The sequence below is a fragment of the Cydia pomonella genome, chromosome 6 (assembly GCF_033807575.1).
Source record: "Cydia pomonella isolate Wapato2018A chromosome 6, ilCydPomo1, whole genome shotgun sequence".
Lineage (NCBI taxonomy): Eukaryota > Metazoa > Arthropoda > Insecta > Lepidoptera > Tortricidae > Cydia > Cydia pomonella.
Window position 1 is genome coordinate 12,451,787 of NC_084708.1, and position 125,530 is coordinate 12,577,316.

Consider the following 125,530-nt stretch of genomic DNA (forward strand, 5'->3'; position numbering starts at 1 on the left):
CTGTGTTAAAGCCAGAGGAGGCGATTTTGAATGATATTGTCATATGTAATTCCTGATTTTGTGTACTTCATTTTAATATATACTTTATTAAACTTTCGTTGGTATATTTTATGTAAATAAAGATTATTGCAGTAACAGAATTTAATAAGCAACTAGGTAGAAAACAATGCAATACATAAACACATAAATTGGATATGATGTGATCCGTTGAATGAAATTGACAATAAATAAAATAAATAAATAATTTTCTATCTCTAGGCATTGTGTGAAACTTCTAGTTGTGTCAAAATATCGGGAAATCAATAATATAAACAAACATGGTAAATATCTCATTTTTTTTATAATGGTTATAAATAGAAGGCCATGCAATTTTGTAACTCACTGTAATTTAATTAAATGTTAAAAAAATGTTTTAATTCTACTGTAAAATAGTACCTACTTTTTAGGGTTCCGTAGCCAAATGGCAAAAAACGGAACTCTTATAGATTCGTCATGTCCGTCTGTCTGTCCGATTATGTCACAGCCACTTTTTTCCGAAACTATAAGAGCTATATTGTTCAAACTTGGTAAGCAGATGTATTCTATGAACCGAATTAAGATGTTTACATAAAAATAGAAAAAAATCCAAAAATTTTGGGGGTTCCCCATACTTAGAACTGAAACTCAAAAAATCTTTTTTCATCAAACCCATACGTGTGGGGTATGGATAGGTCTTTAAAAATGATATTGAGGTTTCTGATATAATTTTTTTCTAAACTGAATTAGTAGTTTGCACGAGAGACACTTCCAAAGTGGAAAAATGTCTGTCCCCCCCCCCCCCCCCCCCCGTAACTTCTGAAATAACAGAAAGAAAAATCTAAAAAAAATATATGATATACATTGCCATGCAAACTTCCACCGAAAATTGGTTTGAACGAGATCTAGTAAGTAGTTTTTTTTAATACGTCATAAAATTAAAAAAAAAATTTTTTCATCAGACTCACACGTGTGGGGTACCTACGGATAGGTCTTCAAAAATGATATTTAGGTTTCTAATATAATTTTTTTTTAAACTGAATAGTTTGCGCGAGAGACACTTCCAAAGTGAAAAAAAGTGTGTCCCCCCCCCCCCTGTAACTTCTAAAATAACAGAATGAAAAATCTAAAAAAAATATATGATATACATTACCATGCAAACTTCCACCGAAAATTGGTTTGAACCAGATCTAGTAAGTAGTTTTTTTAATACGTCATAAATGGTACGGAACCCTTCATGGGCGAGTCCGACTCGCACTTGGCCGCTTTTTTAAAGGCTGGGCAGTAAGGGATTGCTTTAATTTTAAAACAAAACAGCGTTTTTTTTTGAAAAAAATACCGGAAAATCTGACTTACAAATTTGGACTTTCTTAGGTTCATTCTACTTAGAATCTTCTCCATCCTACATTAAAAAAAGATATCCTAAAATATCCATACCATTACGTCACATTTTAGTGTGAAAGAAATTTCAGTGTAAAACTAAAATTTCAATACAAATTTTCGGGTTTTTTTAGCACGAGGATTGATTATGCTAGTGATTCTGAGTTGGAAGAACCCAAAAATATCATGATGTGTGAGAATCAGATTTTTAATATTTTTATGGAAAACGCTCATATTTCTCATAAAATAATTTATTAATAATACTTGATAATACTGATAACAAAAAAAAATTAATGAGTCTCGAACCCACATCATCTTGCATGTATTTCCACGTACATACCGCAACGCTATTGAAGCCTACTCACGCTGTGCCAAATTGTCTAGTACAAGGATCCCAGTAAGACTGTTTGAATGTGTGAGTGATACTTAGAAATAGAATCAAGAAACATTCTGTCGACATTAAGGGGTAGTTTTTGTACAATTAAGTGTTCAATGTTTGTTTTAATAGTTCAATATGTATTTAAAGAGTGCGCTAATCATACTTTACAGTATAGAAATACCAGGACTACTCCACAAAAAAATTAAAACTCAAAATTTGCAATTGTGGCGCCATCTAGTGAGGTTTAAGCTTTGGGTAACCTAGTCGAACCACCTTAATACATTAATAGTATTAAATCAAACCATCAGTATCATTAGCAAAATAATACAAATTTTAAGAGCTGCCTCCGTCAGCGCGACGGCGATTTTCACCTGAAATTCTCAAATCTGGCCTTTCCTCTTAATCCGCCTCTGCCAAACATTATTTTAGCGCGCACCGACAGAACGGCGTCGGCGTGTGTTATGGATATGATCTGTCAGTGTTATTGCTGTGTCTGTTACTCGTATTATAATCAGAATAAGCCTCATTAAGTCATTTCGCTGTCATTCACGAGTGCATTTCGTTCGTATTTGTACGTACATGTATTGGCGCGAGAAAGACGTACGGGTGAATGATAACAAAAAGCCATTACGTTGATGTCAAAATTTTAAAACCAACATTACGTAGGTAACTATTGGAAGTCGCTCCATAACGTGGAGCATCTTTAACGTGTTCACTTTGGTGGTTGGCGATCGTGGAGGGCTGCTACGCGATCTTACTAAATAAGTTAAATGCAATCGGCATACGCGGTAGGGCACAAAATTGTATGAGATCTTATCTAACAGCAAGGCAGCAGTATGTCGAAATAGATCATGTAACCAGTCTGGAAAATTAGAACGTATAAAATCGAACATACTACACGTGGACAGCTCAATACCTCAGGGTGGTGTTCTGGGATGCGTATCATGCGTATTGTTTCTGATCTACTTAAACGACCTTCCAAAAATCATGACTCACAAGATAATATGTTTGCCGATGGCATATCCCTATTATTTCAATATCCAGACAATAACTGCTCAGATATAGAACATACATTTAATATAGTAAACACACACACAACCTACTAACTAACAATGACAAATCCAAAATAATTCAATTCCGACCTAGACAAAAACAACCCCTCAACCTACATGCTGTGTCAACGAATCTTAACATCAAAGAGGTTACTGATTGTACTCTTACATTAGATAACGATTTAATTTTGAAGGGACAGACAGAAAAAATAAAAAAGCGGCCAAGTGCGAGTCGGACTCGCGCATGAAGGGTTCCGTGCCATTTATGACGTATTAAAAAAAAATTACTTACTAGATCTTGTTCAACATTTTACCACTTTGGACACACATTTTACCACTTTGGAAGTGTCTCTGGCGCAAACTATTCATTTTAGAAAAAAATGATATTAGAAACCTCAATATCATTTTTGAAGACCTATCCGTAGATACCCCACACGTATGGGTTTGATGAAAAAAAAAATAGTTTTATTTTATGACTTATTAAAGGAAACTACTTACTAGATCTCGTTCAAACCAATTTTCGGTGGAAGTTTGCATGGTAATGTATATCATATATTTTTTTTAGATTTTTCATTCTGTTATTTTAGAAGTTACAGGGGGGGGGGACACATTTTTTCACTTTGGAAGTGTCTCTCGCGCAAACTATTCAGTTTAGAAAAAAATGATATTAGAAACCTAAATATCATTTTTGAAGACCTATCCATAGATACCCCACACGTATGGGTTTGATGAAAAATTTTTTTTTTTTAATTTTATGACGTACAAAAAAAAAACTACTTACTAGATCTCGTTCAAACCAATTTTCGGTGGATGTTTGCACGGCAATGTATATCATATATTTTTTTTAGTTTTTTCATTCTGTTATTTTAGAAGTTACGGGGGGGGGGGGACACATTATACCACTTTGGTAGTGTCTCTCGCGCAAACTATTCATTTTAGAAAAAAATGATATTAGAAACCTCAATATCATTTTTGAAGACCTATCCATAGATACCCCACACGTATGGGTTTGATGAAAAAAGATTTTTTGAGTTTCAGTTCTAAGTATGGGGAACCCCCAAAATTTATTGTTTTTTTTCTATTTTTGTGTGAACATCTTAATGCGGTTCATAGAATACATCCACTTACTAAGTTTGAACAGTATAGCTCTTATAGTTTCGGAATAAAGTGGCTGTGACATAATCGGACAGACAGACGGACATGACGAATCTATAAGGGTTCCGTTTTTTGCCATTTGGCTACGGAACCCTAAAAACAAACTGTCGCGATTCACTTATGCACTGAGCATATTAAAAAGTAGCATCAGCTTCGATTGCGCGTTAGCGCCGTACCACTCACAGGCAGTTGCCTAGCACCGACATTCACCAATTTTTTGTGATACAGAAAAAATGCGTAAGAATCCTAGCCAATATCCACCAACCTCATAGCTGTAGACCTTATTTTAAAAATCTGAAACTTTTAACCCTCCCCTCTCTCTACATTCTAGAACTAGCCATATTTGTCCACAAAAACATACATCTGTTTAAATTTTGCCAAACCACCAGATGTCAACAGTATTTAGAACTTCCGGAACCAAAACTGGAGATATACAAAAACGGTCCCTATTACCGAGCTATTAAGATTTATAATAAAATTCCTAGTTATTTAAAAAATCACAAATATACTCTGGTTTTACAAAAAATCTAAAACGTAAGCTGGTTGAGAAATGCTACTACAGTATATCGGAATTCATGGAGGATACCTTGTGATATGTTACAGATGACCTTTTAGTTTGTTTAAATTGTTAAGTATTAAATTGTCCCTAAAAGTGTTACCTACCTATTAATATTTATTTTAAGTCACGTTATGCTTGTTACATTACACGTATAAAACTTAAGTAACTATATGTTATTTTTTTAGTCTTAAGAATTTTGCGACACCCTAACAGGTTTCATGTGCCTGAATGTTACAATGTAATTAAAAAGTGTAGGTACTTGGTTGCAAATAAAGATCTCTATCTATCTATCTATCATTTAATACTGATGTAAAAATGTGAGTTCGAATTCACCTCATGGATTAAATATTCCGTACAAATAAGGGTAAAGTCACATATTTTATGGCGCAAGGGGCACGATTAAACGCGCAGATCCAAACTAATTCCTAAACTGACCCCTCCTTCAATAAATATTTCCTTATTGGACCAGTTTGCACTGTTTAGTAGGCAAGAATGTCCCTATAAGCCAGCTTTTACGTTCAAAGCTTTGATTGAAGAGGAAACGCTAAGCAGCGGGGCTCACAGCTAGGGAACAAAGTTTTATTTTGTTTTTATCCCGACTCGCGAGGCTCTCCAACTTTTCATTAGGGTTTTTCATTAACTAAGTGAAATTATCCGGCTATGCTGCAGTTAGTGGCATCTATCTGCCAAAAGTGAAGTGTATTAAGTTGATATCGGAGTTATAGTGATGTCAAGTACCCAGGGAGTAAACTTTGTTTAATTTTTCTACGCGTTACATATAAAAACCGGCCAAGAGCATGCTCTGTGTATAGGGTTCCGTTTCATATATAGGCTATTACAATAGGCTGCCTTGAAAGGGGGCTGTTAGTTAGTAAGTATCATGCAAAAGGCATTCAATTTAAATGAATATTTCAGGAGTAATCGTAAATCAAAGTTTCATTTCGAGCCATATAATTGTACGAAATGTTAAAGACGCTATCCGCAGTTAGTTCAAATTTTTACCACCTTATGCGCTGGGACCGCTTTACTTATCCCATATTTCTTCGTTTTAAAATCCGTTGACTAAACAAAAAAAATCGGGATTGTTCCCGCAAGCACCCAATCCTTTCATCTGCAACGGTCTATTATCTCCAAAATTACCATAAAACCCCAAAATTTCGTCGCCAAATCCCGAAAAGGTCAGCGACAACCTCCCGATTTATGATTTATGAACAGAAATAGTCCCCGAAAATGGAAGGTTGATAAAAATAAAGAGGCAAAACGTAGCCAAGAGCTACATTTCGAACGGAAGTTTACGGTAATTAGACGTCTGTATGTTACGTAGCTACTACTTACGTCTCACGTTTGATGTAATACATACAATCAACGCACGTAAGCCAGGCATAAAATTAGAGTCGTACTTTCCTCCTTTTACGAGTAAATAAAATGATTTGTAGCAGTTTTAGCTGGTTGCCAGTATAATTTGGCTCTTAGATTTGTAACAAATATTATGCGGAATCAGATGTCATATTGATACATCGTAGCCGTGGATAGTTTTGTGAATTATAGCCCTATGTTCTGTCTTATTTACATTATTAACTAATCATATTACCTCAGTGTAACCAGTATAAATGTATCCTCTAGGTTCGAGGACATTACGAGCAATGAGGTCAATATTCGTATACTAAGGATGATACCATATAGTCAAGACAAAATGTAAATTAAAAAAAAATCTTATCCCTGGAGTCCCAGAGTGTTATTTTGCATACTTTATTTAATTGTTAATTGGATAAAGTCTTGCGTCAAATAAATTCATGTTTACTTTTCTATAGATGGGTATGTTTTTCTTATTTAATTAAAAGCACAGCTGACACATATTTAAAGATGTTTCACCTTTGAATATCAAGGTGATACATTTTGATATCTAAATTGTGTCATTTTCTTATAATTTTCCCTTGCGTCTCGCTCGCGTCGAACAAGTACGAGCGATGCACACTTCGAATGATAACAAAATAACACCATTTTGAGGTCAAAATGTAAATTCGAATTAGCCTCTATAATTCTATATTCTGAATAGTTTCGTTACACATGAAGTTGAAGGACAGAATAATATGACATTCATTTTACAAATACGTATAACATGTTATTAGTTACATATGTATTAATAGTTATAAGTATGTTTCTGTGGTATTTCAATAAATATCTGCAAAATAAAAATATGTAAGTAACAAGATAAGAAAAAAAATCTTGAGTGCATTCAGAAATACAATTGTAATTGAAAAACAGAACGTTCACGTTCGAGCGTAATTAAATTCCGATCCAAGCGCATTTCGTTCAATAAAGCTACATAGTATAAAAGGAAATATAGTTGGTAGAGAACTTATATAGGGAGCTCTAGCCAAAAGGCGTAATAAACTTTATAAGAATCCTCGTGAGTCCGCGGAGCTGACTCGCAGTGATTTACGCCAAGGCGTAGGGGCCGCAGATATCTCCATTTATTGCAAAAAAGAAAATGCTTTTTGCCCGCGACACTGCTGTTGTCAACCAGCTAATATATTAAGTAGGTTATTTTTATAATAAGTATTGTTACAAAAAGGGCAATAGGGCACGACCCCATTAAGTAGGCACTTAGATTTTCCGTTGTGTTGAGCCAACAGAGTAGGTTAGGTATATGAGTTGGCGTAAATTTAATGTTGTTGATAAGAAATATTTAATGAAATACCTGTAAAGGTAGAATTTCTAAAAAAAAGTTTATACTATATTCACGAACCTATTATGTACTTTATCCATGTAACAAATAACTATACTTACCTAATATTAACTTTCCTGTTTCTTTGCTATTTTATATTATTCTTCCCTAATGTTTATAACTGTGATTATAACCAATATGTACATCATAACTATAGTATATTAGTATAGGTAATATTGTGATATACATATATAATTTCATTGCAATGATGTTCTACAGTGGATTCATTAAAAAGGAAAAAAAAAAACGTTGGATTTTAATATTTAAACAATAAACTTAAAATAAACTCGAAATCCAACTTTTTCATTTACATTTGAGCCGTATACATATATTTTTGTGATCATTATTTTCAAACTTTTCATTATGACACTCGCACTAATTTAAAGAATTAATATACCTAGCGACACTAGCACGATAAAGAGCCGTTTTGAGGAAACACATACATACCATATACAGTGCAAACACATTACCCTCTTTTTTTGGCTTCGCGGCAGTCGGGTAAAAAATATTTGTGATGAGAAAGTACATTTTTTAATAGCATACATTTATGACTCTTCTGAACTTCTTTCTACTATATATAAATTCTGTTACAAAGTTAATTCTGATTACAAAATTTAACTATGATTTTAATATTTTTAATAAAATTTATTCACGAGTACTTAATAAAGCGACGAATAAGAAAAGCCTAATGATTATTCGATGTTGTCCTGCCTCGCCTTAATACATCTTTGGAGGAGCAAGGAAATTGTGCCAAAATTACGCACCAAATTTTGCGAAAATATGATTGTTGCTTAGATATTTTTATTTTGCTGCATACTTGTTCTAAGGAAGCGGCAGATGTAGTTAACAATATACTGCAAGACTATTATCCCGTCTGTTTGATGGTTTTGTACGAACACTGAGATAAAATGGTCACTGAAGTACATATTTGCGAAAAAAATGTTTCGTTTTAGTTAAAATATCTATCTGAGTCTAACAAAATACTACGAGTATGTTAGACGCTTCAGTTTAATTTTTTCGCAACAATATATTTAAAAAAATATTTCAATAAAGCTCGTACAGAAAATACGAAACTCCTGCTTCCCAAACCTGAACAAGTATGGATCAATTTTCCAATATTTATTGAGTTGAGGCAAGGCAAGAACTGAGGGCCAGTACTCAGCAAACCAAAATTTGATCCTCTGAATAAAAAAAAAGCGGCCAAGTGCGAGTCGGACTCGCGCATGAAGGGTTCCGTACCATTAATGACGTATTAAAAAAATCTACTTACTAGATCTCGTTCAACATTTTACCACTTTGGACACACATTTTACCACTTTGGAAGTGTCTCTCGCGCAAACTATTCAGTTTAGCAAACAATGATATTAGAAACCTCAATATCATTTTTGAAGACCTATCCGTAGATACCCCACACGTATGGGTTTGATGAAAAAAAAAACGGTGAAAGTTTGCATGGTAATGTATATCATATATATTTTTTTTATTTTTCATTCTGTTATTTTAGAAGTTAGAGGGGGGGGGGGGCACACATTTTTTCACTTTGGAAGTGTCTCTCGTGCAAACTGTTCAGTTTAGAAAAAAATGATATTAGGAACCTAAATATCATTTTTGAAGACCTATCCATAGACACGTATGGGTTTGATGAAAAATTTTTTTTTTGTTTAATTTTATGACGTATTAAAAAAAACCTACTTACTAGATCTCGTTCAAACCAATTTTCGGTGGAAGTTTGCATGCTAATGTATATCATATATTTTTTTTTAGATTTTTCATTCTGTTATTTTAGAAGCTACGGGGGGGGGGGGGGGACACAAATTTTTTCACTTTGGAAGTGTCTCTCGCGCAAACTATTCAGTTTAGAAAAAAATGATATTAGAAACCTAAATATCATTTTTACAGTACATATGGGGCTACTTTATAGCACTAGTGCGAGAAGTAGCATATTACGTTACTGTGTCGAACATTTAAAGGGCCATATGTACTGTAAAACGTTGTACGATACATGTGCGAATAGGTAATTCGCAACTCGTGTCGATTTAAAACACTCCCTTCGGTCGTGTTTTAATTTATCGCCACTCGTTTCGAATTTCCTATTTTTCGCACTTGTATCGGGGTAAGTAATAGAACGTATACAAACCTGTAATATATCACTCTGAATGTATAAATTCAATTTGTATAATTTTGATCGGAATAACATTCAATTACAATAACATGCAATACGTATAACAACGAATTCTATAATTGTAAATTGTATAATAAACACTACATATATCATTGTTTACGATAACATTAGAAAGGTATAACGTTGAAATAATATAACATACAAAACAAATATCATTAAAAACAATAAAATAACGACACGTTTTTTTGGTCAACTGCATGTATTTTTGCAAAATATAATGTACTTTTCATTGCATAATCGATTGTCTTTTTTTTCCTCACTACCGAAATTACATTATTTAAATATATTTTTGTGTGTTAGTTAATAAACAGATACAGGTTTTAAATTATTATGAAATGAGCAATGTATTTGAAACATCTATACTATGCGAATTAATATTTCAACGTAGTTTGCTCCGTATTTATCTATTACAGATTGCAGCTTTCTTCTGTGGTAATTCTGGTGCTAATTTCTTTATCTAGAGGGTCACAGTTCTAACTTCTAACCTAACCTAACCCACTTTTCTGTTAACAGTTTCTTTTTCCGAAGCCTCAGAGTTCTAACCTAACCTGCTACCTATTCTGGAAACAATTTATTTATCTAGGGGGTCACAGTTCTAACCTAACCTAACCCACTTTTAGCAGTTTTTTTCCCTAATTTTACTACTTAATTATATAAGATGATATTTATATTTTAATATGTATATATTATGACAGTTATATGAAATGAGCTTAACTTATATGTATATTATACCAAACAGCCATATGTATGTCGTATGTTATATTATTTTTATGTTATACTAATTGAAAGTATACGTTTACTTTATTATACATAAGATTAGTATACATTTTTAACGTTTGTAAACTGAAATTATTCCAAAAGTGCGTATATATTATAGGACGCACCCCTTGTATCGTAATGTACTATTAAAGACCTATCCATAGATACCCCACACGTATGGGTTTGATGAAAAAAGATTTTTTGAGTTTCAGTTCTAAGTATGGGGACCCCCAAAATCTATTGGTTTTTTTTTCTATTTTTGTGTAAAAATCCTAATGCGGTTCATAGAAACATCTACTTACCAAGTTTGAAGAGTATAGCCCTTATAGTTTCGGAAAAAAGTGGCGGTGACATAATCGGACAGACAGACGGACATGACGAATCTATAAGGGTTCCGTTTTTTGCCATTTGGCTACGGAACCCTAAAAACCCGTCTCATAAATATTACTTAGTTACAGAAGTATTTAAAAATCCGTAGGCGGTGAATGAAAAGGTAGTGTGTTATTTAAAGCTTCACTCGTTCACTAAAAGGCATCTATTAACCCAAGGGATGACAACATCGAATAATCATTATTTTTTAATTATCTATTAATAAATTATGTAAAACTACATTAGATATATTTTATGTTATTATGTTTATTTTAATAATTCATTTCAAAATGTCTTTACAACCTAAATATAATCTCGATTCATCTTCTCACCATTAGGTGCATAAGTTTAAACAGACACAATTAATCAACCATTGGCTTCGACGGCATCCGACGGCGTACTCGTATCTGACTAAGCCTTTGCTTGTTGCGCGTAAGGAGAAACCGCTCATATAATACGTACGTACGTAGTATGTACAAGACGTAGTGAACTAACTCTAATCACAGCGAACTACTTTCGAGTCCTAATATATTTTTTGACATTCAGGTTAAAAGGTTTAATCTTTTGACTTTATATTACCATTCAGCATCTAGTAATATAGGTAGGTAGTTAGATGTAGTTCTATTAGTGGGCGAAAGCTGGACTTTCATACCAATAAAAATTTAATCAAAAGAACGGATGTTAAATATGCAAATAATAACCGAGTTTTTCATTTAGAGCCGAATTCGAGTGCAGGTACGATGACCTGAATCGCTGGAGGAGGCCAACAATTAGAATTAGAGGTGCGCGGGCGGGCGGGCGGCCGGGCTTCAGCGGGCGAGGGCGGCGGTGGCGGCGCGGCGGCGGCGGCGGCGTCGGCCGTCAGTCGGCGGCCGCTCTCCGCGCGCCCCACGCTGCGCTCGCGAGCCTGCAGCGCGGCTATTATGCCGGCGCACCGGGCCCGCATCCCACGTGCCGCGTGCACGCCGCGCCCCGCACCATACTATACATCACCACCTATATCACGCACGATTACGCGTCTCACGTCTACCGGAATGTAAATATTTATGGATGTCAGTTTCCAGTTGTTTAGATTGGCTGTGAATTTTAAGGTACGTAAGTAATGTTTGGTGTTTCGATTTTTGCACGACACCGTTGTAGAGCGTCAGTGAGACTAATGAACGTTTTTCTTTAAACAAACAAATAGCATGCACTTACGAAACCGCATAGAGCTTTGTGCCTTCGAAATGATTGTTAATAACAATGATTAGAGTTTGTGGCGCACGAACCCTTTATGATATTTGGATCGATAGTTTACCATTACCTAGACATGTAGAGTTCCGTAACTGATTTTTGCATTAAGTAATTTAAAACGCGATTAAAAGAACAATTAGCGAGCAGGGCTAGTACGCCGCCGCGCCGCGACATGCAATTCATGTGTTCATAATAACAGTTCCAGATGTTTTGGGCGCAGAAATGTAGTGGGTAGGTAGCCAAATAGATTGTTTCTGTTAACGAATCCTATTCGAACAAGGAATGCAGAAACTAGATCTGTAAACATAATCATGCCAAATAAGCTTGATGTGAGGTTAAAATAACAATACCTACTGAATTTAACGTAATTGACAATAGATAATAAATTATTGCTTTAGCCCTGTACAGTTTACGCTTGCTGCTTGTAAGTATGAGCGAGCTTCCTTAACTTTTAAGCATATTAATATACGTATTAGATTGCGTTATTACGTATGTAAGTTAGCCTCGCAATAGTCCTGCAACCTCGTAGCCTTCGCGTCTACGAGTATAGGACGTATTATAGCACATGATTCACGAGCTCGTATTGAGGGCCAGTCTTTGTTTTTACCCGAAGACAGCGGGCCGTAGCGGAGAATTTTATCCGGCGCGGGAATTCTCAATATCGACGCGAACTTTATTAGATAAATTACCGACTCCCAACAAAATTATACCAACTAATTAGGTTATTTAAAATAAATATATGATGGCACATATTAATATAAAATTTATTGATTGGCATAAAATGTTTAGGTGAAAATGAAATCGGCAAGGCGTGTTCGTGTACATGAAGATGCTATACGACATAGGTAATATATTTCTACATATCTATTACATTCGCAATATTTGTAGTTCTTGCGTAGAAAATATTTTTAGGTTTTAAGTTTTCTTCGTTTCAAATAAAACATACTTAATTAACATTTTTTATTAGTTGCTACTCGTAGATAGATATAAAATATTAATAGATTTTTTTTCTAGTTATTAGGTATTTGAGCTTTAATTATTCACAAAATATTAACCAAAAATTAATATTTTGTGTGTGCTGTCTTTCTACGTTAGTTTTGAAAACATCTAAACCTATTTATTACATATTATTTGATGATTGTGCAACCATATATGCTGAACTGTAACTATACTTTGAACTATATTGTATCGTAAACATTGAAGATGAAAAAACGTCTGTATGTTACTTACTTATGCAAAATGTGCTTTGTTGCAGAATACGGTTAATTAGCGTGCCAAAGAAAATTAACTTGAATGATCTATTCATAAGCTACAAACAAGTAGCTTCGTAACTCAAGTTGCCTTAATACCTTCATTTTACGACGCACTCTCGGCGCCCGAGTAACCAACACCTATGTTAATCAAATATTAACTACTTGCCTTCTGGTTATAAATTTACGTCATATGAATTGTTTCTAAGTTGAATTTTATATTAAGGATGAAGTTAATATACGCACTAACTCTTTATTGTACAGAACATACAAAGAAACAAATATGGCACAGGATACGCAGTACAAAGGCGAACTTATCCCTCAATATATTATCAATGTAGATACTATTATTGTATCTGCAAACATGTCGAATCTCATCTACTCTGTAACAGATTACTAACGTAGATCAGTACGAAAACGGATAAGTCTTTTAGTAGGTTTATGTACGTATGTATAGTTAACAACCCCTTATGCAAGTTTTTTTAATGTGGCAGGTAAATGGGTGCGGTTACGCTTATCTGTGGCTGGGATATTGATATTCCAATTAGTTATTTATGATAAGCCGATATCGAAGAGAATAAGTACAATGTATTTTTATTAAAACCTACATGGGCAATAAACAAATTAATACAAATGTAAAGTCAAATTGTTATTGGTGCAACAAGAGAGCAAAGTTTGATATTTCTTCGATTGCGTTAACTCGATTGATTGAGTAGTTATTTATATTGATACCATATTAGTGATGTGGCTAACGTCACACTTTGTAACTTTACCGAAATGACTTGAGTACTATTTGGCAACTAAACTAGAGATTGTTAAAAGTATAAATATTGGATAAACAAATAAATATAAAGCCTTAAGTTTTTATTTCATTATTGTTTTCAAAATACTATGGAGTGATCTACTTAAGTGCAAATATTCTACGAAATATAGCTTACGTTAAGCGTTTATAAAATCATACCAATTATGTAGTAATATGGCCTCAATCATACTGTATTTAGGGTTCCGTACCAAAAAGGTACGCCCAATCAGGTTTAAAAATATGGTGCGACTCTGTCCGTCCATATTTTTAAACCTGATTGGGCTCAAAACTGGGGGTATAACGTATTTTTCTCGTGTTAAAGGCTTACTGATAGCAATTAGGGCTTAATATAATCTAGTTACAACAAAGGAGATAGAAAATAAACAATTCATCATAATAAATATTTTGTAAATTTAAATGTCAATGTCTATCTATCTATGAATAATAAACTACATCTTATCTAAAGATAGATAAAGGTTAAATTTGCATGACGAATTAAAGGAACACACACTTAAATAGTGACTCATTACAAATGTTGTAGAACGACCCATTTTCCTTGCATTCAATATGCTTGACAACTAGTTATATATAAATAAAAACCTTTTAATAAAAAATTATACATGATTTGATAGTTTATTTTTTAATACATCTTAATTTAGAATTGCGAAATTATGTAGGAACTCATTGTAAATTTTGAGATAGAAATGTAACGGACGCGCGGTCGATTATTGAAAATGAAAAACAGTGAAAATCAGCATCTATGGCAGTTTTTCAATTGGTCATTTGTATGGATTCTTGAACCTGCCTTTCGTAATCAACATCTGCCTACTATTCTAATGTCTTTAAGTACTGTTTTTCCCTTCCACAGGCCGATTCTGTTTTAAAAGTTTGGTAAGTTTGTCATTTTGTTTCGTTACGTTCTTGAGACTTAGCACGCACTGCAATTAATTTCTTCCGGTATCTTGCTGAAACTGCCAAACCGCGTAGGAAGCTGCACTGTATTTTCACGTTCAGTATGACAATGGATTTCCTCAAAGCAGCATGTATTGTGACCATAGAAAACGAACATAGGTACCTGGGTATGCTCCCAGATCACACATTTCACAAATCAGACAATCTGAGATCAAAGACATTTGAAAGGGTATTTTTATCAAATGTACAGTGATAGACTTATTGCAATTTGAATAATAATATTTTAGCCACAGCATTTTCGCTATTTATCGGCAAGGTGCTATCTGACTCCGATGACTTAATTTGCTACACTACTACACACCTAACCGCTTGGCTCTCGAAGCCGAATTGATGAAAAATATACATAATGTATGGGATGTACATAAAAACGCGCGGTTGAAAACCGCAAGTACAGAACCCTGCCTTGACAAGTAGACTCGTACCTATCCCGAGGAAAGTGCAAAGGTCATTGTGATCACAACCACGGTTGTTAAAAATTACATCGATTTATAGAATAGAATAGAATAATTTATTCGCAAGAATATGTATGTACAAAGGTCCTTATAAATAGTGAGTAACAATATTCATCCATTTGGCATGCAAATTTTAGGTATAAACTGTAAGGAGTTGGTTTCTGAACACTTTTATCATATATCTGTTAAGGTCATCATAAAATTCTTAATTTCGCGTTCAAAAATCAACTGCGTATTCCTCAAACATCAATGATAAAGGTTACCCCACGAATCAAAGTAACTAGTTTACGGTATTAATAATATTGTTTTGAAGAAACTGATTATTTATATACTTATTGTATATATATATATATATTTGTTCCTTTATCTTTAAACATTTATTTTAATAGCCGTTCTGTTCTGCGAGGGTTTTAGTCCAACCTAACCCACTTTTCTAGTAGCAGTTCGTTGTAGAAAGGTAACAGTCTAGGTTTAATAAATTAATAGTTTAAAAAACACTAGAAAAACACGCTTTCGTGTCATTCAAAGTCCATTACGTGACCTTTCTCACAAGTGCAAACATGAGTATGATACGATATTCCATCATGGAATGCCATTGCCTATCTTCCGGCTTCATTATCAGACCTTGAAACCTAATCGTGGTCAAAGTTAATTACAAGACTTTTCTAACAAATCCCAACACAGCTATGATACGATGTTCCATCATGACGTTCCAGTTCATATCTTCCGGCTCCATCGGCTTCCAGTTATTACTAATTTTAAATATCCTCCTATTGTGAAGATACCAAATATGGTTATTTGTATAACTCTAAAGTTAAAAACAATTAAAATTTATTATTACTGCCAAAATGTATATTTTTTGCGGGCCTTAGTAACCTGCTAGTATTCAATAAGGCTCAAAATAGTACTGATAAATCGTCTATTTTCCAAGAGTGTCGTAATATTTTTATGTAACTGTTTTGGTATATGAAGAAACTTAATTAAATGAGAAACCTATATTGCGCGAGTTTTACATAATATCCTGATTATTTTTAAAAATATTACGGATTAATTTAAAGTGGGCCTTATATGCGTCACTTACCTTATGGTTTAATTAATGATTACATCAATTTTTGTGCAAGGATCAGATTCAATAAGTATAATAATTAGTTTTAATATGAACAATTTATTTAATCAAAATTAGACTCTTCTCCATAATGTACGACATTGAATTACAAAAATAATAAAAAATAGCAATAAATAAATTTATTTAATGAATACAACACTGTTTATAATACAAAACATAATTGTGTGGGAATTGTAATGGTGATTAATTGATTATCATCGCAACCAGGTGCAGGAACAATATTCCTCCACCTATTCGTCACATGAAAACCAAGCAATATTTCATTTAAAAAAAATACCTTTTGGAGAAGCAAAGTTTGGGAGTTCCGCATGGTTACCTGGTTGCTGATTACCGAATTTAGTCTTCACTAATACTATTATTTTATTTGGTCTTAGTAATTCATAATGTATAAAAAATGATTTTCTTCTTATAATTATACTTGACACTACGTATTACTTAAGCATGCTAATCACACTGACACTTCAATATCATAACTATGTAAGTACACACTTTCAATGGTAATTATGTCACTAGTTCACAGTGTTTTATTTTGCCTCTGTTTTGACCACCTTTGTTTTATGGCATAAATTTATGCTTTTATTCATTGTAAAGCCAGCGGTCAAATTCCCTGTTGCAAATATTGTAAAATATTCATCATATAATTTTTCAAAGCTAAGGTCTCGGAAAAATTTATTTTTATTTCATTAAGTATTATACCTAAAGCTTTAATATTTTTATACTCCTTTCGAACTAATTGAATACACGGCTTCTAAATATTACAGCTTTGTACGATCGATATCTTGGGCGAAAAAAAAAATATTTTACACATTTATTTGCCTATCATGATTGCTTAATGTCACACCTTATTTTAATGCCATAAGATGTAAAAAAAATTATACTTATCAACTCTCAAAATTTGAAATGTTTATCTTGAAGGACATCGGACTTCTACCGTTTCTAAGTTTCCTTAAAGTTTCTATGGAAATAGGGTTGTCGCATAAAAGATTCCAAAAAAGTGATTATTTTAGAAATATTTCATAGTGACATTGTAATTCACTGTCCAGGACACCTACGGTTTATAACAAGTCTTTATATTATAGACAGATAAGCACTTTTCAGTCTCAATGGTTAGTAGTTCATCGGTACATACTTACGGATTCACATGAGGCTTCTCCTGAACGATGAAACTTAAAGGTTTACAGGTGTAGCAATTAATAATAAAAATACACTATTTAAATCAGTATATTCAATTATAATAAAAAACAAGTCAGTTTACATTAAACCATTTTTAGGGTTCCGTAGCCAAATGGCAAAAAACGGAACCCTTATAGATTCGTCATGTCCGTCTGTCTGTCCGATTATGTCACAGCCACTTTTTTCCGAAACTATAAGAGCTATACTGTTCAAACTTGGTAAGTAGATGTATTCTATTAACCGCATTAAGATGTTTACACAAAAATAAAAAAATAAAACAATAAATTTTGGGGGTTCCCCATACTTAGAACTGAAACTCAAAAAATCTTTTTTCATCAAACCAATACGTGTGGGGTATCTATGGATAGGTCTTTAAAAATGATATTGAGGTTTCTAATATCATTTTTTTCTAAACTGAATAGTTTGCGCGAGAGACACTTCCAAAGTGGTAAAATGTGTCCCCCCCCCCCCCCGTAACTTCTAAAATAACAGAATGAAAAATCTAATAAAAATATATGATATACATTGCCATGCAAACTTCCACCGAAAATTGGTTTGAACGAGATCTAGTAAGTAGTTTTTTTTAATACGTCATAAATTAATAAAAATTTTTTCATCAAACCCATACGGGTGGGGTATCTATGGATAGGTCTTCAAAAATGATATTTAGGTTTCTAATATCATTTTTTTCTAAACTGAATAGTTTGCGCGAGAGACACTTCCAAAGTGAAAAAATGTGTGTCCCCCCTCCCCTGTAACTTCTAAAATAACAGAATGAAAAATCTAAAAAAAATATATGATATACATTACCATCTAACTTCCACCGAAAATTGGTTTGAACCAGATCTAGTAAGTAGTTTTTTTTAATACGTCATAAATGGTACGGAACCCTTCATGGGCGAGTCCGACTCGCACTTGGCCGCTTTTTAGTTAAGTAAGGAGTGAAGATTTTGCTATCGAGCGAACTTTTTATAAGTTTCTTGTCATGTAATGTTACAAATCGTACGAGTCTCCTACGTCCTACAATTTAAAGAAGGTTGTTCTAAAAAAGAAACTAAAGATAATTTACCTACTTATATAATATAGTTATCTTATCATTCCTCGCCTGAATATATTAATTTTACTTCGGTGTACAAAGCTATAATATCTGCGAGATCTAGCTTTGCTCGAACAAAATATAAAAACTCAAAAACTCGCGTTTTCCCAGAGAAAAGACCTAGCTAGATTGATTTTCGCCGTCGAAAACCCCCATATAGCAAATTTAATCGAAATAGAGCCGTTTCCGAGATCCCCGAAATATATAAGTATACAAGAATTGCTCGTTAATAAGTATTAGATTTAAGTCCTCGTTATTTTGATTTATGTGTACTGGATTTTGCTCACTTGACTTTAGAAGGGACAACACTTTTGCCAGGATTGTTTTTGCTTCATTTTTTTGATATATCCATAATTAATGGGTCTGAAGATTCAAGAGCACGATGAAAAAGGTCTGTTCGGCTAGAATCTTCTTTTGCTCCAAAACAGTAAGTAGGTATACAGATAGGCCGCATCAATAGGTAATATTAAAAATTTACTCACTGTTTAGCTCCAACCCCGAGTTTGGGTACAAAATTAGATTAGTAGTTTCCGATCGGTTCAAAGGTCCAGTAGTCACAGGACAAGCCGAGACTAATTGGTAAACTATTAAAGTTTAGCGATAATAACCCTTTACCTGTTCTAGTACTTGCCTGAGAAAAAAATTCAGGGTCGCAAATTATTCTTATCAGTTATCTTCCAAAGAGAAGAAAGCTACAACGCCGCTGGTGGTGATTGCTACTAAATACTAATAGAGATGCTAATTTGTATAATAACGCAGGCAACTTTTAAACACAAATAAAAGGCTTGTAAAAGTAAAACTAAAGGTACGAGTACATTAAACTTTACTAAACCAAATGTATTATAAGTTTAGGCAAAAAATATCATGGTGATTTTATTACGTCGCGTTACCGCAAGCCATTATAATCTTTATCTGCACTTGGCTCGCAGGCCGCGGCCGCCCTAGTTGATATTATGTGTCATTTTATTCCACATAGCGCAACTATAAAATGCTTCTTTTAAACTAGCATTTTCCAAAAGTAGCATTAAAATATGTGTTGCCTTAACAAATTTTAAGCTAAGTCACCAGTACGCTGACGCACCTTAAATTGATCTGCGTAAAAATCGCAAAAAATATTACACAGAGATCTTATGGTAGACACCACACCGGTGACGTAAAAGACGAATTTGTTTTGTAAATGCAGCGTTTTTTACGCAAAGATTCGCGTGAAGCACGTCACTGCGATTCCGTACAGTCACCGTTTTTTAAACAGCGGTGTGGGGAGCATGCGTCAAAAACGGTACGCATACGACGCGTCACTGCGATTCCGTATCGTGACCGTTTTTTAAGCTGCGGTCTGGTCGCACCTTTTTTCCGTTTTTTTTCTCACGATAGGTCTACCTATACAGAAGTGTTTTATGAAAAAAAAAGAGGTGCGACAAGTAAATAATCAAAGGTCAATAAATATTTATTATATCATTAAATCGCGAAGCGTCTGGTTGACGTAACTGGTGTCCGAAGAGCTGGCGGCTTCCCCGCACAACATTGCGATACAACGAGGAAATACCGCCAGCATCCTTGGTACAATGCCTCAAGGGCCTATTTTAGATATAAGCTAGTTATAGTAATCATCTGTATATATCCATTATGTATATTGTTATAGTAAATAAATACTTTTCAATTAAATATATATATTTATTTATATTACAGAAAATTCAAAATGTCTTGGATAGTATTTATAAACTTTTTTTAAATGATGTTGGTATTTCAAAAATGCCTCTTTATGACTATATAATAATGATTATATAATTCGGCACCAAAGGCGAGAAATTCCGTTTCTATGGTTTCTATGGCTCTTTCTTAGCGGCCTCTATTCTTAAATATCTCTGTAAGTATAGTAGATAGAACTGCGGGAGTTTCAATGCAGGCTACTATATAATAAGATAAATTGTATTGTAAGATAAACAGTGGTGGTCAAATTCGAGGCAAAATAAAACACTGTGTAGTTTTATTATAAACAAGGTATTTAGGTAAGTACTAACTTTGAATATTGCATATTTTACACTCTATCTTGGTTGACGTGATCTGGTCCTGGCAGAATATCAGTGCCTCTCCCATAGGGTGAAGCGTAATACTGAGCCAGAACCCTTTTGTTTTGTTGCGACGCACACAACATTTCCTATATATATGGAACAGTATTATTTCAATCTATTTTTTTTCTTTCTTCTTCTATTTTGTATAAATGTGTATTTCTCTCGTTTGATTTTGTATTATCTGTTTTATTGTCATTTTATTAATTGTATTTCCTATGTGTACTGTGGCAAACAAATAAACGGATTATCTATCTATCTATTATATTAAAAATAGTAGTCTTATTTACTATCATCATAATATCGCATATTATCCCAGGCTTCATACTTATATTTCGTGTGTATCATAAAGCAACAAAATCAGATTCACAATCAAGCTCCCTACAAGTAAACGTAAATTATCTTTTAATTTGTCTAAATCAAAATTAGTACATTATGACACAAGTGTGCTAAGTTGGTTATTAACTTATTCTTATTACACATGAGGCGTTATTGTGCGCGCGAGCTGTAAGCGAGATAGACACTATGAAAGCCATGCAAATTGTTTTATACAAAATTTAAGATTAATTGACATAATTCATTAAAACAAAACATGCTATAAAGCCGTTAAGTCATAAACGTGAACTGTTACTGATACAAACAAATTATTTTATTAATTTGATGGTAAAAAGCTATCGTTCACGACTCTTGCCTCTATTAGTATTACTGGCAGCGTCAATTTTATGCGTGTTTCAACCAAAGAGCATATAATCACTACGTTTTAAGAGACGGGACTTCCATACTAGCGAGTGGAATCCCTTTGTTTCGCAAATCATTACCAAAATGTACGACAAAGAACTGTCAAAGAACCATAGTACCAACATAAGCAATTTAAATAGTGTAGTACGCTACACGCTTGCGTTTCTTATCGATATCGATAAAATGGGGAGGGTTGAAATATAGACTCTTGTCTACAAATTTTGTACTCGAAATCAAGTTAGGATCGAGTCCACATTTAAGTTGTATGTTATATAGTGGATAGTTCTATGAGTGGACTAATACGTGGTCGAGCTTAATGTGGACTCGATTTTTTTTTTAGAACACCTTGTTGTTCTTCGCCACTAGGAAGGATCAAAGTAGCACTTTTTTTCCCTACTAGGAGGGATCACTTTTTTCCTCTTTTTGCATACTTCTTAGGTTAAATTATTTAATTTAATTACCATTAATTAAATTTATTTATTTAATTGTACCATAATAATTTCCTCATAGGTGATGTGAAAAGCAGTATGTAAATTTATCACGTGGTAGCAAAAATATTTCCACCTTAGGGTGGTATTCCACCTATCCAATTTCTTGGTCCAATGTCATTGCGTTTCACTCTGTCATTAATCAAAATGTGAGATGCAATACACATTGGACAAAGAAATTGCATAGGTGGAATACCACCCATAGGCGTTAACAATTGAATCCCTCACTACGCTAGGATTCTATTTTAGAATACCTCGTTACACTCAGATTGTAATTATAAAATCCTTCACTATTTCTTTTCTTAATTTTTTTTAATTAAAAGCACTATTTTCAAAATGATCTGCAGATACATGTTTCAATAAATGTAACTTTTCTATGGGAAGATGTATCAGGTCTTCGTTCCCAAACAAATTTAACCCACTGCCTGCATCTGAAAACATACAGCCTTGGTTATGTACAGTTTATATTCCAAGTGTTTGCTAATGAGATGATCAACTGATTATTTAGCGCTAATATGCATCTATAAATCAAATCAAATATGTTAAATAATGACCATTAATGCATAGATGATAGATAATTTTCCACTGAAAATCTTCGACGAATTAATTTTGTGTCATATTGCATGCAAGTTCTCAGGAAATTTCACATATTTTATTTAATTACTTACACTAATATACAAATAAACATACAATTATCGATAGTTTTAGTACATCCCTAGTTCACCCCTAAAAATAATATAAAATATCAAATTTTCGATGTGTTTAAAGCCTGCTGCACCAAAATAAGGTCAAAAGTATCTAAAGCAATACGTACCGGTCTTTATCCAAGGGAAATATCGCCATAAAATACCTTTTTTCGTGATTTTCTCGAGTGGCTCGCTTGCCACATATTTCACACTTAGTAAACCGTTTTCTCGGTGGCATTGTAACAAACTCGTTCTTTACTCTGATCACGGTTCACTATTTTCGATATTTTCACTAAATAATAAAGAAATTGCACGAAATACCCGAACAAAACATTGAAGCCTTCATAACAAACAAAACAATTAGGCTGACAGTTGACTTGATGTAAACTTGACAGAATAAATAGCACTGACGTTTTATTTTTCTTCGTTGGCAAAGATTTGCGAAACAAGTTCCATACAAAACTTATTTTGTTCCTAGTTGCGTCAGCCTGAATGGCTGGCCCGTTATTTTTTTTACGATTCCGATGCGCGCGCAAGGCAAAGGCGCGAACGATATCGACAAACAGTCATTAAAAAAAATTTCAAAAGCTAATATTTTCGTATTTCCTTTCGACGGATGGAGATCAAATCGATAAAATGTTATGTTTATTCATTAATGTAATTTACTATAAATTATGTTTGGTGTAATAAAACCTCTTTGAACTAACATTTGAAACCTAATAGTTGGTTAAAAAAAAGTATTACTCGACCAAATTAAGAAGGCCCCGTTTCCATGCATATTATTAGCAATCAGTTACCTTCTTAACTTAGTCGGATAATATAATGAAAAATCACGAGTGTTATACTCGTAATATGCTGAAAAAGCACGCGTGTTTAATATCTAAGATTATGAACCAAAAATCGGTGGAATAAAAACGTCGTTTTGAGCAGTGTGTTGAAATAGTACATGTTAAGTTGGTAATTACACACGAGGCGATATTGTGCTGCAAGCGAGCGCGCAATAAGAAAGCCGATGTGTGTAATGACCATAGCACACGCGTTTCATACGACGTTTTTCAACACACTTGCGAGGAAAAAATAAACTTTCATATTAATCAAACTTTAATTGTTAAATCGGTTAGTATGCAGTCTTGCATCTGTCATACTGCATGCATACTGCCTGCCGCCCCTCGCTCCGCCGCCCGGCGGCCAGCGGGCACCCCGCCTCTCCCTGCCGGGCCCGGCCAGCTCGCCGCTCATTATTTTTCACCCGATTTTGATGGTAAAAGGCTATCGTTCTCGGTAGTTTAATATCTAGGATTATGGGCCAAAAATCAGTGGAATAAAAACGTCGTTTTGATCAAGTGTGTTGAAAAACCTATTATTGTACTTTTTACAACGACATGGAATTTTTTTAAACTTATTTTCATCATTCCGTGACAAAAGCAACTTGAGTGACCATTTCATTGTTTTTATTAATGATGTAATTTTAAGTGTTAATATATCTAGCTGCCAACTGGTTAAATTAGCCAGCTAATTAGTTGGCTTAAGTACAACGAGCCAGGTCACTGATCGCAACGTACAACGTTTAACTAGATGGCTGAACTGAACGTCGTAAAGTCATTTACTTAATTAGGACATTGATGAATATCATGTTCGGTTAGGTTAATATTTTATTATCAATTTAGTTATCTTTTTTTTTAATTTCTTTAAGGTTATATTTTAAAAAATAAATCACTCGGCTGAGTGAACCAGTCGTTTTCAAAGAACTGACTTTCAATACGTCAAGTTGTTAAACACTGAGTGATATCCTATCGGCCTAGCTAGGCGACTAATTTAACGAGTTGGCTGCGACAGATAAAGTAATATTTATCTAAGGATAAGAAATAAAAAGTGACTAGCGTTACTCTTGACGTCAAATGACGTTTCATAATATTATTAGCCTAGAGACAGAATAAAAGTTTAGTGAGCCTAGGAAAATAGTGTTATTTTAGAGAATCTAAATCAAATTTATTTAAATCTAGAAGTGCTTCAGCATTTGGCCCTAGCTTTATGAACACTGTGTTATCGAATAGAAATTAAAGCTTGCGCAAATCATTTTGCACCTTCTTCCACATACTTATAGTGATTTTTCCTGCTTAACTTTAGTACTCTTTTTTGCTTGATTATCCTTTTGAACAAACACAAATAACCTCCATTTAAAGAAAATTTTCTTATTTCTTATTGTGTTCTTTGAAACCAACAAGTTTTCACGTTTTTTGTACCTAACGTATGCTGACAAAAACTCATTTCTTGTTTGAAATAATTATTTCGCTTCGCAGCACTGACTTTTTAGAAAGATCTTTTATTACAAACCTTAACTTTTTATTCAAATATATATATATATAAGTACAACGTTTTGAAGTCGAAGCTGTGCATTTGTACGAAATTAACTCGTAATTAAGTATCTAACAAAATGAACTCCACGTTATTCCAATCTTTCTCTCATATTACTTGAAAAGTAATATTAAAATAATACATTAATTTCTTCATTTCGATGAGGTAGGTACTTAATTATTTATTTAATTCAGTGAATAAGGTTTCATTTAGGATTGCGCATGATGCACAACCTATTTTAATTAAAGTAGAAATTATTTTTTTATTTGTCAATTAATTACATACGAGTATAATACCGAGTGCTTACGTGTCTGGCCATTACTGTTACCCTAAAAATGCATCACGATATTTAAATTCTTAACCACAGCACTTAAAAAGGAGCTACCGCAATTTTTTTTTTTATTGTAGTTTTGCACGTTTTAAGCAAGGGCAAATAAAATATAGAAATGTGAAATCTGAAATTCTATGTATTTTTTTTTAAAAGGTCGCTTATTCTAATTTAAAAATGTAAAATTTTAATGTTTTTTTTTCCCTATACATTAGGGAACTTAAACACTTACCAGTTTCCTTATGTTATAACGAGAAATAAATGTACGGCAACTAGGTATATATTTAAACGCATTTTTTAATGCGTAATTAGTGAATAACTTTATTTGTCATGATTATTTTTAGGGTTCCGTAGCCAAATGGCAAAAACGGAACCCTTATAGATTCGCCATGTCCGTCTGTCTGTCCGATTATGTCACAGCCACTTTTTTCCGAAACTATAGGAGCTATACTGTTTAAACTTGGTAAGTAGATGTATTCTATGAACCGCATTAAGAGTTTTACACAAAAATAGAAAAAAAAAACAATAAATTTTAGGGGTTCCCCATACTTAGAACTGAAACTCAAAAAATTTTTTTTCATCAAACCCATACGTGTGGGGTATCTATGGATAGGTCTTCAAAAATGATATTTAGGTTTCTAATATCATTTTTTTCTAAACTGAATTGCACGAGAGACACTTCCAAAGTGAAAAAATGTGTCCCCCCCCCCCCCCACCCCTGTAACTTCTAAAATAACAGAATGAAAAATCTAAAAAAAATATATGATATACATTACCATGCAAACTTCCACCGAAAATTGGTTTGAACGAGATCTAGTAAGTAGTTTTTTTTTAATACGTCATAAAATTAAAAAAAAAAATTTTTTTTTCATCAAACCCATACGTGTGGGGTATATATGGATAGGTCTTCAAAAATGATATTTAGGTTTCTAATATCATTTTTTTCTAAACTGAATAGTTTGCGCGAGAGACACTTCCAAAGTGAAAAAATGTGTCCCCCCCCCTGTAACTTCTAAAATAACAGAATGAAAAATCTAAAAAAAATATATGATATACATTACCATGCAAACTTCCACCGAAAATTGGTTTGAACGAGATCTAGTAAGTAGTTTTTTTAATACGTCATAAATGGTACGGAACCCTTCATGGGCGAGTCCGACTCGCACTTGGCCGCTTTTTATTTACATTTAGGCGCAACCATGATGACATCACAGTGAGCGCGCTTATTTTTTGAAGCATTTTAACTTTAACTCGCGGTGCGCGCGCCACATTCATTTTTGCAATTTGGAAGATTCTGGGATACAATACCTAGATATCAGGATTATTAAAAACATTTGAATATTACGGGATGTAAAATCTATTGGCATTTTTCTATAATTCATGCATGAAGCCAATTTTTATAGATGCATTATTTATTTTTTATCTATGTCAGTTACGTTACAGTTTCTTATACAGAATGTTTATTTAGTCACCTGTAATAATTTACGGGGTTGTAATAAACACCCTGTAATTGATATTGAAATATTACCACCAGCTTATTCATTGGTGGTTTACCCACCAACATTTTAATTGTAGAACAGTGGTTCTAGGATTTAATAATGTAAGCTACAATTTGCATTGAAAGCACCGCACTAATGTAGGTAATATTGAATGCACCACACTTAATGTAAAAGTGCACAATACACGTTACACGCTCACTATAGTTATAGGTTAGCTCTTTTTATATGATTGCAACTTATAAATGTTGTATTTTTTACATAAACCTAAGTACCTATTGTCAGCACAAATGAAAATCGAAAATGCTGAAATGCTCCCAGTCTGGTAAGGATAAATCTCGTAGCAAAAACTATTATTGCTTGTCGTGTAAAAGGAATCAGATTTATTGAATAGGAAATTTTCACTTTGTGTCGCCTCGCAGCCCATGATTCCATAGCGTGACGTAAAGTTAAATCGCTTACGAATCGAGCAGGTGATGCCTGTTTCAACACGAGGGGAGCGTGGCATAGCAGTCAGAAACACTCGCTCCATTTATTCTTACCTTTTTGTATGTACATCTGGTAATTTTTATCAGTATTAGTAGAATTTATTGGTTCTACAAATTTTACTGATATGATTTAAAAGTATGTTATATTTATCAGACATAAAACACTAGATTCTTATCGTGCGATAATCGCTTTAATAACGAGCTCTATTCGCATAGTCTCATAGTTGAAACAAGGCAAGCGTATAAATAGTCGCACCGATGGTTACTACGTGTTATTGACAGCGTCTCGGCACAAGAGTAGGGTGCCGCGCTCCGCACACGGCCTATTCAAGAGCTCGGAAAATCAACAGCTCTTTAAGGCGCACAATACGAATAACATGAAGCTTGAAAAACAAAGTGGGGGTTAGGCGAAAAGAATGAAAGGAGAGAGCAGATAAGCAGTGAGGATATAATTGAAGTGGCTGTGATGTGCGGTGTTGTTCGCAGTGAGAGTAAGCCTGGCGGCGGCGACCGGCTGGCGACGCCGCGGATGTCGCTGCTGGGCAAGCCGCTCAGCTATCGCGCCACGCGTCGCGACGCGCGTTACCGCCGCCTACAATCCAAGTTCTACAATTTCCTTGAACGGCCGAGGGGTGTTAAGGCCGTCCTGTATCATATGATTGTGTAAGTCGTCCACTTTGAACATTAACCCGATTTCCTCTCTGCTTGTAAACAAGACTCTACATTTTATTTTATCTCGTCCTTTTCATGAATGCTATCCTAGTTTCTCAATGTCTTTATTTGCACATATAACGTTGTCCTTGTATTTACAGCAATTCTTGGTCCCGAGAATTTGTGTTACGAAGATTAAGATGGTAAACAGAGGAACAAACGAACATTTATATTCGTTTTTATTATTCTTAGGAGTTATTAGGATGTTCAATCAGCGGTGTTTTATTATAACCACATTTGTGTGTCTAAATAGTTGAAGATAAACCAGCGCAAATTTAAAGTCATTCGTAAACACTTCCGTTTACAACTGATACGTACGCGTATCGAAATCGCGCACTTTATTTTTATGGCATATGAAATGAGACGTTTAAGTGATACGCTCGAACCGTGCTTGTGTTTCAAGTCGCAAATCATTTACAAATATGAGATTTATGACCTAGTAAAAGTACGAAATTATAACAACGATTACTATACTGGGTCTATTTGCCTCGCTCAATTGCCTAATACTAGTTCAGCCGAATACTAAGTTAATATTCTTGGATAAGTTCCAAGTTGTATATACTAATATTACATTTATGGATAGCATTTTAAAAGACGGTTCAGTTTAAGTGCACATTAAGAATAACTTTGGTTTGCTGTTACTAAAACTATTTCGGTGTTTATAAACTTCCAATAATGATGTGGAAAGTTTGCATGTTCAAGCGTGAATACTAGATTATGTTGAGTGCTACTAATGTAGTAAGAGTATATATATTCTTTTAACGTTCAGAACTTTTGCTTTCGTGTTAAGCTAAACGCTCTTTGGTCAATACTAAACTAGATCCAACTACTACATTATGTCCTAATATTAGATAATCTGGAAATGGATTACTTGTATTATAAAAAGGTTTTTCATTTCTCATGCTCAGAAAGTAGCTCATTGTTTATCTATGAAGTAAGTTGAAAGCGATACGTTTCGGCCCTAGGGAGTTTTACTTCCTTAGTACTTTTTTGATATAAGTAATGAACATTTGGTTCTAACTGGATTTGTTGTATAATTTCTATACTGATGTTTAACTCCCGATCCCATAAATAACGATCCTTTTACCTAAATTGTTAATTGAAAGTATCCTCAACAGGAGGAAGTTGGATGTTGAGGATACTTCCAATAGAAATACAACAAATCAAGTTAGAATCGAATTTTCTTTACTTATCACAAAAAAGTACTTAGAAAGTAAAACTCCCTAGGGCCGAAACGTATCGATTTCCACTTGCTTCATAGATATACAAGGAGCCACTTTCTGAGCATGAGAACCATTTTATAATATGTACAAGTAATCAATTTCTAGATTACCCTTTATTTCCCTGTAATTTGCGTCTCCTGTTTTTTGATAGACTCCACCATTTGATATCGTATTGAATGAGTGTATGGGAAGTATTACATTGTATGCTTTGCTAGGTTCCTCATGGTGTTCATGTGCCTGTCGCTGTCCGTGTTCTCCACCATCGAGGAGTACGAGGCTCGCGCCGGAATCGTGCTCTTCTACATGGAAACTGTCGTCGTCATTTGGTTCGCTATCGAGTTTGTGTTAAGGTAAGCCGCTCCATAATACCATGCTGATTCTGTTACCACTTGAGGTGAGCATGATAGCCCATAAGGGGAACTAAAACGAGCCAAGTCAAGATTTTTTATGAATTATTGATAGTGTATTATTAATGCAGTTCTTTTTTATTTTTATTTATTTATTAAGCTTTGCCAACAGGTGTAATACAAATACATTTGGACTTAAATAATAACTACAAAAATCATACTGGAGTATTCACCCAATTATAGGCAAACACAATTTGCTAATACTACGCGTTTTAATCAAAACAAAAAAACTACAAGCATTAAGATACAAGAAAGCAAAATAAAAAATAAAACAGATGTTAACTATTCTAGAACTAACCCTGTGAACTAACCTGTATAAGCTATGATTATTTGGATTCAATCTAGGCAGACGGTGTTATGAATGTATTTACCACGGATAAAATATTTACAAATACGATATAAGCCACAAGCTGATTGTGTTTTTGTTTGTTAGTACTGTCTCGACGAGTATTAAGCACGTCAGAGTGAACTGTAAGTGTTAATAGTGCGCGACAAATAAATTGAAGTTGAAGTACTTATTAGTTGCCCGTGAAAAGGAAAGTAGGTATAGTCAGCAAAAAAAAAATGCACAAAAACTTATACATTTGAAACAATTTGTAAAATTTTACTTACCTACTAACAGTTCCATAAAACTAAACTATACTTCTATCTATTTAGAGCAACTATTAATTTTTAATTTTGTTTTGTGCGTTGCTTAATGCTTAATGAGACCCATTGTGATAGATTTTGTTAAATACCTACTTATTAAAAATCACATTATGTCAATACTTATCGCAACGTTTTCATTATCATAATTATTTTTATCAATATATTTAAACTACCTAAAACTTTAAAATTAATAATGTTATCAAATGATTTTAATAAATAGTACGAAATGCCCGTAACTTATCATAAATGAGACCCAGTTCATACAGTTCTGCTTGCAATCGATCCTGAAAGAGCAGGAAGCAGGTAGGTAGCGAAGTATTTACCTTTATTACTTTCTCACATTATCAGATATCTGACTTCTGCCCTTAGTAGGAGATTAAGTAAAGAAAGTCATTACACTGAATAAAAGGAGTAGGTACGACGGTAAAATTAAACTTAAACAATATTTATAATCCCTTATAACGCGTAGTTGGGTGAGGGAGTGGTGCAGCAGGCCCCTTTTCATTAAACAAATTACCGGCTTCCGACACTTCGTTTATATTACCTACATTATTAATTGTTTCTATTATAGAATTATTTATTTTTATATACATAATCGCTTTGCGAACATTTTCAATAGTTCAGTATTTATCCGAACTTACATTAGGGTAACAAATATAACTTGTGTGCCTTTTAGTTCACCTATGTATTTTTTTATATCTCGGTTTTTTGCGATAGAAAAAGTGTGAACAACCTTGAAGTGTGTTTTTATTAAAAACCACATTGGAACAATAAATCACAGCAAATAATTATGTAACAGTTACACAGCAAGAACATATATTTATCTACACACATATCATAAACCCTCTATGATGCCTTCAAAATCCGTAAATAATGGGCAACATTACGATAAACTGTTTTGTTACAAGAAATTTCTTATCTGTGATAATGTAGTTATAGCTTCATAACTACATCAAAATCGATTTGATTATGCATTCAAATTTGGAACATCTCTGAAAAAAAAAACAATTCGATTTGACTTCTATTCTAATACTCGTATCAATCGAGATGCCTTTTTGTTCGAAATGAAATGTCAATTGTATACAATTTTGACATATCTCGCATGTTAGTTTGTATCGAATGATACGGAAATAGGCCCCCGCTCTAGTTTGTCTCTGAATTAAAAAAAAGTACATGCGTGAAAAAAGTTTTCATTTACCGCCATTTGACGTAGGTACAGTTTATCTTTTAATTAGTTTTAAGTATAAAATGAATATTATGTTTTGTTGTTTTTAAGGTAACTATAGCAAAAATTTCGTGTAAAATAAGCGATAAAAATATTTCGGTGACGCCACCACATATCCGCGAGTTCCGATTCGATTTGTCAACGATGCCCTAACGGAGGCTGTAATTTGGGTTAGTGGATATTTCATAGAAAGTTTATAATATGTGTTATAATATGTGTGTGTGGGTTTAAGAAACTCACTTCGTTCGTTTCTTAAATCCCCACTCGGGTATTTTAATGCCTTTTATTATGTAGCAGTCACATAAACTACTATTACATTCTTTTGATTTCATAAGTAATGGTTACTATTTTTCTAAAGCATTTTTTAATAAAAAGTCAAATATGTTTACCCTTTTTCTAACGCTAAAACCGGCCAAGAGCATATCGGGCCGCTATAGTTTTCCTTGAAAGTCGTTACAAAATTTTACACTCACGATTATTTTTCTTATTTTTTAGACCCATGTTTCAAAAGGTAGAGGAGGCGGGGGGTGGCGACAATTATTATTTTTCTCAGAGCGAATATTTTCCAAAAATATCACGTTTATCAAAACATAGTACTTAAACACCCCTAAGGTATTCGTTTTTAAAGACCTATCCCACGACACCCCCCTCAATTTTTATTTTATACTACGACTGTGGCAAACAAGCATACGGCTCGCCTGATGGTAAGCAATCTCCGTAGCCTATGTACGCCTGCAACTCCAGGGGAGCTACATGCGCGTTGCCGACCCTAAACCCCTCCCCCACCCCTCGTTGAGCTCTGGCAACCTTACTCACCGGCAGGAACACAACACTAAGAGTAGGGTCTAGTGTTATTTGGCTGCGGTTTTCTGTAAGGTGGAGGTACTGCCCCAGTTGGGCTCTGCTCTAGATCTGGAATGACATCCGCTGTGCTGTGCCCTACCACACAAAGCGAGATGGCATTCACAATGCGCATACCTCTCTCAAAAGCGGAGCGAAAAAAAAAACATCCCCACTTTTTGTGTACCGGAGCCACCCTAAAGAAAAATCATTTTTCTAGTTTTTAGGGTTCCGTACCAAAACGGGACCCTATTACTAAGACTCCGCTGTCCGTCCGTCCGTCCGTCTGTCACCAGGCTGTATCTCATGAACTGTGATAGCTAGACAGTTGAAATTTTCACAGGTGATGTATTTCTGTTGCCGCTATAACAACAAATACTAAAAAGTACGGAACCCTCGGTGTGTGAGTCCGACTCGCACTTGTCCGGTTTTTATTTTACGACGTTGTCAGTGTAACTGATTCATATATTTAATATTTTTTTTATATTTGGCTACAATTTTACACAGGTAGACCTAGCCCCAAACTAAGCAAAGCTTGTACTATAGGTCCTTAGTCGACGATATACATCATACGTATAGTATACATCATAGAAAAACACATACTTATATACAAGAATAGAAAACACCCATGACCCAGGAACAAATATCTGTGTTCATCATAAAAATAAATGCCGGTATTCGAACCCGGGACCGTCAGCTTCATAGGCAGGGTCATTACCCACTAGGCCAGACCGGTCGTCGCCAATTCGTGCCAAATTTCAGCTTTCTAGCACTAATGATCCCGGACATTAGTGCTAGAACTCGCGGACCGACAGACAGACAGACGGACTTGGCGTAACTATAAGGGTTCCTAGTTGACTACGAAACCCTAAAAAACGACCAAAAGCATATCGGACCATGGTCAGTGTAGGGTTCCGTATTAACCCCGCTTGTCATAATTAGACTGCCTTAAACTTTTAGGGTGTATCTCTGCAGCACTTTTAATAAGAAGGTAAGTCTTTTTGCATAAACTCAAACCTCAACTCAACCATTGTTCGCTATAGTTTTCAATGAAAATAGTTACTAAACTTTTCTTGCATGACTATTTCATAATTTTTGATCCCATGGTTCAACACAATTTTTTCTCTCTCGGAGCGAATATTTCCGAAAATATTCTCTTTATCAAGAAATTCTTCAGTCTTCAAAAACCCATATATAAAATGCCACTGGCACACATACATTGAACGAGGTTTTTAAATACATTTGCGAAAAAACACAATAAAACAAATAATTGTTACACGAGTATTATACTTACAGACCTTACAGAGCCCCTAGTGTAAATTTATTCGATAGCGAAACGTGATTACTGTTACGAATTTTCACTTGAACTTGAATGCTATTGTTAATTCAGCACTATATACTCGTACCTACTATACGTTTAGCGATGACTTACATTAAAAAAAATATCACAACAACTCATACAAAAACACTTTCACAGTGGCAATTTAAGTTGAATTATTTTGATACAATTATTTTGTTATTGAATATACTCGGGCAACACCGGCGGGTTGCTTTTTAATTTTTCATTTTTACTGTTAAGACGAAAGGGAACGACCGCCCCAAAACCGCCTTCCCATACAAACGTAGTCCCCATTTTCCTCTCCTCGTATTAATATTATTGAAAATATTTTAAGACAATTTTATGTATTTATCATACCCACGACCGTTTGATTTCTTCGATTTTTTCAATATAATAAGAGTTATAGGTTAGGTTTGTATGAAAACTGTTTTTCGCTCTTAACTTTTATAATAATTACAAAAATAAAAAATCAAACGGTCGGCTATGACTAAAATACATAAAATTCTGTAAAAATGTTTTCCATAATATCCAGGAAGAAAAATAAGGACAACGTTTGTATGGAGAATCGATCGTCCTCTCTCCTCTTAACGACAGCCAACGTGGCAATGATAGTTTCATTTAGCCAATAATTAAAAAAATGTTTTAGTGTAATATCGTATTGTATAACATTCAATTTGAATAAAATCAAATAAATATTCAATTTACATCGTGTAATAATGGTTTTAGGACGTAATTAACATGTAATGGCGAAATAAAAAAATATATCAAGTTTTTGGACATTCAAACTTTTTGGTGTGATCGTATGGATTAAGTACGGTTAGATATAAATTTAAAAAAGTTGGAAAAGTTAAAAGCACTAGTTTGCAAAAACCAACTTCGCGAACGCTAAACAGCTACGTAAAGTAGCACTTTTTGAGCAACTGTATCAAAAAATATTTACCATTTAGTTTCCATACCATACCATACCATTCATGTATCCATACCAGATTACAGCTTTCTGGTATTAACGATTACGAAGCAAAGCCGCGGACGGACAGACAGACGGATTCCTAGTTGACTACGGGACCCTAAAAAACGACGTATAGCATTTATTATCATGAAAAATAGTACATTTCGATGCTAGTGCGGAAAGTATGTCATTACTTGACGAGTAACGAGATATACGCTAAACTGTATTAAAAACTAATTTTTTGATAGTCATAGAAACAAAAATTACAAAAATGCAGTGTCATCATTAATGTCAAGTCAAGTCACGAGTATTTGATAAATTAAATTAAATACAAACAAAAAATGGACAAGTGCGAATCTGCGTCTTCTAAGGGTTCCGTAGGTACATCCTTTTTGGAAATGAAACACGAGTAAAACGTTTTGAAAACCCAAAGGGGTCGGATTAAATACCAGATCTGTAACAGAAAGTATTATGGCGCGGTGGCTTATATCTTGACTATGAAAATATGACTTTTATAATAACACTCTCTCATTTTGTTCTTTCAAGTCCGTGCAAAGTTAACTTAGACTCGTATTCTTTACAGTCTACTTACTTAGGTACTTATACAAATAGATCATTTCAAAAGTTAAACTCTGTATTAGGAATTGAAAAGAATTCTTGCAAAAGTATATTAACCAAAAGAAAGGAATGAGATGATTCCCTTTTTTACAATCTTAGTTCTGAGTGAAAAATAAATGGTTCATCTTAATGTAAGGCGAGCGCCGGCTTTGGGATGAACACCAAACGATCCATCCACAACGAGTGACGAATTACTCGACGCGCTCGCCGGCTCGGCTTATCTCTCTCTCTGTGTTCGTTGCCTCCCCATAGATTACACCCCGTAAACTTCGCATTATAATAATTATAAACCACACGGAAAAAACAGTTATGTAAGATTTACAGATAATTTGTAAAATTTACAGAGAAACCTGTAAATTTAACACATATCTCTGTAAATTTTACAAATTATGTGTAAATTTAACATAACTGTTTTTTCCGTGCATGTTCTAACTTTAGCGCGGTACACTTGTAAAATAATACGCCGCGATTCGCACTACTCAGTCAGTGCATCTTACATCGCGTTAAACTACAAAATAGTATTTTATACAATCGTGTGATAATAGAGAGCTTTTCAGTCGAGTACCGTGTTTAGGCAACGAAGCTTGCTGAGTTACCTAAGTAAAGTACGAAGCGCGGCAGTACGTGATTGGTCATTTTTTTTATAGTTGACTACTGCGTATCGAAATTAATCTTATAGTTTAGTTGGGAGCCGGAGCCCATACATGAAAAGTACGCAATTATATTTTGGTATACGAAATCTTAATTCAACATTACAGTCGACGAGTAGAAAAATACATTTCATTCCTTTAGTGTCTACCTATTCTATTTTTAATATAGGTACTCCACCAAAGGTTAGAAGCAATAAGCGGCCCCGCTCCCATTGTATGAGAGGTCCTATTCGCCGTAGCCACGAGTCGTGTTACATGCTCAATCTGATGGATAGGTATATGATCTGTGTATCTCGCAGTAGGCATTAACAAATAAGGCCCAGCCACTTTCATTTTATTAAAAGTTAACATTGTTCCATTTTTGTTCAGGTTATGGTCGTCAGGATGCCGGTCCCGGTACCAGGGTTCAATGGGGCGCCTCAAGTTCTTGAGGCGGCCTTTCTGCATAATAGGTAAGTGTGAATCTCATTAATCTAATTTCTATGTAGTGTAGGAGTAGATATATCTATACAGCCAATCATATAGTGTAGGTATTGTTAGTCATTATATTTACTTGCTTTGGTCATAAAGGGATGCGATTTAGGTTCTTTATTGTATTCGGAGGTTTATACTAAACCATTGGATTGTTCTAAGCACGTGCCTATAGCTATTTAATAACAGTACTCTGCTATCCCCACGAAGTGTTTTTGTTTTATTAGAAACCAATTAGAGGAAGAAGCCGGCGGCATTTGATGTTTTACTGTCCCGTAAGTTTGTATGTATATTTGTGATGCGTGGGCAATATTGAAAGATTCTATAATAAATGTAAATAATAAATATTTGGGGAACAATTACAAAGGGGTACCCTTAGCAAGCAAAGCTTGTAGGTTAGTACTATGGGTACTGATAGGCGACGATATACATACGTATATAGATATATACATAGGAAACACCCATGACTTAGTAACAAATATATGGGTTCATCACGCAAATAAATGCCCTTACCGGGATTCGAACCCGGAATTATCGGCTTCATTAACAGAGTCACTATCCACTTGGCCAGATCTATCGTCGAAAATTAGGAATCACGGAGTGAAATAAAACGTATATTATTTGAAAATCTATAATATTCTCTTTATCTATTTTTACGTCCAATTTATTTGGATGTGATGTATATCTTAAGATTTCTGGCCGCTTGAAAATTGTATCTCGAGAATTTTTATAATTTTAATCCGACAAATTTTCTTTGTGCCCTGTGACTTTCAATGTGCCCTCAGTCGATAAAAAGTTATACCAGGTTTCGAGCATTATCTTATAATGAAGGCCAGTTTCGTGCGACTTGTTTGTAGTAGATTTGATGAATTAAGTCGCTTTCGTATTAATCTTACGGATTACGAATGCAAAAACATATATTAACAGTGACGCTCTAAACGACAATCGCAGTTGTGTGCTCAATGACAAAAAATCGCATTTGAGCGGATACAGACAAACTTAGGTAGTCAAATGAGTCAAATATTAAAAATCTTACATGTACACGTATCCGTCAGAAAACATGAATCAAAATATAGATAGGCCACAAACAAAACAACCGAGGATTCGAATTTACACACAAAACGTGCCGGAAAAAACTGGCTCGTGTAGGTATTTCTTAGCTTAATCCCATCGTAAAGGAAATAGGTATGTAAAGTGGAGCCCAACAGAAAAGACAAATAATGTGTGATCAAGCAATGAATGTGACTTTGTTAGTATTTGACATACGTAGCTATAACCTAAAAGTTTTACGATAGTTGTTTTCACAGACCTATGAATTATTAACATATATCCACAAATCACAAAAGTGCGAGATTACGGAGAAATGAAGGTAAATTGGTTTGTTTACATTATCTATTGAACACCGCTTTTCGTATTGCCAGAAAGAGTTAAAAAATTATAAAACAAAATCTTACATATCTACTACAGTTTTCGAGAACTATCTCGCTGATTAGCAAGATATAGATTCCCATCGAAATAACTAAGATTCTCCAAAAGCAAAATTTCGTTGGACAAAGGCTGCAGATGTTATTACTTTGCTTGCGGCATCAAAGCAAACAAAAATTTTAAAGAACTAGTTTCCTCACTTTAATTTTCGGCATTGAAAAGACATTCCAACAAATCGAATTCGTAAACATGTACAGGATCTAGTCAACTTTCCACAAACAGGAAAATAACAAGCTCGAGGAGAAATTGGGTCGGAATGCAAACAAATATCATAAAGTACAGGACAGTTCATAAAAATATTGTACTTGTATTACATAGGTATACAGTCATCTTCAACATTTCCAAGTAAAAGTCACGTCCCGTCTATAAACCGCGGCGAAGTGACCCTATTTCAGGTGCGAGCAATCTGCCGCGACCTTCACATTTTCGGCCGGTCTCCCCTGGCGCTAGTTCGTGCGGCCACGACGCTCTCGGGGGAGCCGGCCCGCCCGAGACCAGCCTTGGTACCGGCAAACATTACCGCACGATACTCTACACGGCGACCAGCGTGCAAACAACTCCACTCGCATTATTTAAACGATTCCTACGATTATTTAAATTTCTACACAGAAAATTACATTGTTTATTCTGAACTGGCTAGAGGAAACCGCGTTACCAATTGATGAGGGGCTTTACCTTATTAAGTTATGTAAGGATCGCGCACTTCGGACCTCTATAAATTCGTAACTGCAATACAAAATTCGTAGCCCAATGGATTCCTGTACCTGCTACCGATGCCGAGGTCATGGGTTCTAATCTTCGCAGGGGCATCATTGAATATTTTATTCGTACGTATTACAATTCAGCTGAATCGGAAGTAAGAATTTAGCTGAGCGTGATTTTAATACAGTAAGTATTTAATCCACTCTGCTGGGCTATTTTTATATGGAATGTTGAATGTTTACAAAGAGCAAAGTTATAAACTCTTTCCATTTTACTTTTTAACTAACTTAAAGGAGCAGGTACTCTATTCGACGACCGGTTTGGCCTAGTGGGTAGTGACCCTGCCTACGAAGCTGATGGTCCCGGGTTCAAATCCTGGTATGGGCATTTATTCGTGTGATGAGCAAGGATATTTGTTCCTGAGTCATGGGTGTTTTCTATGTATTTAAATATTTATACATATTTATATATTATATATATCGTTGTCGAAGTACCCTCAACACAAGCCTTATTGAGCTTACTGTGGGACTTAGTTAATTTGTGTAATAATGTCCTATAATATTTATATTTATTTATTTATTATTTGGTCACTCCGTGAGAACACTTTTCGAAACGTTTTTTTTTATTTCAAAGACTTTTTATTTGACATCTTACTTCCAGCTTGGCCTCATTTTTCCCCGACTGCGTTAGGAGGGTAATGTGTTTTTCGAGCGTATATATGTGTTAATTTTTTGGCACGCTCTACAGCCCAAACGTCTGGACGGTTTTCGATATATGAGGGGTCGTTGAATTTGTGCTAGTGACATAGGCTATACCTATATATTTTGAAAATATCACCCGCAAATGAAAAAAGGAGGGAGGGGGGCGGGAGGTTCATACCTTAGGTATATGGGTATCAATGTCATGTCTATGTCTATGTCTAATAACAGCTTGTGATACAGAATTTATAGAACTCTCCAAATATTATGCGTACATTTTTGTCTATCAACTTTAAGAAATGCGACATAGGTATATCATCACATATTAATTTTCTGCAATAATTTTTGCTCGTGCAAAGTAAAGGTAAAGTAGATCTGAACATGAAGACCATATCAACGGAGCTGTATAATGAAACTAGTTAGATGTATTTGGGCAAATTGTACAACCAGCATGCAACCAACCGCAAAAGTTTATATCCCCTTTCCGAATGAATTCATAATGTGTCCATCCAATTTAGTAGGTAGGTACATACTTACAGCAGTACAGAGATTTAAAATGTGGTCTAAATAACCTATGAGTTCTATGACCCTTGATCCATTTCTATTCAATGCCTATAAATGAGTAAACTAGAATAGCGATAACAAAGTTGTATCTAAAGAAGCTACAAAAACTAGCTATGTAGGTATAGTACATATTATCATCAAATAGTAAAATATTGGTATCTAATTAAAAAAAAACTTTAAATCGCATTCTCTCATGCAGATAATTTAATAGCAAAACAAAGGCACTGAATGTTCACGGCGCTGTTGTTTTTATACTTGATTGGTAAAACGCAGAGTTCAAAGGGCTTGAAATATGTGAAGCGTTATAGTAATAGCGCACGTAATTGTGCTTGCGTGTATACTTGACCTAATAAATGATATCAAATATCAGGTATACCAGTAGATGTATACCTATATCAAAAGCATCTGTTTGAACGGGTAGATTGTACTGAGAATGACACTTAGTGTTAATAACCTCTCCGCCACCACGACGCGAGCGTAATTTGCAAATCAATATTTGCGGGAATATTGAGCTGTAACTTAACGAGCACAATAGAATAGATATACAGGTATCGAATACTTGATGATGGTTGTTCCGTCATAAATGCCGTTGGTAATAATCGGACACGGGTGTCGAATCGATAAACAGAAATCATTTATTGTGATTTCCTTGATAAGGCTGTGTACTTACTAGTAGCTGTTACAACGTGCAGTTGTGGGCACTTTATTCCCTTATTGATTCTACAACAGCCCATAACTCATCGAGTCGAAATAGTTTGTTGTTGGCGTCGTGAACAAGACCATCCATCTTATTGTCTATTATTATCAGTTCTTACTTACTTTTGTCTGACCCGAGAATGTAACAGTTGGCTCGCCTCTACAACCCATTTGGGAAATAAAACCTGACCAAACATAATGATTAAGTTGGTCCACATTATCCTTGTTGAGACAGGTATCTAATTTAAAAAAAGCGGCCAAGTGCGAGTCGGACTCGCGCATGAAGGGTTCCGTACCATTTAAGACGTATTAAAAAAAATCTACTTACTAGATCATGTTCAACATTTTACCACTTTGGAAGTGTCTCTCGCGCAAACTATTCAGTTTAGTAAAACATGATATTAGAAACCTCAATATCATTTTTGAAGACCTATCCATAGATACCCCACACGTATGGGTTTGATGAAAAAAGATTTTTTGAGTTTCAGTTCTAAGTATGGGGAACCCCCAAAATTTATTGTTTTTTTTTTCTATTTTTGTGTAAACATCCTAATGCGGTTCATAGAATACATCTACTTACCAAGTTTGAACAGTATAGCTTTTATAGTTTCGGAAAAAAGTGGCTGTGACAGAATCGGACAGACAGACGGACATGACGAATCTATAAGGGTTCCGTTTTTTGCCATTTGGCTACGGAACCCTAAAAAGGGGATAACATAAATCATGTATGTATGTTGACAGAACAGTACGGGACCGTGTTCTCCGATTAGATTAGTAAGCTGGAATTTTTAGCCCCTAAGAGGGTGAAAAGGCGGGTGGAATTTTGTATGGGGAATCTATAACCGCTGAACCGATTTAGTTGAAATTTGGTATGTAGAATTATAGATAGTTTTTGCTATAGGGAAGGACATAATAGAATAATATTTAACCCCAAAATCACCCCGTAAGGGAGAAAAGGGGGAGAAAAGGGGGAGAAAAAGGGCGTTAGGGGGGGAAAAGGGGATTGAAGTTTGTATAGGATATCAGTAAAAAGCAGATTGTGTAAAAGATGCCCCCAGATACGTATTTCAGCATTTTAAATAGTAAATCATCCCCGACCTTTTAAATTTGATGGGAGATTGTCATAAGCAACTTACAAAAAGAAGTGAAATCCCGTTAAAAACATTTTCGTGTAAAATCTTGCTAAGACGAAACCATAAGGTTCGCACTGTTAAAAAGTTATCAGATCTCTTGTAGAGCCAAGCTTCTAACTGTACAAGCCCTAACTTCACAAATTCTACACCTTAGTCATAATATGTGGCTTGGCCGTTTCGTTATGACAAGAAGTCCTTCCTTCTTCCTTCTTCCTCGCGTTGTCACAGCATTTTGCCACGGCTCATGGGAGCCTGGGGTCCGCTTGACAACTCATCCCAAGATTTGGCGTAGGCACTAGTTTTTACGAAAGCGACTGCCATCTGACCTTCCCAACGCAGAGGGTAAACTAGGTCTTGTTGGGATAGTCCGGTATCCTCACGATGTTGTCCTTCACCGAAAAGCTACTGGTGAATATCAAATGATATTTCGTACATAAGTTCCGAAAAACTCATTGGTACGGAGCCGGGGTTTGAACCCGCGACCTCCGGATTGCAAGTCGCACGCTTTTACCGCTAGGCCACCAGCGCTCCCGCGTCGCGTTATTACAAGAAGTATTGCATGATAAAAAAATTGTGAATAAATTTTCCACCTTACGCCCATGCGACGGTAGCTAAGCCATATATTTTGACTAAGGTGGTAAGTTTGTGAAGTTAGGGCTTGTACAGTTAGAAGCTTAGCTCTACTTGTAGAGCTCTGACTGATAACTTTTTGACAGTGCTAGTCTCATGGTTTTGTCTTGGTAACATTTTACCTAAAAATGTTTTCGATGGGATACATCTTACTTAGAGATGGTATAAAAGATCGGCCAAGAGCATGTCGGGCCATGCTCAGTGTAGGGTTTCGTAGTTACCATTCTGTCAAAATAGGCCAAACGGGGGTTATTAGTAACTATCATGTACTTATGTTACAAGGTTAAGGGAGTACCTTTGCGTCGCTTTGTACATCTTTTTACTAAGAAGAGAAGATGTTTTATAATAACTCAAAACCGACTGGACCGATCCATGTTCGCTATAGTTTTAATTGAAAGTATTTATTAAGCTTTTGTTTCACGATTTTTTCATATTTTTGGACCCATGGTTCAAAAATTAGAGCGGGAGGGGGGCACAATTGTTTTATTTCTATAAAATATGTTTATAACGACCCTTATACGTTTTAAAAGACCTATCCAACCATGCACCACACTATTGGATCAATATGTTTTTTTTTTATCATTTTGTATGGGTACACTACATTTTTTTTTTATAGTTTTTATTTTACCGTTCTGTCGCAATGCATGATGTATTACCTCTCTGGCGCTTACAAAAGCCCTTCACACCTTGCCTAATTCAATAATGAATGACGACAAGGACGCAACAATACGTAGAACTGAGATGCAGATATATATCTTTTGAGTCTAACGTATAGCTGCGTTCCTATCGTTAGTTACTTAATTAAGCAAAATGTGTGAAGTACTTAACATAATTTCAACCCATAAGACCCTTTTTACCTCGCGCAAGTTGCACCAAAATTGATATGATATCATACTATCATACATATAGACCCTCTATAAGTACAAATAAAGGAGTCCCATGTATAAATTAATCTCATCAAAAACATTTTCATGTAAAATATTGCCAAGATGAAACCCTGCTCGGACTGTCAAAAAGTTATCAGATCTCTTGTAGAGCCAAGCTTTTAACTCTACAAGCCGTAACTAGAAACTTTACACCTTAGTCAAAATATATGGCTTGGCCGTTTCGCAACCGTCACATGGACGCATTATTTTTTATTATACAATACTTCTTGTAGTAACGAAACGGCCAAGCCACATATATTGACTAAGGTTTAAGAGTTTGTGAAGTTAGGCCTTGTAGAGTACCTACCCTTGCGCTTCGCTTTGCTCGTCTTGGCGGAGGCACTGCCGTGCCCCCAGATCAAAAGCATACAACGCAGTTTTTACTTTGAATAAGTAAAAGTAGCTTTATACTCGTACTTGCTTGTATGAATTGGCAATTGTAATTAATGTTAAAATAATTATCAAATAATATGTCCGTCACAGCGGCCCCCCAGGCTTCGTTCCTAAGCGCTGATTCACATTCAAAATACCTAAGCATCAGAAAGCTGACAGTAAAGTGGCAGGAATTATTTATATCAATTAGCATGTTTAACAGCGAACTTTGCACCATATAATTTCCCATTGGCATTATATGGTGCACCGGATTCGACCCTTGTCAAAGGGTTGTTTTAAGATCAGGCTGATTCGAACTTACAATGTTATGTCATTTTGGCATCACTTGAGGCCTTTTCGAACTTTCGTTTTGATATCAGAAATTATATTATTTTGATATCGTCCGTGCTTGCATTTTGCTCGTACTTGTTCGTATTGGTATGAGCGAGACGCACAGGGGAATGATAACAAAATTACTTACATCATTACGTCATCGAAATGTAGAGCAATTCCTAGCTGAGCAACTTTTCAAATCTCGAATATTTGAAGCTATGTTTCTGTCGCGCTGCGGTGGGCGGGAGCCGGAGCTATCTAAGTGTGAGTGCGCGCACACAGACGCGAGACTCGTGCGCTCGCTCATTGCGCGCCGTTCAGTCGACATCGCCCGCGAGCCAGACGGAAAACGGAATTTATTCTGCGCTGCCCGACGCAAGTTGTTTTTGTTATTATCACGTAATATTGTTTTTCATTTTTATATTATACTGTATCTATCTACCCGGTGTTTGGTATTACACCCTAATACCAAACACCCTATCACCTGTACTAAATGTATTTTACACCTATGATGACGAAATAATAAATGATTGATTGATTGATATTAATTACCATATAGGTAAAAACTGCAAAAAAGAATGATGTCTCAGCTTCGGTTGTCGTCGTACAGTCAAGTGCAAAAATATGTATCGAAAGAATCGTCTCATAAATATGGTACTACGCTCTTATTACACTGGAATAAGATGCTATGGGACATATTTTTGAGTAAGATGTGTACAACCATATTTTTACACTTGACTGTACCTATCCGTATCAGTAAGTTGGGAGTGATCATGGTGTGTTGTGAAATTTTGTAAGTAGGTATAAATATACCTATGGTTAAACTACAATCTATTTAACTAGTACGATGGGGCTAAACTTGGGCCGCCTTATTGAAGAACGTATCGCAATGACAATCTGGGTAAAGTATGTTGGGATAATGCCGGACAATTTTGGGACCAATTGAGAGAACTCGTGAAAAAATGTTTTTTCGAGATCTCAACACGTGACAGATTCTTGAAGTACGGAGCGAATCGTTAAATAATAACCGTAGATTCGGCCTGAATTTTGGTAATCTTCAATATAGAACGGTTTTAGTTTTGTACCTGTGTAAAGATGAGACATACTTTTTTTAGGCTAACGAGTGTTTTGCCATCAAGGGAGAACATTGGATGGTGAAAAAAAGTTGCTTCTAATGGAAAGAGAATAAGGTATCACAAAGAAATAGGTCCGGTGTCTACCCTTTTGTATCCGATCTTAACCCTGATACAAAAATTGATATAATTGTGGCTCTCAAACTTTGATACCTATGTCATAAGGCAATTTGATAAGTAAACAATGTGCTAAGAAACCTCTTATTGTAAGGTTTACCCGAAGTAATAAAATAACAAAAAAACCACTAAAATAATAGATACGTTGCGAAGTTTTGACAATTTAAGATTTCGTGAACTGTACAGGTTTAGGGAAAGTGTAAATGTATTGTTTATTGAATGGAATGTACTGGAAGATATTAAGTACTTAAGTAGGAGGGACAAAAATCAAAATAAAAAATAATCGTGCCCAGTCATTTTTAATAAAGGTCGCCATAAAAATAAGAATCAAACTTAGAAATTAAAAAGACTAAGTAGTTCTTTAAAAAGATCAAGGTCACTGAGAGCCCATCTTGAAGTATGGAAAATAAGTAAAATTGCGATTTTGTTGGTTTAATTTTGCAATTATGTATATATAGTTGATATACAATCTTTTTTTTTGATAAAATGTAAGGATCGTATGTAAAGAGTAAATATATAGGAAAAGAGAGCCCTCTTGAAGCATTTTAAGGAAACTAATTTCGAAGCCCTATCTCTATTTTGTATCCGAAACTAGCAATGTATGTATGCGTGCACATCTAATACATATGCATCCGTATGTGTAGGTACTTTATTGCGAAAAATTGCTCATTTGCTATCTATTTTACTCGATTTTGTTATAAAATTCAACATGTATCATCATCCCTATACAATATAAATATTCTTTATTGCGCACCTCAATAAAAGAAAACAATACAAAAGAAAACATATACATAAGCACAGGTAAACAACATGCGGTCTTATCGCTAAAAGGCAACCTTTGGGTTGCGGAAATTAAAAAAAATACATTGTCAGTAACCGTCGCGCTGGTAGTGGTACTGGATAAAAATAATGGTACGAAAGTGTGATCAAGAAAACAATAAATGTGATAATTAAGGTTAGTAGGTAAATTGAAGAAAATTTAAAATTTGATAATCACTGCTGTTTTATAAATAGGTAAAGATCTGATTGTTTCTGGTCCGATCTTTACCTGGAAGGGTCAAGATCGGATATCGGTCTACAGCAGTGCTAGGTCTGTTAACACAAATACAAAAACAAACACAGTTTCATCACAATACGCAAAATAAATTACAGAGCGAAGATCGGATAGAATGAAGAATTCGCGAAATTTACCTTGCTCTCTGTGATTGCACATAGCACAAGCCCGAATCCCTGAGACGCGGGGACACTGACAGTCGAGGCGCAATGAAATGGCGTCTTACACAATGTTGCCAACATTAAAAAATAAAGCCAAATTAGGGAGAAATGAATGTCCTACGTTCTTCACCCGCATCCGGTATTTACCCAATATACCTTAATCGTTGAACCGCCGCATTTCAAAATGGCCCTTATTTGGCGGCTAGCCGTAATGTAATACGGCGGATTATACAATACGACTGCGATACTTATATATAAATCCCATCGTCAATGTAATTTCATTAAATTTGCTATCTAGTGGCAAACATCAAAGTAGTTATCTTTTACTTGTGACGCACAAGTGTGAGCAATGTAAAATACTATATTTCTAAAAAAAATTGCCTACTACGTAGTAAAAGAAAATGTGATTATTAAATTATAATACGAAAGGTGGTCAAATCGCAAAATGCTGTCGTTTTATTTAAAATAATGAAATATATAGACCAGTTCCGAAAGTACCGGCACGTACCGGGAAATCCCGGTTCTTTGAAACAGTACCGGTTCTGCAATCCCTAATAAGGATGTTATGCCCATCACTATTCCTTCTGTGTACGTATATTTAGAAACTGTCTCCGCCTCCAATTCGTGCGATAAGGACAACTGCAGCTCGGACTAAAATTCATTCGCAAAAAACTCAAAAATCGAGGTTTCGCTCTCGACTGTTTCCTCCTCCAAAACGCAACCAATCATTATGAAATTTTGGAAATTGCAAGAGGATGAAATAATCTATGCCGCTATGTTTTGATTTTTTGGATATTTGTTGTCATATTTGTATACTGTGCCTTTTTTTACAGCCAATTCAATTTAGCCGTTTTTGCGATTTTCGAGGCGCTGTATCTTTCTTCAAAATAAAATAATCCAAAAAAGCAAAACATAGCGGCACAGATATTGATGATATTGATCTTATTTGAAAAAATCATTGTTCTAGGTTAAAAATCCAGGGAGGAAACAGTCGAGAGCGTTTGTATGGAAAAATTACAACTAGGAATTCCTCTTAATTGGCCAGATTTCTACAACTAGAAACGTCACTTGACACTGACAGATCATATCCATAACAAATCCAGATCAAATTTATAACCTGTATTTACAATCAGAATACGCCTCGTTGTCCGTGCCTCTCGCTGAGATAACCAATACAGGGTGTTTATTTAGTCCCCTGCAATCTGATACTCGTACATTTAAAGAAATGCCTTTAATATTTTTAAGATGTTATTTTATTATTTAATTGAATATTGTTATTATTCTGTCAATGAATTCATTAACAAATGTAAATTGTAGTATTAAATTACTCAGCCAATGATATTATTTATTAATTAATTAATTTTATTTAAAATCTAATTTGTTATTCATTATTACTTGTTGTTATTACTTGCATGAATTGCATGACATTCTAATGTTTATCGTAGTATGTAAGGTTAGGTTTATATCTTGTACATAGTCAATTTAGTTAGTATAAAAACAATATGTGTACGCCAGTCATGGCAAAACAAGCATCGGTCAAAACCAAAAATGTAAAACCCATGTATATACAAGTACGCTTGTTTGACTCAAATAAACCATTCATTCATTCAATAATTTACGGTCTGTGCAACTTTTACTATGGGACCAACCCCGAAATCACGAAAATTATTTTACTCTCCCATAAAAAATGCCAAGGTCAGACAGCCAATATGTATGAAACAGACATTTTTTTTTGTGTCCCATGGTAAAATTTGCTCAGTATGACCTATATATTCAACCCGAAAATGATTGCAAGTGACTAAATAAACATCCTGTATTGGTTATCTCAGCGAGAGGCACGGACGAAGCGGCGTATTCTGATTGTATAATAACAAATCAATAAGAGATGTTGAGTATACCGCTCCGTTATTGAGTTTTTGCACATCAGCGTCTGTAAAACTGAAACCATATTTTTACCAAACTAGTTACTGGAAGGGTTATAAATTATAATTTTAGCAGGGTACGTAAGTAGATAGGTATGGATTTATGTGGCTATGTTAGTGTGTTGTGTTCCACTAAAACCACCAAAACTCCTGAGCCAATTTTAGTGAATGAGGTGTTAATCACTGACATTAATCATTTTTATGACGGATGACAGAGGTGATAAAGGAGGTTTTTTTTCTTATTTGAAGAATCCAAAGTTGGGTTGAAGGTTTATAAAAGTTTTAAGAGAATAGGACATACTTTATAGTCTTATACCATCGATGCTGACTGTGCGAGTAGGTACCTACATATAGTGAAGATGATTGTTTTAGAAAATGAATATTTTCGGTTAAATTAAGTGAATATTTTTGGAAACTACGAGTATCTTACCGAAAGTCTAAAAAAAATTGATGAGACAAAATGTATTAAAAAAATAATGGAAATAAAACTTTAACACGGGCCAAGAGCATATCGGCACAAAATATATCGGGCTATGCTCAGTGTAGGGTTCCGTAGTTACCATTCCATCACAATAGACTCCCTGAAACGGGGATGTTAGTGGGTACCCCGTATACAGGATACAAATTTAGTCACCTGTAATAATTTACGGGGTGAATATATAGTATAGTCATATTCAACAACTCTTACTATGGGACCAACTCCGAAATCGCAAAAAAATCGGCTGTTTTCTACTTTTGGCTCTCTGACCTTGACAACTGACTTCTATGGGAGAGTTTTTTTTTCGCGATTTTGGGGTTGGTCCTATGATAAAAGTTGCTCAGTGTCATCTATATATTCAGCCCGTAAATTATTGTAGGTGAGTAGGTGACTAAATAATTTATTTACAAATAATTAGGCTTGGGACTTTAGGATGCTCGCCGTGGTTTGAGAATCCACGGAGTCGTCATTATGTTATAATATTTTCATTGATTTTTGCACGATATTTTTATATATATTTGGACCCATGGTTCAAAAGTTAGAGAAGGCGACACATTTTTTGAAAGACCCCTATTCATTTTATAAGCTCTATCTAAAGCGAAAAAAACTATCACCCCCTCTTTACGTGTAGGGGAGGACAAGAAAAAGAAATATCCATGCCAAATTGCAGCATTCTAACACTAACGACCACGGGGCAAAGCCTCGGACAGACAGACAGACATGGCGAAACTGTAAGGGTTCCCAGTTGACTACGGAACCCTGGAAAGACTTAGGTAATGTTAAATTACTTTGACAAAAAGTTATACTTTCTTAATAAATCAATCAAAATGATTTAGATGCAGAAAAAAATATTAAAATAATTGCACGATCAATTTCAGACAATAAAAAATAAATCGTGTTTTGAACATTCCTAAATAATAAAAATAAATACACAAAAAAAATTGTTAGAAATAGTAAAATATAGTGTTCTTGTTTGAGAGCTAACTGACGTAAAATCAACTTTTTGGCTCGATAACGGCTTATCGCTGAATGATTATAACAAAATTAATCCATAACATTAAAGCCCCCAAAACCTATATCGAACTCGTATTTCAGACAAATTAGCTTTTATAAAACTTGCGGCAATCTCATAAATAACTACACTCGTATTTCCTCTACGTTAGGTAACCCTCACGCAAGCAGAGCTGTTATCACTCGTTGATATATTGCGACTGATCAATCTTTTTCGATTCGAAACGTATCTTGTCAGCCAATAGATTTGAAAAATCGGGGAAGCATGTTATAAGAACCGCTAGTAGATAGCCTCCGAATATACTGAAAGGAAAACCGACTGCCATGCCAATCTATTTCACGGACCAGACATTGTGTGGCGTGTAACAGGTAAAACTGGCAGTTAATAGAACAGCTATTATCTACAGAGTAGTTGAATACAGTATACATTTATTTTGTCCTTTCACAAACCAGGAAGTTTCTGGCGCTTTATTTATAGATCCACGTCACAATATTTAGTCGTCAATCTGCAGAATCTTACAGTAATCAGCTTACGAGCTCCACCGTGAACACCTATAGAATACACAACACTGACGCAAAACATACGATCGTCACTAACAGATAGATGCCGAAGTACACGGAGCATCCTGGCATTCGTTTGAAGTTAGACGGCACAAACAAAAGGCATGAACGGAAATGGGGAACGTTTTGACCTTTTGTTTAACGAATAGCAATACGCCATGGAACATTTGTTTAATCAAAAATAGTGCTGGCGATGTATCGATCTATTTTGGAGTTAAGTACCGAATTGTGGAAACAGTTAATAGTACATTACTATAGATAGAGGACGGGAAGGTTGCAGGCCAAGTAGATATAGACGGCTGAGCGTAGCGAGTTCGGATAGGGATACGCGGCCGGTAACCCCGTTTCTCGCCGAGATTTGTATAGGGCTTTTCTCAAACTTGCAATGAAATAATAATAATAAAAAAAATAGGATGACGACGATGATGATTGTTTCATGTCCTAATGTGATAGGTTATTCAGTGCGTCGGGTATTGAAGGGGAACAAAAGTGTGATTATTTTGGCGCTACGATGCACACCGTTACGCTTTTTTTTTTCTTTTTTGTGTTTTTTTTTTACTATTACTTTGAGGTTATTAAAAGGGGAAGGAAAATTTGATTATTTTTGCGCTACGACGCACGGTTTAGGAGATACAGCCCTTTAATGATTTCTGCATGACTGAAAAAAAAACTTTATAGGGCTGTATCTCCTAAACCGTGCGTCATAGTGCAAAAATAATCATTTTTCGTTCCTCTTTAGGAGATCCTGAAATAATATTTAACAAACACAAAAAAGAAAAAAAACATAATAGGTTTTTTATGGTTGACTGCAAAAACGTGTCATAATTTGACTTTTAAAAACAAAAGAAGGTTGCCTTACAGGCCTAGTTGTGTAAGGCTGTATGAAATTCCTTTACATATCATCTTCACTCATCGCACCTGATATGTAGTATTTCCGGACCTAATTTGAAATAAGTCATGTCAACATTTCATTACAAGTTTGAAAAAACATGCATACATTTTCAACACACTTGCTCAAAACGACGTTTTTATTCTACCGATTTTTGGCTCATAATCACAGATATTAAACACGCGTGCTTTTTCAGTATATTTATAACCATCGTGCTTTTTCATTATATTATCCGACTGAGTTAAGAAGGTAACTGATTGCTAATAATATGCATGGAACGGAACCTTCTTAATTTGGTCGAGTAAAACATTTTTTTAACCAACTATAGGTTTCAAATGTTAGTTCAAAGAGGTTTTAACACACCAAACATAATTAATAGATTAAATTATCTCGTAAATTACATTAATGAATAAACATAACATTTTATCGATTTGATCTCCATCCGTCGAATAGTAATACGAAAATTAGCTTTTTTACATTTTTTTTAATTTGCTGTTGTCCATTTCGTTCGCGCCTTTGCCTTGCGCGCGCATTAAAAAAAGAATAACGCGCCAGCCATTTTCCGTATTTGTCATAAAATTGGAATAGTTTTGCATGTTTTCATAGTTTATAAATTGACGAAAATGAAGAACACATAAAATTGACGCTGCTAGTAATACTAATAGAGGCGAGAACGATAGCCTTTTACCATGAAAATCGGGTGAAAAATAATTCGCGGCATATGAAATTTTTATTCAATGGAAAATCAGCAAAAAAGCCCAGTTTTTCTTGGTGTTGGTAGCTTACTTCAATGAACTGGCGAATAAGTGCCTACAAGCCCAGCACGCTTTGGTGCAATTATTCGATATTAAAACTGTAAACCACCATTCTGAAAAATTTACTTTTACTGTTTTGACAAAAAAAACGAATATACAAATTTTGTTTTTTCCTCGCAAGTGTGTTGAAAAACGTCGTATGAAACGCGTGTGCATTGGTAACCCACATCAAAATTCAAAATTTTATTCTGCAAGTCGGCCTCAAGGGCTCTTTTACAAGTCAATACAACATTTATAGTTACATCATATAGTGACATGAAAAATACATAACAACATTTATAAATACAACATACAATACCTGGGTAAACATTACATTATAATAATAATCTCAAAATAAATAATTTACAGTACATATGGGGCTACTTTATAGCACTAGTGCGAGAAGTAGCATATTACGTTACTGTGTCGAACATTTAAAGGGCCATATGTACTGTAAAACGTTGTACGATACATGTGCGAATAGGTAATTCGCAACTCGTGTCGATTTAAAACACTCCCTTCGGTCGTGTTTTAATTTATCGCCACTCGTTTCGAATTTCCTATTTTTCGCACTTGTATCGTAATGTACTATACTACAATACAATAGAGATGTATAGTCTCTATGGTTAAAAATACAATAAATCTGGAGATGTAAAAGGTCCCCAATGTCAGAGTACTAATACTAATAAGATTTGGAGGTGTAAAGTCTCTCCAAATGTCAAAATAAAATGTATACTAAATAAATAAATCTCGTCTGGACTGTTAAGCTAGCAGTCTCATAAACTAATGCTACAGAATACATAACTAGTATGTATCAAGTCCAGAATGTTATACAATACGAGTATTACAGAGATGTATAGTCTCCACGGTTAAGACATTAAGTTTAGAGATGTATAAGGTCCCCACGGTCTGAGAAAGATAATACACAATAATAATGACATTAATAAGATTTGGAGGTGTAAAGGCTCTCCAAGTGTCAAAGAATTAAAAAAAATAAAAGTTTATGAAATACATGTTTCACGTCAAGAGACTGTAAAGCTAACGGCATCATTCTTAATATTGAACTTTGCTCTCATTTCACAGTTATGTTTTTGTTGGGATATCATAACTCTTTGTACAGAAATTATTAGTATTCATCATGAAAGCCGTTTTGCCCATGCTCAAAAGAAGACCCTCGCTAACGCGCGGTCAGTTGTCAAAAATCTTGTCTTGAGATTTTTTTCTTCGTACAGCCTAATAGTCTACCTTGATGCCATGTATTGAGGTTCTAGGTAATCTGGAAGTGGGTTACGTTTTTGATCTATAAGTCTAAATTAATCTAATAATTATTAATATATGATTTTTTACCATCAAATTATCAATCATTCAGTTTTCAGATTTTTCCCTCTATATACACCTAAAAGTCTACCATGATGCCAAATTTCAAGTTTCTAGGTCATCTGGAAGTGGGTTAGGTTTTTGATCTATAAGTCAGTCACTCACAAAAATGCCGGTTTTTAAACGTTAATAATTTATCAATAACTGTTTGAGCTACGTTTATGAAATTTTGTATTCTAGATAATCTAAGGGGCTTAATAACATACACGGTTGCTGCGTCGCCAATTCCTTTTCCTTTGAACTTGGCTGGACACGCTGCCGCGTGTTTAGATTTCATTGATATCTTTTAAGGTTGTTATTGCAAACAGATAAGTAGAATGCTTAAAATTGTTGAAAAGTTACTATCTACAGCCGTGATCTTACAAAATCAAATATGTAATAGTATTTTATGCAACAGTTGTATAAGAAGGGTCAAAAAAGGCGAGTGGCGTGAGTTACAATGTGAGCCGGAGCCGAAGGCGTAGGCGAACATTGTAAAGGAATACGCCACGAGAATTTTTTGACCTACTTATACAACGTTGCATACAATATTTTTCCTACGAGTCAACAAAAAAAAATCTTAATTTAGGTAAACAAATTACAGCAAAAGTATATAGCCAAGACGCGCGAGCATACCTTGTTACGCGCCCGGCCCGCGCCGGGCCGCGGCCGGCCGGTCGGCGACACCTCCTCGTAACTCATGAGGCCCTGGTACTTGCTACTTGCTAAATTAATTTTTTGGACAGTTTTTTCTCAATTTTGGCCACCGTAGCCTACGGAGACTAACAAGCAACGCTAAGCGGTCTTCGTAGTCTATGGGTGTTGCTATATTACGGGTGTCACATGCGTGTTTCTGACTTATGAAGTAATTATTTTTACTATGCAACCAAATGAATATTTTGTAAGTTGGCAGCAATGCACTTAGTTTAAAACTGTATTCGTTTTGGTTTTGTTAGGTTGGTAGCCATTAATCGCAGTAACATTATAGCTTATAAAAGCACAAGAGCTTTTATGAGGAATAGACAATATAGACTTTTCTTGAAATCTTTTATGTATGTTCTTATATTCGTGTTAATGAATGCATAAATGACAGATAACAGTAGAGGAGTAGGAAAATAATATAACGTACTCTGCATGTATTAGTGCAGCGCAGCTATCAGCCATAATCTTATGTGTTAATTTAATGTTTTATATTTTCCTATAGATATAGGCAATTACTGTGACCTGTAATTTTTATTATTAATAAATTGATTATGATTATGATTATCTTTCAACACCTTCGTGGTATTTAAGACAGGACAATTATAACTGAAAAAATTACGGAGTAGCATGAGTTAAATTTAAGTTCTGTATATATTTATACATACCTGAAAGTTTCTGTTGCTTTCTGTAAAGCATAATTGTTCCGTGTCTTTCGTTTTTTTGAGACATTGGTATTGTTTGTTTTTCTTCCCATTTCTCGTTACAATGTTAAACTGCAATCAAAATTCATAAAATGCTATTAGAAGTAAGATAGCAATACGATCATAAACCATTTATTTATCCATCGTATAAAAGATTAAACAGAAAGCCTAAACATTAATTGGTTTCTAGTACTGGTTGACTTTGACCACCTTTCGGCTTCATCATCAGACCCTGAGTACCATATTGTGGCAAATATCTTGTTGAGACGAGTCTAACGAGCCTAAACACGAAGTGGCTTCACGACCTGGTTGATGAGTACTCTTGACCACCTTCCGGCGTCATCATCAGACCTCAGGTACCACCTTGTGTCAAAGACCTTGCTGAGACGAATCAAACTAGCCTAATCACGAAGTGGATTCACGACCTGTTTACCCTCTACCACCTTCCAGCTTCATCATCAGACCCTGGGTACCACCTCGTGTCAAAGGTATTGTTGAGACAAATCATATCTACCATACCAATGCCAAATTAGATTAGAGAAGCAAATACAATTCAAGGATCAAATCGCATGTGGTCGCAGTTTACACGCACACAGTAGAGTGATACCACCTGTATACACACGTCGTGCAACGCACACAATGATAAATAATTTCGTAACTAGTTGATGCGTCGGCGCGGAGCCAAGCGACATAGATCCGACCTCTACAAGCGCTCCTGCGGTACTAAAGACGCGAGCGTGCGGCGCCGGTAATTATATGACGAGAAGGGGCAGTTTTTAAAAATTCATCAAAAAATTATATTGGTCATTTATACAAAATGATGTATTAGAACAGTTTAAGCAAATGTTGTAGATTGTATATATATTAAAATTAGGTTGAAAAATTGACACTTTTTTTGAAGTAATGTCTGGAGAAAATTGATTTCGTCTAACTTTCATTTACACTACTTCAAATTTATAATAACAAGAATGTAGTTAACTAAAGTTGAAGTACAGGATATGTGTAATACAAAATTACCATTTTTAACAGTCCAAATTTTATGAAATTTACAAATAAGATCGACAAGATCAGTGCTTTAGGCGCGTTTACCTAAACGTTCATCAGAAAAAAAATCATTACTAATTAAGTGAGTCTGTTTTCAAAAAAATGATTAATTAAAATTAAGGATAACAAGACGTACTAAAACAAACCAGTATTTGTTATATCTAAAAGTTAACAAAAGGTGTACGATTTCATGCACTTAATCTATCAATTTGACATTTTTGCGACTAAAATCGATTCCGGCCTCATAAGCCATTAACAACTCTAGAGCGACCGCCGAGCGTAGGTATGAAAAGTGAAGTACATACATGTGATTGACTTCTGTATTTATCTGTTTTGTGGTATTAGTGCGAGCGATTTGCATAGAAAGTAAGTTACGCAGACGTTAGCAAATATGTTAATTTGACACTGCTAAGGCAAAAGTCTAAGTCGTGGTAAGGCTACTTATGTTTTTATAATGGACTTACTTTTACGTGAATAACAGGTATAAGTATGTTAATAAAAGTACGCTTTACCCTAGACAAGTGGATACAGACGTAGAGTTTTAGCTTTCGTATCTATCGTAAAAAAGGGTCTTGACAGTTATATAGATGGTCGGCGACCAATTTATCTTTAATGGGCTCTGTTTCTTCGTACCGACGCCGAACGTGGCCCTAAACAAATAACTGCTAATTATAATAACAAATTAACAAAACCGTGATAACAATATTACGCAGCAGTTCCCCTCTCCTTTGAATTCAGTACCACAAAATCTAGTGAAAACGCCCTTTGATGATAAAATATTGACGCAATATTATTTTATCTTAGTTAATTAATATTTTCATGATTATGATAGGTGCAAAGATAACTCATGATGTGTAATTAAACTGGTAGTATTTTTGGTACTTTTCAGTAAAACGGAGCAAATTAGAAGCAGGTACTCAAACGTTATTTGCGTGATAAAACGAACTTAATGTCGTACTGATGTACACAGATCGATCGCATTTGCTTTCCCCTTGTAGTTTCAGTTTCACTGTAATTTCTAACCTAAGTTGAGTTTTATATATTGTTATGATTCGGGTTTTAAATTGTGTTTCGCTCGGTAGCAAAGTTTGTATAACCTTCGTGCCTTGAAACCCTCTCAACGCTCAAGATTCCTATTTTTTAAACCACTTTCTACACTGCAAGTGTGCAAGTGGTTCAATTTTGGGATCGTTCGCTTGCTCTAATATTGACATATCAATATTAGATACTAGCATGAGGTTAAACAACAACTTTGCCCCCTTTTCAAACACGTAATATACTATCATTACGATAAAAGTGCAAATATAGGAATCGCAACGTTTTACAATACATATGTCCCTTTAATTTTCGACATAGTCACGTTATGTGCCAATAATCGCACTAGTGCGGGAAAGTAGCACCTATGTACTGTAGGTAAATAACTATTACTTGCCTATCTCTTAAAGTGTATTCCTGCGATATAGTTTTTATAAGCATAGACTGCGTTTTACTATGTAAGCTTTTTTTTTTAATAGCGAGATCAAAATTTTGGACGAACCACTCAGTAAGTACATAGGCAGTTAATATGACAACATACTTCGAATTAAGAGCTCCGACAATTTGCACGCAATTTTACTCTGAACGCTCACTATTTATTACCTGCTTATTAATAAAAAAATCGAACGAAGGGACATGCATAGCTATCCAGAGAGGAAAATGAGAACCACATTTGAAGCTCCTGTTACAGGCCCAGCCCGGTATATATGTATGTCACGGATCTGTAGTGAATGTAGCTAGTAAACTCTCATGTCATTCATGTTGGGTGTCACTTTCTCGGTAATAACGCACGATATTGTGAGCAAATCTTAGCTTAGCTTAGCTTAATCGTAGCTACCTAAAGTACAAGAAACTAAGCGGTTGCAAAAAAATAAATTATGTTTTTTATGTTTATTAAATATGGCAAAAAATTACTATTTCATTACCAGGGAAGGGACTTCGTGTGGCTAGTTTAGGTAGATATAAAAATCGGCACGATATATTCTTAGATTCGTTACACACCTTGATTTTTTTATGTTATTTCAGTGTCAATTTCACGTTTATATGCAATTATAGGAATACTGTTGTATAGTATTCTTTAAGTAAAAACATCAAAAACCTAAATAACGATCTTTATATGTGGCCAAGTTTTCTGATCGCTAGCCCAAGGAATCTAAATACACGCTACTTCATAATATAGTAAGTTTAGAATATATAAAGAAAGTTTTTCCTTAAAAACTCTAAGGTGATATATTTTTGGGCGGTACTGTATTAATAAAATAGAACAATTGCGTTCTTAAAATTCCACGATTTTATAAGGGTTTTACCACATTTCTATTTACTAAACTGGACTATCGCATTAAGTTCGAATTTAATCCTGATTTATTGAATGAATATTACCAAACAATAAATACTTTAGTATTACTTCAGTATAAAAATAAGGACGTTAACAAACAGTATTACGTTTTCCTTTTCGGTTACTACTATTTAACAGCAGTTTCAATTGTGACAGATGTTACGACAATCCTGGCGTCGCTGGTGGTGCTGGGCATGGGCTCGTCGGGGCAGGTGTTCGCGGCGTCGGCGCTGCGCGGGCTGCGCTTCTTCCAGATCCTGCGCATGGTGCGCATGGACCGGCGCGGCGGCACCTGGAAACTGCTCGGCTCCGTCGTCTACGCGCATCGACAGGTTTCATTCATATTATCATTACTGATTTTGGCGTTTTTCCTAAAAGAAACTATAACTATAACATATAATGGGATTTGGAATTTGATTGACAAATCACATTTTAAAGATACATTACTGACTTTAATTAATAACTTTAGGGTATCATTTAATCGATCTGCAAAATATCAATGTATACTTGGTCAGCAACTTATGGTTAGCGAGTATTTCTAAACCAGTTGCATCTGCAAAAATTGGTTATGTAGCTGAAAAATCAGTTGATCAGTAAATGAAATGTCTAACCAACCTAACCTAACCCCTTTGCTGATCAGTTGATTTTTTAAACAAAAAAGAAATTAACCATCATTTGATTACTTCCCTTTCATTTTGTCCTTCAAAAAACTTACTGCCCATTCACTAAATGGGCGCAACTAACTCTTTGTTGGAGAGGGTGTATTCAAGGGTAAAAATTTACAATATGGACCGTATGGTGACGGGTAAGGGGGCCGGAACGCAACTGTGGCGGGGTGAAGCTGTTGGATCTGGGTAGCTCAGGTGCTGCGGAAGAGCAGCCCTTCCGCCCTCGCATGACGAAGCAAGGTCACTACACTCGGCTCCGTAGCTTCGGCTTGCTGATCACCAAATATTCTCCCTCCGCGGCATAGGGGTAGGACAGACAAGACCACGTGGATAGTGGGATGCTCTGATTCGGTTTTATATGACCTTGATATTTTGGTAACCTTGAGATTTTGGTGACTTTGAGGGCTGATTTAGCTCCGCCTGTAACTCTGCTGATTTTTCAGATCAAACGTTAGACAATTATTACATCAGAGTACCATTCCTTTTATATGCATACGTCTCAATTACACTGCTTAGAGATATTTTTTTTTACCAACTAAATTTTTAATCCTACTGATCAAATAATATTTTTTCAGCTCTACTACATATTTATTAATCAGATAAATTATAACCGAAGCAGATCGATATTGGTTATAATTTGACCGTTTGTGAATTATTTGCTGAACAAGAGTGGTAGCTCGATTTTTATTAATTGCCAGAAAAATGTTTGTATGCTGTCCAAATGATGTAATGGCTATTTTTTGCAGATCAGTTTTTAAAACGGCTGGTCATTTAATTACTTACCATAACTTTAATGAAAATGACATAAACATTATAAATTTGAAGTTAAAAAATGCACTGTCGTGCGTTTCTGAAATCGTCTAGATGGCGGTTCAGAATTAGAAACAAAAAAAAGTACAGCAATACTTCACCTAATATTTATTTTTAGGGTTCCGTACCAAAAAGGTACATAAGGAACCCTTATGGTGCGACTCTGTCCATCCGTCCGTCTGTCTGTCTGTCACATCGCTAAATATTTCGAAAACCACTTAAGCTATCGATTTGAAATTTGGAATACTTAGTTATGATAGTTACGAACAACGCTAACCTTTTGAAAGTATTATTTTTATATATTTTTTTTTTAACTATGGAAAATGTCGAAAATTTCAGTCTTGTGACTAAGTAGAGTGGGGTATCATTTGAAAGAACTCAAATTGTGCATTCCAAAATTTTTTTTTCTAGTATTGAAAAAAAAAAACATTTATGAAAGAAAATGTGAAAAAAAATAACTCTTATCTCCAAATTTTACATAATATTAATATTACAATTAATTTTACAGGAAAATATAATCTAACCTCTATCTTAATAACTTTTTTTTAATAACATATAACGTTTCCGAATTCAGTTTGCAATTTAACCAAATTTACGTGTGTTTATTACGGGACTCCCTCTGGTCGCATAACAACATTTGCAGAAAATTGTAAGTCATAATTGTCATAAAAATCTTTAGTCATAATTAATTATTTCTGAGCATAACTGGGTTTTTTGTCATAAATGAGTTATGTCATAATTGTTATAGTCAATAATTTAATTCGCATAAAATGTAAGGTTAGGTTCGTTAGATATGCTCAAAAATATATGACAACTGTTATGCTATGTATGTATGTCATCAAATATTATGGCTAAAAAGTAAAAATGTATGAGATAATATAATACGACTTTTCATATGTATGCGCAATGATGATTATGACACAAGTTGTTATGAGTATCAAAGTTTTTTTTTATGATAGAGGAGGCAAACGAGCAGACGGATCACCTGATGGTAAGCGATTACCGCCGCCCATGTACACTTGCAACGCCAGAGGGGCTGTAAGTGCGTTGCCGGCATTTAAGATGGGAGTACGCTCTTTTCTTGAAGGTATGACTTAAACTCGTATGCAACCCAATATAGACCCGCTTATTAGACTTGTAATTTCTATGAGATTTCATTACAGACACTTTTTCTTCAAATAAAACATCAATTTTAGAAATCACAGGATAGAGAATAATCCTCGAAAAACCAATATACGTGCATTACATCGCGCAAATCAGTTAGACAATTTACCGATAGATGGCGCTGTACACAATTATACTAAAAGTGTAGGTACTTCTGATCAAAAGTCTTTTGCCTTGATATAATTCAAGCTTGTACGGAACCCTCGGTGTGCGAGTAGAACGAACTCGCACTTGACCGGTTTTTTATTATGGCACATTTATGTACGGTCAACCAATTTGATTCCTAGATCACTATAGAACCATGTCATAATGACTTCTACGACAGTGCTTATTGAGTGATGCATGTCATGTATAGAGTAGTTAAAGCGACAAGGTTCTATAGTGGCCTAGGATTCAAATTGGTTGACTGTACGTACAAATATGATTGGAACGGTTTGATATCTATACTATAATGCGGTAATCTTATAAAATACATGCTCAAAAAAAGTCAGTGTACACTATTTAAATATATTAAATATAAAAGGAAAATAATAGTCGTTGCAATGTCAACAATAGTACAAGTAGAAAAGTAATAGTGTAATATCGGAAACGAGGGAATTAAAGACACGAGTTTGCAATATTATTACCCCCGGAGTTACACACAATGTTATTTATCACACTTGCAAATAAAAAACTTACTAACTTTTGTACCAATTAACGATTTATCTAAATCATTGTTCTCTACATAAACATCAACGGTATAAGCAGAAAAAAAATGTTCATTTGTGCTTACCTAATTAAGAACATAATTATACGACAGATATAGCTACCCGTTATTAGTAATTTACCGCCACAACACAGAAACAATGTGGCTGTCGCATTTCATTTTGAGTTTGATTGTATTAGCGTGTTTCCAGCCACGGAGTAAAACACGGAGATATTAAATTTCATGACCTTCAACTAAATCAGCAATAATTACTAACTGTATTCGCCACAGTAGCCCATCTAGACAAGATAAAGTGGCACCTACTTAGTTACTAAATCGGGTTCGAACTGTGCAAGCAGTCAGTAGGTATATGTATAGTTAAGTTACTACTTAATACAAACTATACGAATGAATCTGCGACTTATCAGACTTTAGGTTAGTTCAGAGAGCTGAGTCTGCGGAGTGTTAAATAAATCGTACCGCTGTTTTAGGTAATTTTCTCTAGAGACTTCAGCAATTCGAATACTGATTTTTTGACTTTGCTTGATCGAAAAAAAAAACACGAACATAAGTCTAAAATGCACTTAACTAAATTGTAACAATTTAATGCACAAAAGTTTAAAATATGAAAATTGCTTCTAAAAATGCGCTAAAAATCTCGCTCACGCTTACGCTCAGTGAAAGTGAAAAAAGAACCCGAACACCGGGCCTTAAGGAATAAGTATTAACTGCTATAAATAAACCTTGGCCTCAGAATACTTTTTTTTAATCAGAGAGGTTCATTTTTAAACAAAAGGGTAGAGCCAAACACATAAGATATTTAGACGAAAGAGATGAAAGAGAACACATATCTATAACCGATCAAGCATCTACAATTCTACAAGACCTGCAACCGAACTTCTGCATCCCACAACCTTGACGATGGCAAAATTGTCCCAATGGACAGATGCCATAAGAACTAAAAACTGAACTGAACTGAACATATCTATAATCTATGGAACAGTTTTAGTTTTATTTTATCGATAGGTTTAGTTACTTATTGTATATATAATAGGTAATACGAGTGTATATTTCTATTTATACACATCAAAGTTACCGGAAACTTAAAACATCATTACAGCTAAATTCCTATAAATTACAAGTTCTGTTAACTATTTCTCAATTTTCACTATGTAACTCAATCTGAGGGACATTTGGGGGATTCCGCGGGCGACCCTGCGGTTGGGTGTTCATAACGATATACACATACTATACTAAGGGGCATGGCACACTGCGTCCGATTCGCACGTCGCTCCGACTTGCGAGCGGGATATCACTATAATACGTGCATAAGCGTTGTCTCGCTCAAACTTCGGAGCGACGTGCGAATCAGACGCAGTGTGGCATACCCTGTGCTGTGCATATGCTGTGGTCGTCACTCATATGTGAACAGGCCTTGAATCTTGAATTGGAATTTTGCTGACGTACATTTCTACGCTAGGAACTCGTCATTGGTTGGAGGCTGCGTTTCCATGAGAGCTGTGCGAGGAATGCGAGGGATGTGTTTGTTAAGAGCCAATAGAATCATTTCATTTACCCATCCTCGCTCTGCGCAGATCTAGAGAACAATATTTTTTTGGTTTTTAACAAAGACACCCCTCGCTACGCATAGCACATCTCTGATGGAGACAGAGCCTAAGTGAAATAACGTAATGTATTACGTCAATAGTATCTAATAATAACCCTATTTTAAGTCTGGCTATTATGACAAACGGACAATTAAACCCTTGATAACTACTCTGAGCATGACCGACATGCTCTTGCCCGGTTTTACAAATTGGCCAAGTACTCGTACTTTATCCAATCATAGCATACTTACTAATTTCTTTGTTTGTCATTGTTATTCACAAAAAATTTCTTGAATAATCAGTGACGCGGAAATCATAGTAATTTTCTTTGAAGAGCCAAATTGGACGAGATTTGGCTATCAATTTCCCCAATATCACCGAATTTTGGGAGGCGCAGTATTCAGTGTCAACAATTCATTACCTTATCGCCCGATAAAACGGAATTAGGCGAACCGAAATCAAGAGATAGCAATATTATCTACTAATATTTGAGATTTGCAAATACACTTTTTCATCACGTTTTTTACATGATGAGACACATTATACTAGGGGTGGAGGTGGGGGGATGAATAATATCGTAATGTTTCAGAATTCCTACTAGGAACAAAAGGCATCTTTTTGGTATTTTCTATATTCTAGCCTCGGCTACTTCTACCTACCTACAATAAATATATGCTTGGCGTTCCGTCCTCTCAACAATCGTACTTATTTCAGACAAGTGGGTGGGTATATTAGCTAGGAATAGTAAAAACTCGAATTAGCGTCATTTTTCACACGACTCTCAAAAAAAAGAAGTGTATTGTTTTCAGCGTTTATGTTTCTATTTCCGTATGTAGGGTACTAGGTTTTCATACCTCATGCACTCAAAGTGGGTCATAGTTGATCTATAAAGTGCGCAGAAAGTGTAACGTTTCTGCTCTAGTGCATAAAAGTGGTGTACTCATCTGTGTCCCCGTGCCATGAGTAACTAGGTGGACACAAATGGAAATTATTCTGTATTTTGGTGGCAAATAAGCATACGGCCAGCCTAATGGTAAGCAATCACAGTAGTCTATGGACGCCTGCAACACCAGAGACATTACATGCGCGTTGCCGACTCTTTAAAAACTTGTGCACTTGTATTTCCCCGCCTGGAACAATTGGTAATTGTTCTAATTTTACTGATCTTTTTTTTATTAAGAATGATGTAAGTGTTTAAATACATTATATTTGATTTCTTTTCTTGACTTGTATTTACATTGATTTCATAAGGCGGGTACCAAAAGGAATACATCAAAGGTTTTTTTTTTAAATCTTAAACTTGCATAAATGAACATAGGCAGAATCTTATACAGCTACACTTAAACGTTTTACGGCATTAAATGGGATTTTAAAGTTATTTGACATTATTCATATAATTAAAATAAAATACATATAAGATAAAAATTGCTTATTTTACTCTCTAAATTCTCTAAAATAGTTTCATTATATTGGCAGTATGAGTAATATCGTTGACCATTGGTAGGTTTAGAACGAAAAAGTAAAAAAAAAAAGTAAAGAGACAATCCCGCTGATTTTCATACTTTAAGGAACAAATTATTTTAAAATTGTTGCTGTGTGATAAAATACATATGTGTGTTGTCATAAATTTTGCAATCTAAATGTTTTTCGCTGGGGTTATTTATCTTCAGACATGCGAAGGCTCCGATATTGCAAGTAAGTCCAGAGAAAAAAAAATGGCCGTAAGTCTATTACTTACGATACATGTGCGAATAGGTAATTCGCAACTCGTATCGTAGGTATCGTACAACGTTTTTCAGTACCTACTTATGGCCCTTTCAATTTTGGACATAGTTACGTAATGTGCTAATTATCGCACTAGTGCGGTAAAGTACCGCCATATGTACTGTAACTAACTATTTCATCACACTTGCTCATAAGGTGGAACTTATTGAACCGCTTTTAGGCAATCCTAGATATTAGGGCCAACACACATACCCACGATACGACGTCGAATCGTGGGTATGTGTGTTGGTTGGACTTTTACTAACTGTTTTAACAGTTAAAATTAGATTCATATATAAGTTTTTTTTCTTCGCAAGTGTGTTGAAAACTGTCGTATGAAACACGTGTGCACTGGTTATACACAAAGGCATTCTTATTGCGCGCTCGCTTTCAGCTCGCGCGCATGGATATCACCTCATGTGTAATGAACAATGTAGCACACTCGTGCCATAATGTACTAAAATAAAATAAAATAAAACTTCCATCTTCCCTTGGTTAATAACCTCTTCTATTATTAGATTGTAGTAAAACTAGCGCAAGTTAGGTTATTATACTGTATAATATACTTACTCATACAACGCAACTAGCTTTATGAGGAGACGCTTTGTAGCGTCGTACCTATTCTAACAAGAAATTGCGCTTCTGAGCTTGAAAGTGGAGCTCGATCCCACATGGAGGGACGTACGCAACCCGCGTACTCTCAAAACAATCGTTTGCACATCAAAGAACCGTTACGGCTAAATTTGTACACGAATTAATTAACGTCAAGGGTCATTTAGAAAAGTTTATACGATCCAAGTACCCTAAGCGTGAACGTTTACACTCTGCGAGATTGTAACCGCCTTGCTACGAGTATAGTAACCATGCTAACCTTCAACATTGATTGGTAAACCTGATTACTTTAAGGGCTTCATTAGGAGTTATACGGATTAAATCCAACGAGTTTCCTCGTTATTTCTGTTTCTGACAACGAAACGCAGGCGTAATTTATAGTTAAGTTGAGACGAGAGTTCATGTAGACTTACTAAACAAGTCGAACTACATTATCTGGACATAATATTATTGACTATACCATCTTATCTGTACATAATGTTAAGCAAATAAACACATTTCATTTCACTATCCATATATACAGTGGCGTAGCTAGGAGGAGGAGGAGGGGGGGGGGCAGTCCGTGAACATCAGGAGTGCGTAATTCGTAAAACGTTTTTTAGGTTTACCACAACAAGCCACAATTGAAAACCTCTAGGGTTTATGTAATAGTTGGCGAGATCGTGCGAACGGATCCGCGTTTGCTTAATACTATTATTACATACTTAGTTATATTTTCCTGTCGAAGCTGTTATTGTAGCTAGTAAGATATATACCGTTAAATTTGACGGCGGGTCTGGCCTAGTTGGTAGTGACTCTGCCTACGAAGCCGATGATCCTGGGTTCGAATTCCGGCAAGGGCATTTCTTTGTGTGAGATAAGCACGGATATTTTTTTATATTATAAATATCGGTTTCTTAGTATCCACAACACAAACCTTCTTGGCTTACCGTGGGACTTAGTCAATTTGTGTAAGAATATCCCTTTAATATTTATTTCTTTATTTATAAATAATTGCGTGTCCATTTTAGAATGTTACCCTTACGAGTAAATCAGTTTAAGCATAAACTATTGACATTTTTAATTGATAATTGTTTTGACTCCATCAGGCAGGGTATAGTGCTACACATATTTATTTACCACCACTGTAATCAGTTTGACATATGCTCACGAATAAAAACACTATAAACTTTGAAAAAATCGAAAAAAATAAAACAAAACAAAAACAATTGGCCAAATTAATCTAAACCCTTTTAACATGTTTTCCTTCTTTTAGGCCCAGAAATGCGTGGTTAAAATCTCTCGGGTTCATCGTGGGCACCTTGAATGTAAGAATAATATTGTGCCTCGTAGGTTTTCATTTTTGATGATGTGATTATTTCTGCAATTGAGAAACTATGTCGCTGTTTCTAGTTGGGTAACTCTGGACTATTTGAAATTCATTGTGAAATGGGATTTTACAGAATCTTTTCCAAATCTCGCAATCTCGCAAATCGTCCCACTAAAGTTAGTTATAACAATATGCGAAATCAGTTGCTTCATGTGAGAGAAGTTTCAGCAAATTAAAATTAATCAGAAATTACTTGGGAGCTACAATGACTAAATCCAGATTAAACAATTTTGACATTTTAACAATAAAATATAAATTATCTACTATTTAAATTTAATAACGCAACACAATATATAAATTATGATGACGTGAGGTTGCATTATAAACTTTATACGTCATTGAGCAAAAAAAAAATGAAAAAAAAAAAATAGTTTTATCGTAAATTATTTTATTTGTATATCTTTCACGGGACATTCGTGACCCAGACATTTGGAAGGCGTGCGCGGAGCCGACGTCAACACGTACTTTCCCTTTTGACACTTACGACATCTAAGGGTTACACCGAGCGGGTGCTGACCTTGCCAGTGTCATAGAACGCACGCAGAGGCAGCACCAGGGTGTAAGGACTATTAAAAGTTCATGGAATCTAAAATTAAAGCGATGGGGTAAATTCTGAGCTTTGGAATATGAAACATTTCTTTTTTTATATTTTACAAGTTTTAATTGTATTTTGGGGTGACACCCACAATTTCCGCAGCGGGTGCCACCCATGCTAGCTACGCCACTGCATATATAAGATATAGTATTAGATAGCAGTACGAAACGATTACAATAACGTGGATCGATATTTCTACATATTGGCGTAGTATGGTAATTTAGAAATTAATAGTATATGTATGTATTCATACAATTTTGTTAAGCAGTAGGTTGAGTAGGTTCATCAATCAAAGATGTTCTACCTAAGGATATTTCAAGTTCGAGGACTTGTACCAATGCTGTACTGTGACTACTGAGAACGATCAATATACTGCCCCGCCACGCAAAACAGCCGTAACAGCTAGTAGAAAATCAGTTTTATTTGGAATTTATCGTCTCATAATACGGTAAAAAATAAGTGATATTATCAATAGCTATCACGTCTGTTATGCGCGGTGCGTTAGTATAGGAAAGTACCTACAGTAAGTACATACTTACACTTTTTTTTTTGATTGCAAGCTAGGTGTGCCAAATAATTCCGACTTCAAATCCAAGAATCCTGTATTAGCTTGTAGCAATTTTGTTTGATGTATTGTAACCTTATTCCGAGCCCCGTGGATCGATTTGATTAATTATTATGTTTTTTTAAAGGAGTTATATCCAAGGCCCGTATTGATTTGGTTTGAGGATTGAGGGAACTTTTGATTTTTTATATATATGGTGATTTGGGTGCATTCTTAAGCAACTCAAGCATTTTCTCTCGAAAACCACCAATTTGATTTGATCAATCCCGGGATCCCGGTATTTATTATGAATTCAGAGTTTTGTTAAAAACTGGGGAATAAAAAGGCTAAGTATTACACCACATAGGTAAGTTGTAATAGCTTTAAAGGACAATGGACAATCCAATACCAACCTACCTGATACCTGCTTGTATGGGCTAGTCACAGTCACTGGTCACTAAAGTGTTATGTACCTGCTAGGGATTTTCAGTTCAACGTTAAATATAAATAACGTTAAATGTAATATGTAATAACACCAATCACTTACATGTTTATTCTATTCAAAGTGGGAAAAAAAAACCAGAATAATACAATGCAGTTCCTTGCGTGCTTTATAAAACGCATGTTTTGATAAAACAGAAAAAACGTTGACAAGACTTATTTTATACATGCATTTATAGTCTGTCAAGCAAAGTCTGTCAGTAGCAATGTAAAGCAAACTGAAGTATGGCAACACTCACAGAGCAGTATTGCGCTAAGAAAAGCAGCAATGTACATCGAACCGAAACATATTTTTTTCCGCTGAGCGCGCTCTTCGTACGTCAACTAAAATTGCAGCTCGCGGTTTATTGAAGCATTTGGAAATTGTTATTATTATGAGAGGGACAATTTAAACTGGAGTAAAAACGATGTCAATCAATATGATAAACGAGATCAAAAAATACCTATTTGCAAACGGACTATGCTGGAGAAAATAATGTTTGAATCAAGACATTGCTTCCGCAGGTAGCTGGATTTTAATATATTATCAGATTTCTCGGTTGGAATTCAATATTAAAGATATATCACGATAAAATGCAATACAAATGCTCCTTTATGCAACCTTCAAAAGCTAATTAGACATATTTAGGTAGGTACAATCGAAAAATATATCAATAGATTGAATTAAAATAAAGGTTTGTATGCTTAGTAAAAGGTGGACGCAAAAGGCGAGCGCTCGCATTCTCAGGCGCGGATACAAGGGGGGGGCCATAGGGGCAATGGCCCCCCCCTAAAACCCTGGCTCTCACATTACTAAATTGAGTAAAATTTTTTTTACCTTATTTTCTGTGCAAAAATATATGATTTTCTCAAAATGGCCCCCCCCTAAGCCAAATCTTGTATCCGCGCCTGCGCATTCTTAACCTTTGGTATGCTTAGGAGCAGATCTGCTACATATATATTCAACTTAAACATGAAGATGTCATAGCTAAATAAATGTAAAGGTTAAGGCATTTGCACTTGAGTACTTTTTACCAAACGAGCTGTTAGTAGGTACCTATACTACTGAATTTAACTAGAATAAAACAATCCATTGTTTTATATAGGTAAATATTAAAACCTAGGTAAGTAACCCCTGAGCCATCACTGGCAGCGGTAGCCCTGGTAGGGTATCACTGTAACTATTCTTGTCACAATTGCAGGGCTTATTAAATATCAAATATCTGGACTATTTACATCATTTCATCATCATCATGGTTTTATTCTGTTTTAGCAAACTTAGAAGACAAATAGGGAGCAAAGAGAACATGAGCACCACGGTAGAAAGCTGTTTTTAACATCAGTTCAGAAACTGAAGAAGCCCAAAGAAAATAATTATGCCACTTGTTAATTGTAAATTAGTGTATTTCTCTTGAACAATGTCACATTCACATACCAGTGTAATTTTGAAATGGTTTTACAATATATTTATATAAATATACAGATTAAAAATAAATAAAACACAACTGCAGATATTTTGGTGTTCATTTAATTTCAAGGCAATTAAGATACGGGTCACTTTAGCTTACTTACACTTAATTCAGGCCATTCATTGAAAAAATATCATTAAGTTACCAATGTTACTGGTCCACTCCAACCAAGCATCAGAATACTTTGTACCTAGTCACTTATTGCATCTTAAGCATAAAACAGATCTGTTTGAAAATTTGTAATTTCAAGTTTAAAGTTTCCATTCCAAGTTTCAAAATGTATTCTTATAGTAGTAGTTACACATAAAACTTAGTCTAAAGCAATTTGCCTAATTTATAGTACAGAGATATTCCAATATCTCTGAGACCACTCTTACATGCTAGCTTGGTAAGGTTTTGCTCACACTACTGTTTTTATACAGGCTAAAAATGTTAGATATTTACATGTATTGGCTAGATCATATTTTATATGTAGATATTTAAAAAAGTCATTTAGATATCAGGAGAATGCTGTTAAGAAATTTTATTAACTTTCACATTAGTCTATTCAAGACTTGTCAGGAACTGACACAATTTCAGGTACTCCAAATATTAATAAAAGATACCTTGACAATGGAAACTTAACAACTTCCACTCATGTGAGTAATATGGAGTTATATTGTTTCTGGATAAAAGAAGGTATGATTTAAATGTTAAAATATTTTTCTAAAATTATGCACACTGAATAAATTATTTTAATTTATTGAACAAACAGGTAAAGCGACTTAAAACTTCTTTTAAATAGGTACATACCGACTTCAGAAAGTATAAACTAGGATTTTCCATAGGTATACATGTGCAATAGCTGAGTGCAGGAAACAAATCAGCCTAAATAATAATTTTCGTGATGATTAACAAACGGACAACTTTTACAATAATAATCTAAACTATTGTCCCAATTTTTTTAGTTTTTTTAATTAACAAGTTTATTTTTCGTCTTGTTTGCGTTGTACACGTATGTACGTAAACCGCCGTAGGTAAGTTTTGTATGAAGAGAAACTTTTACGAACGCCTTATATTGGGCGAGTTTTAATCCTGCAACAAACATATGGAAGTATTAGGTTGATGTTGCGAAAGAAAGTAGGTATAATCAAGGTTCTTAAACGTCTTAAGATTGTTTAAAAAAGTTACCTTTGAAAATATTTGAGGACTTCGTCTGTTGATATTGGGAACAATCGAATCAGTTGCGGTTTCGAGGGCACAATTCGTGGTCTTATTGGATATATTTAGGCATACGTTTTATCTTTATTTAAGCCTTTTAACCCTGAAACAGAAAAAACTGCACATTATCTTAAAAATTCTCCGGGATCTTGAAGTAATTATCATAACCTCAAAATTTTCTAATGGTTAAGATCAACGAGCATGATTTTACTTACATTGTAGGCATCTTGACTTTGCTTATGGTCATGCACAATATTATTTAATATATTGATATTTATTTTAATGCTGGGAGCAGAAATTTCTCTTGAATTAGCACCGATTCGGAATGTAAACAAACAAGATGGACGATCCACATTCTACAGATAAAACACAGATTACACGCGATTTTGGAATTATTCGAACACAGTGTTGCTAGCCCGCGATTTTTCAAATTTGCCGCGTTTTTCTACTGACAAGATTTGCTTGACCAACTATAGTTACTTCTTTTAGTAAAATGTATCAAAAATGCTTATTTGCGTATTGGTCGGTAGTAAATATTTTTTAGCTTGAAATTTACATAGCTCCAATTTTAGAAAATATGGTTAAAATACGTAGTCAGATTTTACATAAAAAAAGATATTGCTTAGTTTTTACTTTAATTACTGATTTAATTTTTACAGTGAATTTAAAACTCTGTTAACACAGTTCCCTTTTAGTTTCCTACTGTTTACCGTATCTGCCAATATTTAAATAACTATGTATGTAATTATGATCATGTCACTGCCAGGATTTCCAGAAATATTAATCATCAGATACTTATTTATCTCACGCTCAGATAGATACGTCGATTTCAATAATTATATACTTATATCTTTTATTTAGTAACGTGCATCCAGTGTGTTAAAAACGAGCGATATAATAATAAGTTGGCGACTAGGCTTCTTTTTATATCTACTCAAATTTAAATACTAAACACGAACAATAACAAGTCGTACCTAACAAACTAGACTTAACAAAAGCATTTGCGTAACGTAAAGTCTAGTTTTAATTCTCCACTTGATGGTGCATAGAATACCAAGTACATTAGTTAATAACCGTTTAGATGGAAGTGGTTTAGTATGAGTCTGATGCGACGAGCGCTGCGCTACACGCAACCTGAATACGTAGTATAGTATTCAAGCACAACCTAAATACATAGGTATCTACGATTCAGTTAGTTGCGAGTTGGGACAAGTGTTCCTCGCTATTTCAAGCTGCCGAATGAGTTGGTACACTGCAGAGCGACTTAACGACCCTAGACGTTGAAAACAGATTACAGAATTTTCACAAGAAACAAGAAAGGGAAAAAATTAAGTGAGACAGAACTAACCTTGTGTTGCTCGAAGGAACTAACGGTCCCTTGCGGCCCGTTTTTATGACAAGTTTAAGAAAGCGCTGAATCCAATATGTACTCGGCTCTCAGTTCCAGAATTCCGAGTATTGGTACATAATATTTTTATTATGAGATGTTCTGTTTTATTGTGATTTAATTAACAAGTCTGTTTTCTCTATTACTAGTAGTTACGAGCATGTCAGGTCATGTTCAGTGTAGGGTTCCGTAGTGGTCCATTCGTCACAATAGTCTGACTAAAAAGGTGTTTTTTATAGAATGTACATAATAAGGAACAACGTGCATTTTCACAGCTCTTAAGTCCGTTTACATAACGGATTATCGGACCGATTCGAACTTTGAGATATTTCGTCATAAGGCTAAAGATACGATACTGATCGGATATATCAGTGTCAAAAGTGACGTTTCTCCAATAAAAAATCGTCACTTTTCACACTGATTTATCCGATCTATTTAATTAGCAAATTTTGACGTATCTTAAAGTTCGAATCAGAACGTATGTTGGTCATAGTTTTCATTTTATCTTTATTAAGCTTTACTTTCATGTCTTTTAGAATCACCATTCCAAAGTTAGAGGTTGGGGGACGCATTTTTTATACTTCCGGTTTATTTCCGAAAATATTAATTTTCTCAGAGTTTTTCAAGACCTTTATTTGTTTTGAAAGATCTAGGCATTCAACGACACCCCACACCATAGAGTTGATGCGTAAAACCCAAAAGAAGATTTGTTAGCGTAATTGATATATGTATGTAGGTACCCATGCCGAATTGACCTTTCTAATTAATAACTTTCACTGAGGTAAGCCGTGGACGGACGGACAGTCAGATGTGCAAGGCGAAACTATTAATAGGTCGATCAGCGTTGCTAATTGTTTATGGAACCCTAAAAATATATATGCCGTAGATAACGCTATATTTATTTACAATAACAATATACATAATGGATATATACAGATGATTACTATAACTAGCTTATATCTAAAATAGGCCCTTGAGGCATTGTACCAAGGATGGTGGCGGCATTTCCTCGTTGTATCGCAATATTGATACGTTGTGCGAGGAAGCCGCCAGCACTTCGGTCACCAGTTACGTCAACCAGACGTTTCGCGATTTCCGTAGATTAAAAAAATATCTGAGAGTACGTCTAACCTCTCATTTTTTTTTAATACACGGCATGTATTTAATTACTGAGTAATTTACAAAAATATGTTTACATGAATGACACGCCTTTCGATCTAACCTTAGCAAGTCCCATTAGCGAGCCTGATCGTTTTCTTGCATAACCATGCTGAGTAAGCGTTGCGGGACTGGGCGCAATTTCCTCCGCGACGGGGCAGAGGCCGAACATAAGGCGGACTCGATGTCTACACAATTGGTTCATGTTAAAGTTGCATGATCACATTGCAGAGAATAAAGCGGCCAGTCTGTCGTATTTCTCGCTCTTTTGTATGGATACTCCAAAACAGTTGAACTATCGTAACAACCTGGGTATAAACTTGTCCCCCGGAGCTAATAATCGTAGGATACATCGTTAAAATGTTCTTTTACCGTGACATTTTCACTAAGCAAAAAATGACACAAATTGCACTTTACTATCGTATTGTATTTAGAATGCTCTCTAAACGCCCAAGGACAGGAAAGCAAGTTGTATTTTTTTTCTTATTTTAAACTATTCATCTACCAACAATATGTTCAAACAAACCCAAGAATTAACGTTACGTAGGTATATGTACACAGAACTTCCTTGTTTGAAATTCTTCCTGTTTCTTTGTTCTAGCTAATGTAAGTAAGTACCTACTACTCGTAATCTGACGGTTACAAAACTACCGTAATCTAAATGCATTTATCAATACGTCACGTCACATCAAATGCGATTGTTTCTAGTCAACATTTAAGCCAAAAAATTTAAACTTAATCTGACACTTAAAAAGCTTGCCGTTATTTTAGAAACCATATTGCCTTATTCCTTATCGAGTACGGGAATCGTAACTACAAAAGTTAAAAACCACCACAACGGGTTGAAGGGTGTGAAGGGTGCGGGGACAAATGTCCCCGCCGGACACAGATATGGTAATTAAGGTCCGACCGAGATCTCGGTTTCGGTCTCGGCATTCTCGGCCAAAAATCGAGCCGAAATCTCGGTCTCGGCTCTCGGCCAAAATGGGCCGAGATTCTTGCCGAGACCGAGACTATGCAATGAGTTATCATTGGTGAATTTGAATTTTCCGCGCACGAGCGCCGGGGTCACCCGTTGGCTGCATCGCCCGGTTGGTGTGACGTTTTTTGTGATTTTGATTGGTTTCGTACCCACATTTTAATCCAATTATTTATCAATTACTAAGTGTTGGGATCGGATAGGCGCGGTTGCAAGTAATGACTTGTTCATTTAGGTCTTTTCGTTTTGTGGTTGTTGTTATTGATAAATAAATGAGTGTATATTGTTATCGGGATGTAACTTAGATTAACTTGTTGTGAGTGGAAGATAACACTGGATATTTTAATACTAAATATATTTGTGTTAACGGGAAAAGCAAAGCAGTAGGTAAGTACAAAACGACACCTGTGGCGGATTTTTTGGGTTACAAAATAGAAGGATTTGTTTTGATTATTGTTATTGTACCTCTTTTTGTGCACATCCGTACAGAAACAACTGGCCAAGTGAGTGTCGGACCACGCATAATGGAAGGTTTCGTACCTTCACACAATACAAAAAAGCCGTACAAGCAAGAGAGCGTATGTTAGTGGCACTTTCGTCGTTTTAATAAGAGAAGTATTTTTTTAAACCCTTAAATAGCTTAACGACCATATTCAAAATAATGTTCCTGAAAAATTTTTTGCTTATTAAGCTTCATTATTTAGATATTTTGAAATGGTTTTGCCCTCCCGGTTCAAAAGTGAGAGGGGATCACACTATTTTTTTTGGAGCGATTATTTTCAAAAGTATTTACTTAATCAAAAAGTCCTTGATAGTAACCTTTATGTATTTTTAAAGACCTATCTTATGATGAGCCACATGTTTTTTTAAACTTTCAGTTACATTTATATGGAGTAGGTGTATATTAGAAAATATTTTTTTTTTCTAAACTAAAAAGCGACTTACATAATACATCTACACTTACGTTTCAAATTTGGTTATAAAATATATCGCATAGTTTATGAGTAAAATGGCTGTACATGATGACATACGCATAGACCGACAGACATAAGGACATGACGAAACTATAAGGATTCCATTTTTGCCAGTTTGGCTACGGATCCCTAAAAATACGATTTGATGGCGCTACGAATGGATTACGATAACTTTTTTCTGATAAATCGTCGAATTTCGATTATAAAAACATTTTTAGTGCAAAATTCGACTTTTTTTTCTATTTCATAAATTCTCGGTCTCGGTCTCGGCCGAGAATCCTATTGAATGTCGGTCTCGGTCTCGGTCTCGGCCGAGACAAAAAAGCGTTCTCGGTCGGACCTTAATGGTAATAGCTTTTTCTCCAATATTATCGGAAATGTTCACCTTATTGTATCAAAAATAGTACGGGAAGTTGTTCGTTATGGTTAAACTCAAATTAAAAAAAAAATCAAACCATTATTGTCGTGTTTTAGCGGACGGGAAAGTTATTACTGTATTGTTTTTTACTTTTTTTAAACATGTATCCACTAAGAAAAACTCATACAGCCAACTAATATAGCTGAGGGCTACGTCTACACGACCGGGTCAGCATCATTTCAAACTATAGGATAGTGTTGTGTAAGACCGACGTGTATGATCGTGCGAATACTGCTTAATAAAATCAAAGACTATATAACTTTTATATTTTTTTAAGGTTCTCACGCGTGCAAATACAGCTTATATTGCGCAATTATATTGAATGAGTGAATATTGAATGGTACTGAATGGCAGAATAGTTGTGCCTTTAACTTTTAAAAATAATTAAAGAGGAAGATTGTTTTTGACGTTTTTGATGTGAAGGTTCGATTTGAGTGCTGGTTCATGTTTAAATTATGATTATTTTACCTGATTTCCTCGCATGTTTTGAGAAAAGCACTATATATGCCTCGGTATATAGGAACAGCAATTCGTGGATTCGTCTTCGTTGTCGGACGACGCGAAGCAAAACTCATCCACGAATTACCCTTTCCCGGCCTCTGCAATAATGTACTATTTTCATATAAACCATTCCATTTGTCCCCACTACACCCGGGCTTACGCCGGACAAATGTGAATACACCGCTTGAAGTAATTGATACTTAAATCTGCTGTTGTTTAGACAATAGGGTTGTTTTGATCTACAAATCTTAGGGCAGAATAGTATCCCAATAAATTCTTATGGATTATAAGAACATGTTAAACTACCTTTAGTGAACCTCTAATGAGCATATTTTTGTAAATATTGAATTTAATCCAAAATGTGGATTATGCGATGTTTATGCCATATTATATTTTTGTTTAGTTAGACAATATAGATTGTTTAAGAGCTTTATTAGAATAAAATAATAGTTAAATGCACTTGTGTAGAATTACATTAATAAGAGTTGTGAAGATTGTACAAAAATATAATTGTGTGAAGAATAACGCATGTGTTAAACTTCAGCTGTGTAGAAATAATATTGTGTAGAATCGCGACTAGGAAGAAACAATAATGGCATAAACATCGCATAATCCTTAGAATTTATTCTAGAAACATTCTAGACTAGTATTTTTTATAAAATTGTTTTTTTTTTTGTATGACGATATTTTGAGAAATTTTTAGTATTAAATTTGATCTATGAATTATATTCATTAGTATTATATATGGAATAATATTTACAACATCAATAAATTGCTCTGATGTTTAGCTTAAGATAATAAAATTATAAGTAATACTGTCTTACTATTCATAAGTGCTTGTTGCTAGGCCTACATGAATAAAGTATATTTGAACTTGAACTTGAATATAGAAGGGGCGTAAAAGGAGTTAAGGTCCCTCCGTCGTTTTGCTTCGCCTTCGATTAAGAAACCGCATAACGTTAACAAAGGAAGGGGGTTTTATCGAAAACAAGTTTTACATCACAACCAGCAGGCCTACAAAGTTTTAGGTTTAAAGATCATTTATTCCCATTAAGAATTTTACAATTCACTTATTATGAGAACATAAATTAATTACTTAAGTAATAAGCGTTAAGAAAACAAGAAGAAGATAGTTTACACAATACTCGGACTCGGTTTTCATAAGTTTTATCATATAATTTACCATGTCTAGTCACTTCTAAATCAGGCAAAAGCTGCAAAACGAGCTATTTTCAGCGAGCTAGTTTGTTGTAACGGTAGCGATAATCACAGCGCCGCCACTGCCGCAAATGCCTGCATGAGGTCGGTATCCTGCGGTTTCTTAGGCCCTATTTAGACGAATCTAAAACGTGCATGCAATTTTCGTTATATTGCGGTATTTGGTCGATCGACTGAATTCATCGTACTCTGTCTCAAATATATTGCATGTAAGTTCTCGCGTCGTGTAAATGGGGCCTAATTTGCAGGAACTGATTTATGTCATTCGATAATGACGTGAACGCAGTGGTTTAGAGGCCAATATTAAGTGGATTAATTCTTTGGAGGTCGACTTATGATTTCTCTGTATCTGTATAACATGCCATACGATTAAATAATAAATAATATTTATTGGCGACATTACGAGTAATACCCACTAAGCTTTACGTTAACCCTTATCTTCGCATTGTAACACCCGTGATAAATGGAACAAAAAAAAACCAAGCAGTTAGCAGGTTCACTTCATTACCTAACAAAATAATTCTGCTATAAATATGTCGAGCTACCCTCCTTTATTATAGCAAAAAATAATGTACACAGATGACATGATGACATTGTAAATTAACAAGTAAATATTTACATGACGCTGCGAAAACAACAGAGATATCGTTTCATACTGTAAGTTTTGCACTTCATTCTTAGATTAGTACTCGTACACTATTTTGTATACCTAATCTGCATTTTGATGCATTTACCATTGGTTAGTGCATGAAGATTTACATAGTGGTCGTGTTTAAAAATATTTAGTACATGTAATCTTTACATGAAACGGTTATGTATCATATTTGATACATTGCCGTAAACTCAGAAAAGTACATTTCAAAGGGATTGCATAACATTTAATACTTTGCCAAGTTGTCGTAAAAATAGGTTCAAGTACACGTTTTATATATATATATATAACGTTTTTAGTTTAACGCTGTAGCCTTGTTGCTACGCCGTAGACTGTAGCACTAAAAATTATATTTATTATTATTATTAATGCCTTTATTATACGAACTGTTGACATTGTATTTAACAATTACTTATTATATTTAAAATTCTATAAGCATGTTCGTAAGGTCTTTTGACCTCTGTAGGCCTCATCCGAATCGCCTTTTTCTATTATATCTAGGTATTTATTCAACATTTTCTTCCATTTTTGTCTATCTATTGCCATTTCTTTCCAGTTTTTTCCTATTGTTTCTATGAGGTCTTTTTCCTGTGTGGTGAGGTCCTGTTACATATTAATCAATTTAATCATCTATCGATGTTTCACTGCTTTATTGATTACTTTTACATTTATCGATCTGATAAGACCCTTACGAGCGTGTACACTTGCCTTAGGGCCTGTTTACATATTGATTAGTGTTTAGTACGAGTACATACATTTGCCACTAAACGTAAGTACTATCTCAGACAATCGATTTTCGAAATGACATTGACATGTCACAGTTTTCAATTGTTTGGTTGAGTTTAATGTAATGCCCGTGTTATAACTAGACCCCGCTATCGGAGGTGCAAAATGGTAGCTGTCAATTTCGAGCCATTCTTAGGAATGGCTAAAAATTATTTTGAAATACTTGCTACATGTCGATAATTATAGCTAAATGTCGATAATTTTTATTTACCATAATGATAGTCTAAGACTTTAATTAAACGTATTATTAAATAATATGAGTAGGACATACGTTGTGGATTTTCTCTTGATGGGTTAATATTCCAACATATAATGTGTAAGTACACTGCAAATTGTACAGTAAATTTTTTCTTAAGTTTTTTGGAGTTCAGGGTGTTCTGCAAGAAGTGACTCCATTTTCTATTATATAACATATTTTAAACGAATGAAATAATCGAAGATATTGTTGTAAGATGACATTGACTATCTATTGACGTAAATAAGTGGCCAGTATTCCTCTATTGAAAAGGTTTATCTCAAGAGCGTTCAATGCACTGCCCTGCAACTCGAAACATAAGAAAAGTAAAATAGCAACAATAGCGTTTTCGTTGTACTAATAATGGTTTATATTTCTAACGTCAATGATTATCATGGATCCAAAAAAAAACATGTTAAATTGTGGTCAAATAAATGATACTTATACATAAAAAAACTAAATGTTCAGAAAAATCAAGTATCGATATCGACATCATAAATATTTTTTCACCACACCAACTGGTAAAGGCCCTCTGGATTATTCAAAAACGAATGAGAAAGTTGCATTTTATCCACATGTGGGGCAAAGTAATCAGATGAAAATTTTGAGTTGTTTCCTTAAGTTAGCTAATAGAATTGACTTTTAAGTGATGTTTTTGAATGATTATTTTTTTATTATATTCATTTGGATTTGATTTCATTTGAATTTTTTGGTATTTCATAGTTAGTAGTTTCCTCGTGTTGGTGTGGTGAAAAATTTTGTGTTTCACTCGGAGGCAAAGTTTGTTTAACCCTCATGCATTGAAACCCTCGCGACGCTCAAGATTCCACTACTCGAACCACTCGCTGCACTCGTGGTTAAATTTTTGAATATTTCGCTTGCTCCGGTATCAATATTAGCACGAGCGGTTAAACAACAACTTTGCCCCCTTGTAAAACAAATAACTATTACCTATCCTTAAGAACTTGACAGCTACCATTTTGCACCTCCGATAGCGGGGTCTAGTTATAACAACGCTACATTTAATTACTTTTTATAAAAGTTCAAAAATAATAAAAAAAATCTTTTTTTATTTTATTATTATGCCATTTAGTTTACACTTAAACGTACTTATCAATAGCCCGAAGTTAACGGTATTCAATAAAAATACAGTGTATAATTATGTCTCTACATGTTAAACAATTACACTGTGCAAAATACTTCTGAACGCAAACTATTAGTAGTATATATCTCTATTTGGGAGAGTATTCCGGGGTGGCATATACTTTTGGCGCGTTGTTTCCGCTACTATAGATGCTGACTGTGCACTAACAATTTCCGTAATACAATAGGTAGAACAAGTTCCTTCAATTGGTCGGGTATGATTTACTGCTCGGGATATCTTTTTTTTCATTTTTTTCAGACACTCTTATTGTACCGTATTGAGATGTATCTAAAACTACGATGACAACAGATATCTACCGCAAAAATAATTGAAACATGCTTAAATAGAAATATAGCACAAAATAGAGACAAAAGTTTGTCTTGACTCGAGCGCCGCAAACGAACATTTCGTTACATGCCGGAAGGGCTATTGTGTGACGGACGGGGGCATAATGTATCAGGCTGACGATGACACGACGAGTCGACGACGCTATTGTCTTATTCCCGCAATTACTCGACAGATATTGTAACAATAATATTTGTTGTAGCAATGAATATAGTAGGCAAATGCTTTAATAGAAACCTGGCTTTTATTTTATTAATTAAACTAGTCGGTGCTCGGCCAAGATGTCCTTAAGTTAAGTAACACCTACCTACTTTATAAAAATTACCTCTCTAGATAATCGCAATAACTATTGCTACTCGTAATTAAAAGAGATTTATTTAAAAAAGTTAACGAAACGACTGCAAACTCACCTACGTATAATTATGAATAGTTGCTAAATAGGTACATATTATGAATATGAATCCTGACAAAAAGAATAATCCACGTTAATGGGTCACGTGGTCTATTCTAACATTTCTAACCTTAAAACTGTTACATATTCTTTTTTTATACTACGTCGGTGGCAAACAAGCATAAGGCTCGCCTGATGATAAGCAGTCTCCGTAGCATATACGCCTACAACTCCAGAGGAGTTACATGCGCGTTGCCGACCCTAACAACCCTCCCTCCCCTTTTTTTTTTTTTAAGAGGGGAAATGCGTTTCGCATACCACCCAGACGCAGGCCTGGGATGGTTATGTGGGACTCCCATATAGGCTGATGAGACCCATGGTTTACCCACTAAAAGCCCTCTGTTGCCGCCTCAGTGCTATAGGGCGAGGTCCCAGGAACGCCGAAGTACTCTTCCGCAACCTTGCCAGCGGCCGTCCGGACTCGGACTCGACTCGTGGGGGAATTTATATCACCCCTCCACCTCAGTGGGCACGTTAATCATGCATCGCGCCCGCCTGCGCAGGGACCCTTGTGTAGGCGGCAGACGTCCCCGAGCCTGCCGCCCACAGGAACCCTTATGGGGGTAATCGGCGGTCGTATGCCAACCGCCTTCGCCCGACACGTTTGCGGCGCATTGGCTGGGAGGCCGGATCTTCCTCCCTGCCGCTTTCCGCCGCCTCCTTCTGCGCCATCACGTCCTCACAGAAGGAGGCCGCAGCCACCCATGGCCTCTCCCCACCAAGCATGGCTTTCACCACCGCTGGCAAGGAAAGGTCGCTCCCCACTATGGCCACGAGTGCGGCCCGCTGCTCCGCCCACGCTGGGCACACCGCCAAAGTGTGTAGCGCCGTGTCTTCGGCGTCGCCGCAGTCGTGGCACTGCATCGTCGGTTCCCGTGTCGCCCTCCTACACAGGTATCTCCCGAAACAACCATGCCCCGAGAGGACCTGAGTAAGGTGGAAGGAGAGGAACCCCCCCTTTCTTTTGACCCATCGCTCCAGAACGGGTCGAATAGCTTCGACGGTCCAGTGGCCGGCACTTGGCGCCTCCAACCTTTCTTTCCACTTCTGGAGGAGCACTCGACGGGAGTCAAGTCTCCACCGTCTGACCTCCTCCAGGGGTGGTTGGATCCCACTGGCTCGTGCCTCGGTGACACGCCAATAAACGTCAGCTAGCGCTGCTGCGTCGAGGTCCCAAGGCGGAGTCCCCGCCAACACGCACGCTGCCTCGTGGGAGACGGAGCGGTATGCCCTCGCCATCCTGACCGCCTTGACCCGCTGTGGCCTTCGCAATAGGGCCTGATTTTCGGCGGTCAGGGAGAAGGCCCAAATGGGCGCCCCGTATAGGGCCATCGACCGCACTACGCCCGCGTACAACTTCCTGCAGGAACCCTCCCACCCCTCGTTGAGCCCTGGCAACCTTACTCACCGCCAGGAACACAACGCTATGAGTAGGGTCTAGTGTTATTTGGCTGCGGTTTTCTATAAGGTGGAGGTACTTCCCCAGTTGGGCTCTGCTCTAGATCTGGAATGACATCCGCTGCGCTGTGCTCTACCACACAAAGCGAGATGACATTCACAATGCCCATACCTCTCTTGTGGACGTAGTTTAAGGACGTACCCGTATTCATATCATCTCTGGCGCATTTATATACTCGTATATGTCGCAGTGAACTTGTATAATTCGGCCTTTTACAAACGGCGTCGTCATTTTACAAACGTGAAACGTTATGCAATTTGCCGAAGGCAATATTAATAAGAAAATATATAGAAGGTAATATTATTGCGCTCAACAGTGTCAACGTAAACGTGATGGTTGTCGAAGGGTGACCATGGTATGGTGTTTTATCAATTTATATTAACTTTTATTTATCCCACACCAACATCCTTAAGGCTACTAAAATCTCAAGGTCACCCAAAACCGAATCAGACCCCATTATCCAAGTGGTCTTGTCTATACCCCTAGAGAGCAATTCCGAAATAGGAGGCATAGAGGGAGCAGCCCTCGCCCGCTGTGACGGAGCGCGGGAACAAGCGAGGCGAACGGTGGAGGCTGGTCGCCGAAGGCCGCCGCAGCCACCCAGATCCAAGCCTCCCCGCCCCCTGCGCCCTTAATAAGTCCGACGAACTCCAGATTTGATGGATATCCCACCGTTTTTCAATTTTTCATCACACTTGCTCGAAAAAGATCTTATTTCATGCAGATGTATGGAAGGACAAAGGCCTATATTGTTCCCGTGGGAGTTATGGATTGTGAAAAAAAAGCTAAAACTCCCTAGAGAGTTATAGATTGTTTTTGGTATTAATTCATACGAATTGTAATTCTACCAAAATGCCGCGACAAATTGCAAACGGCGCTGTTAATGTCGTAACTTCATAAGGTATTTTTACAAAATGCAGAATATTTGCCTTCGGCAATTTTACGAACAAAATTTTACTAATTTTTAACTTCTCATGTTTATAAAATGACTACGCCGTTTGTAAAAGGCGGATTACAACTTGAATGCGAGCCCGTGTAATAAGCTAACTCTGCATCAACTTCGACGACGTAACAATGTGCCACGCCAAAATTTAATCTAATCTACTCAATTTTATTTTCAGGAACTAATCACCACTTTGTACATAGGATTCCTGGGCCTTATTTTTGCATCATTTTTGGTTTACTTAGCAGAGAAAGATGTCGAACATACAAAATTCAAAAATTTCGCCGAAGCGTTATGGTGGGGAGTTGTAAGTAAAATACCATCCATATTTTGTTTACACTTACTTATTTAAATTTCTAGACAATTCCTAGACAAGTTCCTATAATTGGCTTCCTGTATTTACTATATTTTTCTATGTTAATGTCACAGCTGTTGGATCTCCAAATAAATAAATAAATAAAAATATGTTTCATTGAAATGTATTTATAGACTGTACCAATAAAACGCAACAAAGACTTTAAATGTTTCCAAAGTAAATTAAAAACTTTTGGTGAAGCCGCTTTGTCTGGCGTAATTTGTTATGACAAGATACTTATGATTATCGATCGTCCTATCAAACCCCTTGTAACAACAGCTACAATATAGGCTCGTATCTTAGCATACGTCATTACCGCTAAAAGCCTCCTCTATGTGACGAATGTTCATAAATGTTTACGTAGTGTGTTTTGTTACTAGATCACACTGTGCACTGTGGGGTACGGCGACATGGTGCCCCAGACCTGGCAAGGAAAGTTCATTGCTTCATTCTGCGCGCTGCTCGGGATATCTTTCTTCGCGCTCCCTGCTGTGAGATTCATTTACTCAAATCAACTCTTTTCTTATCGTATTTCTAAAATGAATACTAACGAACTATAACATTTTCATCAGGGTATCTTGGGTTCAGGATTCGCATTAAAAGTACAACAGCAACAGAGGCAAAAGCATATGATCAGGAGGCGGCAACCGGCAGCGACACTTATTCAAGCGCTTTGGCGTTGCTATGCAGCTGATGAGCACTCGATGAGCGTCGCTACCTGGAAGATACATCAAATTCCTCTTCCCAGTCCACAGACGAGGTAAAGACTCCTCCACATTATTTGAGCGGTGTTTTCTACCTACTAGAGGTGATGATTTGGTTTGTATTGACAGCAGGGTGATGAGCGCGTCGTTTAAGAACAACGCGTCATTCGTGTCGCGGCTGCCGACGATCCGCCGACACAAGAGCACCTCGCTGCACTCCCCCGCGCCGCACTCTAAGCCGGCGCACCGGTATGACGTCAACGCCAGTGCAGAAAATCTCGGTGAGCTCATTCAGCTGTTATGCTTAATTCTATAATATGTTATTATTACACGCTTCTATCAGGAAGCTGCATTACTTCTAAATACAGAATACTAAACAAAAACATTTTAACCTCGTTGTTGACATCTTTAAGGCAGCACTAAAATTTTAACACTAAGTTTCCAAACACAACTTTAGCAAATAGATTCCTTCCTTTATCTTTAGATGTACGTAAGTATTTGTACCAAATCAAAATCACCGCGGTGCTACAAATTAATCTATAATATCACCTAAGTATGTCGCACAAACAATCGTACCTTAATACTTACAATCGTAATACATATACGTAGTACTTACAATCAACTTCGCGCATTTAAAATCACTTTATGTGCGATTTAGCTATCTGTAAATAATTTCCCTATATGAATCCAAATATTTGCGTGGCGCTAAATTAATTGAATAGGTTTATTATTAGGTTTGTATCTATTAAAATATAATACTAACATTTAAAGTAAAAGATCACAATTGGTAAACGTATTACATACGTGGATAGTTTACAAACATGAATATTGGCTAATAAAGATATCTATAACATAACACTACAAAAACAACTGGATGCAAGTTTAGGCTTTAACTTGGCTGTATAATTTGAGTGTCGTGTTAGATTTGTTTTTTTTTCAAAGCAATCAGAAAACTGCACCTCAACTTGAAATATATCCACGGACACTGACCAAAAATGTTGTCAGCACTTTACCGATATCACCCACCACCGGACACTTAACCCTGATGATTGCATTATGTAGTTGCGATGGTATGGAGGATGACCTGATGTTGCCCTGTTCCGTAGATACTCGCACAGCGGGCGGGGACCGTGCGTGTTGTCTACTACATTGTTGGAAGAGCTGCTTCAAAGGTTCTCTTCTCCATCTTTTAGACGGCACATGGCATGACAGTTACAATCGATTAACTTCTGCTGCGTTTCTTATAAATTCTTACTAGTAAAATATATCAAAAGAGAATGTGAATACACGACAAGCGATTTTTTTATGATGTAGTACCATAAGCCCGGACAGAGATTCGACTTCCGGTTATACTACTGGCTATCTGTTTTAGCTCCAGACACGATTGCTGGCATCCTACCCTACCTTCTACTTCTTTCTATTTTATTCACTTTATTTCAATTAAAAGGCACCCGCGTAGCAAATCGCTTCGAAGTTCTTTAAGATACATTGCAGTCCGAAGCTTTATATTCTCCATTTTGAGTACTTAACAATGAATGCTTCTAAGAGTATGATTGCTTCCGCGTACTTTCAGTGCTGACGTATGGAGTAAGATGTTGTTTTACTCGATTTAAACTTGAGAGTATCTTAGAGTTGACACGATTAACTTTGTACTATTCATGATTACAAGGCAAATAGCGTACCTACCTGACGTTATTGGAATGGCTTAAATTCAGGCTTTCATTTTCGAATTTGATTCCAAAATCTTAAACGAAAAAAAAATATTCCACCGCTTTGCATTATTTATTGTGCATGCCAGGTAGCAAATAGGATATCAGTACAATACTTATTTGTAATATTATACATTTGTATATTTACCTCGAAATGAGATACCTAACTATGCATCCCGTAAGTATATGTACTTATATACTCGGGTATGATATCGTTGGCGTCCGCCTGTCTGAGCTTTGACTTCAATTGAGAAGACACAACTTTTGGTACTCACCAACACGTGTTCCTTGAGCACACCAACACGGTGTACATTCACGTACAGACCTGTTTTTAGCACCCGCCCACGCTTCTCATGATGTGTTTCAATTAACAGTTGTAATTATTTTAATAGCTGTGTCCACACTGTACATACGCATTAGCAATGTACACAACAAGTTTATTTTCTTTGAAGAGTGTTTTTATTCTATATTATAACTGCTCGCATCTCAAAAGTATGTAATAGAAAAGGAAAACGTACCTTTTCAGAATGATGGCGCACTCATTATTTACAAAAAAAGACGTTTGCTATGTTTATTTGCTACCTGCTATTCGAACGCTCGCAATGAACGTTTAGTACAAGGATATGTATATTAAGATTTTTGGTGTAATAACCTCTGCTGTCATAAAAACAAAACCGACTTATTTTTTTATTATTAATCGGTGTGCGAAGTTGCAGACAGTGTAACGGATAAGAAAAATATTTGGTCATCTATCCAATCATAACATCGTCAATTTACTATTAAATTTTTAAAATAATCAATTTAAAAATACATTTAAATTAGAATATTAGATATTTTTCCGCGTGGCCTAAATCTGACATCTTTCAACCACGACGTAAGAAACGACTAAAGTCCGTTTATATAACCTAACTTTGCACAGGCTTTGAAGTAAAAAAGTGTTTACACACGGTACACGTCATATTTTCATAGGAATTACACGATTCTGGTGGCACGACCATGCACTGTCGCTGCAAAGAGTGGAAAGTCTGTGTAGTTAGCTTAGTCCGATTGTAGGACTCTAGCAATGATCTATTTTCCCACGTAGAAAAACGTAAGTGAGTGAATACGAGTATGAGGCGCTTATAGCGACATCCCGCTCGCACGTCGTTTTGATGTGCGAGCGGGATGTCGCTATAATACGTGCATAGCGTTGCCTCGCTCAAACATCGAAACGATGTGCGAATCGTATCCAGCAAGCTAAGCGCGTAAGAGGTATTGACTGTTCACACTGCCGACGTGATCTCTTCTCGTGAACCACAGTCGGTAGGCATGGGCAGTTGTCTTTTGAACGCAATTCAGACTGAATGGTTTGCAATTCAGACTGAACCATTAACTTATTTGATCTAAACAGGATCAAATGTAAACGTATCCAATATCAATCCAATCCAGGGCGCGATCCTCAAAAGTAAAAAAATATGAATACCTACCGCTACTTTCTCTGTCACTCTACTTACTTGTCGATAAGTCTGTCACAGATAAAATCTCGGAAGTTACATAATATCAACTTATTGCGTTAAGGCATTCTTCACCAGTCAATTACTGTTTCCACCATTATCATCATTTTAAGAGACTAAGAGCCTGGCTCTTGTCGATAGAGTTATCGCCACTCCGTCACTACGTTGATTTTCTCTTTAGCTTGGTCCATAAATGCACGTCTCGGTCTTCCTCTGCCTCTCCTTTTTAGGATTCCGTAGTGAACTAGGAACCCTTATAGTTTCACCATGACCATCCTATCCGTCCACGGCTTTGCTCCGTGATCATTAGTGCTAGAAAGCTGCATTTTGGCATGGATACATAAATCCTGCATGGCGACAGAACGGTAAAATTAAAAATACAATTTTTTACCTACCTTTAAAAGTGTATTGTTTGTAAAAAAAATAGTTTTAACCCAATGGTGTAGTGAGGTATCGTTGGATAGGTCTTTTAAAACAAATAAGGGGTCTATAATAACCATTTTATGATATAGCGAATATTTTTCGATTTAATCGCTCCGAAAACAAATGTGTGGTGGACACACATTTTAAACCAAGGGTCCAAAAAATATGAAAAACTCGCGAAATAAAGGCCTAATAAATACTTTCAAAGAAAACCATAACCACCATGATCGATCCAGCCGTTTTTGAGTTATTGTAAAAAGTCTTCTCCTCTTAGTAAAAAGATATACAAAGCGCTGCGAAGGTACTCACTTATGCTTATAATGTACATAATACTTACTAATAGCCCGCCTTTAGCTTATTCTGACAAAATGGTAACGGAACCTTATACTGAGCGTGGCCCGACATACTCTTGGCCGATTTCTTCTATTGTCCCTTCAATTATAGTCTTTATCTGACTATGTGACCAAATCTAATAATTCTGTTTTTTCTCTCTTTCATTCTTCTCCATATCCACATTTCGAAAGCGCTCAATGTGTTTCTATGACGGTAGATTGATGTCCACGTCTCGCGGTTTTTTTTTCAATACTATGGAAGGGTTATCTTCCGTTAGGGTTTATAAACTGTGCTGGAGGTTGGCTGTAAACATTTATTTTAAGTCGAATTTACTTGTTGTCCTTCCTAATTCCTAAATGTTATTTAATGAACTACTAACATCAAACAACGAGTAATTACATTTCGAGTTCGTTTTCTACCCTGGAGGGAAAACGGAACATTAAGTCGTTAGTGAATTGAATACCTATAAGTATAATGCACGTCAACTCAACAAAAGCTAGTCCGTTTCAAAGTAGGTGATCAGATATAGATAGTATGTATTCCCGATCCCACGACAAGTGCTCGAGATTACCATTCTGAGATCTGCTAGCCAACGCCCGATCTATTAAATGAGGTCCTTCAACCCTCAAGCATTTGTAAGTCGAGCGCCTTATCGTGCACAGTAAGCGGAGATTTCCAATTGAAAAAGAAATCCGAAGTCGAGAGGAGTTTTATTGTTATCCCATGTCGCGAACTGTGTTGGAATTTTAAGTTTTCGTCTCATTTTTCTAGTAGTTAAGTATACACAAAAATAATGCAGTAAAATGACAATTCAATTGTAAAAATAGCAAGTGCCTACGTAAAGTAGTAATGTAAATATTTTTGTTAAATTTTCGTGATGATACATCCGAAACATTCATTAGGGTTCAGTGAAATTAAATTAGTAATGAAACTCTTATGGAATATCACACGTCTATCACAGACAATTTGCTCTGAAACTACTGGACATATTGAGTTAAAATTTGTTACACTATATATGTGTGATAAATTTCAGCCGGTGACCCAAAAGCGGACGTGTAACGTAAATAAATTATTTCAAATATGGGAGCAACTTTGCCGCACTCCTAAATTTTTTATTTAAAAAAAAGTCATATTTTTGAATTTGGTAATTTTTCGATCCCGATATCGGGTAAAATATTCATTTTACGGGTAAAATCATAAAAAGATGTTGTAGAAAATGTAATTTAGGCAAAGAACGATGTCTGTTGGCTATTTACTCAAAAATCTTACCTATAGAGTTGGAACTAGTCTCAAATAGTAGACATTTTATTGAAAGAAAAACCGCATACCTAGTTTAGGACTTATATTGAGAATACCAATAGTCTAGTAACTTTGTTGAATTTTGTAATGGGGTTCGTTTGCGTCAAAACCGGTAATTCTGATTTTTTGCAGACTTGTTTATGATGTTGACTCAATGAATAATCCAAGTTTGTGACCTCGAGCGCCAAACGCAACTTTGTCAAAAATTTGGGGAAACCGTGATCCATCATAAACAAGCCTGCAAAAAGTCAGAACTACCAGATTTGATGCAAACGCTAATGTATAGAGTTACTGTATTACAAAAAAAATTGAAAAAATCATGGTTTTTTTTAATAGTGCAGGTCTTTTCAAGCTGCAAACTTGGATATACTGGTAGTAATCCTAACAACATTTTGAAAGATAGGAATTAGCCATTAGTTTGAGATTTTAACGTTCGATAAGACTGGCCTATTATATTAGGTATATTACGGCCTGTATATTAAAATAACAACTACATATATATTTTTAAACGTAAACAAAGCCAAAATTATTTTCACGAAATCGATTTTAATAATCAAATATTCTACATTACAGTCCTTACCTGCCTTAAAACATATCCAGTGTATGAGTGTATATGACCAGAAAATTAAATATGGCGCAAACCGTAAAATTAAATGAAAAATTCAGAACTCAACAGATTGCAACATGAAAATAATGTCATTTCATTTCGGCGCTCTTTTACGACATACTTGAGACTTTCAACTTAATACCAAGTAATTTTGAAAACAATACAAATAAACACAATTTTATCTGTTGAGTTAATACAAGGTGTACGTAATAGCACAGAATAAGTAATAGTATTATCATAGTATTAGTGCAGTAGTATTATTGAATCCTACGCTCTATGAGTTGTTGCAGAAAGTTAATAAAACCATATCTTACAGTTTATATCAATATGATTTATTATAAAATTATAAACCCACGTTTAGCTTTTTTTTTAATTTTATAACAAGAATCCAAAGCGAACAAAGAAAACTAATAAAAATAAATGAACGTTGAACAAATAAACCAACAACGCTACATACCTACGCGTATATATAGGTACTGCGGTCATTTATTAAACTAGGTATAAGTATATGACAAATCTTATTTTCACGTCAGCAGCTGGAACAAGGGTAATTTGCTGCTTAAAAACAGTGAGCAAAATCGCATTTTGCTCACTGAGTGAGACAAAATAATATTCAAGTGACCTTCATATTCGAATGTCATTTCAACGTGCGGGGCCTAATACAAGTTCGAAGTATTTTGATTTTATTGTCTTTGTCCCTTTCACGTCATTAGCAAAAAGAAAGAGACAAAAAAGTGCATACGTAATTCAACGATATATTGACGGTTTATAATAGACCCCCGAAATAAGTCAGACCGCATCGTTCCAAAACACCCTACGAGTTTTCATTCGTAATAATTAATTAATAAAATAAAAGTTTAAAATTTTATTAAAAATACCATATTTTACGTATTTTAATATACAATCAAAACAATATACTTATACAAATTTACGCAATTGTTACGCAGTAAATAATTCTACTTAACGACTTTGAACGATCTCTACTATAATTGACAAATAGTAGTATCCGCAATTCGGACCGTATCTTACAAAGTTTTTTTTTAACAAAATAAAGTTGACGATTGAACTGTCAATTGATGTTCGTTAATTCATTATTTTCGTATCATTTTATTGAAGTTTCTTTCGTTTTGTTTTATTGCGGTAATTAAAGTTAATTGTTAGAATACCTTCAGAAAACATGAGTGAAATAGTGATGAAGACGGATTATATTTTTTCAGGTTGTATTTTTTGATGGCTGACTGACGTGAAAAATTTTGTGTACTACACGAGATCAAAGTTATTTACATCTCGTGTGTTTTTGAGTCCCTTACTACGCTCAAGATTCTAAATTAGATTCTATATTATAGAATCTTTCGCTTGCACGGGACTCAAAACAAGCACTCGAAGAAATATCAAACTTTGCTCTCTTGTTGTACAAATAACTATTTCACCTCAGCAGCTCGAACAAGCCTGCTTGCCTGCACTCCAGGGAGTGACGAAAGTGCGACTTTCCTCACTCCAGGGAGTGAGACAAAGTAGCTGTTTAATTTAGTGAAGGTCATGAATACAGGAATAAAAACTTTACTTGATGTTGATTTTTTTTAACCTTTAATATGTTCTCACTACTGAGGTGAAAAGTTGTATGTGTCACACGAGAGCAATGTTATTTTACATCTCGTGTTTTTGAGTTCCTCGCTACGCTCAAGATTCTAACTTAGAATCTATCGCTTACTCGGGACTCAAAATCAACACTAGCAAGAAAAACTAACTTTCCTCTCTTGTTGCACAAATAACAATTACAATATTTTCGATAAATACATTATGATAATGTTTATCATGTATATCTTCATTATATTTATTGTGTTAAATTATTACTACTATTTATGTATACATTAATACGCCCTACGTATCAATTACTCACATAACATATCTACCCACTTAACACACCGTCTGTTAATTGAAAATAAATGATATAATTCCTTGAAAGTTGCCTTGATCGCATCTATTTCCAATCTGAAGAATCGAGCAACACGTAAAGAAATTAAAGTCATTCCGACCCTTTGTGAAGGCTTTCTTTAGGAACGTTCGCACCTAAGTAAGAAAGAGATAACACATCGATCGATAGTTTGCTCAGACATTAAATGGCAACCGCTGCATTGACCTCATTATTAAGTTGTTTCTTCGATGCAGCCTTATGAATTGGCTAAATTAAATGTCAGATTGCAATTCTATCTTGAGATTTAAAAATATCGTTGTTCACCTTTGTTTCACTGCTAATATCTTTTATAATAATATCTAACTGAAATACCTAATATTTACGTGAACCTCCACGTGTAGGTAATTTTATCTACACGTATATTTCTTTGTATCTGGGTAGGTACCATAATGTATAGTAACACAAATAAACTGGTGGTACGTGCTCACCTACGTGTCCGGTTCAAATTGATATGCATTTAGCGACCTAATCAATCAGTAAATTGTCCAGATAAAATCTTTCTGCTAATTGCTGCTATTTCACGTATAATAGGTATAATTATATCATATTACCTACAAACACGCTATATAAGCATAAACAGGGCATGGAATGTATATTAGTATAATCCGGAGATTTGTACAGCTACGTATTTATTAAATAGTATGAGTTGACACCCTAAAAGTTTTGGTCCAATCCTTAAAATGGAGACAGTAAGGCTCCGCGACTCTTTCCAGTGGGATTTACTTAACCCTGTAATCAAAATAAGATGAAAGAAAAATCCTTCTTAGCATAAGCTTTAAGGGCAGGGAACGGCAAATTACTTCTGATAAGATTATTATTACCGTATTAGCATCATTCTAATCTGTCTTGAAGAACTTCTTTCGTTAGAATATTATGTATATTACGTATATCACAACAAAACAATATTTATATATTTTTGTAAACGAATCATAAATACTTTGACGATTTTATAGCTAGAAATACTAACCTGTACTGTTTTTAAAACATAAACTGGCTGCTTGCATAACACTAGAACTTAGACGGTTTAATAAAACACGTGCTGTACCATTCTAAGGAAAGATATGAATGACATCGACTTATTACCTGGAACGCTAAATTTATCACGTGATATCATTATATGTAAACATTCGGCTGACAGACAGACAGGCGGACTGTAAATGTTTCATTATTGCAAAAGCCTGGATGTTTGGATTTGGACATAATTACTCATTAAAACATAAATTAAATGGAAATAATGGACATGTTGTTTGCAAAATTGTATTGTTTTTTATAAATGAGCCAGGTTACGGTGTAGTTGAGGCGAGTTAAGGGTAGAGGCTCGTGCAACGGAGGCTTAGTTGGAGTAGTGTTGAAGTGAGCGTGTGTGGGTTGGCAGGCGCGACGAACGGGCGCACGGCGCGCGCGCGGCCCGGCAACCCGGCGCACAGCGAGGACTCTGTGGCCGAGACGCAGCTCTCCAAGAAAAACTCCGACGGTAAGAAGACCACGGTCCGTTTTGCAAACGCCTGTAAAACAATAGAATTCTTTCCGTATTAGAAACGCTGTTCGTCTGCAATATGCTCTGATTGTCGCTTTCCAGTAGCAAAAGTATCTTCCTATAGTGTAGCTTTTACCTACTGGTATTTGTGTGTGTGCGTGTGTGTGTGATATGTCGTTTGACTAGAAAAGCATTTAATGTAGGCACTTATCGGTCACATAGTTACTAACTACAACTCTTCACTTAAACTGTTCCTCAAAATTCATTACAATTGTGTTAAAATGGACTAACTCTGTCTTTTCTATTGTGATCACACTAGGGTTCCCAACCGTACTATATTATATAGTATTGTACTATATTTTGGCTCTCTGTACTATATACTGTTGAAAAAATATATAGTACGCTAAAATACTATATTTCCGACATCCTTCTAATTTGTTCAAGATCGATTATCAATTTAATTCTAATCAAATAAAATTATTTCAAGTATGAAGACAAAATGGCGTGAGGAATGCAACAGGGCTGACATAAATTTAATAAAAAGTGAGCTATTATATTGTCATAAATATTCAGTATGAATTTACTGATTCGTTGTCTCATTTTATTAAAAATTAGACATTACTAAAAAGTGCACAAAGCTCAATAAAAAATATAAATTTAAACTTTTAATAGATATTGTTATTAATAAGATTTTTTTTTACTCTTTATTATTACTGGGCGTATGAGATGACGAGTGAGCAGTTTTACATATATGACTAACTGATCAGTTAGCTGGAGTCTAGGAATAGGATGATTTTGATAACAGAGAGTGGTCTACACAAAATGAATAGTTAAGAGGCCGTTATCGATTTTAGTCGCAACAATGTCAAATTCATAGATTTAGTCGATGAAATTGTACAACTTCTGTTAACTATTAGAAATAACAAGTACTGGTTTCTATTAGCGCGTCTTGTTATCTTTAATTTTTTTTAAATAGTCTCATTTAATTAGTAATGATTGTTTTTCTGCTGGACGTTTAGGTAAACGCGCGTAAAGCACTGATTTTGTTGATCTTATTTGTAAATTTCGTAAAGTTTGGACTGCTAAAAATGGTAATTTTGTATTACACATATCCTGTACTTCAACTTTAATAAACTACTTTTTTGTTATTATAAATTTGAATGAAAGTTAGACGTAATCAATTTTCTCCAGAACTAACTTCAAAACAAGTGACAATTTCTCTGAAAATCGGCTTAATTTCAACGTAATTTTGATACTTGAACAATCTACTTACTTTACTTTTGTACTCAATTACTGTCTCCCAATTTGTGCCGCTGTGGCTTTAGCTGTTAAGGTGCAATTGTAAACTGATTAAATAAATAAACAAATCTACAACATTTGCTAAAACTGTTCTTATGCATAATTTTGTATAATTTACTACCATAGTTTTTTGATGAATTATTAAAAACTGTCCCTTCTCGTCACATATTACCGGGGACGCACGCTTGCGACCTCATTATTAAAGGCAAGATGAGAAGACGTGCTAATAGAAACCAATACTTGTTATTTAGATATTGCGTAACAAAAGGAGTACAATTTCAACGACTAAATCTATCAATTTTACATTTTTGCTCTAAAATCGTTACCATAACTAATCTTAACAGAGTGCTAGTAAGTATGATTAAACATATATTACAATTATATTAAGCATTTTATCTAAAAGTACTATATTTTTTTGAAATGTACTATATTTTTAATGCCTTATTCTGGAAAATACTATATTCCACCAAAAAATAGTTGGCAACCCTAGATCACACTGGCTTGGTTTAGATGTAACTCTACTGATATTCCCTTCAATCAAATCATCTAATAGTTATAAATTAAATTGCACATGTATGACTAGATGTTTCTACCAATAGATACATATAGTGTGTAGCATTGTATCGTGATTGACTAATTCGATAAGCATGACGCGTCTCATGGACGGACAGCGTAATGAAATGACAGACGTTTGACGTACGATTACTGTCGTGTGGTACTCGGGTGCCCGGTGCCGCGCACGCCATGCGCCCTATGGGAAGGGAGGCGAATAGGGGAATTTTCGGTAATACTCGAGCGTGGCAGTTTAAGATATGAGAGATACCTTAGACCTAATAGAACAACCTTGTAAAGTATTTAGCTCTATATGTAGTGACGCGCGCCTAGGATAGACGATCAGATTAGTAAAAAAAATCGATAGTCTGAAATACTCGAGCGCGTCAGATTAAGATATTGGGGGTTGATTTTAGTGTTTTAAGACTATATTTAACTAATCTGACGATAATTCCTTGACGCCGCCGAGTTATAGGGTCGCGAACTTGTAAAAAAAAACGTTAATCCGGCATTCTCGAGCGCGATTTTTTATTTTTTTATTTTGAAGAATATAATCTAAAACTTACTAAAACTACAAAATCTGCCGGTTTCCGCATGACCGGAAGTGTGGAGGAGCCATTTCGTCTTCCGAAAAACGCGTTGCGGCATATAAGTCGCGAACGATACATTTTACAAAAAAAAGTTTAAAAAAACAAAAAAGGTAATTTTATTTTACACAAAAAAGGTCTCTTTACTTTTTTGTCCAAAGTTAAAACTTTTTGACTTGAAGCATCATAAAAACTCAAACTCCCGGTTTTTTGAGTATATCTCGAAAACTGAGGGTGTTAAAAAAATTGATATGAAATAACGATGATTAAATTATGTGACTTTTATTATATCTCAATTTTTTTTTTCTAAAGCTTCTCGACAATTTTCGTGGACTCGGAAAAAGTTACGCGTATCTGTATACAAAAGTATTATTAACATGTACAGTTTCATGTATGTATATTATTCAATAGCCTGTTGATCCTCAAATTGTTTTTTGGACGTACCGTAAGCAAAACGAAGTGAAGAATTGAAGCAAAAAAGAGCAATTTGCCATAAACATGTAATACAGACTGAACGAGAATGACACTGAGGACAGCAATGACGAGACGCTTGATTCAGGTAAATTTTTGTACTTCTATAATATTCTCTCAACAAAATTACTGAATAGAAATAATTGTTACGGATGTTGCAGGCACTCAGCAGGAAAGAATGAGCAAAAATGTAAAGGTCATACATAACAATACAATTATAATACAATTTTTATATCATTTCATTTTTTTATACAATAAATAATACAATTCGTACTACATTTCATCTACATTTACGTTGATTGCATCTATCGCTTTATTGTCATTCTTAAAATCTCCGTTTTATCAAGGAGAAAGAAAGGAAAAAAAGAAACCAAAAAACCTTTTTCGGTCAGATTAAGAAAACCCACCAACATTTTTGTCAGATTAAGAAAATATGCTTTCAGGATACCGAGATAAACCTCCCCTATGAAAATCTGACGCGCTCGAGTATTTCAAAAAAACTTTTTTTTTTGCATTTTCAAAAATTCATCGTAACTTATCGTCACGCCGAAATCTTCAGTTTTTTTAAACGGAGCTTCCTTGGGGCCTACTAAACACCCCTTCCAAAAATCTGACGCGCTCGAGTAAATTTTTTTTTTTTGCATTTTTGACTACTTTATATTCCTACCCCCACCACGCAAACCGGCAGATTAGTATACCGTTGTTATCAGAGGCACTTGGGGCATACGTAGTATGAATATCTGACGCGCTCGAGAATGCCCAAGTAACTGATTTTTTTTAACATTTTTGAAAAACCGTACACGCCATACCCACCGCTAAAATGGTTTTTACCATACGAGCTTTTCTTTTCGAAATTATTTTATCTTTCGATTTTGATAGGTCTCGACGGCGCCGTTGAATTACGCCATTTAGCTACCTCGCCTCCCTAACTACTATCTAGGTTTACCAGACGGCAGGAAATTTCTGACATTTAAAGGTCTTTGGTTGAAGAAACTGTGTATGAAACGCAGTAAATAAAACTTAAAAAATTATTGAAATACAGAATAATAGAGAGGTACTGAGAAATGTTGTCATTGTCAGTACCTAACTATGAAGATTGTATCTGGTAATTCTACTCGGATTCGTTGTTCAGCGCTGCTAGTCATCGATTTCGCGTAATATTCGTGTATTGATGTTGACGTATGATGATATTGATGATAATGATGAGTATCGACCTACCGGTAATGACTCATTACCGGTAGGTCGATACTAATGAGGCCCTGCTAGACAAAACCCATTTGCAAATCAGACAGGTTTACAAGGCCGTTTCTAAATAAACTTGGCTTGGTGTACTATCCGGATATAATAATCTTTATAATTTACCACTCGCATATTATTTACATAAATACGAACTTATCGGACTACAAACTCGTATTATATGTACTGGTAATAATTGTGCATGTATTGTACAATGTAAAATCACAGGTACAGTGAAAGTTATATTGAAATGTAATCTTTTGTTCGGTCAACGTACGATAAATGCAATAGACAAAAGTTCTAATAATCCGGTAAAAAAAGCTGGAAATCCAGATACAAGCCAAGTGGCTTTCCCTATCCGCATGGTAGGTTAAAGCATATTTATGATATTAATATTATTAAATCTTACTACGAAATAATATCGTTTTTGTAAGCTAGATGTTCCGATTGACCTTTTCAATATTACGAATAACAACCTATATTCGCCGTTTTAATGGGATTTTACACTAATATTCTATTATCTTCACACCTTCACACAAAGTATTATTTGTTTATGGAGCGTAGGCACTAAACTGGCTTTGTTTTTGTGACAGCAAATAGTATAGTTAATTATTACTATTATTAGGTATATTTATACCAAACATTAGGTATACTTACATAATAGTATTTAATGGTGACAGCTATTTTGAATTCAAATTACCTTAATTATAACAAAATATATTTCATCAAAGCAATCGCCAAATTATTCGAATTATGTTACTTGTTTTTACGATTAGATAATAAATAATTGTTGTTAAGATATACTCTCTACTATAATGTTAATGGCACAATGGTCAAGCAAAATACCCAAAACACAGGATTAATTAATATTAACTATTTTTAGTGTTTCGTACAAACCTTTGTTCACGGATCACTTCGGTCTTACAAATGGGTTGAATGCGTTTTTCTCAGAGACCGTTTGAAGTAGATAGCTAAAATTTGGTACAGTTATATAATAGAAATGACCACCACAATGTAAATAAATAAGTCAAAACCGCTTATTTCTCATTTTCTATAGTTTTTGTGAAATATTCTTATATTTTACGTACATTTGTTATTAAATACCTATTTTTATCCACCGGCATTACAGAACCGCAGTTTGTAGCATTCGGCGTAGCAGGTGCTACGCGAAGGGTGCGCGTAGCACCAATAGGAATCTACGAGGACAGTGATCTATTGGACACGCGCTAAATGCTAAACAAAATCATGCGATTCCTTCACTCTTAATTACAAAGATTTGATATTACGGTTATCGCAAGTCACAAGGCATATACATATCTATAGATTAAAAAAACCTGTATGCAACTTTCTGTTTTATATTGATTGAAATAACTGTATAATTTTATTTTATTGAAACGAAATTTAAATTGATTATAATAAAATGGGTAAGTTAACAACTATTTAAATGTATATGGCGCTCTTGATAATGGTGTACTCTTTTTATTATGGAATTTGATAGCCGATCTAAGCCAATGGTACATGGCGATGGAAGTCGTCAATGCCATAGACAGTCAAATTGACATACAAATTTACCTTCCCCACTGTTTTAATTGTATCCAACATCTATGTTATGTCCCCATAACGAAACAATGGTGTTCCGGACATTAGGGAGGCGTGCGCGGAGCCGAATCCAACACGTAGAGGCCCTTTTGACACTTAAATGAAATGTAAGGGATACACCGAGCCGATGTTGCCCTTGCCCGAGTCATACGCAGAGGTAGCACCTGCCATGGTGTAAAGACTATTGAGAGTTGACGGAATCTAAAATGAACTGCGAAACTTGCGAAAGCGATGGACTAAATACTGGACTATGGGATAAAACAACCGGACGGTACAATTATTTTTCTTCTTTAAGGATATAAGTTGTAGTGAAAATAGATTTTTCTCGGTTTTTTGAACTTTATAATCCATAAAGCCGAGCAATAAGAGAGGGGTGGAGTGGAAATTTAAAATTAATAATGTAAAAGCTAAGTAAACGTAATGTCTCACCATAGTATGATTTAGCGTTTCATGAACTATGAACGAATTTCTGACTTTAAATTACTTTTGAATTGCTTTAGTGCAATTTGTATCATACAAGCATTAGAGCACCACTAAAATATGATCGGTTGAGTTTATGTAAGAACATTGACACTTATTGTATATTAGATTTTAACCACGACTTCGTTTGTTTGGATTATTATATTGGTTGTTGTAATTCTACTCGTACATGAACTTTGTGCAGTTAAAACACATGACATTTGGGTCACAAGGTCTCATATATATTCCCTTTTTTTCGATACAAACTTTCAATACCTTTTTTGGGATTTTGAAAATTGATCTTCTAAGGAGATTCTTAGAAGGTAAATTTTCAAAATCCCTACTTTTTAAAAATAAAGTTAATTAAAATATCTTCTCCTAATTGTTTTATAACGGTGTGATTTTCACCGAAGTTTAGTCCCTCTAAAAATGTTAGCTACCAACACAAACTTTCAAACCCTTTTTAACCCTATTAATCAGTTATTCAATTCGTTCCCGTTACAAACTTCCACTCCCTTAAGTAAAAAAAGTAAAAACCGCTCAAATGACTTGTGTTATAATATTGTGCCTTCCTACGAATTTTCAAGTCTTTACTCAAACAATTTCGTTCCCGGTTCCCGGTACAAACATTCAACCCCTTTTTCACACCTTAGGGGATGAATTATCAAAAACGCTGAAATTACTTTTCTAGCTATCTAATATTGTGTCTTCCTACGAATTTCAAGTCCTTTACGTACTCAAATCGTTCCCGTTACAAAATTTAAACCCCTTTTATCTCGCTTAGGGGAATTTTTTTTTGAACACTGAAATTACTTGTGTTATAATATTATGGGTTCCTACGAATATTCAAGTGCCTCACTCACAAAAAAATCAGTCCAGGTACAAACTTTCAACCTCTTTTTCACCACTTGGGGGATGAATTTTCTAAAACGCTGAAATCAGTTATCTTGTATTTTACTAAAATATATTTTTACTAAGTTTCAAGTTCCTACTTTCAATCCCCTTTATAACCCCCTTTGGGGTGGAATTTCTAAAATTGCTTTTTATTTGTTGTACACAATATAGATAGATCCTAATGTCTTGAGTCAGTCAGGACATACGCATTTGTAAATAGAATATTGATGAAAACTGAATTATTCATGCCTAAGCAATACTTTATCTTATCAATTTCAACGAAATTAATCTAAGTTTTAACTACGTCATGACGCAACGCAACAAAACGGAATAACAGTGAAAATGTAACGCATTTTGTGTTGACCGTGAGCCAGTTAAACAGCCCTGAAGGCTATATGGACTTTTTTATTACAGCTCGTCACATGCGTCACGGCTTTTGTAAAAAAAGTGACGATTCCAGCGAAGTACTAAAAAGTTTGTGCACTTTGATATACATGAATTAAGGCATAACTCGAAACTATAATTGGATATAAAGCATCATAGTAGCAAGCAATGTGTTACAAGTAAGCAATGTCACGAGCTGTGAAAAAAATGAGAATTTGCGTCCTTGAACTGTTGAAACTAAATCGCCCGCACCTTCATCCAGTGAGAATGCACACCTGTCCAAACAATTTCTAATTACAATGTTCTCTTCCTGCCCCATGACTGAAGACTAACTATTTTGGTACAGACGAAGACGAGGAGCCCCGCTGCGTGAACCTCACGCCGCGCCACAAGTCGGCGATTCGATTCATAAGAAAGGTATGTTAACTTCATTTGTATTTAACTGTATTTTGTAGAACAATAATAATCTTTTGCATCTACTAATCTTAAATAAGTAACATACGTTTTTTAGTAGAAATAAATTTACTGCCGCGTATTTGATACGCATACTAACATAACTTTAGGTACACATTTTACAAATGCAATTAGTAATAGATACTTGGTATTTTATGTATTTACAACATACCTCTAAAACAAACAAGTTAAGCTACTTACGGGTCTATATTATGCAGATAATTGGGTACTCACTTGATATGATAATTTCTTAAAATTCATTTAATTTATCTCTCAGTTAACAACGTCATGCTTAAGAAGATTTCAAAAAACTAATTAAGATAAAAACCGAAACAAATCTCTCAGAATCCAATACAAAAACATCACCTCACATAACATACAATTAGTACACAGTGGCTCGGATTTGTCGGAGGCGAACCTTTTTCGAGGGTGAATTAAATTACCATGTTGGATGATAAATTATCCCGAGCCACCCCTCGAGGGCACGAAATGTTAACGAAGACGTCACCCGCTCTTACCGCGAAAACCGTCTTCTATTATCACTCCTCAAATTAACAAATATATCGATCCGGTTCAATAGAGAGATAAACTGGGCAAACTATTAGATACAATTCACTCAAATACGAGGAAAATATAATGAGTACTCGGGAACGGAGCGTCTCCAGGCTCAGTGGCCCACACATACATACATTTATTATGAGGCTGTTCGTTCACACGGTCTTGGTAGCGCAAACAATCAAACTTCCATCCTCCTCCATCACGGGATTTGTCGGTTTCCCGCTTTGGCAGTAAAAGTCGTGAACAAATAACTATACATTTTTCTTATAGCTACACTACTCGTATTTATACTATCATATTATATTGCTGTTTGGTTTCTTTCTTTTGTTTTTTTTTTGTCGTGAAATAGTCTTATTTGGAAGCAGGGTATAAAAACTTAAATAATTAATGTATCCATATATAATCAATATTTATATAACCATAGTAAATAGAGTTGAAGACATGTTTAGATAAAAATAAAAACAAATAGAATGAACTAAAGAGACCGAATGACCGAAAGCCGAATTATCCACGACAAGCCTATCGCCTATTTTCCCCATAAGGACATTGTAGTTACCTATACTTACATACTTAATAAACTGAGCGCTATTTACATAGTACCTTAAGGATGTTAGGAAAAATCTATAGACGAAGTAGTTATACACATGTCAAAATGATATGTTATGATGTATATCGCTACAGTGGTGTTTGGTATTTCATACTTACTTTATATGTATGTTGTAAAATTCTGACAGATGAAGTATTTTGTGGCACGGCGTAAGTTTAAAGAAGCCCTAAAGCCGTACGACGTAAAGGACGTAATCGAACAGTATTCCGCGGGCCACGTGGACCTGCTGGGCCGAGTGAAAAACGTCCAGACTAGGTAGCCCGCTCACGCGTACGCTCGTACGCCTTGCACTTCACCGTTTACTATCTACTATATACCTACATTCTGTATCTTCCTCTCGTCTAGACTGTACCTAATTTGTCTTGTAATGTGATTTTTTGTAGTGGAATTTGGCCTATAACCTAATAATCCTATTGTAGCTAGTATGTGTGCAAATGCTCTTGCATAGTATGTGCATAATAATGTCCTTATACATATACGTATTCATCACCTGGACGTAAATACCCATGACCGCATGGCGCAACTTCACTGTGTAACGCCGAGCTCTTTGGTTTAGTGATATATGGCGACTAGTCATAGCCAGTCATGAGCTTCAATTCTACTTACTTCCTGGTTCAATCAACATCTTTGATATAGTGGGAATCTAACTGTAGATTAATAGGTACTTTCACAATCTTTACTTAGATGCAAATATTGCACAAACATACGAAACACGTACCTTATTAAAGCATTTTATCAAACATATCTTCTATATTTTATGCAAATTATTCTACACCATCTTCATTGTGCCGTTAAGTAGGTACCTAGTTTTATACGAAGAAGCAGATGTAATAAAATCTTAAGTAGGTTTACATTTATATTTGTTACATCAATCCAAAATTCGAACGGATTCCATAATGTTGGACATATTAGTAGACATTTTCCTTTAAATAAAAAAACAAATGCAGGAGAAAGTTAATCTTTGCGCAATTGTAATATCTGGGAAAAGTAACATTTATTTGACAATACACGACATGACTACTTACTTACTTTACAACTCATCATATCTTTTTCTTCCACAGTCATAAAAGTTTGTAGGTTCCACGTACTTTAGTGACATCTGGCATTATCGAGGCAAATGAATATTCAAATCTATCTGAAACTAGGAATTGCGATATTTGCATATTCATTTTAAGTACAGACGACTTTCTCACATATTTCTATATAAGCTCTGTCCGTGTTTCTATGTATCCTACATCCTATATTATAACAGATACTAAATACAGTGATACAGATATAGTATGTTACCTTCCAATTTTAGAGAACGAAATGTTTTGTTTCCGTGTAGCTCAAGTATTTTGTCGCTCGCAAGAGATTTAGAGAAGCGTTGAAACCGTACGACGTGAAAGATGTGATAGAACAGTACTCTTCAGGGCACGCCGACCTTCTAAACCGCACAAAGAACCTGCAGTACAGGTGAGGCGAGAGGGCCGGGCGCCGCCGCCGCGGGGCCGCGGGCGCTCTGCTACGAGTAGGGTTGCAGCTGCTGCACTCATTGCTGCCATGTATCAAGTTCACGCGCGCCCGCTGCCCCGCCACCCGTCGCTCCACCGACGTCAATGCTTAATTCATTTGCAGTCATTGCCAATTGCCACCGTTACATCATTCGATGTTACACCATAACATTTTAGAAAACCACAAGCAAATATTAATTAACAACTTTTTCATCTCTCGAGCATTCATTAACTACAGCATGGTGGCACTAACTGGTAACTGGCAAACTGACATATTCAATATTTAAATAAAAATACTTTACAGTATTAGTAGTTAGAGTAGGTAGATGTGTATTTCTGTGTGTAGGTTGATTTTTAAATGTTAATTATTTATATAACAAATTAATAACCAATTTAGTAGATCAACTACTCGTATAAATGTATAGGTAAGTAGGCAGTAAAAGTTCCAAATATAATAATAGCTAAAAATAAAAAGCAATTTTCCTAATTAACTAATAGCTAAAGGAAACGCAGTTCAATAAAAATAAATAAATATATAATTACACAAATCGACTATGTCCTACAGTAAGCTCGCTCGGCTTATGTTGTAGGTACTTAGACAACGATATATAAATACTGAAATACATAGAAAACATCTTTGACTCGAGAATAAATATCCATGCTTATCACACAAATAAATGCCCTAGGATTTTAACCCGGGACCATCGGCTTCATAGGCAGGGTCACTACCCACTAGATCAGACCGGTCGTCAAAACTTCTTAACTTTTAGATTTAATCGCAAATGTAATCCGTAAAAAGACTATAAAATAGTACGAGTATAATAAATAGTTTTACGATCCCTGGCTGGGCTGCAAACACCATAACTTTTCGTGTCTTTGGCAAACTGACGTCCACAGCAGCGCGTAATTAGCTTAATTATCTTCTAATGAACAGTAGCCTACCAACGACGACCAATCGATTTTACATTAACAGGTTATCCTGTTTTAATATTTTATTGATACTTAAAACTTGTTTTACTAACTTACTAAGGAATATAATATATATGATATGCTTAGCGTGTGCTCAACTCGATGCCATTATGTAATAAATAATGTGGCGATTGAGTATCGTATCGTTATTAAGTGGAATATGATCCATGATCCGAATACTGCAAGTAAAAAATTACATATTAAATAATTAATATATATAAATATACTTCTAAATAATTATCTACCTCTTTAAGCGGTCCCATTTCCCCAACCGTTAGCAATTTAGTTAGGGAAGCTAGGAGGTTACATGCGCTTCATTTTCATTGCTTGGTGTTTATAATCCATCTTCCTACTTCAAAATATTGACTGCAGAAACTGCTTTGCACAGCATCCAACTCACTGCATTAACTTCTTATAGAGGCTGCATTTGTAAACGTACGCTGTTATGCTTTGCACCAACACTAATGCATGAAAAAATATATGATTTTTAACTTTCTTTAACATTATCATGTCTATAAATCTCTTTCAGTGTGCTATTTGGCTTCAACTTCACCAACTAAATACTTGTTATCTGACCTGATACTGACATTTAATTGATCTTGAGTGACCATCATTGGTCACTGATCAGCCTAGAATAATAAAACTAAAACAGCGAATTATCAGTTTTAAAAGGGAAATCAATTATTTAGTTGTTGTCCCAAAAAGCATGTAATTGCTTTAACACCAGAGCGCAGTTACTGGAGACTGAAAGAGCCAAATAACTGTGCTTTCTTAATCTTAATTATTTGGAGGGTTCGCTATTTAGGATAAATTTCCGTGTAGTGTTAGTGATGTGGGGATTTCATGCACCTATATATATTCATAATTCAGTTATAGAAAAATAAATGAGATCATCAAATAGTGATTATTAACTATATTGCCCCACCACGTATAAAAACCGTAAGAGACATTGGAAAATCAGTTTTATTTTGGAATTTATTGCGCGAGAATTCAGTGAACTATCAAATGAGTTTTCGAATTTCACCTACGGGTGTTATGCGTGGTATTACGAGTAATCGAATAATTTCACATGCATTTTTTTCAGTCAATAGTGGGTGATTCTACCGTTTCGTGCGAATTGAATGTTCCTAAAGACGATTAAGTATAACTATTAAATTAAAAATTTAATCCGTTGGAGAGCTACTATGCCACAGACAGACTGACAGACAGACAGACATACAAACAACCATTGGTTGACGCCATATACAAACATATGGCGCCATATACAAAACTTTTGTAAAGTAAGGCCGTGGCTGCATTACAATTTATTGTTGCATTATACACATATTTTTAGTTTCATACTAAAACTGCAATGTACTGCATAAAAACCTCGGTCGCACTCCCGATTCAAGTCCTTCAACAACTGTAGGATGTTTATTTTTAATTAAGTACCTACAATAGAAAAGTCCTCAATTCCGAAATGATAGAATCACTAAGAAATAATGCGTGCCGTCTGTGAAATAACCTAAAAGCTATTAGTATTTTTAACGACAGGGTATCTGCGTAAGCGACTAAAACAACTTTGGTTTGTTCCATGTTGGCATCAGGTAATTCAGATATATAAGTACCTACGTTTCATGTTTCAAATCAGTCAAGTAGTTACGCAGGTACGTTGTTAGATTGATTGGGTGATCATCAACTTATTATAAAATTATATGAATTAAAAATGCGAAAATGTATTCCTTTAGTAAAACTCCTTCAGAGAACGCTCCATATTTTATCTTCGGAAAATAAGAGACGTTACATAACTTTCAATGCTATATTAATGAGCTATCAGTGCAGTATTATCAGTATTTTAATATCAGTATTCTTAGACCGATTAATTCTGTACATTGATGAGAAGAATAAGGTGATGACTGGCACCTAGGACCGAACTAATGACTTTTTAGCTTTTAGTACGTTATCTACTTACATCATTATTGTATTTCTCTTAAGGAAAAACATTTATTTTTTTTTTACTTATTTTTTTGTTTTCATGTTGGTTTTACTTATTTTTACCAGAACCCTTCCATTTAATACCCATTTTGAGGGCGTTGTGTAATAATATGTACTATAACTAAGTACTTTGTATTGTTATTTTGATAATCACTCAACTAAGATAAGAAATTCTTGTGATTCGTAGTTCTTTTTAGCTGTTTCTTAACGCATCTTTCATGCATATATAACTAACCTAATTTATAAATAATGAACAAGTAACATAATTTTACACTATCTTTTAATAAACTTCAGATTAGACCAAATACTTGGCAAGCAAGGATCTAAAGCGAAAGACGTCTACGCATCTAAAATCAGCCTAGCTTCCAGAGTAGTTAAAATTGAAAGACAAGTAAGTAATTGTAATTTATTGTTATTATGTTAATTAGTTGAATCGGTATTTATAAATATTTTATTTCAGGTAGATGATATAGAAAGTAAGTTGGATCATTTGTTAGAATTGTATGAAGAGGACAGAAGGTCCTCGAGAAGAATAGGTAGTTCAGGAACCGGCGGCGGGGAGGGCGGAGCGAGCGAGAGTACGCTGGCGCTGCGCACGCGCCCCGCGCTGTCCGACAAGCAGTGCTCGGAGCCCAATTCGCCCGTATCGCGTACCTTCGAGCCGGCGCCCGCGGCAGCCGCGCCCGTACCGCACAAGCGCCCCATGAACAGGGGCTATTCTGATCTAGGAACTAGATTCATGAGGAAAAAAGTTATAGTCAGGTAAGGGTGCACGTATTTATCGTTGTTAAGTTAACATTTTCACCGCTACAGCATGGGGGCTACGCCGTAGCAAGCCATGTGTTCCCACAGTGTATCAAAATTGGCAAGTAAATGTTGGGATTAGTCATGCGAGTCAGTAGTAGGAAAACTTTTTAAGAAAATATAAAACGAAAATTTCATGCATGAAGACGCATTATTGCAGAATTACACGCAATGCAAAATAATAAGATAATGAATGAACTACCTTTAAATTATTATTACGAGTGATTTTGTCGTGAGAAAATATATAATAATATGGTGAAATAAAATTGTGAGAGCTACTGAATCGACATAAAGCAATCTGCTTACTCCATATCGGAAACGATCCGCTTGGCTATTTCCACGAGCATTTCCTGATTGCCGCAACATACATAACGCCCCCCGAATATTTTTGATCCCGTACTCTCCAATAAAACGATTCAGAAACGCTATCTACGCATTCTGGAGACATTCTAATTGTAATAACAGGTTACGAATTTGATCTGGATTTGTTACGGATAATACGAGTATGTGTCAGTATCAAAAGTGGCGTTCTTGGTTGGCCACTTTGACACTGACACATCATATACATAACAAGTCCCATCAAATTCATAACCTGTTATTACAATCACAATTCGCCTATCGTAAATAACTCGTTATTATCCTGACATGATTAGGATAATTAAGAGTTATTTCTTGACCGTCATTTTTTATGCACATAGTTTGGAAAAATGTATTATTTCTCTGGAATCCTTGTATTCAATGAGATACTTTGGCCAGGGAAGTTATTAAGTCATTTTTATAAACCTTTATTCATTATATGGAATCAATAATCTACATTTCAAGGACATCTTCAAATCGTAATGGAGGATCTCCGCGAGATGACGAGGTAGTTATCGTAGTGCCGACGGACCGCGAGGACACGCCACCCCGACTCGTCACCGACAGCTCGGGTAAGTCTTACCACTTACTATAAAACTTCATATCTGCCAATTCCTGTATGTTTCCGCCAGCGGAGCTTTACACTTAACTTCTGTATCTGAAGGTTACAATAACGAAAACCTATTTATACATGCACGGTCACTATTTGACACGAGAATTACTTATTTATCGAACGGTTCGTATGCCACCAAAGACTCACTTTATCAGATACAGCTGACGTGGTGTCATTAATTACATTATCCACTGTCAGTCGTGGACACGACACCTATCTGCACTCGCTTGTACTTTTATGTATTAACATACAGTAATAGGCATAATGTATGTAATAAGTTTGTATCATGCCATGCTTTTAATAATACTACACAACATTTTAGTAAATAGGTGCCTATCTGTCGCAAGTCGTTTTATTATAGACTTGCTGTAGTTTATCATTTCCTTATTAACCAATTAAACATCGTTGCCATAGGTATAAATATGCGAATGTTACAAAATTGCAGCATCTTATGAAGACTATTCGTCATCGACCTCTCTCTGACCGACAACTTGGGAGAGCCCCATTGTATTCGGCCACCGCCGGCTGCGTGAGTCCTGAGCCTTTCCCTTTCGATGTGGAATGTGTATGATAGTGTCCCTCTGCCCCGTGCCCTGTACCTTGTACCCTCACAAGTTCCCCGCTCTTGAATGTACCTAATAAAGGTGTTGTATATTACTTTACATTATTATTTACAAAATATGTCTTTTGTCTTTTATAGTTCCCTATGTAATACTGTTCCATTGTCTCTTATTTCTTCATCCTACATTTCTATATTACCTGATAATTTGTAGAAACTAAACACAATTCTTAATCGACTTCCTCTAAATCATACGGAAGACACAACAACAATGGAATCGCTTAATTTAATTACCAAGTTCGAAGATATTTTTTGGAAGTCGGTTAAAAATATTATATCAGTTAAAAATTAATTGCAATTTTGTATTGTATCAAAAGGTAAGACCAGGCAACTTTATCATATACTCGTACATAATATACGTATTTTATAATAATTATTTAAAAGGGGTAACATAATATTATAAAACTATAGTTTTTTATTCGTTTAATGTTTACCTTCGGTGTCGAGCCACAGAGGTTCATTATCGTAACATTTGTTGTATTGTTTAATCTTCCTGTCACCCGCAATTACCCTTCATAATCAGCATGTTGTGTATTGTAGAGTTTAGAACTTAGAAAACCTGTAAAGCATAAACATGTATAATGTACTTAATCGACGTAGGTACTTGAAACTTACGGTATTGTGTGTAGAGCCGACGAAGTTCTGCTCATAAGCAAATTCACGAATGCGAATAATATTGAGAAATTATTTCTTCCGTGCCTTTTATATGGCAACGGCACCAATCATGAGACATTTAAAAGAAAATTTGGAGTATTTTTGATATTTCCCTGATACTCATACCTGTAAAATTTCTACCGCTTTTTGCATTAAAAGTTGAATGTCCTATTCGCATATTATTTTCGCCGTATTTAATGAAAGATATCTACTGCAATTAGTTTCAAGTCTCATTGTTGGTGCCACATCTATTATAGCTAGGGATGTTTACTATACATACAGGTTGAGAAAACGAACAGAACATGAAGGGGAAATTAACTTTAATATTTAAGACAAGTAGCTCATTTGACTTCTTAAGTACAGAGTGTACTGTTTTGGACTAGCTAGATTATGTGAAACATATTAAGAGGAAAGGGGATGGCCGCTTCTCCATATAAACGTTGTCCTCATTTTCCTCTCTGAACAATTGAATATTGACATTATTTATTTTACTTTATTACTTTTTATTTATTTTATTTTATTTAGTTACACAGCATTACAGTAATACTACTAAGGCATATGAAAAATATTTTTACACAATTTGATGTATATTAACCATAGTTACGTTTGATCGATTTAAGCTAGATTTTTGTAAAAATTAGGAGCAAAAAACAGATTTCATACAAATTTTTAAATGCTCGCAACTCTTATACTTAATTATTAAAAAATCGAAAAAAATCACACTTCATAGCTGTGGTTGATGTACAACAAATTGTGTCCTAATATTTTCAATCATGTTAATATCCAGAGAGGAAAATGAGGACAAAGTTTGTATGAAAAGGCGATTTCGTACGGGTCCTCTGCTTTCGTCTCAACAAGAAAACTTTGTACGTAAGTTTTTTATTCAGGTGGAAAGCGAAAGAACGTAAATGAGTACATAATTAATTTGATAAATAACGGTAAATACATTCCGATACATTCTAAAATAATTGAAAGTTTCCCCTAAACTTTGTCCCCCGTTCATGCCCTGATGGTTCATTTCGTCCTGACCAGTTAATGCACATTAATTGCGAATTATTGGGTATCCTATGTATCTAATTAAAGCATGAATTTGATAAATTCTTTAAATTGAATTTTTAACTGAATTACATTATTTAATAACAGTAAGTACAATACTCGTACAGTAGGTGCAATTATTTTGAGAAGTCAACTTAGGTTTCGGTTAATTTACTCGTAAAGTTTTAATTAAGTAGAAAAGCTTTTAGCAATGACAATAATTAAATGTATTAAACGAAAGGATTTGGAGGAGGGACTTATCATATGATACCTAAATAAATAGAGGTGCATTACATTGTAAAGGGATAATATCTCCAACATAAGTAGTTGCTCGGAATGAGGAAAGGATTAGTTATTAAGCAATAAGTACCCCTAGTGTAAATAAATTCGATTTCGAAACGTGACGTACGCGTTTGCGTTTAGTCTCATTTTGTATTGGATTTAGAAAGAGCGCGCCAAGCGGGACGTTTTGGAAACTCAAAATCCTATACAAAATGAGACTTAACGCAAACGCGTTCGTCACGTTATGATGTCGATCAAATTTACACTAGGGGTACAGTGCGATGTAAGTATTGGTATTAGAGTAAACACGTAATATAAAACCATCTGCCAACAAATTATCTTCCGAAAATAATTGCACTCTACGGGTGTATCTGGTAGAGATAAACCATTTTTAAACTGCTCGCCTCTTAAAAGCACCTATGCCCACATCAAAAGTACCTAATCTTATAGACAATATATACGATGACGACAATATATACATACAAATATGGCAAAAGTACCTGCCGACTTTTGTTTGGTTTGCATACGTTGCGTCTTTAGATGTGTGTGCAACTGTGCAGGTGCTATGGAGTTCTGCGCAGTTTAAAATAGTTTACTGTCTCCTTATTAAAATGTAAACATTAAAGAAATTCAAAACGCATTTGCATAGGATTGCCGGTAGAAGGCACAATTGAAACAGTCACCAATACGCATGAATGCACCAAAAAGGGAAAGGTTGGCAATTACTTGCATTTCGAATACGATTCAAATTAAATTCATTTGACTGGCAACCTCGAAGATACCACATTTAACGTATGTTACTGAAGTACCTATTTAGTATTCCCACGGTTAGATATTAAAACGTCGAACAACAAGATGTGTGAATCATGGGTGTAATATCACCAATAGTGTATGTTTCCTCTTTTCCTTACGGCGATCCTACCGACAACCAAAACTTTTGAATATTTCTAAATACAAACCAGCGTAACGGACGTACCTCTTTTGCGGCCGGCGACTGCCAGGATAGAATTTTATTTATTTTACATAGCACAATTATAGTTTAGATACAAAACCAGGAACAAATAGTTGTGTGCAAGCAGTTTGAGTGCTATAATTTTGTGCCTCGAATGTCTCTAATTGATTTTGAAATTAGACCTAATTTTATTGACGTGGACGCTGCCGGTGAACTTAGAGCCGGCAGCTTCCTCGATTAAGGCATTGTTATTGCAATATAGTGGGCAAATAATGCCAGCATCTATGGAACCATGCCGCTATTTTTAGATGTACCTTTAAATTTTGAATTATCGTAAGATTTTGAGTTATGCTTATGTACACCTACCCATAATACCCATTTTACTAAATTTATACATTTTATACAATTGATATTACAAGTCGTAACTTACAAAGTACTGAATTACTTATTAGATAGGTAACATTCATGTTTCAGTGCTGGATAATGTCCCAATAGCTGACAAACGGGCTATCAACAATTAATTAATCAAAACTTAGGCTGTCAAATACTATCTATAGGACGAATACGGACGAATACGTTTTTCGACGTATTGGTTTAGACATGGTGTTTTTCGACGTTTTGAAATTATACAATTTCAATTCCTACGTAGCTTAACTGAACAACACAAACGAAGCTTCGTTGCATACACAGTTCTCTCTATGAATTCCATCTTGTAATAATAAAATTTCTCCATCCTAAATCCGATGTTACTTCATAATATTCAGGGTTATTAAATATATTAGGCCATTCCATTCCGAGTTTCCGAGCTTCCGATATAGGTGCAAACTTATTTGGCAAGGCGCCCATGTACGAGTCCTATTTATAAATCAATTGTTTCATGACTGTATATAATCTAATAAGCATACTGTGTAATTTCAGAAGTATGCGCGAGCTGCTCAGTAGAGGTAGAGACTGAAGCGGAGGCGGGGGCCTCCGGCAGCTCGGGGTCGGCGTCATGGTGCGAGGGCGAGGCGGAGGGCGAGGGCGGAGAAGAGCGCGGCTACGGCTCGGGCGACTCGCTGGCGGAGGACGCGGCGTTGCTCGGCGCAGCGCACGCTGCAAACGCGCCGCACGCGCCGCGGATCGTACGCACGCAGCGCCGCGACGTCGCTGTTGACCTTCACCTCTTGCGGCCCGACGTTTGAACTTCCTCCAAACGATGCAACGGTCCTCTCTCTTATAACTACACTCCCGACTAATATCCCGTTTAATTCGTATCTTTTACAGAATGTTTGATGTTCCACAATTTATTATGTCGCTAAAACTGTCCAAATGTACACAAAACCTTGTTGACAATAGGTGCTTATTTAAGTCAAAACAACAATCATATTATGCTTATTTGCATAACCTAGTGTGATTGAGTAGTAAATGATTGAAATAATCAAAGAGTGACTATTGAAACAATAATCAATTTATACAACGAGTAGTTATTGCGATTTGATCATGCAATAGGTTCAGAGGAGCAAACAGAAAGACGAAGAAAGCCTATTTAGTAGGTACCGTCGCTGCCTTACGACACTTTCCTGTAGGCTGCAATAATTCACTGGTGGGCACGCGGAATCTATTTCCTGCTGGTCTATAAAAACTATGTGTTTTACACACCAGAGGGCCTAGCCTAGATGACAATCGTTTGCAGAAAATGAAACGCTATCATTTTCTTACATTATTTACGTTTATCTTAGCGTTCCGTTTCGTTTTCTGCAAACAATTGTCATTTTATGACGTCATTCATTTATAACGTAGGACGATTTAGGAAGGCAGGGGGGTCGGACATGACTTTTTTCTTACAAGGGGTGAGAGGGGGCTATCATAGTTCTTACGTATTTAAGAACACAAAGATGTAAATATTTTAAGAATTTTATGAAACAATGACGTTTAAAAGAATACTTCCATACTCTATGCTATTAAACATTGTAAAGACTACAGAGTTAGCTTAAAAGGCACCGTTGTAGGAACAAATCAATATTTCAAAAAGGTTTTTTTTTATAAACACTAAGACAAACGAATTTGTATTATTTCTTCCCTTTAGATCCTTACGTTATATTGGGGGAAGGTCACCCTATTCTTATTTTTTCTTACATAGGGAGGGGGTCAAATAATGCCAAAACACGTCTTAGTAATAAATGAATGACGCGATATCGTGTAAATACCTAACTGGAGTATAGTTCCGTTATGGCCGCCATTGCCTAAGCCTCGTCGATTGTAGCATGAACTTATCAATTACACTCGTATCTACATTAAATTGTAAATAAGAACGAGCACAAGTAGGTAAAAAATACGCTTAATTTCTTTGTTTCCTATTGCTTTTAAAAATAATTATATTAGGCTAAGAGAATAAGACATTTTACAGAATATTATCTATAAGTTGAGTGAAAGCTTAGCTTTTAATTTTATTAAATATAGTAGTCATAAGATGTAAATAAATTAAAAATAAGGCAAAACGAGTACCGATACAGTAAAATTCACTAACTCCTACCTACTTACATAACTAATGAAAAAATGAAATGACAAATCACTTTATGAAATGATTTTATTTATATACCTAATAATAAAGCTAGAAGAAGTCAGGTTTAACCTATTTTGGGAGTGGCAAGCAATATTTAAGAATTATGTTTTTAACCTAAAAATATATTCGGTGTGCATTACCTTTGACCGCAAAGTAAAATAAGTATTTAAAATGATATTCTGAGACTTCGCACTCGGTATCTAAATAAATACCTAAAGTAAATTTTCCTTCAATCAAACCATGCTCATTATCTTTGTGATTTTTGTGATCTAATCGGTTCATTGTGAGAAAAAAAACTTACAAATAACTTTAATTATGACAATACTCAGTTCAGATATAATCTAAATTATAATAATTTATTGCATTATAATGCAAGCATTTTCACCTTGAATGTGAATAGTGAACACTGAACATCGAATTATTATTATTTTGTAATTGAATATAGGTAATTTACAAAATTTTATTGAATCAATTTGTTCAGTTTTTTTATCTACTTTTTAACTTTCAAACATATATATATACGCATAATTAATGATATAGGTAATTAGTTACGATAATACAAACTTTTGAAAATTACCACAACCATCTTAGAACAATATTTAAAGTATAAAATTCATTGTATTATATTTTAAATGTAAATTTATTTTGAATTAGGTGATTTTTCTTACTTTTACTACATAGATGCCTACTTAGTCTCAATTTTGGATCCTAGATAATGCTTATTGCAACCTAGGAATTAATTACACGCAATAGACTGATGTAACTGTATCAATGACTTGTAATATAAACTATATAAAAATACCATTTTGGGAAACTGACTTATCTACTAACCTACTAACATAGAACACTAATTTTCGAATACGCAAGTTGTCATAGAGATAGAGACAAAGTTGGCCAAGAACCTACACTTGTCTAATCTCTAGGACCAGCCAGCATCTCCTTACTACTGTAGGTATACATACAATGCGGAATCCTTTACCTATAATGTTTATACAGCACCAACTTCAACAATCCTATTATTGAACCAATTTTAAAAATTTTGGATGCATCTTGATAAAAGCAGGGTAAAATTTGCCTGTCATTCAAAATTAATTAAATTAAGATTTTAACGTTTATAATGTACCTATACTTAAATAGAACACCCTAGAACCTTACCAAAATTACCTATCTTTCTCGACACACTGCAGCCAAAATTGTAGATAGTAGGTTACCTAATTATTAAAGAAAACGGACCTAGCCAGTTCTGCATTAAAACTTACAATGGGACCTATTGTTGCCTCCAATTAGACTTTACCATTACCTGTCTTTTTATTGTGTAAAGTATAGTTCCAAAGCCATGTTATACTATAGATAGGTACTACTGTTCGCGACAGGTCAGGCACTGGTGAACAAAACATAATTTTTATAAATTTTTGATTTACTTTAGTACCTACCTATATCAAACTTTGTGTAAGCGAATAGCCATAGTTAGCCGGGTACCAATGGATACTCAAATATGAAATCTGTTTGATGTTTATTTGATAATTTCTGTACACCCGCACTAATAATAATATATGCGACCGGAATGTCTTGAGATTAGAGTCAAACTAAGATAGGTAAGTTGGCAGCGATTTTGACAGCCCAGACATTGCAAGTGTTATTTTAATCTCCAAACCTCTATGAAATTATGACGTTTACTTAACACCTGCACAGGCTGAGCTATCAAAATCACTGCCAATTTATCTAGGTCTGACTCTAGCATTAGGTAAATAAAATTTGAAAGCGTTTCTTGACACGATTTTTTTTTCATCGGTTCGCCAGCGTGTTTGGGTCACAATTACTCGTATTTATTAATTGAATGCTTCACAAACTCATTTAATAAAACATTGTTTGTGCTTATCATTCACATCAATAGAAGAAACTCAAAATTACTTAAAAGTCACACGAACCTAGCATCCGCCATACAATCAACCATTACACTCTCATTTTAAAATGGTTTCATACAGAATATCTATGTCTGGTGCTAGTTTTCGTTGCTACAAATTGTAACACAATGAAATTAAAACGAGTAGAAGTGTTACATACAAAACTTGGCATGCTTAAATTGCTTAATATTAGCATGTTGTTTTAAAATGAGAGCGTAATTTTGTTTGTGGAGTGGCGTTTCGCGACAGGCTCGTGTGACTTTGAAGTTGTATTTTTTTACAGATTTAAGTAGTACATTTTAAGGCAGCGAAAATAATTGTGTGTAGTTAAAATGTTCGTTTTTAGTTTGAGTTTTTAAATATGATAGTGTAAAACATCGACAATTATTTTGGCAATACTAATACTAGCTTTATGTAAAAAAGTTAAATATAGCCCCTCTTGTATGTAAAATGCTCGTAGGTATACACATAAATTCAATATTTGGAATTTGTAATATAATGGATGGCTTACTGTTCCAGACACATTGTTCACTTATCTAAGAAGTTTAATTAATCATGTATACTTATAATTAATTAAATGAGGGGTAAAAGCCAGGAAACTAGAAAGGAACAAAAGATACGGCGCGCCGCGCGAAACTTGCGGCGGACGATTTGGCGATTGCGTAGCTTTTGCTTAAAATTTTGTTAGTCAAATCCTTCGGATATAGGCGAAGCTATTGTATACTAAAATTATACTGTTATAGTATACAGTACGGTAACGATATCTATACAATTGAAAATAAACGAAAATTAGGTATGTTTTGTGATTTTTTTATATTGAGCCAACTTTAAACTTTTACGGTTTTGCTTAGAGTCTGCCCCCCGAATGATTTTTTCATGGTATTTGCCTTTGATGAAAACGTGTAAAAATTCAATATAAAAACTACAATTTCGTGTTAGCCCTCTCTTATGTTACATAATAAGAAGTAAAAAAAGTAGAAGCGTTTCTGTTAACTGTACACATCATGATCTGTGACACAACTGACATGCAAGAGGGACTTTACTTAAGTTTTTATCTATACGCTATTTAGTCAGTGCTTGTAGTATACGTAGTATATACGGGAACCAAGGTGGAAATAAATATTAGTATATTAATAGGGCAACTTCAGTCCAGTAAACAAATAAAATATGCAATAATGTCTTAGTAATACAAGGGAACATTCACTCTGTGAAATGGATTTGAGGCCGGTCCAATATTGCTAGATTGTACCGAGTATGCGCATTTTTTTAAATAAACATGCTTATCATAAGTTTATAGACTGATTTGCGTTCATTGTTTTATTTGTAAAATAAGTATGTAATTGACTATATTCCATTATAAAGCACCAATTTAGTAAGTAGGCAAGCAATCATTGTATTTAAGGGGTTCCTAGGGCTCTTAAATTGATGACTGAATACGATTAATAACGTTACTACCGGTGTCCAGTTATTTTAATAAATAATTAAGTAATAGTTTTTTTTTATGAAGTGCTAGTGAAACTCTCCTATCTTTATGTGACGAATCATTTTATAGAAACATTTGTACATAATTTCCTATTCGTAGTTGTAAACATTTTCAATTTTGTCGTGAACAGTAGATGTTACATAATAATAAAAATTATAAAAACATCAATACAGCCATTGTAATAATTAGTTCGAAACTATATTTTGGAATCGCTAAGAGTTAAACCAAGCTAAGTTGGCCGCGATTTTGATAGCCCAGACTGTGCAAATGTTATACGTCATAATTTCCTAGAAGTTTCACGTTTAGAATAACACTTGCACAATCTGCGCTATCAAAATCGCTGCCAACTTAACTTGGCCTAACTCTAGTTACGTTTGTAGTGGGTACAACCGCCATGATTAAAATAGAATATCCGTATCAAATAGATGTAAGTAGTCAAAAATGAATAGTACCAATGGTATGAAATTTTTGTACTTGATATATTCGCTTTCGAGTGTACCTGTTTGGTGGCGACTCAATTGCATAGGGTATGTTGGGATAAGATCACAAAAGGTCATTCAGTCATTCTTTAAAGCTCGCCATACACCTGTTTAGGCCATTTTTCCGCTTTTCATATCTCTATTTAAAGATATATAACAATAACATAAGCTATCTTGCCTACTGTCACTACCTCAGTCTACGTCAACGTCGCGGTACGAGTATGTTCGCTCCGCGAAGTCGCGCCGCGATTCACGTGCATAGTCTGGAGGGGGCTTCACTGTTAAAATTTTACATGTAAGTACTTAACAATCAGCATCAAAGTCTGTTTGCCTCTCGGAAGCTTCGGGCCTTTAATCTATTTAAACCCTCGCAAAAGACTTCTTTTGAAACAACTCGCTACCTACACTTGGGTTTCAATTTTATTTACTTGGTTCTCAAAATAAGCAGAAGATGTAAACAAGAAAACTTTGCTACATTGTAAACAATGATTTATTATAACCCAAGATAGGTTTTAGGCGTTCCAAAATTGAATCGCTTACCTTGTGACAAATTGTACAAGTTGCCTTTAGTCGCATCTGGGCAAGCAAGAGATGTGCACGTTTTAACGAACTCCCGCTCACCGACAGAGAAAGAGAGAAGCTCATGTTTAACAACGAGTATAACAAAGGTGAATGGAATGCGAAAATTAGTAAAAAATAACAGATTTCTTCGTAGGTATGTGAATAAATATGGAAGTATTATTGTGCTCCTTATATAATAGTAGTAGTTATATAATATCATTGCTTGTAAAAGAAATAAAAATACTTAACTATTCTCGCTTGCGCCTTAGCCGAAAATCAAAATAGCCGTAAATAAAAACAAAGGAATTTTAATTCCTGAAGGTACTTAATCTAATATATTTGGTACAGTCAGCATCAATAGTAGCTGATGAAACAACGCGCCAAAAGTATCTGACATCCCAGATAACTTTTCCAAATATACATAAATTTCTAAAATTCACATTCAAAAATATATATTTTACAGTCTTTGTTGTTCTATATATTATAAGACATCACTTTTTGTTAAGCTGTTACAGAATGGTAGGTTATGAAGCGTTATTTGATCCGTTACTTTGATGCTGACTGTACTTACATACTCCGGTCTTATTTTTACGTCCAACGCTGACCTTTTTAGGTATTATTAATCTATCTTTGACGTTGAGCTGAAATAAAATAGTTACTGCATTGAAATCATAAATTTATTGCACGATTGGTATCCCAACGTACCTTAATAAAAAAACCTGTAGTTGTTACCCACATTTATGTTGATATTTATCTAAATTATGATTTACGTACAATCAAAGTTAATGTTACGTGACGTGACTTTCTGCAAATGTTTCAGTAGGTACCTATTTATTATAGACAGTTTTTGAAACAGATTATTCAAAAGTATAAAATCAAAAAAACATTATATTGTATTACGTTTTATACTCTATTTAATATACTTTAGAAATATTGAGGATTTTTCACAACTGCCTAAGTTTTAACTTTTAATAAGACTCCATTAGAATCATATAGTAGGTATAATTGTAAAAGTAGTCACAACGAGTTATAATAAGTAGGTACTTACTACCTATGTACAAACTAGCTACCGAAAATAAAAATTATAATATATAATCTTTAATTCTGCCTGTTTGACCAACTAACTGTACCTATGGATTTATTAGCAATAGAAACTGCCTCGAAAACAACAAGTCTTTTCTTTAATCTCTATTTATTTCTCATAGTCCTGTTTCTTTGTTATCTTTATTGACTAGGCGGAAAAAAAACAAACTCAATGAAGCGGATGAATCACTGCTAGAAAACCTGTTTTCAAATAATAGGTAATAAATAATAAAACCGGCCAAGAGCATGTCGGGCCACGCTCAGTGTAGGGTTCCATAGTTACTCTTCCGTCACAATAAGCTAAACTGGAGCTTAAAGTATGGTAGATTGTTAACCAAGGGATGAACTGTGGGTGTACGTCTTTTTACTATGAAGGGGAAACTTTTTGCGATAACTCAAAAACAGCTAAACTGATCATATCCCCTATAGTTTTCATTTAATGTCTTTCTTAACTCTACTTCCAAGATTTTTTTCATATTTTTTGAACCTATGGTTCAAAAGTTAGAGGGGGGGAACACATCTTTTTTTTTTCTTTCGGAGCGATTATCTCCGAATATATTCACTTTATCAAAAAATGTTTCCTGAAAACCCGTATTAGTTTTGAAAGACCTTTCCAACAATACCTTACACTCTAGGGTTGAAGCGAAAAAAAAATTTCACCCCCACTTTACGTGTAGGGGAGGTACCCTAAAAAATTTTTAGATTTTATTGTACGACTTTATCGGCTTTATTGATTTATATATCCATGCCAAATTTCAGCTTTCTAGCACTAACGACCACGGAGCAAAGCCTCGGACAGACAGACAGACGGACATGGCGAAACTATAAGGGTTCCTAGTTGACTACGGAACCCTAAAAAACGGTATCCGCATTGGTTCACCCGTTTAAGAACTGCGGTGCCACAGAAATATTCAATTATACACATAGCGTAATTATCAAATATCTTAAAAGTAAAGATAGGCCCTTCCATATGATTTCCACTGTCCTGTTCTACGTATAAGCAAAACAGCGCCATCTATTGTATGATATGCATACTACTGGCCGACCCAGAGACGTATGAAAGTATACTGCATTAGGTCAAGGGAGACCTGTGTAGAATATGTGTATATGGAAGGTAGAAGAAGGCAAGAAACAAAATCTCTATATACCAGAAAGTGTCCGACAAAAAACCATAAATAGGTGGCGCTACAATACCTACAATACTTGAGAAAAAATCTAATCATAGACAGCGCACTTCACTCCGTCAACAACGCCTAGGTTCTTAGCTACTCTAGCGCTACTCTGGAGAGATTTGGAACTATTATTTATAGCTGACAGCTGGACACTTTTGCATCAATTCTGTCTAAGGAGTTTCTGTTCCTTGCCTCTACCTTCCATACCTGTGTCCCTTTCTATGAAGTGGCAATGGAATGAATGCTGCCATTTGTGCCACAGCTAAACAAGACATGTGACTTTTTAGTTTCGTAGTCACCTAGAAACCCTTATAGTTTCGCCATGTCCGTCTATCCGTCTGTCCGAGGCTTTGCTCCATGATCGTTAGTGCTCGAAAGCTGCAATTTGGCATGGATACATAAATCATGCATTGCGACAGAACAGAATTTTTTTTTCACTTTGGCCGAATCGTGAAGGGTATCGTTGGATAGGTCTTTCAAATCGAATTAGGGTCTTCAAAAACCATGTTTTGATAAAATTAATATTATCTGAAATAATCGTTCCGAAAGAAAAAATTCATAATTTAAAATATAATCCCAAAATAAATCTATTCCCAGTCCACTATAACTTGGACCTTTTTAAATCGATAGTGAATAGACATCTTTTTGCTAAGCATGTTCCATCCTAGACTGCATCGGCACTTTCCATCATATCAGGTAAGATTGTGGTCAAATGCTTACCTTTTCGTAATAAAAAAATAATAAGTTAGAGGGCTTATAACAAATATATTAAAATATGTAAAATAAATACAATCTTTTTTTATGTTTGAGAAAGCTTCATTTTAAATATTTAAAAAAATGTTTTCTAACACGCTCGAACATAATTTTATTTCAGTAATATAAAATTGATATATTTACAACCACAACGGTATCTTTTTAACATTGACAACATGAGCGAGTGAGACAAACCGCAAAAAATCGAAGTTCGTCAATTGCGGGCATTTTTCTCTGTCACTCTAATTATGCGACATAAATCCGCTAATAACCTTCTTGCTGTACGTACTGGCAGCTGAGAGTTCGCGTTTCATATTTTGATTAGAATATGACGTGGACAGGGATAGGTTTATGCCATAATAGTTTGAAGAACCAGTCAAATAATCCACGTATAATAATTTTGTGCAGATTAAAAGATAACTAGTTAAAATGTTGTTATGAAATGAGACACTAACCCAACATAAGTAAATATTCATTGTTGTGTTAACATATTCCGCTATGATAAGTATTTTTATGGCTAGATAAATTTTATAATCAATCTGTATGACAGAGCGTAGTCATGTTCAGGTACAGCCAGCAAAATTAACATGGGTACACGAATCGGGTCAAAAATATTTGAAGCGAAAATAAAGGCTCATCCCCACTTTCAGTTCCAATTATCGGAAGTATTTTTGTTGGAAATGGTGACCTCTGCGTGCGTTGTCTAAATGCAAGACGGAGGAAAGATTTCTGGGCAACTGCAAGTGAAAATGTACAACGGGAGAAAGATTCGACAAAAACTCTTAGCCATATTTAAACGACAGCAGAGGGTGGATTCAAATGATCCAAATTTTCAGATATTGTGTGTATATGTTAAACAAATTAATTGAAAGAGTGACCGAAAAAATATCTACATATACTACATACCTATAGGAGACCGGGTATGGTTATCTCACGGGTTGGTTGTCAGTGTTGTCACAGAGCGGCCGTAACAAACCATTGAACGAACAGTGGTTTTATTAAGCTGTGTAAACCCGGCCTTTTTTGACAAGTTGAAATATTCATCTTTGAAATCAATAAAACATATTCTAGATCTCTTGCCAGGCATCCAATCAATTTCAAGTCTCTCTAATTGGACAGCTTTTATTCATAGTTCGCTGCGAATACCATCTTGTGCGAATCGGATTGTAAAGTATAACAAATACTACAATGTAAAATGACAATACCACATTTGATTATTAATTTGAAATTAGCCAAAAAAATAGCAGACGCTACCGGTGATCGTAGAGCTGGCAGCTTCCTCGCTCAGAGAATAAGTACATATTGCGATACAACGAGGAAATGCTACCAGCATCTACGGCACCATGCCGCAGGGGGATAGTTTTTAATTATTTATTTTAAGATTAGTTTTATTTATTTTTAGATTTAGATTTTAAGTTTTATATGTATTATGTTGTTGTGCTTGTACCGAATAAGTTGTTTCTGTAAGTACCGTAAAATGCTGCAACTTTGCCATTTAAGCTCAATTTTGCCTATTTCATTTCAATTACGATCTCTCGAATTTGCTTAGTTTTTTCTTGTTTTTTACCAGTTGGTAGTAAATTTCATTATTCTGGCAACACATATTTAATTTTTTTACAATGGTAACTCCATTGTTGCTCCGCCAGTTACGTATCATAAGTCGGCGTGAGTGGCAGCATTTTTTTAGTGTCTCGCAACTTTTGAATTTTTATCTACGAAAAAGGTGTTTTTTGAGAAGTGGTAACGTCCCAGGGTAAGTAAAGACTGTCTATTTCCCGTAAGTTTAATATTTTCAAGAAAAGGACATGATTTCAGCATAATAACGTACTAGGCAATATTGGGCAGTGTTTTTGAAACTTGAATGACACAATTTTGCCTGGGTCTAGGGCTGTCACTAGCTGAATTTTATAAATGTACAGAAAAGAGTAAAAATAAGCTTGCCTAAACTGCTTAAATGAGTTCATTTATTACAAGCTTTTTATTAACTTGCAATGTTTGTTTAAGTCAAATCTTGCAAGTCGATTTTCACCGACTTTCAGTGTGGGTACCTATGTAGATCTGCTGACAATGCAATAATAAACTAACGTTAACAAAAAAAACTTATGGGTATTAAAATGAAAGTTATAAAAAAATCTTATTGCAATCTGTTATTATATTTTTATTGTAGTTACTTGCAATTGTATATTTATTGTATTATAATTATATTGTATGTTTACTTGTAATTATCTTTTTGTTCAAAATTTGCAATCTAATTTTCAACCACTTATTAGCGACCAATTGAGGTGTTTGACATACTTATGTAACTTGGGTGACAATGCAATGTTTATATATATATATATATAGCAACTTCTAAACTACACATAATAAACCCACTGTGTTTAAGCTCATTTGATTTGTCTTGCAGTTATCTTTCTTATCGAAATCTGGGTTGTCAGGTGTCGGGTCGATTACAATTGGAGTTCA

At 35.1% G+C, this 125,530-nt stretch overlaps 1 protein-coding gene and 1 long non-coding RNA gene across 10 annotated transcripts; both read left to right on the top strand.

Moving 5' to 3' along the window:
• The first annotated feature begins 11,413 nt into the window (after positions 1-11,413).
• On the top strand, positions 11,414-121,231 carry LOC133518986 (potassium voltage-gated channel subfamily KQT member 4). Of its 9 annotated transcripts, none has more exons than XM_061852815.1 (16): positions 11,414-11,669; positions 27,817-27,993; positions 29,480-29,614; positions 36,310-36,392; positions 58,401-58,576; positions 84,040-84,168; positions 84,597-84,707; positions 84,789-84,976; positions 85,050-85,201; positions 94,135-94,233; positions 102,064-102,134; positions 104,663-104,790; positions 108,066-108,162; positions 108,232-108,533; positions 109,398-109,504; positions 114,006-121,231. In XM_061852815.1, the coding sequence occupies exons 2-16, from the start codon at positions 27,860-27,862 to the stop codon at positions 114,269-114,271; spliced, it is 2,178 nt and encodes a 725-aa protein (XP_061708799.1). In that variant the 5' UTR covers positions 11,414-11,669; positions 27,817-27,859; the 3' UTR covers positions 114,272-121,231. The 9 variants fall into 9 exon arrangements, with proteins under 9 accessions (XP_061708799.1, XP_061708805.1, XP_061708797.1 ...); XM_061852821.1 differs by lacking the exon at positions 11,414-11,669 and adding an exon at positions 109,991-110,074 and having other exon boundaries at positions 27,574-27,993; positions 114,006-114,115; XM_061852813.1 differs by lacking the exons at positions 11,414-11,669; positions 104,663-104,790 and adding an exon at positions 103,463-103,590 and having other exon boundaries at positions 27,574-27,993.
• On the top strand, positions 68,733-70,056 carry LOC133518983 (uncharacterized). The gene is made up of 2 exons (XR_009799564.1): positions 68,733-69,067; positions 69,816-70,056. It is a non-coding gene; the product is annotated as an uncharacterized LOC133518983 (long non-coding RNA).
• Positions 121,232-125,530: the final 4,299 nt, after the last annotated feature.

Excerpts from the sequence above, each read along its gene's own strand:
- LOC133518986 (XM_061852813.1), top strand. The coding sequence starts at position 27,797 with ATGTGCGGTGTTGTTCGCAGTGAGAGTAAGCCTGGCGGCGGCGACCGG. Across the intron at positions 58,577-84,039 it reads TCGTCTACGCGCATCGACAG|GAACTAATCACCACTTTGTA; the intron begins GTTTCATTCATA and ends TTTTATTTTCAG. Across the intron at positions 108,163-108,231 it reads TAGTTAAAATTGAAAGACAA|GTAGATGATATAGAAAGTAA; the intron begins GTAAGTAATTGT and ends ATTTTATTTCAG.